General features: G+C 34.7%; 2 protein-coding genes across 4 annotated transcripts; both read right to left on the minus strand.

Annotated features, from left to right (window-relative positions):
• Positions 1-26,184: 26,184 nt before the first annotated feature.
• Positions 26,185-65,989, minus strand: LOC131159915 (probable LRR receptor-like serine/threonine-protein kinase At1g56140). 3 transcript variants are annotated; one of them, XM_058115144.1, is made up of 11 exons: positions 65,659-65,988; positions 49,797-49,841; positions 49,558-49,619; positions 30,649-31,031; positions 30,270-30,465; positions 29,984-30,154; positions 28,846-28,964; positions 28,335-28,545; positions 27,573-27,804; positions 27,005-27,155; positions 26,185-26,922 (listed from the first exon to the last, which is right to left on the minus strand). In XM_058115144.1, exons 4-11 carry the CDS (start codon positions 30,994-30,996, stop codon positions 26,503-26,505), a joined length of 1,848 nt encoding a protein of 615 aa, XP_057971127.1. In that variant the 5' UTR covers positions 30,997-31,031; positions 49,558-49,619; positions 49,797-49,841; positions 65,659-65,988; the 3' UTR covers positions 26,185-26,502. The 3 variants fall into 3 exon arrangements, with proteins under 3 accessions (XP_057971127.1, XP_057971125.1, XP_057971128.1); XM_058115142.1 differs by lacking the exon at positions 65,659-65,988 and adding an exon at positions 49,961-50,270; XM_058115145.1 differs by lacking the exon at positions 49,558-49,619 and having other exon boundaries at positions 65,659-65,989.
• A 9,086-nt stretch (positions 65,990-75,075) lies between these two features.
• LOC131160837 (probable LRR receptor-like serine/threonine-protein kinase At1g56130) lies at positions 75,076-117,003 on the minus strand. The gene is made up of 6 exons (XM_058116717.1): positions 116,640-117,003; positions 113,024-113,198; positions 106,351-106,422; positions 105,791-105,862; positions 99,298-99,369; positions 75,076-75,391 (listed from the first exon to the last, which is right to left on the minus strand). The coding sequence occupies exons 1-6, from the start codon at positions 116,779-116,781 to the stop codon at positions 75,076-75,078; spliced, it is 849 nt and encodes a 282-aa protein (XP_057972700.1). The 5' UTR covers positions 116,782-117,003.
• Positions 117,004-144,179: the final 27,176 nt, after the last annotated feature.

Consider the following 144,179-nt stretch of genomic DNA (forward strand, 5'->3'; position numbering starts at 1 on the left):
GTACCTCCGCACGATGCATCTACCATGGACCTATCTCTCTTAACTAACCCTTCGTAAAAAGTTTGGACTAATTGCCACTTGGGAACCTAATGATGTGGGCATTTACGGAGCAGGTCTCTAAAACGCACCAAGGTCTCAAAGAAAAGTTCCCTATCCGTTTGTGTGAAACTTGTGATTGCCCTCCACAGCTGGTTAGCCTTCCCTATTGGGAAGTACTTTTTAATAAATTCATGCTGTATGGTGGCCCAGTTGGTTACCGAGTTTGGTCTAAGGATGTCAACCAATATTTGGCCTTATATTTCAGAGAGAATGGAAAGAGCCTAAAGACGAAGGGTGTCATCACTAAAATTAGGTATGTGGAAGGTGGAGCAAATCTCCAAGAACTCATCTAGATGCTGATAAGGATTTTTGGTAGAATTCCCATGAAAGTTAGGCAGCATCGAGATAATTGAAGTCTTAATCTCAAATTATGTCGCCTGAACATCTGGGAACTGGATGTAGGACGACATTGTGTATGTGTTAGTTACAAAGTAGTCCCCATGAGGCCGAAAGGGGTTGCTCTCCTACCACAGGTAAGCAAGGAGCTTGGGGTTCCTGGATTTGTTCAGCGAGAATCGGTGGGTTATTTTTTGCCATGACTTTCAACTTATACGACTCTGCCTTCTCTGGATTAGAGATAGGTTCCTAAGGGACCTACGAGATTTTTCAATCTCAGGATCTGTGGGAAGTATCACAGGTTTCAAAGAACACAGACCAAAGATACACACTTTTAAGTACAAAGATTTAGTCTTTAGAAACAATAAACAAAAAACAAAGAAAAAAAAAGTGAAAATGAAAGGAGAGAAAATCAAAAGAACAAGGTAGCAAAACCCTAATTTAGAAGTTGGTTCATAACCGTAGCCAAGTCCCCGGCAACGGTGCCAAAATTTGGTAAGCTTGCCAAGGCTTGGTCCTTAACTACCAAAATTAAAATTTATACTACCTAACTATCCCAAGTTCCTCTAGAAAGTGGGTAAGTTGGGTGTCGATCCTAAGGTACTTGAAGCGTAGTTTATAAAACCTCTTCCAAATCAGTTATTAGAACCTTGTTATGAAAAGAAGTAAAACAATGATATTTTTGGTGTTGTTTTCTATCCAACTATTGAAAATCATTTAAATGAAAGCATTTAAACTAACACTACTAGAAAGCAAGTAAATTTCTATGTTACCCTACTCCTACAAAGCGATGGTGATGGCTGAATTAAGCACTGGACGCCATGCCTCTAACAATGCTCCTTCAAGCTTCGATAGAAGTACTAACCTGAGAATCTCAGGCCAAAGCGGAAGACGGACGTACAAGGGCACAGGGTAGCAAGGGTGCACTAACTATCCGAAGCATAGTCAAAAACTGAAGTATACCCTGTCTTAACGATCACATACACCGCTAGGAAATTTGTAGCCAACTATTTCCCCCTGATAGAAATGTAGTAGTGATTATCCTTATCTGCAACCTTTCATCACACAAATAGCTATAAATCGAAATCAAGTAAAGAAAATAGTAATTAGAAAGCAAATAAAAAGATCGTTCCTTTGCATTCATCACATCTATCACTAACGCCAGGAAGTACAAAAGAAGACCATGTAATATACATTGGAAAACACACAAACACCACCGATTGACACAGACCATTGGTCACTTCTTGCACAACCCAAAAAACTACACTACTCCTAATCTAACTTGGCTCTCAATGACATCCTAGGTTTGTCACTAGCCCAAGAGAGGCCAAAGAGGAACCCAGAGCTTTTGTTCGTAGTGAATACTTATAGGCTCTAGGGTTTACAAAGTTTGTTTTACAAGTTAGGAAAGTTTGCAACAAATCTCGGGCAGAAGGTTGTTGCTGTAGACCAAGTCGCTCCTTTGTCATTCTTGTGCGCTCCTTAGTTGAGACTCGTGGGAAACCAGGAATTTGAATCTTCAATTTCTTTGACTACGTCGCACCTCAGGGTTTTGCTAGTCGAGATGATGGTTGAGACTTGCAGGATCTTAATCTTCAGGAAATCTTAGGAACTCGACATGGTCACCCCTTAAGGTTTCTTAGTCAAACACTTCATCGAGACTCTCAGTATTTTTGCTCTCATTTCTGTCTTAGTAGCTCAACATGGTTGCCTTGGAGAGTGACTTAGACGAGCACTTGGTCGAGCCTTGCAGCATTCTGATCTCAATCTGAACCTTGGAGCCTGCTATAGAAGACTAAGTTACCCCTGTGTGTTGCTGGTCGTGCCACATAGTCGAGCATCGTCTTCTTGTCTCCCAATGATCTGAAGCTTCCAGAGCTTGGCTGAGCATCTGATTTTGAGCTTTAAGTCTTCCAAATCCTTATTGGCTTCTCTTAATGCATAACCCCATGGTTTTAACTTGTTTTTCCTAAAAAGACAAACAAACCTTGCATAGCACTAAACAATAATAACTTTGGGCAATTGCATAGTAAAATGAGGATAAACAAAGGTAAATGAGGGTCTAAAATCATGTATTTTAGGGATTCATCAATGACCTAGGGTTTAGGGTTTGTATTTACAATTATTCTTGGCATTAGATCATTTTTTGACCGTTAGATCATTTAATTAAGAAGAAATTCATTCGTTCGGCACTGGAGTGTCGTTCTGCTCGATAGACTCGTCAATGACTGGACACATTCATTGACGAGTGTCCTTCACTCATTCATCGACGCGACCAGGGAATTCATCAACGGGACACTGTCTATAATTTTTGAGGTCTCAGTATTTTCTCATCGACGAGAGCATAACATTCAGCGACGAGTGGCCTTCAGTCATTCATCGACGAGATGCCTGTTATTCAGCCCTATCCAACCTAGGACAAGTGTATATGAATATTTCATGAAAAAAAATGCATCCTATGGTCAGTCTATATGTCATTTTGAGCTTCTCATCATATCTTATGAGACATGCAAATACAACAAAAACTAATTGCACATTACAACAGAAAATTTGGATTGCCTTTATCCTTCTGCTCTTCTACTTTCATGGATTGAGCCAAGTTAGATATGTTTCAAGTTCCTCTTAACTTCCATAGTGTACTTACCATCCACACATGCTAAGCCATGAACCTATTCAAAATCTCAATGCATAGGTAAAATACCAAGTGATTTGTCATTATCAAAGTAGGATTGGATTCATAGAGTCAACAATCTCCCCCTTTTTTACGATGACACGAGTAAAAATGGGTTAAGCCAAAAAGAAGGCTCCTCCTAAGATTATGCATGATTTATAATATAGCAATGTAATCCAGACACACTGTAGAATATGCAATTTGAAACGGTTAAAAAAAATGCAGTTTGAAATAATTTACGCTTTAGTCTCCCCAAATTTTCTTACTTAAAATATGCCCAATTTTGCAATATGCCCTTAAAATATTTCTCTATTTCTCCCCCTTACTTAAAAAACTATTTTTTATTTATCAACCAAATATCTCTCCCCCTTTTGACATCAACAAAAAAGGCAAATATATATATATATATATATATATATATATTTAAATAGTTCGAACATACAACAGTATGTCAATCAACATTTATATAGGCAAGCAAACAATTTCAGTTCAGTATAGTTCAAAAGTCATGTGTTTATCATCATGTATCAAATATCCATTAAAGAGGTTAACATACAGTTCTCGATGAATAGCAATTACTAAATTTTAAGTTAAGTTGCTCCCCCTTAGTTATGTACTCCAATATATCTCTAGGCAACTTCGCTACTATGCATCAATCCTAATTCATGTCTAATTTGGACAAATATATCCTCCAAAATTTGTTTTGTGAATTTATCATCCCATTGCACATTTGCGCACACAAACTCAAGTACCACATCCCCTTTTTGCACATGGTCATGAAGAAAGTAATGTCTAACTTCTATGTGCTTAGTTCATGAGTGTGATATGGGGTTCTTTGAGATATTTATTGCACTGGTATTATCAAATTTTATAGAAACAGTTTCATAGTGCAATCCATAATCTATGAGTTGTTGCTTCATGTAAAGCTTTTGAGCACAACAACTTCCAGCCACTATGTATTCAGCCTCGACTGTGGACAATGCAACTAAGTTATATTTCTTGGAGAACCAAGAAACAAGAGATTGTCCTAAAAAGTGACAAGTGCTACTCATGCTTTTTCTATCCACTTTACTACCGGCAAAGTCAACATCAGAGTAATTGACAATTTCAAAAGATGTGTACTTAGGATACCATAATTCAAGTTCAATAGTCCCAATAAGGTATATAAGTATTCTCTTAAGTACTAATAGATGTGACTTTTTAGGTGTAGCCTAAAATCTTGTGCACAAACATACACTAAACGTGATATCAGGCCTACTGGCAGTCATGTATAATAGGTTACCAATCATGCCACAATAGAGCTTAACATCTACCGGTATACCTTACTCATTTTTATCTAATTTTGTGGAAGAACTCTTAAGTGTTCCTAAAATTTTTTTACTGTCGATATTGAACTTCTTGAGAAAGTCTCTAATATATTTTGATTGGTTTATAAAAATTCCATGTTTGGCCTGTTTTATCTAGAGTCCTAAAAGGAAGTTAAGTTCACCCATCAATTGAAATTAAGAATAGCTTCCCAAGAGGGGGGATGAATTGGATTCTAAAAAATTTCTTTTGATTCCTTTTAAAATACTTTAAACTTCCTTTATTTCTTTTAACCAATTCTTGACTTGTTTGTTTAATTCTTTAATCAATCGAGAACTTAGTTCTTTTATTCGATCAATAACACAATTAAGCAACCAATTAATTAAACAATATTTTCAAGCCAAACAATCAATTTATTTTTCAAGTACAAGTTAAACAACAAACAATCAAACTAAGATATAAAGTATTCAGTACTTTGGTAATATAACAACTCAAGATGGTTGTTTGTTTATATTTGCCAAATTTGAACCAAGCCCTGTAGTGAATGAAAATTTATGCTTGCTGATGTAAAGCCCTGTATAGATGAATCAAATCACTCTTTCCAAATATTTAGAACTCAAATAAACTCTTGGTAAATTTATCTTTGGCATGTTAACCAAGTAACATACTCCCGTAGGGTTTCCGCAAGATATGGTGTAACCAACGTACTCCCTTTCGGTTTCCGCAACCCAAATCAAAATTAAACCTTAAGTTTGTCTGATTTCCAAATATTACGTAGTATATATGATTATCAAATAAACCATCCATGCAATTTAAATATGTTGAAAATAAATATTAAGGGAAAGAGAGAATGAGATGAAGATTTTTACGAGGTTCGACTTATACCCAGCCTACATCCTCACTTCAATGTTTTAGACATAACTTTTTTTGTATAACTCAAATTTAGGTGTTACTGGTGTCAAATTAAATCTAAGAGAAAATCCTACAACTTTTATGTTGATCACTTTTCAAAATAATGAGGTTTTAATAGTGAAAAATGCACCTGAATACGGCTGTATAAAAACTGACAGCAAATGGAAATACCCTTTTTGGTGCTTTTTATTCCAAAAATGATTCTAGCCCTTTTAAAATAATTTTTGACCTTATAAAAATATTTTCCAGGTATCTTAAAAAGAATCTAGGTCTAAGTTAACCTAAGAGTTTCAAAATATTTCAAACAATATTTTAAACATTAAAAGTACTTACATGAAAACTTCTAAAACTTTTCTCATTCTTAAGTCTTCATGTTTTGTTTCTTCAAGCTTCCATCTTTTCTTCAAGCTTTCATATTCTTTGACCTTTATCACTTTGCCTTTCTTTGAAACTTTTAATATTCCTTGGCTTTCAACAACTCATTCATGTCTTCATATTCTTCAAGGTTTAATATATCATCTTTAAATACATGCTTGGACTCTTTTAAGCTTCATTTGATCCTCTTGAGCACTTTGACCTTTGCTTTCTCATATATGAGCCCTAAAATATCATTACTCACAAAAATACATTAAATTTCACTTGTTTATTAGCATCAAAACAAGATAACAAGGTTTTAAGCCTTGTAAGGCCAACAAAGCTCATTTCAAATTCATTTTGCATGCAACTGGCAAGCTCATTACACAACTCTTTATTTGTTGCTCCAAAAATGATGTCATCTACGTATATTTGTACTAGAAGCATGCTTTCATTTTTAGCCTTTATAAAGAGTGTTGTGTCTATCTTCCCTCTAGTAAACCCATTATCTAGCAAAAAACCACTTAGACTTTCATACCAAGCTCTAGGAGCTTTCTTCAATCCATACAAGGCTTTAGTTAATATATAAACATGATTTGAGAATTTTTGGTTTTCAAATCCAAGGAGTTGTTCAACATATACCTCCTCATTTATATAACCATTTAAAAATGTGCTTTTAACGTCCATTTGATATAGTTTGAAGTTCTTAAAAGTAGCATATGCAAGTAAAATCCAAATGGATTCCATCCTAGCTATAGGTGCAAAGGTTTCCTTAAAATCTATACCTGCCTCCTAGTTATAACCTTAGGCAACAAGTCTGGCTTTGTTTCTAATTACTATCCCATTTTCATCTTTCTTGTTCCTATAGACCCATTTTGTTCCAACAACAGTGTAATCATCAAGTCTAGGAACCAAGGTCCAAACTTTGTTCCTCTTAAATTGATTCAACACTTCCTATATAGACATCACCCAAGATTGATTCTCAATTGCCTCACTCAAATTCTTAGGCTCCTCCTATGATAGGAATGTAAAATGGCTAATCGTATTTCTAAGGGATGATCGGGTGGCTACTCCCCGTGATGGTTCACCTAATATTTGATCTATGGGGTGATTCCTTACAAATTTCCATTCCCTAGGTAGTTCATGTACCTCACTATATACTTGATAATCCTCAGTGGGTGTTTCTTTTATTTTAGTACTTTTCTCAGCCTTATTCTCAATAGACAGATATTCTAATCCTTTTTGTAATTTCAAAATCATCCTCATCAGTATTTTTAGAGAAGGGATTGGACTCATCAGACACTACATGGATGGATTCAATTACAGTCAACGTTCTTTTGTTATACACCTTGTAGGCTTTACTGAGAGATGTCTCACCCCAGCTATATAAACATTTTAGGAAATCTTGGTAGAGGAGCAGATAGAGCTCCACGACAATAGAGTCCGATTGAGCTACCCTGTCAAAAAGGTAAATTGATGAGTTAGGGTTAGATTTATTTTTGGAAAGTGACCCTAGGCTACTTTTGGGATTTTTGTGGATGATGGTATATATATATATATAACAATTTTAGTAGGACTCTGGTATTGTGGTTGGTTGTATGGTATGTTGTAATTTACGTTTCCTGCTGCTTGGGTATTTGAGTTGTATTTTGGGTATATCCCTAGTAGCCATGGGTCTAGGTTGATTATCTTATTCAATTATACAGGATTATTATATTGAATGTTATCATAAAAAAAAATTCAAGTTGGTAAATTAGGCAGGTCATTACAGTTTGGTATCAGAACCTAATTTGCTAGGTTCTGTAGACTTTAGAGTGCAGTGGAAATGATACCAGAGTATAAGAAAAGGATTTAAGATTTCGTTCTGCAGTCTAGAGGCAGAACTTCCATGGTGGTTTCTGTGTCTTTCTTGGAGTGATGATTTCAGGAAAGTCATAGTAAACTATTGCAGGGTTGTGTTTCTATAGTGTAGGACTGAATCTTGAAATAAGATAAGAATGTCAAGATAGGGGATGTTGATTAGATGCGTAAGTTATAGGGATAGGGACCCTAAGTCATGCTTATTTTTTTTTCAAGATGGACCCTGGAGGAGGTAGTGTCCATGCGAGCGGTAGTGACAGTGCAGGGCCCTCGAGTTCAAGTTGGGCTAATTCTGATGTGGTATTACACAATGTGGCTCTGCAAGTTATGGCTGAGATCGCTAGGAGCTCTAGAGAGCAGGGAGGCCCGTATGCAGGCCATGGGTGCATGATAGAGAAATTTACCAAGATGAATCCTCTAGCATTTTCAGGAAGAGTTGATCCTACAGCCGCCGAGAATTGTATGCAGGAGATTGAAAAGGTGTTGGTGGTATTATAGTGTATGAAGCAGTAGAGGATTCTCTTCGCCACCTATAAACTAACAAGAGAGGCCAAGAGGTGGTGGACTACTGTGAAACTTCTTGAGCAGTAGAGGATGACACCAATAGTTATGATATGGGACCGATTTAAAGAATTATTATTTGACAGATATTTCCTAACCACTGTCAGGGAAGCTAAAGTGGAAGAGTTGTGGAAAGAGACACTTAGGAGAGTGTCAAGTGGGGAGGCCTGTCTGCTATTGCTGCGGTAGGTAGGGACATCTGGTGCGAGATTTCCCTACGCCACCTAATACAACTCCTGCTCCCATACCATACAAAGGAGGCTATCAAGCGCCCCGTGGAGGCTAGCAGAGGAATGTAGCTCTAGAGAGGGTCTATGCTTTAACGCCTAGAGATGCTGAGATAGCCAACGATGCGGTGACAAGTATGATTAAAATGCTTTCATTTAAAGTTATTGTGTTGTTTGATTCAGGATCCACACACTCGTTCATATCCATGGGGTGTATTAGATTATGTAGGCAGAAACACAGTTGTTAGATACTAAATTGTTAGTAACTACACTGACACGGTCAGTAGTGAAGTGTAGTAGAGTGCTCCGAGGCTGTCCAGTTGATACTCAGGGAAAAGTTTTGCCATCTGATTTGATAGAATTGGACATGCATGGGTTCAATGTAATTTTTTGTATAGACTAGTTGGCAGCTAATTACGCCAGTATAGACTATAGTTTGAAAGAAGTAATATTTAGACCCCCGGGAAGACTAGAATTCAGGTTGCTAAGGTCACGTGTGCAATCCCCGCCTCAGTTAGTATCAGTCATACAGGCGAGAAGATTACTCCTGGATGGTTGTCAGGGGTTTATAGCCTATGTAAAAGAGGTGTCAGAAAATGAATTGAAGCTGGGAAATACACCAGTAGTTAATGAATTTCTAGACACTTTTCCAAAAGATCTACTTGGGTTACCTCCCGATCATGAGGTAGATTTTGCTATTGATTTACTTCCCGAGATAGCACCGATCTCTAAAGCTCCTTACAGAATGGCTCCAGCAAAGTTGGGAGAGCTAAAGAGTTAGTTGCAAGACTTGCTGGATAAGGGTTTCATTCGGCCTAGTGTATCATTGTGGGAAGCTCCAGTGTTATTTGTAAAGAAAAAGGATGGGTCTATGAGGATGTGTATAGATTACAGGGAAATTAATAAGGTGATAATCAAGAACATGTATCCTCTACCCCGTATAGATGATTTATTTGACCAGCTTCTGGGTATGCGGGTCTATTCCAAGATTGACCTCAGATTAGGCTACCATCAGGTGAAAGTAAAAGCAGAAGATATCTCAAAGATAGCTTTTAGGATTAGGTATGGACATTATGAATTCTAGTTATGTCATTTGGTCTGACAAATGCTCTTGCAGTGTTCATGGACTTGATGAATAGTGTCTTTCACTAGTATTTGAATCAGTTTGTTGTAGTTTTCATTGATGATGTACTGGTCTACTCGAGGAGTTTTGAGGAGCATGAGACGCATTTACGACTGGCACTACAGATGCTTAGGGAAAAGAAATTGTATGTCAAGTTTAGTAAATGTGAATTTTTGCTAGAGAAAGTGTCGTTTCTGGGACATACTATTTCAGGGGATGGTATTTCAATGAATCTTAGCAAGATTGAGACAGTGTTGAATTGGGAAAGGCCGAAGAACGTTCAAGAAATTAGGAGTTTCTTGGGATTGGCGGGTTATTACTATCAATTTGTAGAGGGGTTTTCAACTTTATTAAGACCTCTCACATGGCTGACCAGAAAGAATGTTAGGTTTGAATGGGATGAGGATTGTGAGCAGAGCTTCCAGAAACTGAAACAAAGGCTTGTCACAGCACCAGTGTTAATCGTTCCGTTAGGGGGTGATGGTTATGTCATTTACAGTGACACATCTTTAAAAGGGCTCAGCTATGTATCAATGCAGCATGGTAGGGTTGTAGCTTATGCCTCCCGATAGTTGCAAGAATATGAATAGAACTACCTTACCCACGATCTGGAATTGGCTATAGTGGTACACGTGTTAAAGATTTGGAGGCATTACTTGTATGGGGAGAGATGCGAGATATTCTCTGATGACAAAAGTTTGAAGTACTTTTTCACCCAAAAAAAAGCTGAATATGAGATAGAGGAGGTGGTTGGAATTTATTAAAGATTATGACTGCACTATCAGTTACCACCCAGGGAAGGCAAACATGGTAGTTGATGCTCTGAGCAGGAAATCGGTGGGACCAGCACTGGTAGCTATGGAGATCTAGCATCCGATCCAAATGGATTTGGAGAGACTCTGTGTAGAGTTGGTAGAGAGTGATCCTCAAGAATTTATTGCAAGCCTAGTAGAACAGCCTACTCCACAGGAAAGGATTAAAATAGCTCTGAGAGATGACGCAGAATTAGAAGAGCTGATAGCTAAGGTGCAGGACGGACAAGGAAATGAACTCAGTATTTCTGATGACGGGGCCTTAAGGTTCCTTTCCAGGTTATGCATGCCTGCAAATATGAACATCAGGTGGACAATTTTAGAAGAGGCTCACAGGTCCCTGTACACAGTTCATCCAAGTAGTACTAAAATGTATAAGGATTTGCGAGAGTCTTACTAGTAGAACGGCATGAAGAGGGAAATTGTAGAGTTCGTACAGCAATGTTTGACATGCCAACAGGTAAAGGCTGAGCACCAGAGGCAAGCGGGCCAGTTTCAGCCACTTTACATCCCATAGTGGAAGTGGGATCACGTATCTATGGATTTTGTGACAGGTTTACCATCGACACCGCATGGTCAGAATGCTATTTGGGTGGTTGTTGATAGATTGACGAAGACTGCGCACTTTATTCCTATTAAAGTCAACTACCCCATAGAAAAACTGGTAGAGATTTATGTTCGGGAGATAATTCGTTCTCATGGTGTGTCAGTGTCTATAGTATCAGACCGAGACTCACGTTTCACATCACAAATTTGTAGAAGCTTTCAGGAGGCTCTAGGGTCTTAGTTATCTTTTAGCACACCGTTTCATCCTCAGACGGACGGCCAAACTGAGAGGGTGATTCAGATATTAGAAGATATGCTACGGGCATGCGTTCTGAATTGTGGGGATAGTTGGACTCAATATATGCTGCTAGTAAAGTTTGCATACAATAACAATTATCACGCCAGCATTGGAATGGCACCTTATGAAGCGCTCTATGGTAGGAGATGTCGTTCTCCACTATACTGGGATAAGTTAGGAGAGCGACGAGTTGTGGGGCCAGAGCTAGTGCAGCAAGCATATGATAAAGTTCGGCTCATCAGAGACAGAATCATTGCAGCTCAAATCTAGTAGAATAGTTTCGCTGATACTCGCCACAGGAAACTAGAATTTGATATGGGAGATCACGTGTTTCTAAAGACAACGCCATTGAATGGAGTTATGAAGTTTAAGAGGAAGGGTAATGAAATTAGGATAGCTTCCCAAGAGGGGGGTGAATTGGATTTTTAAAATTATATTCTTTTTAATACTTTGTTTTATATCAACAATCACAACAAGTAAACACAAACTCAAGTCAACCACAACCAATCAACAAAAATAATCAATATCTTAATCTTTGTATCAATAGCCCTATATCAAAGTGTTAAGCACACTGAATTTATATAAACCTGTTGTTATTCCACACTCACACTTCTTCTTTGTGTTTAGTTTTCAAACAAACTTTCAGATTAATAAGTTTAGGATGATCAGCCAACGTAGTCCCTTTCGGTTTCCGCAATCAATGTTGATCAAGCCAAAATGAATTATCTTCCTGTCTATTTAACCATACACTTAGAATTTAACAATTTAAAGCATACATGCAGGTTGTAAGTTTTTCTAAAAAATAAAGAGTAAGAAAGAAGAGAGAGACACAATTTTTTTCGAGGTTCGTCTTATACCCTGCCTACGTCCTCACCTTTGGCAAACCACCAAAGGACTCACTAGTTCAGTTCTATTGACGGGTGGAACAATATCGATTACAACCACTCCTTCCTTTAGGCTAGAGTCCACCTCTCCAAACGAAATTCCCTTGTTCGATCCAACAATTCTACAACCCTGAATCGTCTATAAACAATAACCAAGATAGAGAAAAGTTTTGTGTACAAAAGACACTCTCACAGCAGTGTAGGTTAGTACAACATTCAGTACAAGAATACTTTAAAGTAAATCAAATATAAAAGGATTGAAACTCAATACTGAATTTAGATCACCAAATATCTTCCAAGTATTGAAAGATTCAGACTTTGAAGACTCTACTTCAGAATTTGTATCAGCAGTAACTCGGTAGTTGAAGTACGAAGAACACAAGAGAGTTTGAGAGCTTTTAGAGCACTTTGATTTCTGGAAATTTCTTGGTGTAAAAATCTTTCAAGTTTGGGGCTATTTATAGAAGTTTAAAAGTAATTCCTTGCCCCCCAAGTTTCCTCGGAGTAATCCCCAAATTTTTCAAAATACTAGTGCCCAAAAAATCCATTTAAAAAATCTTTCCGTTGGTGTATTTTTTTAAAAATGTTCAAGTGGCAGTCGCCTGCCATGACCTAGCAGTTGCCTGCCAAAACCCAGGCAATCGAAAGGCATGACCACCTAGGCACCTGGTTGTGCTCAGGCAGTCACCTAGCACCCTACTACTTTGAAAATTCCTCATTTAATTTGGGCAGTCGCCTGCCACATGGAGGTAGTTGCCTGGCCCTTATGTATTTAAAAAAAATTTTCTTCTTTAAACCCTTCTTTTCTTTAATTTGAAAAACATACTTTAGGGTTTTTCTAAAAATACATTTTTAAGTTTCTTTTGATTTATAAGAGCTTCAATTCAGCTTATATTTGTAGTTTATTTGAAGTACTTACATACAATCATCCTTAAAACTCTATTCCCTTGATCTTCAAGTAAGTCCTTGTTCTTCTATCATCTTTGAGCTTATGATCATCTTTCTTTCTTGATCTTTTTGAATAGTATTTTCTCCTTAAACTTTATCATCCTTTTGAGCTTTGAACTCTCTCTAAGCTTTGTCGCTATCTTTAAGCTTTTCCCTTCTTCCTGAAAAACATTCACTTGAAACAAACCATATTAAACACATCATGATTTGTTATCATCAAAATAAGAATTGTAAGCCTTGTTAGGCTGACAATCTCTCCTTTTTTTATGATGACAAATCTAAAGTAAAAAATAAGAAATAATACTCATGGCTCCCCCCCCTTTCAACAAGCATATACCAAATATATTTATACAAATCATTTATACAAATCATATCAATAAGAAATAATACTTTCATTCAACAAGCATTCCATTACGTATGCATCATTACATACTTACAAGCCCATAACATATTTCTTTTTGCATTGCTTTCTCTTAAACACTCTCTCCCTTTGGACATCAATCAAAATAGAAAAGAGAACGATACAAACAAAAACATAGTGAAGAGCTGTAATACAGAGGATTTGTAGATCTTACAAACACAAGGAAATACTATCTGATGAAGTACTCAAAATTACTAATACATAAGCAAAAGTGTTAAATATCATATAGATGAAATACATCAATCGGAGGCTTCCATAGACCCACTTTCATCTTCCTCTTCTTCTTGTTCACCAGATTTTTCAACAGATTCATCATCACTAGATGGAGCAGAGCTAATATCCATCTGAGTTTTGCCCTTGGAAGAGCAAGTCAAATGTTTTTCAATCTTGTCAACACACTGAACAAGGCTTGAACAATGAGTTTCCACAGTAGAAACCTTCTCCCTAAGTGTACCAAGTCCAGATTGCATTCCATCACTGAAGGTCATATAGTGATTATAAAATGGAACGAACCAAGAAGGAGTTTCTGGGTCAAGTTGTACTGAAGGGACTGGCCTGGAAGGCTAAGGAGGTGGTGTAGATGAGATGTGACGATGTCCCTTGTGAAACCACCATTGAGGAGTTTGCTTATATCCCATACACTTAAGAATAGTATCAGAAAAGATATCGTAATGGGTTTTGCTAGTGAAGTTAAATGATGGTATGAGAACATTGAAATGGGAAAATACCATATTTAACATCCGAGCATATGGTAGAATGACACAAGGCTCATCAACTTTCATAATGATCCATTGGAGAAGTAAACTTGGAAGATCCAGCTTTTTTCCTTTGAGAATACACCACATTACAAAACAATCTCAGGAAATATGATCATGAGAACTGGAACGTGGTAGGATATTATATGTAATAAGTTTGTGCAGGATTAAAGCTTAGAGATTGAGCTATTTGTAAAGAGGTGGATGCCCAAAGGAGATAGGTGTATCAGTTATGACTAGGGGTAAAAATTCCTCTGGAGTAAATCCTTGGGTCATTATCCATTGTTTCTCAATAATGTGAACCTCAAAATCTCCTGGCTTGACTTGAAGAATTTTTCCCAAAGATATGGGAGTAAGATGAATATCTTGCCGTAGAAGATTTGTTTTGATTCCATTTTTAAATTTCTCCATGTTAGCATAAAAAATCCGAACCACGTTTGGATAGTACCCTTTTGCTTAATACGTAATAAACCATTCCCACTCAATTTCCTTAAAAAGATCCATGATTTCAGGAAAACCAAAACTGAAGAATATAACATCAAGCATTTTACCTAGGATGGGTTCGGCTGAAGTGAGTTGATTCTTATAGAGATTCTTAGCGTGAGGAGTTACTAACCACTTCTCTACTTCATCATTGTTGATCCTTGTAGAGGAGGAGGAACCCTTGTGACCAACCAATTTGATCTGTGGCATGTTTTTTTTTAAGAGGAAGGCTGATAAACCCTAGGTTTTTATGCGATTTGATGTGGAGGGTAGGTTTGATTCATGTTTTCAAGCTGATTCGGAAGAGGAATTTGGTTTGAAAAGAGTATGAATAAGGATTTTCAGAGAGAGAGGAGAAGTGGCAGGTGCCTGATGGAAGTTAAAAAGACATAAAACAAGGTTCTAAACCCTACCCGCCGCAAGGCAGTGGCTTGCTAGGATAAGGCAGGCGCCTGTCAAACAAAAAATTGAAAGTCATTAGCCTGGCAGTCGCCTGGCACCTAGGTGGCAGTCGCCTGCCAAGCAGAGAACTTGTTTAGTTTGCTTCTCATATATGCATCATTCCTAATTCTCTTCTAATGACTATGAACTACTCTTCAAAGAGTGGTTTTGTGAATATATCTGCTAATTGGTCATTTGTATTTACAAATCTAGCATTATGTCTTCGTTTTGCACATGATCTCTCAACAAGTGATGTCTTATGTCAATATGTTTTGTTCTTAAGTGAGATACGGAATTTTTTAAAATATTTATGGCACTTGTGTTGTCACATTTTATTGGAATAGTTTGATATTTTTGAAATCTTTTAGTTGTTGTTTCATATACAATGTTTGGCCACAACAACTCCCTGCTGTTATGCATTTTGCTTCTGCTGTGGATAATGCCACAGAGTTTTGTTTCTTTGAAGACCAGGAGACTAAAGAGTGTCCAAGAAAATAACAAGTTCCACTAGTGCTTTTTCTATCTATCTTGCATCCAGCAAAGTCTACATTAGAATAACTTATCATTTCAAATTCAGTTCCCTTTGGATACCATAAACCTAGTTCAAGTGTGCCTAGTAGATATTTAAGGATTCTTTTAACTGTTGATTGGTGTGATTCTTTAGGAGCAGATTGGAACCTAGCACACATACATACGCTAAATATAATATCTGGTCTACTTGCTATTAAGTAAAGTAAGCTTCCTATCATGTCTCGGTAATGCTTGGTATCTACTTGTTTCCCTTTTTTATCCTTGTCAAGACTAGTTGAGGTGCTCATGGGAGTTCCTATAGGTTTACTTTCTTTCATATCAAACTTCTTTAACATGTTTTTAATATATTTATTTTGATTTATGAAAATTCTATTTTTTGCTTGTTTGATTTGTAACCCTAGGAAGTAATTTAACTCTCCCATCATGCTCATCTCAAACTCTTTTTGCATTGACTTAGCAAATTCATTACACAAATCCTTATAAGTTGCTCCAAAATAATATCATCAACATAAATTTGTACTATAAGCATGTCTTTTTTTTTTTAATTTTTATAAACAAAGTGTTATCTATCTTTCCTCTTGAAATTTTGTTTTGAATTAGAAACTTGCTTAGTCTTTCATACCAAGCTCTAGGTGCTTGTTTCAATCCATATAAAGCTTTTGTTAACTTAAATACATGATCTGGATTTTTTAAATTTTCAAAACCTGGAGGTTGTTTGACATATACTTCTTCATTTATATATCCATTTAAGAAAGCACTTTTTACATCCAATTGGTAGAATTTGAAATCCTTATAGGTTGCATAAGTTAAGAGCATCCTAATTGCTTCAATTCTTGCTACGGGAGCAAAGGTTTCATCGTAATCAAAATCTTCTTCTTGATTATAACCTTGTGCTACTAGCCTAACTTTATTTCTTATAACTATCCCATTTTCATCCTTTTTATTTCTAAACACCCATTTAGTTCCTATAATTGATTTGTCTTTGGGTTTAGGTATAAGTTCCCACACTTGACTTCTTTCAAATTGATTTAGTTCCTCTTGCATAGCTATAATCCAAGAATCATCTTTTAAGGCTTCTTCAATATTCTTGGGTTCATCTTGAGATAAAAAGGTATAATGGTTGCAAATATTTTTCAATGAGGCTCAAGTGGTTATTCCTTTTGAAGTTTCTCCAAGAATTTATTCTTTTGGATGACTTCTAGCATATCTCCATTCTTTAGGTAGTTCTAGATTTTCTACAATGTTTTCATTTGAAGTTTCATTATTATTTTCTTCTTTTATTTCAAGATCTTCTTTTTTTTGTGGAATATCTTCTTTTTCATCAATCTTAATTTTATTTTTATAATTATTTGATTCATCAAATGATATATGTATTGATTCAATGATAGTAAGAGTTATTCTATTATAAACCCTATAGGCTTTGCTATTTGTAGAGTAGCCTAGAAAGATACCTTCATTAGATTTTGCATCAAACTTTTCTAAATCATCTTTAGTATTAAGGATAAAACATTTACATCCAAATACATGAAAGTAGAAGATATTAGGTTTTCTATCTTTCCATAGTTCATACGGTATTTTGTCTATGCTTGATCTTATAGACACCTTATTTACAATATAACATGTCGAATTTACAACTTCAGCCCAAAAGTATTTAGGTAGATTATTTTCGTTTATCATTGTTCTTGCCATTTCTTGTAGGGTTCTATTTTTTCTTTCTACAACTCCATTTTGTTGTGGAGTTCTAGATGCTGAGAAATTATGATTTTTTCCATATTCATTACAGAATTTATCAACCTCCTTGTTTCTAAACTCCCTACCTTGATCACTTCTAAAACTTGTTACATTATAGCCCTTTTCATTTTGTAATTTCTTACATAAGCTGATTAGCATGTCACAGGCTTCATCTTTGTTTGTTAGGAATAATACCCAAGTGAATCTTGAATAATCATCCACTATTACAAAAGCATATTGTTTTTCTCTTAGGCTTAAGGTTCTAGTTGGACCAAATAAGTCTAGGTGTAATAGTTCTAGGGGTCTTTTAGTAGATATATATTTTTTTCTTTTTAAAGCTTGTTTTAGCTTGCTTTCCCTTTTAGTAGATATATGTCAAACCCTTTGTCACTCAATTGGCTAATTCTTAAAAGATTGTGTTTAATCCTTCTACTAATAACACATTATCAATAGTAATAGAAGGTTTTTTACCTATTCTCCCGATGCCAATGATCTTACCTTTGGCATTATAGCCGAAGGTGACATATCCTCCATCCTTTTGTCTTAGAGAGGTAAACTTGGTCATATCACCGATCATGTGTCTTGAACAACCATTGTCCAAGTACCACTTGTCCGTTGACGATGTTTTCCTAAAACATACCTACAATGGAGGATTCAATATGTTAGTCTTAGGAACCCAAATTCTTTTAACTTTCTTTGTTTTGTTGTTAGTTCTATTATTAACTTTCCATTCTCCTTGTACTTTAACATACTTCCTTTTTAGTGGGCAATCAAACATTAGGTGACCTTTAGTCTTGCACATATAGCAAGTAGTGTGTTTATGTTTGTTGTTAGAGGAAGTGCTAGCATAGTGCTTGGCTTCCTTGACAAAGTATCCCATGTATAATTTCTATTCTTTTTATTTGTTTTACCATTATAACCTATTCCTTCTTTATTCCTATGTAGCCTTTGCTGTCCAATCATCTTTTCAAAATTATCTTTACCTTTTGTAAAGTTATATATAATTTTTTCTTTATCCTCATCTAATTTCTTAAGTTCATTCACTTCTAAATCCTTTTTATTCAAGTTTTCTTTATGAGTTTTGCCTTATTCTTGAATTACTTTACTTACTTCCTCCTCTAACTTCTCAATTCAAGAATTTTTTTCTTTTTCAATGGTTTTGAATGATTCAAGTTGCTTTAATAGTTCTTTATTTTGATCCTTCAAGGTCATATTTCTTTTGAAAATTTTTATGAATTTTTTATTTAGGGAAAACAATTTAGCTTGTAATTCCTTGTGTGAGGGCATACTATTACATGACTCATCACAAGATTCATTGTAAGATTCTGTTGAAGAGTAGTAGGAATTTACCTCTTCATCATTCGCCATGAAGCATATGTTTGCCATCTCTTGTCCACTTGAGTCGTTTTCCGTTTCGCTGGAGCTTGAGTCATCCCAAGTAGCCTTCATAGCTTCCTTCTTTTTCTTCTTGTCTTTCTTGAGCAATGGGTAGTCCGGTTTGACATGCCCTGGTTTCTTACAGTTATAGCATATAGGAGGTTCATTTTTACTTTTATTTTCTTTTCTACTTGATTCTCTTTTTTCAGTTTTTCTTTTGTTAAACTTTCTAGGAAATATTTTATTCCTTCTATAAAACTTACCTAGTCTCTTAATGATGAATGCTAATTCATCTTGATCTAAGTCACTTGTTTCACTTTCTTCTTCACTTAAACTGTGGCTAGATGCTTTTAATGAAATAGATTTCTTATGTTTTGGTTCAGAATTTCTTTCTTTTAGAGTCATTTCATAGGTAAGGAGTGAACCTATGAGTTCATCTAAGGAGGTGGTCTTAAGGTTTCTTCCTTCGGTAATTGCTGTAGCCTTTGGTTCCCATATGGAGGGAAGGCCTCTCAAAATTTTCCTAATCATTTCGTAGGTGGTATAAGTTTTTCCTAAGGCACTTAAGGAATTGATTATGTGGGTGAATCTTGTGTACATATTTGAAATGATTTCATCTGGATTCATCTTGAATGCTTCATATTTGCTTGTTAACATGTCTATCCTATTGTCCCTAACATCAATAGTTCCTTCATATGTAACTTCTAATTTGTCTCATATTTCTTTAGCTTTTTTACAAGCCATGACCCTATTAAATTCGTTAGTGTCTAAAGCACAATATAGAGCATTTATAGCACTTGAATTTATTTGAAGCATTTTATAATCTGAATTGATCATATCCTTTTTCTATTTTGGAATTTTTTTTCCATCTACTATTTTAGTGGGAATAAGGTCTCCATCCATTACTACTTCCCATGATTTCCAATCCAAGTATTGGAGGTAGATTTGCATTCTTTTTTTCCAAAAGGTGTAGTTCTGTCCACAAAAGATTGGTGGACAAGTTAAGGATTGGCCCTCTCCAAAAGGAGCTACTCCTATGCTTGCCATTTAGATATTTTTATAACTTCTTGTTATGAATTTGCTATTACTAGGCTCTGATACCAATTGAAATTAGGATAGCTTCCTAAGAGAGGGGTGAATTGGATTTTTAAAATTATATTCATTTTTATAGTTTGTTTTATATCAACAATCGCAACAAGTAAACACAAACTCAAGTCAACCACAACCAATCAATAAAAATAATCAATATTTTAATCTTTGTATCAAAGTATAAAGGATGTTGAATTTATATAAGCCCTGTGTTATTCCACACTCACACTTTTTCTCTGTGTTAAGTTTTTAAACAAACTTTCAGATTAATAAGTTTAGGATGATCAACCAATGTAGTCCTTTTCGATTTTCGCAATCAACGCTGATCAAGTCAAAACGAATTATCTTCCAGTCGATTTAACAACCATACACTCAGAATTTAACAATTTAAAGCATACACACAGATTGTAAGTTTTGCTGAAAATTAAAGAGTAAGAAAGAAGAGAGAGACACAAGGTTTTACGAGGTTCGGCTTATACCCAGCCTACGTCCTTGCCTTTGGCAAACCACCAAAGGACTCACTAGTTCAGTTCTGTTGACGGGTGGAACAATACCGATTACAACCACTCCTTCCTTTCGGCTAGAGCCCGCCTCTCCAAACAATATTCTCTCGTTCGGTCCAACGATTCTACAACCTTGAATCGTCTATAAACAAGAAACAAGATAGAGAAAAGTTTTGTATACAAAAGACACTCTCATAGCAGAGTAGGTTAGTACAACATTCAGCACAAGAATACTTCAAAGTAAATAAAATATAAAAGGATTGAAGCTCAATACTAAATTTAGATCGCTAAATATCTTCCAAGTATTGAAAGATTCAGACTTTGAAGACTCTACTTCGGAATTTGTATCAGCAGTAACTCAATAGTTGAAGTAGGAAGAACACAAGAGAGTTTGAGAGCTTTTAGAGAACTATGATTTCTAGAAATTTCTTGGTGTAAAAATATTTGAAGTTTGGGGCTATTTATAGAAATTTAAAAGTAATTCCTTGCCCCCCAAGTTTCCTTGGAGTAATCCCCAAATTTTTCAAAATAATAGTGCCCAAGAAATCCATTTAAAAAATCTTCCCGTTAGTGTATTTTTTTTTAAAATGTTCGAGTGGCAGTCGCCTGCCATAGAAGAATTTTAAAACACAAAACACTGGCAGTCACCTAGCATGACCACCTAGGCCCCTGGCACCCTACTGCCTCTTTGAAAATTCCTCAATTAATTTGGGTAGTCGACTGGCCCTTCTGTATTTAAAAAAACTTTTCTTCTTTAAACCCTTCTTTTCTTTGATTTGAAAAACATACTTTAGAGTTTTTCTAAAAATACATTTCTAAGTTTCTTTTAATTTATAAGAGCTTCAATTCAGCTTATATTTGTAGTTTACTTGAAGTACTTACATAGAATCATCCTTAAAACTCTATTCCTTTGATCTTCAAGTAAGTCCTTGTTCTTCTATCATCTTTGAGCTTCTGATCATCTTTCTTTCTTGATCTTTTTGAATAGTATTTTCTCCATAAACTTTATCTTCCTTTTGAGCTTTGAACTCTCTCCAAGCTTTGTCACTATCTTTAAACTTTTGCCTTCTTCTTGAAAAACTTTCACTTGAAACAAACCATATTAAACACATTATGATTTGTTATCATCAAAAGAAGAATTGTAAGTCTTGTTAGGCCAACAGGTAAGTTGAGCCCTAGGTTCATTGGCCCTTTCGAGATACTAGAAATAGTGGGGTTAGTGGCTTTTTGGCTAACTTTACCCCCAGCATTGTTCGGAATGCATGACGTATTTCATATTTCCGTGTTGAGGAAATATGTCATAGACCCCTCTCATGTGATCAGTTATGGTGAGATAGAGCCCAAGGATACTCTGGCCTATGAGGAGGTACCAGTGCAAATTCTAGACAGGAAAGAATATGAATTGCGTAATAGGAAGATTCCTTTAGTAAAAGTCCTATGGAGTAATCATGCGATAGAGGAAGCTTCATAGGATCTCAAGGTGCAGATGCGACAAAAGTACTCGTATCTCTTTAGCGGGGATCAGTAGTAATCAGGAAAAGTTACTTGTGAATATGTAAATTTTCTTTTGTGCTGGTTAGTTAGATGTAATAATTTTCTGGTAGTAGATAGTATTTTGGTTGTGGGGGAATTTTATTTTATGTATATGTAATCTCCTAGAGCCTTAAATGTAACCACAGTATTGTTCTGCCACAGATAGTAAATTTCGATTAAAAAGTTTTATAAAGAGTGGAGAATGTAAAGACCCGAAGAACTATAGTATTTAAATAATAAAAGAGGGAAAAAAGGAAATTTTAAAGAAGGTCATAGCAGGATCTCGTCAACGATCGCGAAGCGTTCATTGACGAAGCAGCTTATTGGGATCGTCGACGGGGACACATGTCTCATCGACGAGAAATTACCAAGAGGCTGTCTTGCAGGGCCTGAAGTTCGTCAACGATGAATAAGTGTTCATCAAAGAACTCTCTTCTAGGCCTCGTCGACGAGATGACGTGTCTCGTCGACGAAGGCTAGTGTATAAATAAGCTCAAATCCGATTTTTTGCGAGGAAATTCATGCAAATCCTTTTCTCTCTCTCTCTCTCTCTCTCTCTCTCTCTCTCTCTCTCTCTCCCAACTTCAGCACCCTCACCTTCTCTCTTCGATTCCGGCCTTATTCTTTGTCAGATTGACGATCGGAACCTACAACGTCACTCCTGGGAAGATTCTCCACACATCTGCAAGAGTGATTTGTTGGTTAAGCTAACTTGGGAACCATCTCAAAATTTGTGTAAGTTGATTATTTTAATATTTATTAACGTATTTTGTATTTCTAGGTTGAGGAAGGTATTAGATGTGTTTATTCTAAATTTTTGTTGGGAAAAGGGTGCTGAACCGGGGAATACACAGGTGTGATTTTGGGTGTTTTAGTGGGCTTCCCAGAATGCCAAGTAAGGGAATAAAATAAGTCAGTATTTCCATGAAACTATTTATTAATATTTAGCTTTTATTTTCAAGGAAATTATGTCTTTTATGGAATTGAGTTTGAAAATACTGCTATTAATAGGAAAATATTTTTAATACAGTTCAGTAGGGACTATGTTTTCATGTGGACTTTTACGAATAGAACAATATTCATTTTTGTGTGACATGAGTATAAAATTATATGATTTTACGTAATATTAGAATAATATGTTTTCATAATCAGCATGTTATTATTGTTTTCAGGAAGGTATTAAAATGATACGGAAACTATGTTTAAAGTATGGTAATAAAACAGTACAGATATTTCAAACTATGTATGTTAAATATATGTCGGCACAAGGGCCGTGATTTTAAGTGTGCTAATTGATTATTGAAAAATGGATTAAGAGCCTAATTATGCAATGATTTTAGTAATTAAGCTTAATTGATAAGAGCTGATATTTTGCAATTAGAAATATCTAAATTAAAGTTGTTGAAATAAATATTTAAAAAAAAAAAATGCATGTGACTCTCACCCTTAGAACCATCATTTCACTTTTGCCCTCAAGTTTATGAGCACTTACTATTAATTGTTGCAGAGTAACTAAATGGGAGAGATTGACGGCCAGCACATAGAGATTCACGGCCAGCAGGCCAGCAGAGGGGAGACAGTAGAACAGCTGGTGAGCAGGTGCTGGGTAATAACCAGAGTGCTGGGACCCGAGTGAAAACCAGTGCTGTGCTGAAATGGAGTGCTATGCTGAAATGGAGTGCAGTGCTGAATTGCAGTGCTGTGCACGTGAGCAAAGGGGTAACACCAGGCTGTGCTGGGATCATCAGGGATCGGCCAGGCAGTGCTGAAACATCAGGGAGTGCTGCGATTAATTTGTTCTGAAATATTCTGATTTTAAGCATGATAGGCTAGATTTTAAGTATGAGATTCGAGTAACCACTGTTTTGGGTTGAATTTTCTCTTTTTCATGGAGCTGTAATGTTTAATTTGTTGGGTTGTATTTCATTTTATTTTTAGAAAAAAATTGATGTTCTGTTCTTGGTCTTGATTAATTGTAGACTTGTAGGTAAATTGATGCGAGAACTAATAGTAAGACTTTAATGGTTTTCTTTCATTGCTTAAAATTATTATACAATCTGTTGAGTATTTTGAATTATACTGAAAATTGTGGGTTGATTGTGTTATTATCCAATCATAATCTCTTGGAATGAGAAAATTGTTAAGAGAAGAGGAAATTAGAGGTATAACCATTACCAAACTAAAAATAGGAAAAACTTGCACCTCAAGTGTTTGATTTATTGTCTCTTACAAATTCAATTCAATTTCTACTTGAACCTTATTTCTCTCTTTTTGGTTCATTATTTCAATTCTTTGGCTTATTGTTTTTGGAATTTCTTGTCACCATAAATGATAATATGATTTCTTGTGTTATAACTGAGATTTTAATGCTTGCATAATTCTCATTATCCCTGTGAATTCGATCCTAAGATTTACCCTTATATTATTTTGACAGCTTCTGCGTTTGGAAGTCGAAACCATTAGCTTCTGTGTTTGGAATTCGAGCCTCCCACTTTACTTGCCTATGTTCATGGCACCTCACGCATGGAGTCTGTTTACAAATTTCTACTTGAAAGGAATGTGGTGATTAGGGATGTCACCGCCAACTTGAAGATTACACAAGAAAGAATGTGGAAATATTATGATGAGAAGCGCATGGAGAGGAATTCCAAGTTGGTGAATTTGTCTACCTAAAATTGCGCCCATATCGCCAACTTTCCTTGACTCAATGGAAATATCTCAAGCTTACTCCCAAATTTTTCAGTCCATTTAAAATCTTATCCAAGATTGGCACCATGGCATATAAATTGGAGTTACCCCCGGAATCTAAATTACATCTAATTTTCCATGTTTCTCTCCTAAAAGAGAGGATTGGAACTTAAGAGGAAATATCTCCCACTCTGCCCGAATTACCAGTTGAATCTGCGCCCACCCACTTCCTTAAACCATTTTGGAAACTCGCAAGAAAGGGGGAGAAATTGAGGTTATTGTTCATTGGCAAAATCTCTCTCCTACTAAGGCCACATGGGAGAATCTTGCATAATTAAAGACACGCTTTTTCCATGAGTACAAGGAAATTTTTAAGGAGGGAAGAGTTGTCGGGGACCAAGAATCATGGGATGGGAGTGATTGATACTTACCATCAATCAATTAAAATCAATGTTATTTCCTTATGTTATTTCCTTTAGTCAATGTTATTTACTTTCAATAAATTTGTGTTAGAATTTTGCAAGTGTTATTTTCCCTAAGAATAGGTTATTGCTTATTCCAACCAGAGCGATTCAGCTATTTAATAGTTTGAGGGCATGAATAAAATTATCACATGATTATTACTCTCAACTTAGAGTTGACTTGGAGTGTAGTTTTCCTCGAATTAAACCAATCTAAGGAGACCTAAGATCCCTTGAAGTATCCTACAAAATTACCATGATAGGTAGAAAACACAAGAACAATCATTGTCCTCTACCCGTTCATAAACCCACCACGAGATCACAAACTATGGCATGTAACAGAGCTCATTCCATTAACAAAAATAGTTAAACTGACGGAATATTATAATGCATATGGCCCAAGAACTGTTAATAAATTTCTTAAATAAAATCACCATTATATAAGACTAAGAAATATTATTATTAATAAATTTTACTAAATGAACGTGATAAAATGCTCATAAGAGGGGGAAAAGAACAATAAATATTTTGAGATTAGACAATAAAAGAAAAAAAAAAAACAAAAGAAACAACATATTAATAATATTGAAAATTTAATTGAATTATAAGAATAAAAAAGGAATAAAGATTTAATGAATTAAATAATTAATTCAATAAAATAAAAATACATTGTAAATGGGTAGTATGCTAATAAAATTGCATATACTATATATTGCAAATTTTACTTATTCACATAACAAATAGAGTATGAAAGTACCTTGTCCAAGCCAAAAAAAAAACTTAATTAAAGAAACAATTTAAATCTAATAAATAATTTTTTTTATTTGTTTATAAAATTTACTGCATTTTATATATGGTGAATATAAATGATATTTGAAACTTTATAGCAATTCTGTGAGTCTTGAGATTGTTGCTATGGAGAAGTTGTTGTCAAGTTAGATGAAATGAAATTATGAAATAAAAGGGTATAAAAGTATCTTTTAGTATTTTAGTTGAAGGATATTGACTCTGTTACTCATTTGATACTTTAAGTGGTAATCGTCGCTTTTAAAAGTTTAACAGAGTATTTATAATGGGTTGTATAGTTTAGGGGATGTAAGTTTATTTTCCTTTTAATTTTTTCATTTTCCGTTACTTTTTTCATATTTTTTTAATTTTTTCATATTTTTATTTTTATGTTTATTATTTATTCATATACAATTCTTCTGCAGATAAAAAAGAAATGAGACCTTCCGGGATCAAAGGATTCTGAACTATTAGGGAAATATTACCAACTAATAATGAAATATCATCTCAAAACATTCTTCCTAGCTGTGCAGAATTAGGTGCATCTCCTCTTAATGAGTTTTAAAATAGAAGGATCGCCATTGTTTCAGTAATTAGGGCATGCAAGAATCTCCCAAGCTACAAAGAATCTCCCTCTTATGTACAAAAATTACCACCACCAGACCTAACAAGAGCCAAGAAATGGATAAAAAGGCACGAGACAGTTTCTGTATAAAATATAGTTGGACCCAAGCCCCAATTGGCATTCCACTTATGGGCAGGTTTTCTCACCTTCCGTCTCTGATAATCTCATTGAACAAAGGTTCAGTGAAATTTGGCGGAGAGGGGATCGGATCGTGTTCTCCAGTTGTAGGGGTAGGGGTAGAAGTCTCTGACTCGTTGATCCTGTGCTGGCTGTTAGTATTACTCTTTGATGCAGTGGACATTGAAGCAACTTCATCTATACTGCCCGTTATATCTTTGAAATCCCAATCTGTCAAATAACTGGGCTTTGACGTAACGGGGCTCACTTCAGTGTCTCCGGTAAGCATTGCCACAACACGCGACATAGGTGGCCGCAGCATGGGCGACGCTTGAGTGCACAGTAGCGCCACTCCTATCACCCGTTTGGCTTCATTTTCATGAAATGACATTAATGTCGGATCCATCAGCTCCAAACTTCGGTTATTTTCATGTAGATTCCATGCCTGAAAACGTTTATCATTTTTTATAAAGAGGATATAGGTAAAAAAAAATGGAAGAAAAAATAAATAAATTTGTTTCTGGTACCCATTCAAGAAGATATATCCTTGCAGCGTCCAAGCTATTGTCGGAGTTTGGTCTCCCGCACAGAATCTCCAAAGCAACAACACCAAAACCAAACACATCAGCTTTTTCCGTAAGATGTCCACGCATTGCATATTCAGGTGCCAGATAGCCGCTGCAAATTTATACAAACGACGTAATAAAAGGTTTGTAAAATATGATTTCAGTCTTGGAAATCTAGAAAACCAAAAATGAGACCTTTCTTAGCTTTCTTAAACCGATATGACGTAAAAAATAAGAGACCTTAATTAAAGATTATGCTGCCATTTCTAGCTGATCCAGTCAATTATTATGCACCTCGTGTGCACAAAACAGAGAATTTGTGCATCAATAGTGCCATATATATATATATATAAACAAATCAACTTCTGTGTATGTCTCAAATTTTGATTTTTCTGCTGATAAATACAATTTTTCTGCAGACTCATAAAATTTACATGAGATGTACTAGAAAAACAAAATATCACCAGGTTATGCAAAAATTTTAATAGTTGGGGGAAAACATTTTAAGTACATTGCTAAAGGAACTTACATAGTCCCTGCAACTCGGGTGCTGATATGTGTTTTCTTGTCATCATACAGCTTTGCCAATCCAAAATCAGATATCTTGGGGCAGAGTTCTGAATCAAGCAAAATATTACTGGCCTTGACATCACGATGTACAATCCTTGGCCTTGATTCTTCATGGAGATAAGTAAGTCCTCTTGCTGTTCCCAAGCATATGCTGAAGCGGGTTGACCAATCAAGATGCAGACCGTTTTTTCCTGCAAAGAAGAAGTAACTCTTACGATCAAAGGAAAATAATTAAGCATTTTAACAAATTTTGAATGAGACCATTATATGCGTCTATCAGTGAAACATTCGAAAGTATGAGTAGGGAAACGCAATCCAAGTTCTCCTTATTTTTTCCCACAAGGGGTTCTGGAAAAAAATAAAGCATATGATATTTTGCACAAGAAATCACAGGATTAGACATACATAATATTAAAAAATAATTTTATTGAAAATACTAAAGATATTCATTGGTTGTTGAAAAATGCACAAGACAATCATTTCATGTCTTTCTGTTTGTTTGGTATCTAGTAAGACAGCAATGAGCAAAAGTAATAAAAATAAATAAATGTATCAATTTTCCAACCACCAGGCAATGGAATGCCAGGAAAATATCCATTTTCCTTCCTTTTTTTTCCCTTTTGCTTTCCCTTCTCAGAAACTAATGAAATAGAGGACAAAAATGACAGATAGCCTTAAAATCTTCCATGGTTCCAAGAATTTTATTTTAAAGTTCTCGTACCAAAGAGTGCTTGATCAAGGCTTTTGTTCTCAAGAAATTCATAAACTAGAAGCCGTTTCTGTCCTTCAATGCAGCATCCATACAATTTCACAAGGTTTCGATGTTGCACTGCAGATATGGTTGCAATCTCTGTTATAAATTGATTCTTTCCTTGGTTAGATGCCACCAAGAGCTGCTTGACAGCTACTGGCCTTCCGTCAGTAAGTGTGCCCTATGAAAACAGTTATGAATCAGTTAATTGGAACTTTCTCAATCCTTACTTTGAGAGGATGCCCCCAAAGTCACTTCTTGGGCTGCTCAATGGTTTGGTCCTGAGACATTCTTGACAGAGGTCCCAATTTCAAACCATAGGAAGAGGTGGAGAAGGGCAAATCAATCCCAATGTGTAGCTCAAGCCCAATGACCCTCTCAATAAACCCAAAGAAAGAGCGCCCTAAGAAAATCAATCTTTAACTGTAGTTCTAGTAGATTGAACTATGCATGAAACATTTTGATAAACCATGCAGCTTACCTTGTAAACAGGTCCAAATCCCCCTTCTCCTAACTTGTTTTCTGGACTGAAGTCCTGTGTTGCAGTTCTCAAGTCAGCATAGCTAAAAGTGTTTTGTTTGGGGTCTATTCCGAAAAGCTCTGCAAATTCATTAGAAACAAAGATTCATAGTTATTATCTAGAATGGGAATACCATGAAATTTTGCAATGCATATAAGATCACCTCGGATTGTGGAAACCTTGTATGATGCAAGCTAGGAAGCATCGAAACCAACATGAGACACAGAAACAACACAATACTAATTGAAAAAAAAAATGAGGATACAACACTGCAGGGATATATTAATTAATATAAAAATATATATTTAGGCATGTTTTCCCTTTTAGATGACAAATATTGTGGTAGTTTTCATTTAAAATGAAAAATAAGCACCATTTATGCAAAATTATCAATTAAACATTTTACAAACTACACTTATACAATCATCAACTACATTCATATTATAGAGTATTGGTCCAACAACCAAAAAACAACTCGAGGGCATGGCTGATGATGGGCAATGGGCATGGATCATCAAGAGAGAGAATAAGAAGGTTAAAAGAAAAAATATCAACAGAGAGTAGCAGACTGGAGATAGCTTAGAGAAAGGGGGGAATTCTGAGGGCTAGGAGGTTCAACGGTGCTCAACAAGCCTAAAGTCCCAGCACTCCAATGTCAAACCTCTTGACTCTTAATCTCTTGATTTCTCATTTTTATTTTTATTTCTTTTTGGATTCTGTTAACAGAATTAAAGAGAATAACAAAATAGTGTTTCGATAAAATAAGTTTCCTGGAGGTTTCCTTGGCCATGTTAACAAGTGCTGGTAAGTGTCTCAGCTGTGTCCAAAAATAAAAATTAATTAATTAATTTTCAATGCATGTTGGATATATGTTGCACTGGCATCAGCCCTGACCTGCCAAGCTTCCAGAAATATCGGTGTTTCCTAGGATGCAAGATGCCATATATTTTTTTTCTTTACAGGTAAATGCATAAAGGAACTAGGGTTTTTAATTGGAATTCCTAGGACATTTTTTTTCTTAGACAGGGAGCCTATGTTTTACAATTTATTAGAAAAAACAAATAAAAAAAAAAGGCAGCCCGGTCAAGGTCTTTCTCACCTTCTTCATTATCAGCGTCTAACACTTTTATTCTCATGTAAACCACCAACAGAATCAATATGATGCTCGTGATCCCCACAGCAACTGGAACACCAACAATCCACCCAGTCTTGCTTTTTTTTGATGGGGGAGTATTTATAGGTGGAAGCCCACTAACAGTTGGCTTGAAATCTGAGCAAATTAAACTCATAATGAATGGTAGGTAGTAGTAGAAAAGCAACCCCAAAAAAAAAAAATCAATCTGATATGAAAGTAAAAAATTTACTGGCCATTGTAAGATGTGTACCTGAGACAACACTTAGAGCTGAAATGGATGGTCCATAGTAACCTTGCACAGGTATGCAGCATGTTCCCTTGCCAGCCCAAAACAGGTGAATTTCCAGATAGTTCTCTGATACATTAAATTTAAAATTCTTCTGAATTGCCCTTTCAACCCCACCTGCCTCCTTGGATATATCAAAGTCTTTCTGTTGCAGATGACCCTGGAGAATCATTGAGATTGCAGAAAAAAATTACTATATTTACACACATACACACACACACACATCTCTCGAACATAATAACATAATGTTGAAATTCTTAAGAGGAAATTTTTCCACAAAAAGGAAGAGGTACAAGCATTTTTATATTTAATTTTCGAACTTAAAATACCACAGCATTCTGACCTGAATATAAATGTCAAAAACACGCCTTCCTAGACTTTCCCAAGTCCGCGATTCCCTATCATTGAAAGCAGTTTCTGCAAACAGCAAGCTCACAGTGTAAGCTCCGTTCTGAAGACCAAGGCCATAGTATCTGAGTGATCCAGGGGATATCCTCGAAGTCTGGAAAAGCTCAGGAGTGCTGGTCGCAACAGCTTGGGCCAAGGTGTTTTGCACATATGTAGGATTACTGTTGTCAGCAAACAATCCCACATTGCTAACTCCCCATTTTTCTGTACTTGTTATGTAGTATGATGCTGGGCCAAGAGTTGAGTTTTCAGCCTCATATACAATGCCATTAGCAGGTCTCATCTCATTACCACCACATTTGATGGAGAAATTAGCATCTGTGAATCAAAAATAAATAACAAGTCCGTGACTTGTAGCTAAATGTATGCAATTTCATGCTCTTTTTCAGCTTTATTAGGTACCCCCCCCCCCCCCCAAGGTTGTAGTTCATAACATAATAAAAACTTATCCCTAACATAACAAAAGTAATAGACATTTCACATCTCCAATAAAACCTCCTGAAGCATATAACATTCAACTCATCTACTCATAAATCTCTCTCTTCTTTCCCTCATCATGTGGTTTCCAAAAGTAAATTTAAAGAAAATTGAAAAGCATGAAAGGAAGTAAAATGGAGAAGTTCATGCAATTATAAAATACTTGAGCATGAAAAAGAAATTATCAAATAGAAATGGGTATCAAGGGCTTTCATTGAATTCTGAGGGGAAGCTTCTTTGTTTAACATCCTAGGTTGGGTAGTGGACAAGATAGAAAATTTCCTTTGGTTGGGAGTAGGTAAGAGGGGGGCTTATTCATTGTTTGCGTGGAAATAGTTCAGAGGATGTCTCTCACTTTTTTATTCATTGTTCTTTTGCTTGGAATTTGTGGAGCTTTCTTTCTGAGGTGTTTGGACAATTATGGGTCAGTCCAAATTCAGTGGAAGATATGTTGACAATTTCTTTCGCTGGATGTGGAAAAGGTAAGGATGCTAAAAGGCAGTAGGTTGTGGGGAATTTTGCTGAAAAGAAACAGTAGGGTTCAGTGGGATTTATTTGGGACAGGATTTGATTCTTGGCTTCTCTTTGGGCTTAAAATGCATGCTGATGCTTTCAAGATGCTGTCAGAGACTGGAATGATTTATTAAGATGATGCAGTTTTTTGTTCATTTTTTTTGTTTAAGGACAACTTGTTTCTCCTTCTTTGTATCTTCTTCAGCTTTCAGGTAAAGTTTCTTTCTCTATCAAAAAAAAAAGTGAGAAGAGGGATTATTTGGTCAGTTGGGAAGAGTGTAGATTGTTTGGGTTATGAAAAGTTGATCTAAGAATGCTGATTTGATAGGTAAATGGTTATGGTGATTTCCCTTAGAGGCGATGCCCATTGGCAAAATTTGGCCTGTAGGAGAATGGCTAGGAAGTGGGAAAGGACATTAAATATGAGATACCTTGGAGGTTTATTTTGAAAATTTGTTCTCTTTTGCTTTAGTTCGAGGTATAAATTAGGAGATGGCCTTCAAATTCATTTTATGGGAGGGTGTTTGAGCAGATCATGTTTCATTTTCTATTATTTTCCCTAGATTATTTTTTTTCTTTTCTTGGTCCACAATATCCATATTTCTTCTTTCATCTTAATTGCTGGTTATTGGGTATCTAAGGTTTTCCATTTTCAAAGGAATCTTAAGGCCTATTTGGTATCGTTGTTGTTTTCTGTTTTTGCACAGTGAAGAAACAGATTATTAAAATGTGTTTATTTATGTTGTCAATTTTCTGCTATATGCAAAAAAATTGAAAACCAAATTTTCAATTGCCAAATTTTATGATTTTCAATTGTTTTGGCACCCTGTAGCCAAAAATTTTAATATCTGGAAATAGTTCTTTTGAATTAAATCATTTATTTTAAACATTTTGAAATTAAATTTAAAATAAATGATAATATGTAATTAAATATAATTGAAATAAAAATATGCATAAATTTCAAATAATACTAATAAATCCAATTACAAAATATTTTTACTATTTTTTAGTTGCCATGTCCAATAAAATTTTTATAATAAAGTAAATTTTGAAAGTATAAAAATTAAGTAAAATAAGTAAGTAATTTTTATTTTTATTATAGAATTTTCTAATGAGTAGTATTTTGCAATTTTATTATTTTAAACACACATTTATGATATTATTTGATTTAAAGATGAAAATAAAATTTTTAAATTAAGTTTTTAATTTATTTTAGTTTTATAAAATATTAATCAAACAAATTGCTAGTTTCTGATTTTTAGTTTCTGCTTCTAGTTTTTTGTTTTAGTTTCTGTAATTTTTTATAGTGATATCAAATGGCCCTAAATGATTGGGCAATTGAAGAGCTTCCAACTTTGCTTTCTTTGTTGGATGTTTTTATTGTCCTTCTAATAGGAGGGGTGCTCTCATGTGGATTTTGGATACTTGAAGGATGTTTTCTTGCAATTCTTTTTTTAATCATTTGATTGGCTCTTCCAAGTTTTTTCCTTTTCATTGTAGTATTTGGAAGGCCTGAGTTCCCTCTAAGAATTTAAGGCATTTATTTGGCTAGCAATTCTTAATAGAGTTAACACCATCACTCTGTCATTAAAAGGTCCTATACAGCTCCCTTGATGTGTGTTTTATGTTGTGAAAGTTACGAGATTGCCTCTTATCCCATCCTTTATTGTTTAGGGATTGTGGATTAGATTATTTCAAGAGAGTTGGGTTTGTCCAAAATTAAGGGAAGAGTTTCCACTTATTTGTTTCAAAGTTTAGAAAAACTAAAAAATTTAACACGGGGATAGGTCATTTCTCTATTTATAATACATGTCATGGACATCACAATGACCATCATATGCTCTCTAACTCGTTCTCATTAACATATGGCAATAACCCTAAACAACATGTAATTACTCGTAAAAATAAACCATAGATATCATATACTCCTAGCTTGTTACAAAAATATTTAGCCCTAGCACCTCCAAAAACCTTAGTAAACAAATAAACTAGTTGGTACATTGGATCTCGTATGAGGTATTGCAATTTGTTTCTACACAAGTTTCTCCAAACAAAATGACAATCAACTTCAATGTGTTTTGTCCTCTTCTAACTTGGATTGGAGGCAAAATGAATAGTAGCTCGATTTTCATTCATCAACTCCTTAAGTTGGGATAATGTAGTTCAAGTTAAAAGAATAGGGGATAGGATCATTAAAATCAGGATAAGCCTGGAAATAGTGAACCTCATTAGTGCATATGCTCCCCAAACAGGTTTAGTAGAAAATCTTAAAAGACAATTTTGGGAAGATATGGATAGTATTTTATGAGGGATACCAACGTTTAAAAGACATTCATAAGAGCTTATTTGAATGGTCACATTGAAAAGGATAATATAGGATATGAGAGGATACATTGAGGCTATAGATATGGAGATAAAAATAAGGCGAGTGATACAATCTTAGATTTTGCCATCTCATACAATTTGGTTATATTGAATACTTGTTTTTAAAAAGAGAAGAACACTTAATAACTTTCAAGAGTGGGTATAATTAAAGCCAAATAGATTTCTTCTTAACTAGGAACGAGGATCGTCTATATTGTAAGGATTGTAAAGTTATCCCAAGTGAAAGTTTGGCTACACAACATAAAGTCTTAGTATTAAATATACATATTAAAAAATGGAAGAGGAGTAACATAAATCAACACAAGAGAACTAGATGGTGGAACATAAAAGGGAGATAATAAAGAAAAATTCAAAGATAAAATGATCATAGAGTGTAATTGGATAGTAAGGGAAGGTAGATGCAAATACTATTTGGAATAAAATGGTTAATTCTATCATAAGAACAGCAAAAACGGTTTTAGGTGAGTCCAAAAGAAGATACTCGGGTAGTAAAGAAAGTTGGTGGTGGGATCAAGAAGTCCAAAAAGTCATTAATACAAAAAAGAAATTGGTATAAAATATGAAAAAAAAAATGTAAAAATATAGAAAATCTTGAAAAATATAAAGTGAGAAAAGATGCAAAAAAATCTATTAGTAAAGCTAAATATAGAGCTTATGATACTTTATATACTAAACTAGATACAAAAGAAGAAGAAGAAGAAAGACATTTATAAACTTGCTAGAGCTAGAGAAAGAAAATGAAAAAAAATTTAGGTGATGTAAAATGTATAAAGGACAAGAATAAAAATGTCTTAATTAGAGAATAAGACAAAAGAAAGGTGGCATAGATACTTTGATAAGTTGTTTAATGAAAACCAAAATAAAATATTGAACTTGAAAGTGACAAATGAGGAGAAGACTAAAAATAAGAGATTTAATTCGCAAAATTAGAGTCCTCAAATTTAAGATGGCATTAAAAAGATGAAAAAGGAAAAATCAACAGGACCAGATAAAATACCAATTGAAGTTTAGAAATATTTAGGAGATAAAGGAAATACTTGGTTAACTAATCTATTTAACACTATTATAAAAACTAAGAAAATGTCAGAAGAATGAAGGAAAAATACTTTAGTACCTTTGAACAAAAACAAAGGCGATATTCAAAATTGTAATAACTATCGTGGAATTAAGATTATGAGTAATACAATGAAATTATGGGAAAGGATAATTAAACATAGAATAAAAACTAGAAACGAAAATTTCAGGAAATCAATTTGATTTCATGCTAGAGAGATCAACAACAAAAGTTATTTATCTGTTAAGAAGTTTAATGGAAAAGTTTAGGGAAAAGAAGAGGAGGACTTGTATATGGTTTTTATTGACCTAGAGCAAGCATATGATAGAATACCTAGGGAAGTTCTTTGGTGGGTGTAAGAAAAGAACGGGGTTTGTAGTAGATATACTAAGGTCATTAAGGATATGTATGATAGGGTAGCGACCAACATTATGACTATAGGAAGGGAATATAGAGATTTTTTAATCACAACAGGTATACATCAAGGTTCAATTTTGAGTCATTATCTTTTTATTTTAGTAATTGACGAACTTACTAGGAATATCCAAAATAAGATCCCTTGATACATGTTGATTGCAAATGATATCGTGTTGATTGATGATAGTAAGAGTCGAGTGGAATCTAAGCTAGAACTTTGGAGAGCCAAATTAGAGTCTGAAGGGTTTAGGATAAGCCTATAAGGCAAAATATATAAAACGTAATTTTAGTAATGTAAGGAGTAACAATGAAGAGAAGATTAAACTTGATAATCAAGAGGTTAATAGCACTAATAGATTTAGATATCTTGGATCATTATGCAAGCTGAAGGGGAAATTAAAGAAGAAGTAGTACATAGAATTAAAATGAGTTAAGTAAAATGGAGGAGCATGTCAGGTGTGTTGTATGATCGTAAAATACCCTTACAATTAAATGTAAAGTTTTATAAGATGGCTATAAGGCCAACTATGCTTTATGGTTCATAATGTTGGGCAACCAAGAAACAACATTTACAAAATATAAAAGTTGTTGAAATGCAAATATTAAGGTGGATGAGTGCTTCAATATTAAAAGATAAAGTAAAAAACAAGCATATACGCAATAATTTATGTATAGCACTAGTTGAAAACAAGATAAGGGAGGGACAACTTATATTATTTGGGCATTTGAAACGCATACCTAGTAGAATACCTGTGAGAAGGAATGAGTTAGTTATTGTTTGTGGCATGAAATGGGGTAGGGATAGGCCTAAAATAAGTTGGAATGAGGTAGTAAAGATTTAATAGCTCTTAATCTAATACAGGAAAACGCTATCAATTGGGTGAATTGGCAAAAAAAGATTCATATAGCTGATCCCACCTAGTGGGACATAGGCTTGCTATTGTTGTTGTTTTGTTGTGTTGACTTTGAGTCCGATCTCTGGTTTTGATGCTAACGAAACACAAGGATGTTATGTGTGTATCTAGTTTGTGAGCAGGTTTACAATACAGAACACACATGAGAGTGGATTTATGAAAGCCTGAGGAACTTAAAGATCATACTCCTGGCATATTCAATGGGAAAATGAAGAGCAAAAGAATAAGACTTGTTTGTGCTTCACTTGTAAATGCATTTATTATATTTGGGTCTGTAATAATTTATATCGGTCTATAATAATTAATGCATGGCATGCATGGTAGGAATATAAGCTCAACGTGACCGTAGACAAACCATAGGGAACCACAAGACCTTAGGGATCACCCTTCGGTCCACTAGATTTTTGGGACCAAGTAAAAAGACCTTAGAAAAGACCCTAGGTCCTTGCACTAGCACTTAGAAAAGTCCCCATTATCACATATGCTATCAGGGGAAGCTTTTGATTTAAATCTGGATGTGAATACACATTTTTAGTGTGTTCGGTCGACCGAACCCCAACTGATGCGGAACCCCAAGAATGAACGTCCGGAGACCCCAAATCAAATTTATCAAAACCCCAAACCCAAAATAAGATTCGACGTGATAGTGGATCCTTGACCTATTGCTTGACATGAAGCACAAACCAAGAATATCAAATTAATGGATAAACGCCACAAAGGTAACACCTTTGATAAATTCGGTAAAAGTTCAATGATGAACTTGAAGAAAAATAAACCTCACTTGGAATTGTATTCAGCCAAAAAAATATTCCTTTCTAATACAACAGAGAGTAGGCTACTTATAGAAAATAAAAGAAACTCATGACATCAATTCGGCCAATAAAAATAAGCTATGACATCAATCTAACCAATAAAATAGCCCCACATAACCTTAAGCATGTCATGTCATTTAATGAAACATGTGCAAGTCGCATGCCATGAGCCATGTCATTTAATGAAACATATGTAAGTCACATGTCATGCTTAATTGATACAATTGGCCCACTATTTAGCCAATAAAAGTTCCCCAAACAGCCCTTATTGGCTTAAGGTTCCAGCTTCACACGTTTTTAGACAATTTACCATCTTAGGCTCTTCAAGAAAGTCTTTTTCTTTAGTGTCCATGGCCCTCATTGACTCTTGTTCAAGCAACTTCTCAATTAGTCCTTGCATAGCCTCCCTGACCTTCTTGGCTCTAACTCTTGTGATGGGTCCGCTTGGCATGTGCAGATCATCCTGTGCAATCGGAGCTTATTGGTTCATATCATTCCCCCTCTCCTCAAAAGGATTCGTCCTTGAATCATCACCTACATCAAAAGGGGATAAATCAGAAATGTTGAAAGTTGCATTGACCTTATACTCACCCGGTAGATCCAACTTGTATGCATTGTCGTTGATCTTTTCTAGCACTTGAAAAGGTCCATCACCCCTCGGGCGTAGCTTTGTTTTCCTTTTACTAGGAAACCTCTCTTTTCTTATATGCACCCATACCCAATCTCCCGGTTCAAAAGTAACGAACTTGCGCCCCTTATTAGCTTGAGATGAATATTTTCGATTCTTTTTTTTTATGTGCTGTCATGTTTGTTCATGGATCCTCTTCACCAAGTCAGCCTTGTGTCGTCCGTCTAAGCTAGCTATCTCATTCGCAGGTAGCAACATCAAATCCAATCCAATGGAGTCAAAGGATTAAAACCATAAACAATTTCAAATGGAGAAAAATTAGTAGAAGCATGCACAGTTCTATTATAAGCAAACTCAACAAGTGGTATGCCTTCTTCCATTAATGATATGAACCAACAAGCTCCGATTGCACAGGATGATCTGCACATGCCAAGCGGACCCATCACAAGAGCTAGAGCCAAAAAGGTCAAGGAGGCTACGCAAGGACTAATTGAGAAGTTGCTTGAGCAAGAATCAATGAGGGCCATGGACACTAAAGAAAAGGACTTTCTTGAAGAGCCTAAGATGGTAAATTGTCTAAAGACGTATGAAGCTGGAACCTTAAGCCAATAAGGGCTGTTTGGGAAATTTTTTTGGACTAAATAGTGGGTCAATTGTGTCAATTAAGCATGGCATGTGACTTGCACATGTTTCATTAAATGACATAGCATGCTTAAGGTTATAAAGGGCTATTTTATTGGACAGATTGATGTCATAGCCTATTTTTATTGGCCGAACTGATGTCATGGGTTTCTTTTATTTTCTATAAGTAGCCAACTCTCTGTTGTATTAGACAGGAATATTTTTTTGGCTAAATTCAATTCCAAGTGAAGTTTATTTCTCTTCAAGTTCTTGATTGAACTTTCACCGAACTTATCAAAGGTGCTACCTTTGTGGCGTTTATCCATTAATTTGATATTCTTGGTTTGTACTTCACTTCAAGCAATAGGTCAAGGATCCACTACCATGTCCAATCTTATTTTGGGTTTGGGGTCTTGATAAATCTGATTTGGGGTCTCCGAACATTCATTCTTGGGGTTCCGCATCATCAATACACAAAGCACTTCGATTGACCGAACCTCCCCAGGGTCAATGATTTGACCATTTGATCGACCAACCTTAAAATATGCTTCAACGTCCTGGTCGACCAAACTGACACGTGCGAAATCCCAACGCCCTAGTCGACCGAACTCCCAGTTGTAAAATGGCCCGGTCAATCGAACGTTCAACTTCAGTCAACCGAACTTAGTCCGGTCGACCAAACCTCGGAGGTTCTGAAATCGCCTTAAGTCTGGTCGACCGAACCTACAGTTCAAAAATGTCTCGGTCGACCGAACTTGGCAATTGGGTTGACCAAACCTTAAGTACGGTCAACCGAACCTCTCAGGTTGCCCAATTTTTACCAAGGTTAAAACGGGGTTATTTTTTATTAACTATACTTAATCTTTTCTAAAATTCTATCTACGTCTCCCAACGGTTATATTTTTATGAATGTCCATAAATACCAGTTCATTTGGAAAGATTAAGCATGGATTAGCAAATATCATTAGCCAAAACTCTCTGAATTTCAAAACCCTTGTTTTATCATATACAATCCATAAATCCATCTCTTCCTCATCCTACTTGCTAAAATCCTTTCATAAGAGTATTATTGAGATTGTTTATATTGGCTCACACTCTCATTGTGTGTGTTTGATGTTGATTTTTTGAGAGTGAGCTTGAGAGTCCCCTTGTGGTTTAATTCATAAGTCTTCAGTGGGAATACTCTCTAGAGCTTGTGAATCTTGCATTATTGTTGCAAGTATTCAAAGGCTTGTTCTTGTGCTTTGTGAAATATTTTTCAAACAAGCTTGATTTCAAATATCTCTTGTGCTAGAATTTTGAGAAAATAATCTCAGAGATATTTTGATTATATTCTCTGAAAATCTTTGAAACCCTACTTGTGGTTGAAATATATTTACATATTGTTCCAAAGATAGATTTGGAATACACGCTTGCATTAAATTGCTTATTGACATTAGATTGAGTGTTATTGCACATATCTGCACTGAGCTTATAGTTCTATCATTTGACATGCATTGATTATTGGTTGTGAGTATTGGTACATAATATGCTTGTTTTAGAAGAACATATCTTTGTACACAAAATTTGTATTGAATATCTGTTGTATTCTAGGCATGGCCTGAGAGGGGGTTGATCTAACCCGTAAGGATCTGTAGGGCCTTCTCCGCCCCGCAAGGAGAGTGTGTAAAGGTTGAGGTTAGCCCTGTGAATTTGACCTAATTGTAATTGGTACCGCTCCACCCGTTAAGTGAGCCGTAGTAGAATCCTCGGGCTTGCGAGCTAGAGGCAGGGATGTAGGCAGTATTGGCCGAACCCCGATAACATATTTTGTGTCGGCTCTCTGTTCAATCTCCGCACTTTCAATTCCGCACATGTATGCTAGAACTTGAACTACTGTGAATGTTTTAATAGCTTTAAATATTTGCATACATACTTGCTTGAGGAATTGAGTACATTTTAGAAAGACACTAGGCTGGATTAGTTGAACCTAGGGGAGAAATTTTTTAAATCTCCAATTCACCCCCCCCCCCCCTTCCTGGGATTGCACCAAAGTCAACAATTGGTATCAGAGCTTTGTTACCTAGACTTAATCCTTAGTTTGTAAAAAGATCATTATGGCTTGTGTTGGTGCATCTCCTTCGTGTGAGGGAAGGTTATTTACGAACCCTCTAGTGTTTTGTAGTGAAAATTTCGCCAAATGGAGATTTAGAATGACTATATTTGTTAAAGCCTTGAATTGGAGGTTGTGGAAAGTCATTACCCAGGGAGATAGTATACCAATAAAAGTCATTGATTGTGTTGATGTTCCCAAGTCAGAAATTGAGATGAATGATAATGATAGGAACTTAATGCAAATAAATTTTGATGTAATGAACACCTAACTACATGCCTTAGATTCTAACATTCTCCGTGAAGTTATGACATGTAATAGTGCTAAAGAGATATGGGAGGTACTTGAAAAGAAATATGGAGCATCTAAGCAAGAAAAAGCAATCACTCCTTGTGACTCAAGCTCAAAGGATCTTGAAGGAGAAAAATGGTGCTTTATAGGTTTAACCGACGATGAGGTAAATTCGTCTCCTTCTACCCTATCAAATAATCTTGGTAATGGTTCATGCAATAATTCTAATGATGCATCTGATACTGAATCATGTGATAGTGTTTTGGTAGTGAAAGCATGCCTACTTATGAAGAATTACAAATTGAATATGTTAAAATTCATAAGTCACTTGTTAAAGCTAACAAAAGATATATTGCATTGAAAAACAAGTATGAGGCATCTTTGAAAGAATGTGAGTCAAAAGTTCTTGTTGAAAGGGAAAATGATTTCAAAATCAAATAGTTAGTAAACAAAAATGAAAAGTTGGAAAAAGAGTTGAATGTAGTAAGATCTCAAACTTCAAGTGATAATGATAAAGATTTTCTCATTTCAGAACTTAAATGTAAAGCAAACAATATGACTAAAGAATTTGTGAAATTACAGGATGTTTGCAAAGGTCTAAAGAATTTAAAAATTCAAGATCTTGAAAGAAAATTAGAAGACCGGGCTAAAATCATCTACACTTTTACTAAAGGCAAAAACAACTTCAATAAGTTGTTAGGTTCACAAAAGATGACCTTAGATAAAGAAAGTATAGGTTATAATGGAATTGAAAACAGGAAAAGAAAGAACCTATACATGGGGTACTTTGTAAGAGAATCTAAACATTATGCTAGTACCTCCTCCGGTCCAGATACTCACACCACATGTGTCTTGCGTAAAAAGAAGGGGCACATAAAATTTGATTGTCTGTTTAAAAGAAAAGGTGTGAAACCCAAACGAGTATGGAAAGTCAAAGAATCTCCGACTCCTAACCCATCGAGAATGAAAGAAAGAAAAATGGTATGGGTTGTTAAGAAAGAAAAACCCTTGAAATTCAAGAAAGAATTTACTGAAATAGGAATTACATGATCACACAATTCTTCCTTAACATTTAGGATTAGCTATAGGGGGTAGTGATGACTATAGGCTTGGGAAGTGGTTTGGGCTTCAAATGTCAAATCCTAGTATATGCACTCACTACTATTATTATACTAAGAACCATATAGAAGCAAGCCAATACGAAAATTTAAGTGTTTTGTCCAAGCTGAATTTAATTCATATATATCATAATGATGGGGTAAAACATAAAAATATATTGGCTATAGCTAGCTAAAGTATACTCCACTTCGAAATGGACAAAGCATATCTGCCAAGTAATCAATTCTAAATGCTTAACTCATGCTTAAAGATAAAACATCTTAAGTTAAGCAACTGTTGTCCATTGCACAGAGATTAGCTTTAGGGATCTATCCTATTTTATATATCTTTAACCCTAATCTCATTGATCAAAATCCGGTCATCACTCTAGGTATAAGCACTAATAATAATAAATGTCCATTCCACGAAGTGCTTACTAAGAAGACATCCTTCATAACCAAATTAGGGGTATCCACCAAGGGAATCAAGTCCTCATCTAGATATCATAAAATTTTCCCTTTGAGCTTAAATTAAAAATCCTCTAATTTCGTTTTATCTCATCCACAAGAAAATTTTACCAAACCACGATCAAATTAGGTAAAGATCCATCTTCTCATTGGTTCGTATCCTTTCTCCAAAACAAAAAATTGTTATCATATTCGAAGGATATATTCCAATCACCAAAGAGCATCGATTACTAGTTATTCATATTCTCCACAATGCTCTTTGCCAAAATAAGTTAGGACATATTTCTTAGATTGCTTATCTTGTACAATGTCCTACTCATTCTAAATCCTCGTCTAACCTTACTAGAAATTTAATCCTTAAAAGTATTTATTCAAATGCTTCCTAAGCTCTCAAACATCAATCAAATCTTTTAGAACTTCAAATGATGTTGAATGGCTAATATGATTGCCTAGGTCTCAATCCAGATGAATGCATAAAATTCAAGTAGGCCTATGCATGTGCATTTTTAAATCGAAAGTCATTCTAGCTTGGGCCTCTCACTCGTTAGGATTCTCAAAGAAAAGAGGCAATGTAGGCTTAGTTCATTTAAAGAAATTTTCATTGTGACTTTTTGGTCCTCTAATCCTAAATATGATAAGCCAAGATTAAATCACGAAAAATCTAAAACACTTGGCTAAGTAATTGGGTAATGAAAAAGGCATAAAATGATTAAGTACATAACTCAGGGGGAGCATCTTCCTTTGATTGTTATATTAACTAAATGCTCTCATAATCAAACTACATGCTTGAATGCCTTAATGAATAACAGCCTGTGCTGAACTCAACTCTATCCTCTGCTCTCTACTATTTATATTCATTGATGGATGGATTATATGTTGATTAAGTTGTTGATTACTACCTGATTGCATGCTTAGTTTAGAATGCCTCCTACATGGCGGATGCAATGAATGTGAACTGCATGCTGGTAGTTGATTTTAGGTTGTTGTATGCCATATATGATCTATCTTTTGAGAACAATCATTTATTAGGTACAAGTTTTATGGGAAAATGTCTTATATACAAACGGCATGCTGCCGAAATTTCACCAAGATTTTCCCATATAAAACCTTATACAAAGATTATTATGAAATTATAAAAGTTAAAATTTTTTTTTTGAAAGGATGAGTGAAAACTAAATGAATATTAAATTTCATTCTTACATAATCACCAGGTATCTAGAGAAGTTAAGTTCCTTCCCTATAGAAAGAACATAAAGGACCCATATGCATCATTTTCGTTTCTTTTGAAATATTGAGGCTTTTCAAAGAATCACGAACATCATATCCAGTTCTTAAAGCTATATATTTAGATATAGATTGTTCTTGGTTGTGAACACAAAATCATGCCTTAATATATCTTTTCTAATGCATGTGCAATCTATAGAGACAATTATACTGATAAGGATAAATATAGTTGGTGGATAATTAGTATGGTTGGTTTCAAAGATTCAAAATGATGACCTATACTACCAAGCATAATGAAAATAGTCTTTAACTGGTATAAGTAGTTTATTTTATCTAAACTAGAATTCAAATTAATAGGGAGAGCATCCAAAATTAAATTTCTATCTTATTATGCTCACCAACTTGTTTAGCTTAGATTTGTTTTGGATATACTTTTTGTGGCACGTGCTAAAATGTAGTGACGTTATTGAAAATTTTGAGTTGAAATCTGTTTTTTTTTTTTTTTTTTTTTTTGCCACTTTCATCTATTTGCCATGTGATCTTTGTTTTTAACTTTCTGAAATATTTAGGATTTATATGGTTGTTTTTTGTCTGGTTATATTAAGAATGTGCTTAAATGCTTAACCAGATGAATGTTGCTTACTCAAGCTTAAAAATTAAAATTTCTTTTTCAGCAAGCACACCCTAGTGCCTTTTTGCAAACATTTAGTGCCTTTTTGCAAACATTAAAGGGGGATATATATATATATATATATATACATATATTTATTTATTTTTATATATTTTTACTATTTGGCAAGAAATGATTTTACTTGTGACACATCTTACATTCTTGCTTATGTGCCTAAATGCTATATTTTTCAAATAGTTGTCAAATTGTTTATAGCCAAAATACTATATGATAAAAAGGGGGGTAACCAATGACCAAAATTCTTTTGATTAGCTTAACCCTTTTGCTGATGCCAAAAGGGGAAGACGGAGAGCAAAATGGTAAAACTTTTAGCTATATTGCATGCTACACTGTATGTGCTTAAACGAAAAAACTAAATGCATAATTTATTTGAAATGTCTTCTGTCTTGGATATGCTTGAGGCTTACTGCTTATCTTTATATTACGCATATTCTTAGGGGGAGTCTTTCTAGGCTAAACCCCATTTTTCTCATGCGTGTTTGTCATCATCAAAAAGGGGGAGATTGTTGACCTTTTGAGTCCGATCTCTGGTTTTGATGCTGACGAAACATAAGGATCTTATGTGTGTATCCAGTTTGTGAGCAGGTTTACTATACAGCACACACATGAGAGTGGATTTATAGAAGCCTGAGGAACTTAAAGATCATACTCCTAGCATATTCAATGGGAAAATGAAGAGTAAAAGAAGAAGACTTGTTTGTACTTCACTTGTAAATGCATTTATTATATTTGGGTCTGTAATAATTTATAAAAATCATACTCCTGGCATATTCAATGGGAAAATGAAGAGCAAAAGAAGAAGACTTGTTTGTGCTTCACTTGTAAATGCATTTATTATATTTGGGTCTATAATAATTTATATTGGTCTGTAATAATTAATGCATGACATGCATGATAGGAATATAAGCTCAACATGACCGTAGACAGACCATAGGGAACCACAGGACCTTAAGGTGATATCACCCTTCGGTCGACCGACGCCAGATTTTTGGGACTAAGTAAAAAGACCTTAGAAAAGACTCTAGGTCCTCGCACTAGCACTTAGAAAAGTCCCCATTATCACATATGATATCAGGGGAAACTTTTGATTTAAATATGGACGTGAATACACATTTTTAGTGTGTTCAGTTGACCGAACCCCAACACACAGAGCACTTCGGTCAACCGAACCTCCCTAGGGTCAATGATTTGACGGTTTGGTCGACCGACCTTAAAATATGCTTCAACGCCCTAGTCGACCGAATTGACATGTGGGAAATCCCAACGTCCTAGTCTACCGAACTCCCAGTTGTAAAATGGCTCGGTCGACCGAACATTCAACTTCGGTCAACCAAACTTAGTCCGATCGACCGAACCTCGAAAGTTTTGAAATCGCCTCAAGTCTAGTCGACTGAATCTACAGTTCAAAAATGCCTCGGTCAAACAAACTTGACAATTGGGTCGACCAAACCTTAAGTACAGTCGACCGAACCTCTCGGGTTGCCCAATTTTTACCAAGGTTAAAACGGGGTTATTTTTTATTAACCATACTTAATCTTTTCTAAAATTCCATCTATGTCTCCCAACGGTTATATTTTTATGAATGTTTATAAATACCAATTCATTTGGAAAGATTTAGCATGGATTAGCAAATATCATTAGCCAAAACTCTCTGAATTTCAAAACCCTTGTTTTATCATATACAAGCCATAAATCCATCTCTTACTCATTCTACTTGCTAAAATCCTTTGGTAAGAGTATTATTGAGATTGTTTATATTGGCTCACACTCTCATTGTGTGTGTTTGATGTTGATTTTTTGAGAGTGAGCTTGAGAGTCCCCTTGTGGTTTAATTCATAAGTTTTTAGTGGGAATACTCTCTAGAGCTTGTGAATCTTGCATTATTGTTGCAAGTATTCAAAGTCTTGTTCTTGTGCTTTGCGAAATATTTTTCAAACAAGCTTGATTTCAAGTATCTCTTGTGCTAGAATTTTGAGAAAATCATCTTAGAGATATTTTGATTATATTCTCTGAAAATCTTTGAAACTCTACTTGTGGTTGAAATATATTTACATATTGTTTCAAAGATAAATTTGTAATACACTTTTGCATTAGATTGCTTATTGACATTAGATTGAGTGTTATTGCACATATCTGCACTGAGCTTATAGCTCTATCATTTAACGTGTGTTGATTATTGGTTGTGCGTATTGGTACACAATATGCTTGTATTAGAAGCACATATCTTTGTACACAAAATTTGTATTGAATATCAGTAGTATTCCAAGCGTGGCCTGAGGGGGTGTTGATCTAACCTATAAGGATCAGTAGAGCCTTCTCCGCCCCGCAAGGAGAGTGTGTAAAGGTTGAGATCAGCCCTGTGAATTTGATGTGGTTGTAATCGGTGCCGCTCCACCCGTTAAGTGAGCCGTAGTGGAATCCTCGAGCATGCGAACTAGAGGCGGGGACGTAGGCAGTATTAGCTGAACCCCGAAACATATTTTTTGTCGGCTCTCTGTTTAATCTCCGCACTTTCAATTCCGCACATGTATGCTAGTACTTGAACTGCTGTGAATGTTTTAATTGCTTTAAATATTTGCATACATACTTGCTTGGGGAATTGAGTATATTTTAGAAAGACCCTAGGTTGTGTAATACTGTTCTGGATTAGTTGAATCTAGGGGAGAAATTTTTTAAATCTCCAATTCTTCCCCCCCCCCCCCCCCCCCCTTTTGAGATTGCACCAAAGTCAACATGTTGTAACTCCTTAAGCTAGGAAATATGGAAAACAAGTTCAACATGTTTTCAGCCATACCAGTTCACATGCAATATGGACAATGGCCCTATAATCAAATTTGACACTTGACCAAGCAACCATAGTTTGCTTCAATCTTTTGTCAAACACTAACTCAACCCAATCTATCTGTATATCCCTAAAAACGAGAGTCAGACACTCATATTGATACAAGCAAGTCTAACGCTCATATTGATACAAGCGAGCTCTCCCAAGCACATTTGAGGCAATGTAAGATATGAATGACATCTCATTAACTTGTTCAAGGAGAATCATGAAACTAGTTTACTACTTGTTGCAAAAGATATGTGATCAGGGACTTTGAGGCAATTTATGGTCTATTTAGTGTCATTTATATTTTTTGTTTCTTTTATTTTTGTTTTCATATAGTAAAAGAAAAATATTATGACTTTGTATTTGATTACATTGCTAGTATTCTATTTATGTCAGTTTTCAGCTGTTTTTGAAAAACTAAAAATCAAATTTATGGTTTTCTATTGTTTCGACATCTTGCTAGAATACTTTAATATCCATAATTAACTTCTTAGATTAAATCATTCATTTTATACATAATTTTTAAATAAAACTAAAATTAATGGCCATGGAAGTTTAAAATATAATTAAAATAAGATACCGATAAATTTTCTAAAATTGTAAAAAAAGATAATAAAGTCATTAAAAAATATTTTTTATTATTTTATTTGTAATATACAATAAGATTGTTCTTGTAGCACAAAAAATTTAGTCTTGAAACATAATAATTAAGAAAAATAATAATAATATTTTTTTATTATAATTTTGTTTAATTTGTATTCTTTTTTATTTTTATTATTTTCATCATATTTTTTAGTTGTTATTTGATTCAAGTACAAAAATGTGTATTTGTTCTACCAAGTTTCTTTAATTTGTTGTAATTTTAGAAATATTAACAAGCTTGCTAGTTTTCTTTTTTTAGTTTTTGTTTCTAATTTTCAATTTTCACTTCTAGTTTCATTTTCATATTTTTTTTATTGTGATACTAAACAGCCCCTTAGCTTTACAACAAGTCTTCAGTAAAAAAGTCACCTAAATCTAGCATTAATTTCCTACTAGGATCCATAAGTGTGTCACATTTGGATGATCTAGATACTCTTATGCCCAAGATGTAATTTTCTAGTCCCAAATCACTACTTTGAAACCTTGTTCATATAAAATGTTTCAAAGGTTGCATACCCAAAATATCATCGCCAGTAATATTATCCAGATACACAAGAAGCAAAATCCTCTCAGCAGTATAGCAGTAGAATAAAGAGTGCTCTACCACACATCTTCAAAGGCCAAACTCAAGCACTACTACAGTAAACCCACCAAACCATGCCCTACGAGACTCATTCAGGCCATATAAGGGTTTTTTGGGATAATAAAATTTCCAATATAGTTTGATTTTCCAGTCCTGTAGTCCTGTCGAGCAGAAAAATAAGTTTTAGAGAAGTTTAGGTGGTGATCTCTTGTTTGAAAGAAACCTGGGCCACTGCTTGGCTTCTAAGATTTGTATGAAGTCGATAAAGCTAGAGAATGAATCAGCTTTTGATGTTTTCTACCCCTCTTTCAAGTTCCTCTGGTTTTCGTTGGCCATTCTTCAAACTTCTATGACAGAAAACATAAATCACTTGCTCCCACTGCCGACAAGATGCCCTACTCAATGAATGTGGTTGGGATTGTGCATTTGAGGTTTTTCCACTTACTACATAATAATAAAAAGCAATAAGAAAGGTTCCACTTCATTTATAGAAGAAAAAAGGGGGTCAAATATGTTATTCAGCTCAAACTCAAGACCTTTGAAGAACAAGATCGGCCCAATACTATCAATGTGGTGGATACTTCCCCTTTGAGATACTGCTATGTAGAAGAATACGGGAAGTACTTTATAGGAGTGGAAAATAAGTAAAAATCAGGAGAATGCTAAAAAAAAAAGAAAAAAACAACAACAACAACAACAACAAAAACAAAGCAAAACAGAAAAAAGAAGCCAAAAAAAATATTGATGGTAGTCCATTACACAAACATTGGATTTTTATTGCATAGCTCATGACGGGAAAACCTTCTTGTTTTAGTTTTTTTTCTTAATTATATATTTTTATTTGAGGAGGACTTCCTGCCCTCTGATGTATTGCATTATCCTTTTCTAATATGATTTCCAAAAAATTATATAGTATAGCAAGCTCTGATATGCAGGATAACCATATTGGATTTTTAGCCCAATTCAGCGCAACTATCTTCGGAAATCATCAATCGTGGAAGACAAATTGAGAAAGCAGAGCTAAGAATGAATAAATACAAAGACTTATGGAGGTGGCAATACGTCTTTTGATGCATTGGATGACAGAAAAACAGGTATAGATTCTTACAGCGAGGTTTGTTCCTATTGCATGGAAAGTTTCTCTGAAGACAATTCAATTCTGCAAATGAACTGCAAAAATACAGAATAATTGAATAACTACTGTCTACTGCTTAGGCACACTAGAGAATACAAAACAAGAACGTATAAAAATCTCCGCATAAAAGAAAAAGAACAGCAGTATATATGCCATGATTTTTGCTTTCCAGACATCCGATCAACTTTCTGGAGCAAAGACAATCAACTGACCTTATGTTTGAGCTATCAAATGTGAAGTTGTTGGCAACTAAATTCCTGCACACATGATTGTATGATTAATCTCATGTTAACACATAACAGAACTGAATTAATTGCAAAAGGAAGCAGCTGAAATAAATTTGACAATACAAATTTCACAGAATAAGAATGGCTACTCTAGAACTATTAACATGGCCGCGGAAGCTTGAACAGCTACGTAATCCCATTTCGAACAGCCAGCAGAAAATTGGGGTTGTTAAATTCGAGCACATATGTGGAGACGGAAATTGTGTAGCCAGGGGCAAATAGAAATGTCTCCGTCTCTGGCACCGATCTAATCAGCTCGAACAGCATTAGGGTTTCTATTTCTCAGGCATCCAAGGAACTGTTCTGTGCTTGGGTTCTCTTTGCTCCGTTTTGGCGCTGGGCTGTTCACTGTTGCACTAATTACCAATGGGGCGAATGGAGCAAATAATCCTCCACAATTTTCAAAATAAACTATTTATATCATTTGAGATTGGTTGAGCCTAAACTTGAGATTGTGTTTGTTTGAAAAAATAGGTAAAATAGTTGACTTAGATTTTTTAATATTCAATTCACCCCTTCACCCTCCACCTCTCTTGGGATTTCACCAAAATTAATAATTGGTATCAAAACCTTACTACAAAAAGCTTAAACGTAAAGATCACATGGCTCAACTTAGTGTATCGTCAAAAAAGAGGGACAATCATCTTCACGTCCTCCAATCTTTTATGGTGTTAACTATATGTTTTGGAAATAAAGAATGAGAATTTTTCTTCAAAAAAGATGGATTGGAGAGTGTGGTGAGTTGTTGCTAAGGGAGACTATATACCTATAAAAACTATTAAAAATAAAAGTGTTCCTAAAACCGTATGTTGTGTTGTTAAACATTCACTAGAGATAACTTTGCAATCCTTTCATTATAAATAATCTACCCTCCTAGTTAAGAAAAAACTTATTTGACTTTTATTTTGTCCACTCTTAAAGGTTATTAAGTATTCTTCTCTCTTATTAGAACAAGTATTCATTATAATAAGATCATATGACATGACGAAGTCTAAGATCATATCCTTAGATTTGTTTTTATCCCCATATCAAGTCCTCCATGTATCCTCCCATGATCTTGATTATCTTTTCTAATGGATCCATTCAAATAAGTTCTTATGAATATTTTCTCAATCCTCAATACTCATGCACAATACTATCCATATATTTTCAAAATTGTCTCTTAATATTTTTTACTAAGCCTATTTGAGGAGCATAAGCACTAATGACATTTATTATCTCTTGGCCTTAGACCATCTCGATTTTTATGATTTTATCCGCTACTATTTTATCATCTACAACACGATCTTTTAAGTCTATGTCTACAATGCATTATCTAGAGTGCCAAAGTTTGAACCCTGATTTTTCAATTTCTCTAGTTTTGAATAGAAGTTGATAAATCTACTTTAGGAGTTCACAAAATTGTTTTGCTTGGAATTATAATAAGCTCCCCTAAGCTTTAGAGACATTCAAGTAGGTAGAATGTTGTTTGGTTTGAAAAATGTAGGAGCAACCTACCAATTAGCCATGAACTATTTTTTTATGATATGATCAACCAAAAGAAAAAAAAAAGCAGTTATTACAATTATTCCCCATCTAGGTTACTTTCTTGTGATGATGCATCTCTAATAGAACAAGGTGAATGAAGAAATTCTCTTCACTAATGAAGCTGAAGTAGGAAAGTGAATTAATTTGGCAAAAGAAGCATTAAAGCACATTTCATTGGATGAAGGAATATTTATCTAGGTATCCACTTATGTTAAAACCTCTAAATCTTTAAAGGTTTTTGCTACTCTACTTCCTAATATCTAGAGATTCAATTGGGGCTTCAATTGTGTGGATTATGTTTGGAGCTATGAAGCCTACAAGAAACATGACCTTATCTGGCAATATATGAGTGGTTGAATTCCATCTTATAGTTAAGCCTTGGTCATTCATGGGTTGGGCCATGGATGTGATTGGAAAGATTTATCCACCATCCTTAAAGTAGCATGCAATAATTGTTATAGCCAAAAATTACTTCAAAATGTAGATTAACATTGTCCTTATGAAGTTGTGATATGGTTTCTCAAGGACCATATCATTTATAAATTGAAAAATTATGATCAACTAAGCCTCTATTTTCAAAGGGATTTGCTAATAAGTATGGCTTTAGGCTAATACACTTGACCCTATGTCATGCTTAGGCTAATGGATAGCCTAAAGCCACCAATGAGACACCAAAGGATAATATGGAAGAGGATGTGCAATGTTCGAAGTACTATGGGCATACAAAACAATATGGAGGACAATAGTTGGTACAACTACCTTTCCATTTAACCTTCATCATAATGTGACACTCCCACTGGAAGTCATTGTATGGTCCTTAAGAAGGGCTAATAAGATCAACCTTGACTTTAACCTCTATAACCAAGCTAAAAGGCTCTAATAGGAACATATTAATAACACTCATCCGAACCACCACTAAAAAAATAGTGTCAAGTGCATATACAACAAGTACGTTAAGGCTAAAGACTTCGAGCAGGGTGACTTGGCCAAGTAATTGATTCTTCTCATAAGTTAGAAAAGTCCAATTGAAAGTAAATAGTGCCCCAAATGAGAGGGACTATATGTGATTACTATACAATTAAAAAGAGGTGTGATTTAAATAATGTGGATGGGAACTCTCAAACTTGAGATGCTTAACAATTTTACAATGTTCCTTTTGAGATTGGAACAATTGGAGATGATGCCATTTGCTTGCATTACCATCTCAAAAAACTGAGCGTAAATCGAAGTTGGCCCATTGATGATTTGCTTTGTCCCATCATAAAGACTAACTTTAGCCAGAAGAGCGCCAATTAAATGATTTTCCCTAGACAATAATAAAATGGGAAAAGATGGTTGAATGGATAACACATAAAATGGGTAAAAATGTGTCAATATTGGATGGCTAAGTGAGTAGCAGTACTCAATGAATGGGAATGTGAATTCCTTTCATCACCTTTATAATTAGTTTAATTGAGCTAAGTGTAGGATCAATTAAGTCATCACTAATACTATAAATGGAAGTGAATAAAGTGGCAACCTCATTAAAGAAATTGTCCATCTCATTCAAGCACTCCTATATGAAGAAACACTCGAAGCTTAAGAATCCAAGGTTGCACAAAGTACTTGGGCAACTATGGTAATAAGAGTTTGGGGTCTAGGGTTGCAATTTGGTTTGTAAGATGGTAGAAATGTGTAGTTGGGGATGACCTTGGGCTCACTCTCGACTTGACTTCATGATAAAGCTTCTAGTGAGTGTTAAATGGGGAACTGTCAAAATGACCTTCATATCATGGAAGTCACAGGGATTTAACCTGTGGGCCTAGCAAGGCTTAGAATCTTATTTTGATGATAAAAAATCAAAGGAACTTAACATATTTGGTTAAGTAAAGTTTCAGGTGACTCAAGTGTTTTTAGATCAAATCAAGTGACTCGAGTGATCAATATCAAGTGGTTGACAAGACTATTAAAAGCTCGAACTTAATGCTACGAGATCTTATGAAGTTTAAAGTCTATTGAACCTTGAAGTCAAGTCCAATATAAAGAATCAAAGCAAATACATGAAGACATTGAAGAGCAAAGTAAATACATGAAGACTTAGAGCTTAGAAAGTTATAGTCTTGAAAGAGTCTCATGTAAATACTTCAAACGATTTCAATATAGATGTATGAAGCTCTTAGGAATCATTATTGACTTAGAGACCAATTTTTGAAAACCCATGAAAAATATTTTCAAAAGTCTTGACTCAATATGAAAAGTATAAAAGCTAAAGAGTTTTTGGAAACAAAGTTTTTAAAACCATATGTTTTGCATGATCAAGCGACTGATGCTTCATGATCAGGCGACCGACATTTTATGCTGATAAAAATTAAATAGACACCATTGGATCAGTTGACTAACCTCATATGATCAGGTGACTGACCTCATTATGTGTTTCAAAATACGCTAAAATTTAAAGGCACAAGCGACTGACCTTCGTGATTTTAAATTTATAATAGCGAGGGAAAGTTTTCAAATTTGATTACTTAGCCCCCAAACTTTGAGAAAACTTAGGAAATACTCCAATAACTTGGGTAACACGAAAAATTACTTTTTAACTCTATAAATACATGCTATTCATATGAAATAAAAAACAACTAGCATGCACATACATAATACAAATTCAAGAGTCTAGTGCTGAAATTTTCTAAACTTATTGTTGTGCTATTGCTGACAAAGCCAAGGTTTTTCTGATCTATTTACATTGAGAATTTCAATTCTAAATTAGAAATATGGTAACAATCATCTGAGTTTCATCTTTCTATATTGATTTTGATTGAAGTATATTGTGATTTTCAATTGTACTAATCTGCTCTTATTGAGAGTGTTGCTTGTGCACAAATTGTTTCTCTTGTTGTTGTTGTTGGTTTTTTTTTTGTTTTTCTTTTTATGATCCAGGATTGTTGAATCGTTGGATTAGCATTCTTGTTAGAGAGAGATTTTTTTTGACAGTTTAAGGAATTGAATCGTTGCCTAGCGAGAGGGGTTTCTCGTTAGAGAGGCAACTCAACCTGAGAAGGAGAAAAGTTGTAACTTTGGCCTAATAAAGAAAGTTGGAATCCTTACAGTGGTTGCTTAGGGCAAGGATGTAGGCTTCAGGCCGAATCTTGGAAAAATACAGTCTATAGCTCTTCTCCCTACTCTCTTTAATTTATTGCAAATATATTAACTATGTGTATATTTATTAATTGCTGAGAGCTGATTGTTCATTGGGAATTACTAGAATACTTATCAAAAGAACTATATTGATTGGTTGATTGAGTTTTTGATAAAGCTTTGAAATATGAATTGTTGAATGCACAACTGAGATAAAATCTTGAGTGATTGAATTAGATATTCTACAAGAAACACTTCAGATTGAATCATTGAAATCATATATTAAAGCTATTATTGTTCATGGCTGAGGAGAATTATTAATTTTGGAATTTGGTTATAAATTGAAGCATTAGATTAAAAATCTAAAGTGTTGAATGTTAAAGCTGAGATTAATCTTAAGAAAAGTTTAACTTTGTTATGATCTGGAAAGAAAAGCTAATTTGAATTATTATAAGTTGAATATCACAAGTCAAAGTTATTGTGCTGAGATTCATTATTCTGTTAAAGGAAAGTTGTAAGCTTGATTTATTTGATCATCTGAAAATCTTCTTAATATTATCATTATTCATTGATTCTGAGAATTTAATTAAGCTGATTGTTAACATAAAAGATTGAACTTGGAAAGATTGTTGGTTAAAGTTCAAAGGATTATTGATCATTGTGTTTGTGTGACTACTGGAAAGAAAGTTGGCTGGGATTAACACTTAACTAAAGGAACTTATAAAACAAAGAATTTTCAAAGAAAATTTTAAAAACCCAATTCACCCCACCCCCCCCCCCCCAACTCTTAGGAGTACACCTTACTTTTCATAACCTTATATGACTATATTGTTGACCTTATAAGTCACGTCCTGGTTTTGATAATGACAAATACTCTTGCATTTAACAAATATCTAGTTCATGTACAGGTTTATATTAGCAGGTCATTAATGGCATGTAAAAGATCAAAAGCTTCAAGAAAAATTCATATTCTTAATTGTAATATTTTTAGTGAAATCTGTCTGTAATTGTAATTAAGGTATTTGGTTTGTAATAAGCACACACGTCACATGCATGGTTAATCTTGTAAGCTTAAAACAAATCATAATGCAAAATCACCTTAGCATACCCTTCGGTCGACCGACACCGGATTTTTTTGGTGTCTCTATTTTGGACCCAAGTGCCCTATGACACTCACACTTCAACATATGTTTGTTAGGCACTTGAATAGGGCTTGTTTGCTTTAATACGAGACCGAAATGCACACTTGGTGCACTTTCGGTCGACCGGCCAAATCAGTTCATTTCTAGCCTGGTCGACCGAACCATACCTGGGTAAACAGTTGACCAAGGTCCTGGTCGACTGAGACCCTGTAGTTCATTTGACTCCGGTTGACCGAAACTCCCTGGGGTCAAAGTTTGACCACTCGGTCGACCAGCAAGGTTAGTTCAAAAGGCCCTAATCGACCGAAACCCTCCTGGGTCAACAGTTGACCATCTGGTCAACCGAGAACTTTTGTACTACAACTACCTAGTCGACCGGAGGGTTCTCGGGAGAATTCCCAGCAGTCTGGTTGACCAAACCAGGCAGTTCAAAATGCCCTAGTCGACCGAAACAAGGAAAATTGGGAAATCGCCCTCTCCGATCGACCGAGCCTTTCAATTCAAAAATCCCCTGGTTGACTGAACCATTTGAGACTTGGTCGACCGAAATATTTCTGGTCGACCGGACCTTTCGGGTTGCTCCTATTTTTACCGCGGGTTAAATATTTTTAAACAAGGTTAAATTGATTTAAATGTCATTAATCTTTTCTGACAATTCCTAATAGGTCCCCAATGGTCAAAATTTTTAGTATGTCTATATATACTCTTTCATTTGGTGGATTAAGTATTAATTAGCAAAAAGGATTAAGAAAATCTCTCTCAAGTAAAAATACTTTCTTTTGATTCCCATTTGCTCATACCTTTCCTAAAAACACTCTAGCTTACCTCTTCAAGTTCAAAATCATTTGTAAGTGCTTTAAGTGTATATTCTAATAGGTTTTGCTCTCATTGTTTCAAGTGGTTAAATCGATTTTTCTCTCTAGAGTATAACCTAAGTTTTCTTAGGAGGCTTTGCTAATAAGCCTACCCTAAGAAGACTTGTAGTAAACTTCCGAGTGTTGCATTATCATTGCAATATCTTTGAAAGTTTATATTTGTTTTTGGTTTGCAAAAACATATTTCAAGCTTCCTCAAATATCTTGTGGAATTTATTGAACTATTTGTGAAAAGATATTTGTGCTTGTTACACTAATCTTTGTGGTAATATTTATACAAGTATATATATCATTTGCTGAAAACAAAGATTATCTATTTTGCAATCCAAGCATATACACATTTGTGTGATTGAGATATTCTCTGATTGATATTCTTGAGGCTTGCTTGGTGGTATGTGTAAACATGTTTGATTGAATACTTTGAGATACACAGATTATTATTGATACACTCACGTACTCATTACATTGATAGAAAACATCTTTGAGAGTTAAACTACTTAGACCACATTGAGCTTACATTATTAAATCATCTGTGGTGTTTGTGTTTGTGCGCATTTGTGGTACAAATCTGCTTTACGTGAAAGCACTCATATATTGTACCGTTTGATTGTATACCTGAGAGATTCCAGACGTGGCCTGAGGGGGCGGTAATCCAACTCGGTAAGGATTGGTGTAAAGGTTGAGGTCAGCCCTGTAGTAATTTGACCTAGTTTGTATAGGTGACGTTCCACCCGTTTAAGTGAGCAAGTTATTGTGATAATCCTTGTGCTGGTTAGCCAAGGCAGGGACGTAGGCAGTTGGCCGAACCTCGATAACATATCTGCGTGTCATCCTTTCTTTACTGCTTTTTGGTGCTTGTGTGATTGTTTAAACTATTTTATTTAATTTTTAGTATATTTACATTATTTGCACTAGATTGACCATAGGCTTGTGAACATACTGCTGTTAGGAGGAATACCTAGGAGATAAATTTTAAAAATACCAATTCACCCCCCCCCCCCCCCTCTTGGGATCATGGTAAAGCTAACATATATGCTTCTTGGGCTAATGTGAGATATAAAGTACAAGAGTTCAAAACAAGTCTTCCTCATTAGGCACACTAATGGAGGGAGTAGTGATTGAACCTACATTAACCATTCTAACAAAAGAACTATCTAGGTTGATTAAAGTCATGTGCTTATTGGATGGCTTCTTTTGTTGTCAAGTAGTCAAAGGATCCTCAAGAGTGGACAACATCTTGGCTTCAATTATAATGGTTTGAGTGGGACATCTAGCCTCGAGATTGGCTTAGGAACCTACTCAAGTGGTAGTATTAGCTATACCTTCGAATTTAACCATTGTTGGGGCATCTAGCCTCAAGAATGGCTTAGGAGCCTACTCAAGAAGTAGTATTAGCTACGCCTTCAAATTTAACCATAGTTGGGGCATGTTGAGGCAATTGAGGATTGAATATTTCTAATCCACATCCAAATGGGGGTGCTTAGTCATGACATGAATGTTTTTATCTTTTTTTTTTAAGCCAACCATCATCAACTGCAAACTAGATCTTCTTCTTAGCCACATAGAGTTTGGTGGCAAAGGCATTAGCCTAAACAAGGTTGAGGTAGACTTGTCACTTACTATTAATTTGGAAAGGCTCGTTAATGAAAAGGTTTTAACATGTAGTGGATGTATATATCCTGATGGTTAAGTGAGTCGACATAGTTATGAATGCAAGGAAGCAGTAAATTGAAAGGAACCCATTTTTAGTGGAAAATTGGTAGGCAAATGAACAAAGGGATACATGCCTTGATGTGTGGCATTGTGGGTGAGACCTTTTTGGTGGATGCAACATTGAGAAGTAAATCAGAAGGGAAGTTAAAAGCTTGACAATGGAGGTGTAATAAAACAATGGTTGACCTCACCTAATTAATGTGAATAATCTTATTACTTCTTAAGGAAGAGCATGTTGCTATAAGATATTAGAGGAAATTATTTAGGCTTGATGAATTGCCACATGTCAAGAAGGAAATAAGAAATACAAGGAGGGGACTACATCTCCAATATATAAAGGGGTTTTCTCTTTAATTAAAACCAAATAGATTGAAAAGCAAAGATCATATCCTATGTTGTGCTGGGCACCCCACTTGTGTCAAACACCAATACTACAACTAATGTTATTGAATATATAAAAACTAAAGTAATGCAAAAATTAATAATAAAAAATAGTAAAAAAAACAAGACAAAAATTTAGCGAGATTCAATATAGAATTACCTACGTCCTTGGGTTCCGACGATCAATCCACTACTTCTTGACAAAGTACAACTTTGAGGCGTGTTTTACAAATGGAGAGTTGGGTTCTTTATATAGCTTCAACCTCAAGTATAAAAAACACTTCTCACCAATGTGGGACACACAAAGAAAAAATTCAAAACAACTTTTCTACAATGTGGGACAAAAAATAACCAATCTCCACGTTGATGATGAGTTTAACAAATTTTTTAGTCACCAACATTCTCTAAAATTTCACATCATCGGCGCCTTCCAAAAAATATTCAAACTTATAGGATATTGATCAAGTCCAAACAATGTTTGAACTTGATTGTTGTCATAATCTTTGTCAACATATATGTGAAATTTTCAGTTGTAGCAATCTTTTGAAGAAGTATTTTGCTTCCATCAATAATATCCCGCATAAAATGAAATCGAACATCAATGTGCTTCGTTTGTGCATGGTAGACTTGGTTCTTTGCCAAATGAATAGCACTCTAGCCATCAAAGAACATAACAATGTGCTTCTGAACAACTCCCAAAATTTCAAGTAAACCTTGCAACCAAATAGCTTCCTTAACAGCCTTTGAAGCTGTCATGTACTCTGCTTCTGTTGTAGACAAGGCAATGGTAGACTGTAAGGTAGACCTCTAACTCACTGGACCATTAGCAAATGTAAAAACATATCAAGTAGTTGATCGACGTTTATCCATATCACATGCAAAATCAGAATCCACATATCCAACAACCCGTTGTTCAATAGTATTATTTTTCTAAAATACTATACAACCATCAACCGTATTCATAATATATCTCAAAATCCATTTCACAGCTTACCAATGTCCTTTACCCGGATCATGCATATACATGCTCACCATACTAACAACTTGTGAAATATAAGGTCTAGTACAAACCATTGCATACATTAGACTACCAATGACACTTGCATAAGGAACCTGTGACATATACTTACGTTCCTCATCTAATTTAGGAGATAAAGATGCACTAAGTTTGAAATGAGGGGCTCTCATTTTGTCTCTGCGAATCTCCATGTCAAGTATCTTCTTTACTTTACCAAGATCTTTAATTTCAAACTCTTGATTTAACTAACTTTTCAACTTATTGATTTCTTCCATGCTCTTTGAGGCTATCAACGTATCATCAACATACAAGAGTAAATATATAAAAGATCCATTTTGCAGTCTGCGAAAACAAACACAATGATCATGTTTATTTCTGATGTACTTGTGACCTATCATAAACTGATGAAATGGTTTGTACCACTATCTTGGAGACTGTTTTAACCATACAATGATTTCCCAAGTTTACATACCCAATTTTCTTTTCCAGCAACCTAAAATCCATCTAGCTGAGTCATATAGATTTCCTCTTCTAAATCACCGTGCATCGAGCTAAACTAGTTCAAGATCAAATTGTGCTACCAAAGCGAACAAAATTCGAATGGAAGAAAGTTTAACAACTGGAGAAAATACTTCATTATAATCACTGTCTTCCTCATGTGCATAGCCCTTAGCTACCAATCTAATTTTGAAGAGAACATTATTTGCATCTGGAAATCCTTCTTTCTTTACATAAACTCATTTGCAACCAATTGCCTTCTTACCCTTGGGTAGCTGAGCTAACTCCCAAATATGATTCTGATGAAGAGACTGCATTTCTTAATCCATCACTCTTTTCCACTTGTCTGATTCAGAGTTCCACATTGCTTCTTTGAAAGTGCAATGAACATTATCATCCACAACTAAAAGTGCATAGGCCACTATATTAGTATACTGAGCATCTAGCTTTGAAAGAAACATTATTTGCATCTAGAAAATCCTTTTTTCTTTACATAAACCCCTTTAGAACCAATTGCTTTTTTACCCTTGGGCAGCTAGGCTAGCTCCCAAGTCTGATTCTGATGAAGAGATTGCATTTCTTCATCCATCGATTTTTTCCACCCGTTTGATTCAGAGTTCCTCATTACTTCTTTAAAAGTGCAAGGAACATTATCATCCATAATTGGAAGTGCATATGCCACCATATTAGTATACCGAGCAGGCTTTCAAATTTCTCGTCTTAGCCTCTGAGAAACAATTGATTATTGTTGCTGTGAAGATCCTCGAGTTGAAAGCTCCTCTTCTTGTGCACTATTCCCCACCGTAACTGGAAAGTTACCTTGTGTAGTCTCATTTCTCACTGGGTTTCCCAAAATTGTCTTAACCTCCACCTATTGTTGAGTACCACTGGTCTTTTCTTCAATTGGTGACTCTTTGCGTATTGGTTTCTTCGTCATCGCTAGTTCATCAAAAGTCACATCCCTGCTTAAAATCATTTTTTTTGTATCTAGACACCAAAGACGATATCCTTTGACTTCTACACTTATCCCCAAGAATATTGCTTTCTTGGCTCTTGGATCCAACTTAGATTCTTTAACATGATAATAAGTCATAATACCAAATACATGTAAAAATTCATAATCACTAGCAAGATTTCCAGACCATATCTCATAGGGTGTTTTTCCTCCTATTGCAGATGATGGTAGATAGTTGAAGATATGACACACATATCTAATAGCCTCAGCCCAAAACCTTTTGCCCAACCTAGCATTAGACAACATACATCGAACTTTCTCCAGTAAAGTCCGATTCATGCGCTCTGCCACCCCTTTCTACTATGGTGTATCTCTAACTGTGAAGTGTCGAGCAATACCTTCATCTTGACATACCTTTATAAACAGGTCACTCCTGTATTCACCACCATTGTCTGATCTAAGCCGTTTAATCTTTTTTGCCAGTTTGAGTTTCAATTAATTTTTTCCACCTAAGGAAAATATCACACTTCATTTTATGCTTCATAGAATACACCCAAACTCTTCTAAAAAAATCATCAACAAAGTGAAAAAATAATGCATACCACCAATGAAGCCGTTTTTGTGGCCCCCCATACATCTATATGGATGTACTCTAAAATACCTTCAGTTTGGTGAATTGCAGTGTCAAATTTCACTCTGGTCTGTTTTCCCATAATACAATGCTCACAAAATTCAAGTTTGAACACCTTTGCACCCTTAAACAAACCTTGCTTAACTAATTGTTGCAAAAAATTTTCTCCTGCATGTGCCAATCGCATATGTCATAGCCTAGTTGTATCTGAGCCTGCATTTTTTTCTCAAAAACAACAACTGCTGAGCCAATAACTATACTACCTTGTAAATAATATAAGTTATTTTTTTTTATTCCTTTCATCACCACCAGTGCACCTATGTTAGGTGGTCTTGGGCCTTCTCAACCTCAAAAGCTAGCTTATGGGGTGAGGCTTTTCTTTACACTTAATAATTGACCACCAGCCCCTTCCACAACTGATGTGTGCCAAGATAACCCCAAAAATCTCCCCCTCACACATTGGGTTCCAAATTGGCGGTCCCACATACCCGACATCTCGAGGAGAATGTTGAATCATGGCTCTGATACCAATTGTTGTGTCGGGCACCCCACTTGTGTCAAACACCAATACTACAACTAATGTTATTGAATATATAAAAACTAAAGTAATGCAGAAACTAATAATAGAAAACAGTAAAAAGAATAAGACAAGAATTTAACGAGGTTCGGTATAGAATTACCTACATCCTCGGGCGTCGACGATCAATCCACTACTTCTTGACAAAGTACAACTTTGAGGTGTGTTTTACAAATGGAGAGTTGAGCTCTTTATATAGCTTGAACTTCAACTCCAAAAAATACTTCTCACCAATGTGGGACAAACAAAGAAAAAAAATTCAAAACAACTTTTCTAACAATGTGAAACTTTTCTACCAATGTGGGACAAAAAACAACATCCTAAACGATTGACCTGCCAACCATTCATTCCCTTGATTCTTGGTTGAATCAAAAGAAAAAAACATATCCATCAGTTATCTTAAGATGATGATTATATCATGAAGAGATTGGATTTGGAAGCAGATGAAATTTATAAGAAAAAAAAAAAGAAATGATCAAAAATTTGACAAAGCTAAAAGAATCTTGGAAGATTGGTAACAATTGTAAAGAAGGGAAGACGAAAAGGATTTTCACCAACATTCTACTAGAGAAAAATATATTTCTACAACTTATTTTAGGTCTATATTTTAATTCCTAGTCCTTTAATGTCCAACCCCCTTTAGCTTATTGTATTCATTTACTGTTCCTCACCGTCAACATTATCCTTCCACTATTTAGTTTAGATTTTCATTGTCACTATAGTTCAAGCTGTGTCAACACCGGATTCTGTCTAGACTTGCCAATGAATGGGAGTTACATCGCAATCCCCCCTAAACAAGAAAACAAAAGGAAAAAAGAAGACTCTATTTACAAGACAGGATGATTGCAAAAGTGAAGTTGCCACCTTTATTTTATTTTTTGAAAAGTAAAATTAAAGGAAAAAATCCTAAGAGATCTACCAAATAGAGAAGAGGGTTCTATAGTATGTTTGTACAGAGGGAAGGTGGTTGCACAATTGTTCCAAGGGAGATAAGTCAACCAGCACCCTTATTGGCACCCATTTTAATAACGATTACTGCTAAGAATTCATGTGTATGCCTTTTAAATAAAGAAAAAAAGAATGAATGAATTCCCATTTTTGATCATTCGATGAAAAATCTTCATCCAAGATTTCCAAAAACTGGGTTAGACAATTGGAGAAAATGGAATTGGATAGAAAAACCTTGATTGTAGTTGATATGTCAAATGATGATTGGATTTCAACAACCAAATTATTTGAAAATGGAAAATGGAAAATTTTGGTTTGCTATCAAATTCAAGATGAGATTGGATTTGGCTGAAAAAGATGACTGGATCTTAAAACTAATTAATTTTTTTTTTGAAAAAATAAGATGTGAAGGAATTTGATTGGTAACCAAATAAAAGACCTAATTTGATTCGAAATCAAGGATCCAAAGTGGTTGGAATTGAAATCCCTTGATTAAAAATATGGAATAAGCAATTGATGCAAAAAAAAAAAAAAAAATCTATGATTAGAAATGGGGATTAATGGTGAATGAAAGTTTAAAATCATGATTGGAAGAGGAGGTTAACAATGATGGATTTGAAAATCACCGAATGAAATCGGGAATCAATGGTGCTGTAGATTTAAAATTCATGATTGGAATCAGGGGTTAAATGATGATTGATATGAAAATCACTTATTGAAATCGAGGATTAATGGTGATGAAGATTTTAAATCCATGATTAGAGTCAAATATTAAATGGTGATTTGAGATGAAAATCCACTAATTGATATCGGGGATTATTGGTGATGAAGAGTTGAAATCCAAGATTGAAATCAGAGATTAAAGGTGATTAAGAGGAAAATCCTCTGATTGAAATTGGGGATTTAATGCTAATAGAGAGTTAAAATCCAAGATTGAAGTAAGAGATTAAATGCGACTGAGAGGAAAATCCTCTAACTTGAATAAGGGATTTAATGTTGATGGAGGGTTGAAATCCAAGATTTGAATTAGAGACTAAATGGTGATTTGAGATGAAAATCCAATGATTAATATTAGGGATTAATAGTGATGGAATGTTGAAATCCAATATTGAAATCAAAGATTAAATGGTGATTAAGAGGGAATCCATTAATTAAAATTCATCATTTACTGATAATCAGGAAGATTTGATTTGTAATCTATCAAGAAAATAGATTTTATAAAAGGCATATTTGATTAGATACGAGATCCAAAAATGGGGATGTTTTCATGGGGAATTTTGAAAATGCTAGTAGGGTTTCATCATTGGCCTTAAAGGGAAAAAATTAAAATCAAGTCAAAAAAAACCTTTTTTTAAAAGGCGAGATTTTAAAAAATGGAAGAGGAATTCCAAGTTTGTTCTTCGCATATCAAACTCATGGTGCAAATACCTACTCGCATTCACCCATATGGGCCTAAGGGAGAGTACTTCCCTCATGTCTAGGGAGGGAATAGAGAAAGGCATTATTCGGTGAAATTCTCTCTTCCGTATCATCATAAGATAGGACGAATATCACCTTCGTCATTACCTAGAGACACTTAATTCTAAGATAAACTCCAAAATGTGCATTTAAAGTCAACCAATTCTCAATTAATGAAGGTTAATTAGATAGAATCAAATTAAAGCATAAATTATGAAATTAAACATACAAATTAACAAGTAATTATGCAATTCAAACAGGTGCACTTTCTTTTATTCCCAAAATAGAGCCATCAATCAATTAAAGACTTTCCTTTCCCTCTCATTTTGTTGACAATTTTCAATTTTTATATTTTTTGTCCTTTTTCAGATATGAGTACTTTTTTTTTCTTTTAAAAAAAGGAATTATTTCATTATAATACTAAAAAAACTTTATTTTTTCAAAGAGAAACACGCATTATTTTTTTTAAAAAAAGTTTAAAATACAAAAAAGAAATGAAAAATAGGGAGAAGAAGAGGCAAATTAGTCAACTTGGTCAAGATAGAAAGAGGAGGCAATTGATCGATTTTTTGGGATTTCTAGAGAATACACATTGTTTCTTACTATTTTGCATGCATACTAGGGTCTTTTCGAACCCTAGCTGCTAGCTACGCCCTCTACAACGTCTCCCCCCCCCCCCCTACACTTTTATTCCTTTATCTCATTTTGCCTCTTTATCTTTCTCTTTTTTTTTTGCACCATTGTTCTTGCTCAAACCAAACAAAATTACATTCTAAAAATATGAATATGAATATAAAAAATCCAAAGAGTCGAGCACGCAACATTTGCAATTATCACAGAATAAATTAGACCAAATATCAAATATAAACTAGGATTTTTTAACAAGACCTAAACTCATGATCCAACCAAGATAGCTATGCGGAATCTAAAGCGAATGTTGATAATCATACCTTGAATATGCTCCTCCCAACAATTAAGAAAGCCTTACAAATTCCAATAGGTTTGAGGATTGATCTAAGTTTGCTCCTTGTGTGTACTACTCTAAGGAAATTAAACAAACTCCTTGAATCTAAGAAAATTCAATGGATGGAATGGGAGACCATTCTTCCTTCGTACATTCCTTCTTGTAAAGATGAACGTAAATATTCTTCTCTCTTTTTATGTGAAGCTCTCCTCCTATTTTTTTCCCCTTTTTTCTTCTCCCATAATGTATACTCTCTCAAAAAACTAGCTCTCTCTCTCTCTCTCCCCTCCCCCTTCCCTTGCCCGATATTTTAAAATGTTTCTCCCTTCCTCCCAACTTTTTTTTCATCTCTTCTCTTCACCCCCAATATTGTTTTATGTGTCTTCACTTTACCCCCTAACTTCCTATTTATAGGCAAAGGCTAGGGGTAAAAACAAGTTCCACAGAGTGCCCTTAGGAGTAAGGAGGAATTACTTCCTTGTCTACTAGGGTGTTTGGGCCCACAAAAAGGATTAAAATAAATCCAAAAAACCCATCCTTACAAGGACAATGCCTTGAAATATCCAATTGGAGCTTAAAGAGGCTCCCTAAGTGCAATTGAACTAGAATAAAAACCAAAAATGGCACCGAAACCCTTTCTAGCCTACTAAGGTTAAAGAAAATAGCAACCCTGATCAAAATGGCCATCAACAAGTTGTAATTATTCTTCAAGAAGTTTTAGTAATAAAACTTTGTCCCTTTCTTTTCCCTAATTATTTGTGTCTTTCTGATAAAGGTGCCTTACCTCGATTCTTGAATCCATATTTCATATCAAAAATCCCTAATTCCTATGTTGAGAACAAAATAATGGAAACAAACACTTAAACAAATGTCGAAAAAGAATGTTATGGTGCCACATTAACTGTAAGGAATGTTGAAAGATTTTATGAACAAAATGACTCCTAAATGAGATGAAGGTTGTGATTTCTTTTTTTTGAAATAGTTTAATATAAATTGATTGGGTATATAATCCTTGTCATTTTTTAGAGTTAATAATAACACCTCGCAATATATAAAATTTCACCTCCATGATCAACAACAAATAAAGCTTATAAATATTTTAGAAATAAAAGAACCACCACACTCCAACCTGTAGTCTCAAAAGTGAAGCATCATTATCTTAGAGACTTACAATTGTAAATTTCCAGTTACCCATGAAGGAAAGCTTCCCGATAGTTGATTGTATGACAAATCTCTACATAGATGAAAAGACATTTTAGCTATCAACACATAACGAATCATGAAATCGGAATGTTGCTTTAAAAAATGAAAAAAAAATATTAGACACTATAGCTAATCAAATTTATTTTTAGGCTTTCACAATTTTATGGTTTTAGAATTAACAACTTACACACTATGATAAGAGTTTCATTAACCTAGAGCTCTACCTTATTTTGAATGCATTTTTTAAATTCATATAATATTCTAAATTCAAATTTTGGAATTCATGCTTTCATATGGAGCACTAGAGCAACAAACATCCATGGTCAGTGGTTATATGATTAATGATGACTTATGCTCAGTTTTGTACCCTTTTCTATTTTCAAATTCTTTTTTTCCTTTACTTTCCCAATTTTTGATGTCATACCTTCATTAGTAGGACCCTACTTTCTTGACTTTTATTTACAAAAGTTGCAACTAGGTGGAAATGTGTTATATTTAATCATAAATTCATTGAACATAAAACAGAGAACAAGCATTCATTACAAAAAATTGTTGTTAAAATATATATATTTTTAATGTAAGGAAGAAAATAAAAGAAAAAAGTGTTTAACAGTCATATATGGTTGTGTACATTGAATATAAAAGCATAAGTCATAATTGCGCAATCTAGGATCACATGTACCATGTCGATTCTTTATTGCAATGGTGTGTGGCAACCGTAAAAAGGATAAGAGATAAGAGAATACAATTGCCAAAGTCTGTGTAGGGACGACTCCGTGGAAACTGCTTAATGCGAAGCATAAATAGCGGTTATTAACCAATTAAGCGACTAACATAGCTTTGAGCTTCACATAGGAAGATGGCCATTTCATGTTGCGACATTGTTGACTTTAGCTTTAACACAATTGTTTGATCCATTCTTTCAAGTAAGAATACTTAGGGGTTAGAAAATGCCCTGTGAAACAAATATGTCTAAAGTAAATTTCTTATAGTAATCTTGGAAGGTTCAGAGAACTACATGGTATCTAAGGTTCTGCACGTAGTATTTGAGGGGGAAGAGTAACCGGTCACGCTATTATTTCCGAGAAATCTGTCCATGCGGTGGAATCACAAAATGATGTGTGTGTAATGTGCTGTGGTTGTGTAGCAATTAAATGCCAAAAGAAAAATCTCTCAACAAGGAAAGTTAGAGGGAGTGACAAAAATCTTTACACAGTAATTGAGAGAACTTCCAAATGAATAGTGCTCTTGGATTTTGACCTATCTAAGTTGCTTAAAACTGAGATTCCCTGAAAAGGAGAACGATGGCCATGAAAAAAAACACCATAAAATAGGAAAACAATTACTAAAGATACTTACAATTTTTGTAGAATTTGATACATTCTCCGATATTAGATTGGAATAATTTCCAGAGATCAATGCATTTCGTAAGAACTCTATTACAATGGTGCATATACAAAGAAACAAAAAATAATGTGATAAATTAACATTAATACTAAACATAACATAGTAAGCAAAAAAGTATTCGATTGAATAAATAAGGAAATGAGCATGCGATCTATCTTACAAATCAGTTAATTCGTTAGACCCCTGATGAATTAAGTAGATAACTCACTTATATAGTCCACCCTTTCGCTTCCTGATCAAGTATTACATAAATGATCTAAAATGATTCTTTATATCACAGAGAAATAGAAATAAATGACAATCAATATTTCATTAGACGCTTACAAGACGTTACTGACGTCAATTTGAAAGCTAGATGGTATAGTGCCCTCAAAAGAGTTCCCTTCAACCTTCCTGTGGTAAATTAAATTTCATTATAAAAATGATATCTCAATGACATCATGTATTTGATCCTAAAATGATTTCTAATTTCATGTAAAAGTCAAAGGGAAATAGTCACACTCATATGTGAATAAAAATGTTCTTTTACTTACAAGATTTAGTTTTGTCCCCAATTCCCTTGAATCAGGAATCTTGCCTGTTAATATGGAATGTCGACGCCACCCTTAAAACTCAATTAAATTTATACGAGATAACATAAAACTTAATCAACAGAAGAAAGTTAAAAGTATTTATTGTAATGAATGTGTTAAGGCACTGTAGCTATCATTCTTACTGTTTGGATATTATAAGGTTTGCAAATGTTGTCGGCAAGGCACCCACCCACTCCAGCGCTATTTATATAGCTATTAATTTCAAAACAAAATATAATAATTGTTTAAAATTATCTTTAATGTATCATGCATGGACTAACTTGCATTAAAAAGAAAATAGGTTGTGGTACTTACAGCTGTTCGGAATTACTAATTTTCCAAGCTTCAGACGGGAATAGTTCCTGAGACAGTATATATTTATCCAAGAGGGATCTACAAGGAGAAAAGTTCATAAAACGTTATAATTGATTGTCGCCATTTACGTTTGATTCCAAATAACAAAAGTGCAAATGATGTTCTATATCTGAGAAGATGAAAGTGACCCTTATAATCAAACAATGACCATCTATTATGGTTGATACTGTATATTTTCTAAGACTAGTCGACATTTTTGTAGGCATTTTTCAATTATTCATCCAATTGCCATACCAAATAGATCCAAAATTATTGCCCATCCAAATCTTAATGTAGGGAAAATTGTTTTTTATCTTATCCTTTATTTTAAGATTACCATTATGTTTTTAAAAATTTTTGTTAGAGGGTGACATTAGCATGACGTCATATTGCCACGTGGCAGCCATCGAGTGGCTTTAGATAGATGACAGGGATTGCTGATGTGACATAATCTACACTGTCCAAAGAAACATAGATCAAACGACTGGGGCTTGTGACACGTGTCTTCGTACGGATGGTGACACTTGTCCTACTATGATTTATATATATATATATATATATATATATATTTTTTTTGCCAAAAGGTGACGTCACCTTGCCACATGGTAGCCACCGATTAGCTCTAGACAAAGTTTGAGGATTGGTGGCATGGTGTAATTTGGATCATCTAATGAAACATAGATAGGACAATCTAAATAAGGCCATGCCTTTCTTCTCTCTTTTTTCCAAATGCTCTCTCTCTCTCTCTCTCTCTCTTCTCCCTTCTTTCCCTCTTCCCTCTCTTGTTCTTCTTCTTTGTGTTTCTCTATTCTACTCTCAGTTCTGTGAGGCTCTCTCTCTCTCTCTCTCTCTCTCTCTCTCTCTCTCTCTTATTTTGCTCTCTCTTTCTCTCTCTCTTTTCTATATCTTCTTTTTATTTTTTCCCAATTTTTTGATTTGGAGTTTTCTGTTTTGTAGATTTGAAAATTGGTTAGGGAGGTTCTAAGGCCTCGATGAAAGATAAGTTCTCTCCGCCTCCCCTTTCATTCTTATTGGTTTTTGATTGGGGATTTTATTTTATAGTTTGAAGCAGTAACCAATATAATGTGCAAAAACTTTGGTGTATATGATGAACATAAAAAAGACTCTTTTTTAGTACAATTACTATGTTTTCTTTAAGTTTCTATCTAATTTTTCATTTATCATCATGTTATTGTACATGTATAATATGTTGATTATTGTAAATAATACAATTGAAGTTAATCACTTTAAATTTTTTTTAAGGAATCTGAATAAATAATTTTTGGTGCTATAAGAAGGAATATTGAAATTTGTTTGTGTAGTCCTTATAAATTTCCCCAGAAGGTACTAAGAGGCTCAACGATAAGCCACGTGTTGTTTGGAAGGGCTAGATTGGTTATTACATTAGTCACAATATGAAAATATGGGGGTTGCCTAGGCTTAGCAAATTGCTAGGTACTGTCCAAAGGGAATTGCATCACCTAAGAAATTAAAATGAACTCTGCAATCCTCCCTAGTAAACTGCACTTGATGTTTTGTTTACCTTTCCTCTTTGTTCCAATTTTATTTTCATTTTTTACTTTTTGTCCTTGGACAATTCAAGAAGTCACACTCGCAACATAGCTCATATTATAGACTTCATCTTATCGCACATTTAATATTTTTATATATACCCCAAAAATATCCTCACTAAAGAGGAAGACTGGTTTTGATTCCCCCATTAAAACGTCTTCAATAACCAACGGGAAGACTAAATCACCCACATTGATTATAGGGGCGGTTACAAAAGCATATTCAAAAACCCCCAAATCAATGTCCATAAAGTCTAAAGTAACTCTTGTAGCACAATAATGCGCTCATAAATGCTAGATCATTGAAGGGTCGGACTCCAACACTATAGAAGGGGGACGTGGGGAAGAGGTAAGATCATCTCATTGATACCCATTCTTTTACTGTTGCAATTAACCTCTCAACGAGTCCCTTAGGCATCAGAGTGATCCCCCAGAGTACACCTCGGGTCCTCCAAGTCATCCTTACCTTCTCTCTTTCAAGTGGTCATGATCAAAGAACGTTTTCAAAGATCATTCAATTTCATTCAACAATAGTTGGGGCCGTCTATGAGAACTTCTTGAGAGGTTTTGTTTTCCAATGCTTGAATCATAACCACATCAAATAACTCAAAGTCAGAGCCTGCCATGAGGGATCAATCACCCCAATCTATACACTCTGCACCACGTGACAATTCTGACATGACAAAAGGTGAGTTCCTTGCTTTCCAGAAAAGGATGGAGGACACGTTCAGCATGATCCTACAGTAAAAAAATGATCATAAGGAACTTTTTCCCCACCCTAACCAAGTAGATCTCGAGTCATGTGGGAAGGCTGCAGTCCCACCAGAGATCGATGATAAGTCTGATCCCACAAAGAAGGTGGAGGATGCAAAAATTGTACAAATTAACGAATGACGATCGAATGAATTGAAGGAAAGGTTTAAAAGAATTGACCAGTTGGAGAAATAATGAAGGAAGCTCACAGCAACCCATCCTTCAGGGAGTCCTTGTTGAAATCTTCAGATCTGCCTTTCACTAGAGAGGTAATGAATGTTCCCCTGCCTAGCAAGTTTAAAATACCAAGTTTGGAAGGGTACGAAGGCTTGTCCGATCTTGTCGATCATCTAGACACCTTTAAAGTCTTGATGCAACTACAAGGTGCACCAGATGCAATCATGTGTCGAGCATTTGCAGCTACTTTAAAAGGGAACACTAGGGAGCAGCAATTCACTAGACACTTTATCAGCAGTCGAAGGATAGCAAAAACGTCGGCTCATCTGATAAGCCTTGTTCAAGGAGAAAGGGAAATGTTAAAGAATTTCATGCATCATTTCATCAACGCAACACTAGAGATTCAAAAATTAGATCACACAGTGGCAGTAGTAGCCCTGACAACGACTCTCTAGCTAAGGAATTTTCTAAATTCACTAGGGAAGAAGCCCTCGGTTGACAGGGGAGAACTGATGACACACGCCCAGAAATAAATCAACCTAGAAGAGGTGATGACCACAAGAAAGAGCCAAATCGACCTGAGAAGGAAGCGCCCAACTAATGAGTATTGCTTATGAGGCCTGGAGATCTTCCCATTTGATGAGCACAACATATGAGGCAAAATGAATACTGAGCACTGCTCAACAGAATGACCCAAGTGATAATAACTGCTCATGAGGCCCGAAGACTAGCCCACTTGATAGCACAACTCATGAGGCAAAACAAAGTCTAAGCACTGCTCAACAGAATGACTCAACTGATGAGCACTACTAATAAGACTCGAAGACTAGCCCACTTGATGAGCACAGCTCATGAGGCAAAAAAAAGACTGAGCATTGCTTAGCAGAATGACCCAACTGATGAGCACTACTCATTAGACCCAAAGACCAGCCCACTTGATGAGCACAACTAGTGAGGCAAAACAAAGACTGAGCACTACTTAACATAATGAGCCAATTGATGAGCACTGTTCATAAAGCCCGAAGACTAGCCCACTTAATGAGCACAACTCATTAGGAAAAGTAAGGACCGAGCATTGCTTGGCCAATTGGCCTAACTAATGAACACCACTCATGAGACCCAAAGACCAGCCCACTTGATGAGCATAACTCATGAGGCAAAATAAAGACTGAGCACTGCTCAACAAAATGACCTAACTGATAAGCAATGCCAATGAGGCCCGCAGACTAGCCCACTTGATGAGCACAACTCATGAGACAAAATAAAAATTGAGAACTGCTTATAAGAATGGCCCAACTGATGAGCACTGCTCATAAGGCCCGAAGACTAGCTCACTTGATGAGTACAACTCATGAAGTAAAACAAAGACTGAGCACTGCTTAGTAGAATGACCCAACTGATGAAAACTACTTATGAGGCCCAAAGACTAGTGCACTTGATGAGCACAACTCATAAGGCAAAACAAAGACCGAGCACTACTCAGCAGAATGGCCCAACTGATGAGCACTGCTTATGAGGCCTGAAGACTAGCTTACTCGATGAGCATAAAATATGAGGCAAAGCAAGGACCAAGCGCTGCTCGGCTAATCGGCCACTCTGATAAGCACCGCTCATAAGACCTGAAGAAACTACCCAGCAGATGAACACAACTCATAAGGCATGAAGAAACAACCTAGGAGATGAGCACTGCTCATCAGGCCTAAAGAAGCTGCCTAGCAAATGAGCACAGCTCATGAGGCATAAAGAAATTACCCAGTGGATGAGCACCACTAATCAGGCTTGAAGAAACTGCCTAGCAGATGAGCACTGCTCATTAGGCATGAAGAAACTGCTCAGCAAATAAGCATTACTCATTAGGTCTAAAGAAACTGCCTAGTAGATAAGCACAACTAATTAGGTATGAAGAAATTGCTTAACGGATGAGCGCTGCTCATCAGGCCTAAAGAAACTACTTAATAGATAAGAACAACTCATGAGGCATGAAGAAACTACCCAGCAGATGAGCACTACTCATCAGGCCTAAAGAAACTGCCTAGTAGATGAGCACTACTCATCAGGTAAGAAGAAACTATTTAACAAATGAGCAATGCTCATCAGGTCTGAAGAAACTACCCATTAGATGAGCACTGCTTATCAGGTCTGAAGAAACTGTCTAACAGATGAGCACTGCTTATTAAGCCTGAAGAAATTGATGAGGAGATAAGCACTGCTTATCAGGCCTGAAGAAATTGCCTAACAGATGAGAACAACTCATCAGGCCTAAAGTAACTACCTAGCAGATGAGCGCAGCTCATGAGGCATGATGAAACGATCCAATAGATGAGCACTTCTTAATAAGCCTAAAGAAATTGACGAGGAGATAAGAACTGCTTATCAGGCCTGAAGAAATTGCCTAACAGAAGAGAACGACTCATCAGGCCTAAAGAAACTGCCTAGCAGATGAGTGCAGCTTATGAGGCATGATGAAACGATCCAACAGATGAGCACTGCTCATAAGGTCTCAAGAAACTGGTTAGCAGATGAACACGACTCATGAGGCATGAAGAAACAGCCTAGCTGATAAGCAAAGCTCATGAGGCATGAAGAAATGACCCAACAGATGAGCACAACTCATGAGGCTTGAAGAAACTGCCCAACATATTAGCAGAGCTCATAAGGCATGAAGAAATTGACCATAAGATAAGTATTACTCATCAGGCCTGAAGAAACTGCCCAGTAGATGAGCACAACCCTTGATGCATAAAGAAATTGCCCAGGGAATGAGCACAAATCATGAGGCATGAAGAAACTACCTAGCAGATGAGCACTACTCATCAGACCTAAAGAAATTGCCTAGCATATAAGCACTACTTATAAGGCAGGAAGAAACTTCCCATCAGATGAGCATTTCTCATTCGACATGAGGAAACGGCCTAGGAGATGAGCACAACTCATTAGGCATGAAAAAACTACCCAGCAGATGAGCACTACTCATTAGACTTGAAGAAACTGGCCAGCAGATGAGCACAACTCATGAGGCACAAAGAAATGGTCCAAAAATTGAGCACTGCTTATAAGGCCTAAAGAAACGGCCCAGCAGATGAGCATTGCTTATGAGGTTGGAAGAAACAGCCCACCCAATGTGAACAACTCATTAGGTCTGAGAGGTTAGCTCTACTCAGATTATAAAAATCCAATAAGAAAAGCTGCTCCAATTATTGAATAATCCAACTAAAGGAGCTGCTCAGATTAAAGACTGCTCGAATTAAGGGCTGCTTGGATTGAGGCTACTCAAATTAAGAGTTGCTTAAAGAGCTGCTCGGATTAAGAAATCCAAGCGAAGGCTGCTCGGATTAAAAAAACTAACCAAAGCAGCTTCTCAGATTTTTAAGTAAACAACGGCTCGGCAAGCCAATTAGGCGGCTCAGACGAGTCGAGAATGCTGTGGATGAGACAAACGCGGGTTGGATGATATGGAACAGCATGGATGAGCCGATAATTGAGAAACATCGGCTCGGCAAGCCAGTTAGGTGGCTTGGATGGGCCGAGAATGCTTCTGACAAGACAAACGCAGCTCGGACAATATGAGAATGGCTCTGATGAGTTGATAACAAAGGAACATCGGCTCAGCAAGCCGTTTAGGCAGCTCGAACGAGCCAATAGAGATGCAAACATGATCGACCGGCTCGGATGGGCCGTTAAGCTGTTCAACAGCTCGAATGAATGCATGGCAAAAAAAACAAGGAGACTACCTTTCAAACAACATGCAAAGTTTTTGAACTTTGGAAATGAGTTTCAAAAATTCGAAACTTGAAGGGGTGGCAACTGATATACCCCAAAAATATCCTCATTAAAGAGGAAGACCGGTTTTGATTCCTCCATTAAAATGCCTTCCATAACCAACGGGAAGAATAAATCACCCACATTGAAGAGAGGGGTGGTTACAAAAGCATATTCCAAAATCCCTAAATCGATGTCCATAAAGTCTTAAGTAACTCCAGCAAGCCCAATAATGTGCTTATAAATGTCAAATCACTGAAGGGTCAAACTCCACCACTATAAAAGGGGGACGTGGGGAAGAGGTAAGATCATCTCATCGATACTCATTCTTTTACTTTTGCAATTAACCTTTCAATGAGTCTCTTACTTAGGCATCAGAGTGATCCCCCAGAGTACACCCCGAGTCCTCAAAGTCATCATTACCTTCTCTCTTTCAGGTGGTCATGATCAAGGAACGTCTCCAAATATCGTTCAATTTCATTTAGCAATAATTTTATAAAAAATCAAATATATAGCTTTATAAAATATTTATCTACCATTATGTTAAGATAAATTGCAAAATTTATCTTCAAGAAAAAAATATTTCAATTACTTCAAATACACTCACAAAGATTAACCACCTACTAACATTAAAAAAATAAGACAAGTTAATCTTATATACTATGAAATTTAGGTGTCATTTGGCTTGCGGGATTTAACATGCTTCCTTTGAATGATATCCTTAAGAGTTTTATTATTAGGAATGTGACGCCTATACCATGCAATTATTTTATTTGGTTCACATTATTGTATCCTTATGAATTCGCACTTGGTACCCATGTTTGTATTTGTTTTAGGATAGAAATCTTATTAAGTATTTAAATAAGATTAATAAAATACTCTTGATCTATTTATGTAACAATACACAGACACACACACTTGAAGAATAGTCTTTTCTTCATAGTATATAAAATATATTTATTATATATTGCATTCTACTATAATATTATAATATTTTAAGGCATTACACTCAATAATGTTATATTGCAACAATATTATATTATGTTGAAAATATGAAGTAATATTATATTATGTTAACATAATATAATATTACTTCATATTTTTAATATTGTAATATTTGTGTCTTGGTAATATATTATAAGATAAAGCTCATTATTATATCATTTTAAGAATATAAAAGGAAAAATATATCTAATTAATAATATAACACAATATAAGTTAATCTTATATTACATTATTATAACATTATAATAAAATTATTTTCATTTCTATTGCCTTGTATTTTTAATATTATAATAAATTATTATAACAAATATAAATATTGTATGATATTATAGTATAAGGGCATTGATATCTAGTCTATTATTACAAATATAAAAAGTGCATGATATTTTAATATAAGGGCATTGATATCTAGTTGGCTAAAATAGTGGAGACAATTTAGCCCAAAAATTGAAAAATGTGCATGGGAGTGAGATCCTCATGTAAGTTTCTCTTGGTGGGCATAACAAGAACTTGATTATTATATTTGATAGGAATCCTTCCTTCACAAGAAATGTGACACTGCAGCCACATTACTTTTTGGCCTCAAAATAAATTTGGAATTAAGATGGACATCTCATTCCTAGCAATGTTGAAAAACCTTGTAAATCAAACAAATCCTTAACAAGCTTTTCCTTCAATAGATGCCATATTTTCATTTCAAATTTTAAAATTTTTTTAAAAAAGGAATTAATTTGAGCTATATATTATAAATTTTATATTACAAGTAATTTAATCACAATACATCTATTTGTCAAAAGAAGAAAAGGTAAATAGAGAATACCAGATAATTGTATGAACATTCCAATAAAATAAGGTAAGATTATTTTGATGATGTTTAGTGTTAGGTAAACACACATACAATGCTTTAAAAATTTGAGCATATTACTATGTATGGATTTCCTTAGCAAGTGATATCTTCCAAGACCTACAAAATGAATTCATGTTTGAAGGAGTTCCAAAAATGGCTTTTGATGTCTATCTTGGTAAAATTGCTTAGGCATATTGTGAGTAGAGGGACTTGATTAGATTGCATACCTTAGTGTAGCTTGGGTTTTGCACATTTTTGTGAGGTATTCGACTTATGATATAGAAATTCCTATTAAGATATAAGTATATAAGAATTAATTCTTCCTTTATAATGTAGGAATGATGTCTACAACCCATGTTCTCTATTACAAAGGGTGTAGGATTATTTCAACTACTAATTTATATTATATTATTGGCCCTTTAATGATATTTTACATAATATGGCTTTCATAGCTACTTGAGATTTGCATTGAATGCTAAATTTTCTAGGCTTAATTGAGCATCTCATCATCCTACCAAAGGCATCAATCAGGTTTATATTAAAAACACTTTAGGCATTGAGTAGTCAATACATCAATGAACCACCACAATTGCAACCAGGCTTCCTCCAAGTCAACTATGCATGTCTTTACAGCAAGGTTCTTGACTAACTTGTTGTTGGCATACACATTATACTCCAAACAGTCCAAATAGTTATATCTAAGCTTTTTCAACTTATTTACCTCATTATTAGTGGCTTTAATATTCTCAAACACATGCTTTCTTTTCCATTTTTGATAGGTTGGAAATTAGGTTTGGGGACAACCTATGCACTATCACTTCCTTGTCAATGCAAGTTTTGTACACAACCTATGCACTATCACTTCTATGCATGTCTTTGCAGCAAGGTTCTTGACTAACTTGTCGTTGGCATACACATTATACTCCAAACAGTCCAAATAGTTATATCTAAGCTTTTTCAACTTATTTACCTCATTATTAGTGGCTTTAATATTCTCAAACACATGCTTTCTTTTCCATTTTTGATAGGTTGGAAATTAGGTTTGGTGATAGCCTATGCACTATCACTTCCTTGTCAATGCAAGTTTTGTACACAACCTATGCACTATCACTTCTATGCATGTCTTTACAGCAAAGTTCTTGACTAACTTGTCGTTGGCATACACATTATACTCCAAACAGTCCAAATAGTTATATCTAAGCTTTTTCAACTTATTTACCTCATTATTAGTGGCTTTAATATTCTCAAACACATGCTTTCTTTTCCATTTTTGATAGGTTGGAAATTAGGTTTGGTGACAACCTATGCACTATCACTTCCATGTCAATGTCAAGCATGTTTGCTGCTAACCATCTAAATACATTATTAATGAATCTCAACTAGTTTGATCATATAAGTTTTTTTAATCTCTAATCTCATATAGGGCATCTGTTCTTTTTTCTTGAAGTATATCTCGACTCTATTTAGTTCTTAATTATAGAGGATGTTTGGATCTAGGATTGTGCAATTGGTTAGTATGGTGAATAAGGTGAATTCATTAAAAAAATTGATTAATTATACATCTTAATCAAATCAAACTGAATAAAAGAGTGCAACCAAACATTGGCCAACCAATTTTTTCTTTGGGTAATTTAGGTTAGCTAATGTTAGCCAAAAGAGAAAACCTTACCTTTATGCTTTAGATGATTGATGAATTGGTGATGGTGAGTGGCTAGTGGCAAGTGAGCAACATAGTGACGCAACGATGCAAAAATAGGTGAGAATGACAATGTAGCGAGGCTAAGACTCAAGAATCAAAGGAGAGGAATAAGGGTAGAGGCTGGAGGCCTAAAGTAGCTGAAGCCCGAAGGAGACTGGAAATGGAGACGAGAGAGAGGAGAGGTTAAGACTTAAAACGAGAAGATTAGGAATAGAGCGAATGGAGTTTGGAGTTAGGGTTTTCCTCTTCTAAGTAATGAGAATATGAGTTTTGATTAAGGAACCTAAGACTCGAGAGGGAATTAGTAGGTAGCCATGGTGATTCTAGTGACAGGTTTCTGACAATGTTGATGCAACATGTTGTTGAAGGAGAGGGATGTGCTAATTGAGTAGGCCGATAGGGTGGAGGGGGTAGAGGGGTTAGGGGGTTTTATTTTTTTAGCCTATTTTGAATTTTGGTAAATTACAAAATAGTACACACGCATTACAAATATATTGCATGTATATTATTATAATATATATAATTCAATCGGTTATTTCGGTTAACCAAACAAAATTTACTTTACACCAAAAGATAACTAAACACCAAATTTTTTCAAAAAGCAAACCAAACTGATTAAACTCCAAATATTCACCAAATTGTTTTAACCAAACTATATTTATTCAGTTGGTGAATTCAGTTCTCATCGAATTATGCTCAACCTTATCGGGATCTTATCTTGCCTTCCCCAAAATCTTGGTTTTGGGAAATTCAATTCTCATCAAATTCTGCTTAGCCTTACCTGGATCTTATCTTGCCTTCCCCAAAATCTTGGTTTTAATCGAACTATAGAATTCAATTCTCATCGAATTCTACTAAGCCTTGCCTAAATCTTATTTTGCCTTCCCCAAAATCTTAGTTTTCCATTATCACAACCCATACTTTCATTTAAGGAATCTAACATTATCGAGTTGTACTATAATCTACTCGAACTTCATCAATCCTACTTTTATAGGAAATCTTATAAACAAATGGTAGGTTCATCTAGCAGCTCTCCTATGGTTTAGGCTAGCCAACCATGCTCATATTACATATGGAGCTTACCGACCAAAATGTTAACCATAATAGTTGTTTTTTAGTCTTAAACACTTCTTGCTAATATTCATCTTAACGATGTGGTAAAAAAATCACATATTTTAAGCTTCCACTATCATCTAGTATCCTATTCTCAATTTGGTAAGTAATCATTGAAATGATTACCAATACCAAAGCGTCATTATGAAGATAACACATTCTTCGAGCTACTATTGAGGAAGTTGGTCTCCACGTATTGCTCATGTATCATTGATTATTTATGCTTAACTTCATATCCTTACCCTTCTATACTTTCTTCTGTTGATGGGACACTCAAGATGTCATGGACTATACCTCTAGTAAGTTGATTCTTTATCATAGCATTCCTATCTCTTCCTTGGTCCTTAGTTAACCTATCTCTTATCACAAATCTTTTGGGATGACCCCTTTTTATGAAGCGCTCTATCTCATCCTTGTGGATTTAGCATTCATTAGTTTTACACCCGTCGTAGCCTTTAAGATGAACTCATTTCATGAAGCACTCTATCTTATCTTTAAGGTTTTATAATTCTTGAGTCTATGCCCATGATCTTGGTAGAAATGATCATATTTGTTAGTGTTGTCTCTGTATGACCTAAAATTCGTCTTTGGTGGCCAACTCAACTTATTATGTTCCCACATTAGCATTCAAATCTTTGAAGGGGGTTTTATAGGGAGTGAGGTGTAATAATTGTAGGTTTTCCTTGACTTTTCTCACTCCTTTGATTATTTTTTGCAAGAACCATTGGAGTTGATGGTTTTGACTCCTCTCGTCTCTCTTTCATTTTCCTAATATATGAGTAGAAGACCTCCTTTTGAGTCTTTTATTGCTTTGTAGCTTGGACATACTTTTCCACCCATTACAACATTTTATTGAAGTCACCTAGTGAGGCCTTTGGGATTAAAAAAAAAAAAACACTTAGAGTTCCTAAACCCAACTATAAATGTTATAATCTTCATGTCTTACCAAGTGCCTAATATATTTGGTAGACCTCTATGTTCAGTTTTGTTTGTTTTTTTTTTTTTTTTAATATAATCCCTTAAAGACTCATTTGGCATTTGTAAGAAAATCATAAAGTTGATAATATTTTTTTGTACTTCCTACAACACAATAAATAAGCCTCAAACATCTTGGGCAACTAATTAGAATTATTGATTAAACTAGGGGAAGGACTTAAAGACCAATTTAGTGCAACTCCTTTTAGTGTTGCAATAGAGGATTTGCACTTGAGCATGTCCAATCCGTAGGAATCAATAGAAAAGGAAAATCCCTTATGATACACCAGATCTAGCTCCATTATTGATAGAGTGAATAGATCTGCCATTTCTTATAGTCATCATCCTAGAATTTTCTTCCAAATCTATTGTATCATAAGCTCCAAACGTAGTTCGATATGATAGGCTACTGACATTCTTTAGCAACAATTTGTCTTACATACTTCATATAAAGGTTAAAGAGTATATGCGTAGATGATGTTTGAAAAACAATTTAATGCTCTTTGTTTAATAAAGGAAATTATTAACATCCAAAATTCATGCTTTTCATTCTACAAGGCATAAAATTATATTCAATTGCAAATACCTACAATATTGAAGTGGGAAAGGCTAACTTAGCCTAACTAACATGTCATTAATTGATGAATCTATGCAGCTGAAGCGACACTTGTCAATGGACCTTGTTTATTTTTCATGTTGGCTATCATAGATCTTAACTAAGTGATACATTGTAGAGACCCAAACCTTTAAAAACTGGATTTGTCGACGAAGGATCACATTCGTCGATGAAGTCCTTCAAAGCCTCGTCGACGAAATTCAGAGCCTCGTCGACAAGAGAATGCCGAGGGGTTTTGGCAGGTTCTCAAGAAATCCTCGTTGACAAAATTCAAGGCCTCGTCAACGATTTGTGTGGTGGATTCGACGACGAAGATGCCGCCTCGTTGATGAATTGGACTAGGTCAAAGGCCCTATAAATATCCCATTTGAGTTGCTTAGGAGCTAAGCTTCTCCCAAAAGCTCTCTCTCTCTCTCTCTCTCTCTCTCTCTCTCTCTCTCTAACCTGCGAATCTCTCTCTCTTTCTAGGATTCTTCACCGTTCGTTGTCCGTTTCCAACAATGGAGGGTACTGCGTGGATCAGAAGAGAAAACTCTACAAGTTTAGCAGATCGAATCGTCGTTTCGAAGATTTTTGAGTTTTTCCCAAAAATCGAGGTAGGGATCTGATCTTAGTTTTGATTAGATATTTGAATAGTATTTGAAGTTGTAGTAAGATTTTGTTCTGTTGTTTTAGGTTTTCGAGATCCTGGGTTGTCGATTTGGACCGTGTTCGTATGAAGTTTTATTTTGAGTATAAGGTAAGGGGAATTTGATTACAATAGCATTTTTAGAAAACTAAACCGCTAAAAAGCTAGTTTATGTTATTATGTATGATTTAACTGTTTATTTGTTAAATTCTATCAAGTAGAAATAATAGTTTTACAATTTTACGGTTTTTGGTAAAAACGAGGATTTCGGCGTATGATCTCCAAACTTTACAAAAATCAGTTATTTTGCATTTATAGTATAGTAGGAGATGCTCGAATCCTTTACTTATTCATTTAAATGATGTTTACTTGATTTCTATCATTTAGCGGGTTTTTGGATTAAACTTGTGTGATATATGTTGAAATGGAAATATATGAATTTTCTATACTATTGATATAGTATATGGGAATGAAGTTCCAATTTGTTGTACTGAGAATGTGATAAATGGAGGCCGGTGATACACCGAACTGAATCAGTAAACAAAAAGGGGTAAATCGAGTGGGAAGGCGCCGGTTTGAACCCAATGTGATTATCAGAATTTGTGAAAAATACTAGAATTGCACAGGTTACTATTTTGCTATAAATTGTATATATGATACTAGAACCACAACTTGTGACCAAAAGAGGTTGAAAGAAACTTCAGTAAAAAGGGGTTGAAAAACACTCCAGTTCAGGGGTTGAAATAAACTCCTAGGGCTAGGTACCGATGCCGGCAGTGCAGTGCAGTGCAACCATACATGAGAAATCAGTATGGGTACGTTAGATGGTTGACCTGCGAGGAGTTAGTAAGCTGCTGGTAAAAATAAACCAGGGGGCGGTCGGATCATAAAAGATGCTTGGCTTTTGTCTGCACGAACAGGACACTGTCAGAGGCAATCAGTGCACAACCCGTGCCACGGGGAAAATGGGCAAACTGTCATACCAAGTTGGAGTTGTTCTAATAGTCATATGCATGATTTAAATACTTTATGTGCAAATAAATGTTATGTGCTATAGTATTATAAACAAATGTTTTGAATGCATGAGTTCTTATTAAAATGTGGATGTATGCCGTCACACACTATTGTAACTCCTTCTTCCTTACTGAGAGGTGTCTCACCCTATCATACAACCTATGTTTTCAGGTCCATCAGGGTGTAGGTCCTAATAGCTAAAGGGACTAAGGAGACTATTTTTGGTCAGCTTACGTAAGCATATGAATCTTGTAATAAACTTAGATGAAGTTCCTTTTGAAGGGTTGTAATAATGAGAATTATTCTAAGTCTGGAATTTATGCAAATTTATGGATATATTAGTAAACTCTGGTATAAGTCTAGTAGAAATCCCAATGGATGTTTATGTTTTTCCGCGACATTTACATCGTGATTATGTATGATTTATACCAGTATGTCCCTGTTTAGGGCGGGTTGTTTCCATATCTTGAACATGTATACGTATTTGGTATGAGTGAGTGACACCTGGGTCTATATAAAGGGTTGGGCCGTTACAGTTGGTATTAGAGCCCGTAGCCAGTCAGAAGTATGATTTGTTTCATGCTGCCTATTTAGGGATATGTGCTAAACTTAGAAGTTGTTAGTTGTGGTAGTCTAGAATATACCAGAGTATAGGACAAGGATAAGACCTTGGATTTTTCTTTGTATATCTAGAGATGTTTAAAAAACACAACAATCCATTGACGATTTTCTTTCCTAGTAGAAGGGTGAAATTTGAGTTAGAATGAGGATGTCAAATCTATGGAGTATGTCAATGTTAAGAATGTGAACTTGGAGAATTGACCTTATATTGTGATAGTAGTAGTTGATGGGTAGGTTATTACCTTTCTAATGGGTTCTTGTAAATGTTTTCAGGATGGAATCCAGAGATATCATTGCCAATGTGGGTGGCAGTAGTAGTGAGGGTGCCGGCCTGAGGCTAGTAACGACTCTATTAGTGTGTTACGTGACTTCGCACAGTAGCTTATGGCTGAGGTAATGCGTTCGAATAAGGGGCAGGATCGCCCTACGACTGAGTTGGGTTGCTCCATTGAGCAGTTCACCAGATTGAAGCCCTCTACTTTTGTGGGCAGTGTAGATCCAATTTGTGTAGAGAATTGGATCCAAGAGATCGAGAAGATCCTTGATGAGTCGAATTGCACTAAGAGGTAGAAGGTCACCTTCACCACATTCAAGTTGGTAGGGGAGGCTGAGAGATGGTGGGTGTCTGTAAAGCAGATGGAAGAGCACCGACCGATACCAATAGCATTGACATGGGCCCGATTCAAAGAGCTCTTCTTTGAACGTTATTTTTTTGCCACAATTAGAAACGCGAAGATTGAAGAATTTATGAACCTGACGTAGGGATCACTGACGGTGCAGCAGTACGCTGCCAAATTCTAGGAGCTATCTCGATTTGCTCCATTCGTGATTCCTGATGAAGCAAAGAAGGCTTGGAAGTTTTAGAGGGGTATGAGGAGAGAGATACGCAAGCAGACAACAATCTTATAGTTGCAGGACTTTACTACGTTGGTTGATAAAGCCATGGTAGTAGAGGAGTGTGTACTAGAGGATGCAGAGGTTCAAGTTAAGAAGAAGAGGCCAGCGCCTCTTAATTATTCATTTGGGGCAGGACAGGGCAAGTGGAAGAAGAACAATGGTGGTACGTCCCATAATGCCACACAAGTTCCACGTTGCTCTTTATGTGGTAAGAAACACCAGGGGCAGTGTTGATTGTCTACGGGAGCCTGTATGCGGTGTGGTAGACAAGGACATCAGATGGGAGACTGTCAGATATAGAAGAATAATGGAGTCTCGAAACAGCAATATAGAGGGAATGGTCCAACACAGCGTGGCAGTCAGCAGGGGGGTACTGCCTAGGCTAGGGTGTATTCTTTGACTCCTGGTGACACTAAGAACGCTGGTGATGTAGTCACAGGTATTATTTACATGCTTCCTCATAAAGTTGTAGTATTATTTGATTACGGGGCAACACATTATTTTATTTCCCGAGGCTTTGTTAAATTGTGTGGATTAGAAGTGCAATTGCTAGGTGATGAACTAGTGGTGGCTACACCGTCTGGATCTATGGTCGGGTGTAGCAAGGTAATTCGAGACTTTTTGATTGAAATACAAAGGAGGATACTACCAGTTAATTTTGTGGTGTACGACATGTATGGCTTTGATATCATCTTAGGGATGGACTGATTGTTTGCCAACTATGCCAGTATTGATTGCCGCAAAAAGGAGGTGTTGTTTAGACCGCTAGGAAAGCAGGAATTTCAGTTCCCTAGATCGTGTGTGTGTTCTACACCACGTATCCTTTCTGCTATGCAAGCTAGAAAGCTACTTCATAGGGGGTGCCAAGGATATCTGGCAATTGTGAAAGACACACCAGTAGGAGAACGGGAATTGGAAATGATTCCTGTGGTACGCGAATTCCCTAACGTGTTTCCAGAGGACTTACCAAGATTACCTCTAGACTGTGAGTAGGAATTTGCCATAGAATTAGCTCCAGATACAACGCCGATATCGAAAGCTCTGTATCGTATGGCTCTAGTTGAGCTAGGAGATTTAAAGGAACAATTTCAAAAGTTATTTGACAAGGGGTACATTCGACCTAGTGTTTCTCCTTGGGGAGCACCGGTGTTATTTGTGAAAAAAGAAGTATGGGTCGATGAGGATGTGCAACAACTATCGAGAACTAAATAAGGTGACAATATAGAACAAGTATCTACTACCCAGGATCGATGATTTGTTTGATCAACTTCAAGGCACGCAGGTCTTCTCTAAAATTGACCTACGGTATGGGTATCACCAGCTAAAGGTGAAAGCAGAGGACATCTCGAAAACTACATTTCGAACCCAATACGACCATTTTGAATTTATGGTTATGTCTTTTGGTTTGACTAATGCACCTGCAACATTTATGGATTTGATGAACAGGGTCTTCCACAAATATTTAAACCGGTTTGTTGTGGTATTTATTGATGATATCCTAGTGTATTCTAGTAGTGCTGCAGAACATGAAGTTCATTTGAGGATAGTATTGCAAATGCTTAGAGATAAGGGGTTATATGCTAAACTAAAGAAGTGCGAGTTCCAGCTGGAACAAATTGCATTTCTGGGGCACGTAGTGTCTATAGAAGGTGTATCAGTAGACTCGAGTAAAATAGAAGCAATAGTGGATTGGGTAAGACCAAAGAATGTACAAGAGGTTAGAAGTTTTCTAGGTCTTGCAGGTTACTACCGACGGTTTGTTGAAGGGTTCTCCAGTTTAGTAGGTCCTTTGACGAAACTCACGCGGAAGAACGAGAGATACGATTGGACAGATGAGTGCGAGCTGAGTTTCCAGGAGCTGAAACAGCGACTGGTCACTGCTCCAGTTCTGACTCTTCCATCCAGCGATGGTGGTTTTGTTATATACAGTGATGCTTCGAAAAAGGGTCTTGGCTGTGTTCTAATGCAGCAGGGCAAAGTAGTGGCTTACGCTTCTCGTCAACTCAAAGAATACGAGAAGAACTACCCGACACATGATTTAGAATTAGCATCGGTAGTGTTTGCACTAAAAATTTGGAGGCACTACTTATACGGTGAAAGGTGTGAGATTTTTACCAACCATAAAAGTCTTAAATACTTTTTCACCCAGAAAGAGCTCAATATGAGACAGCGTAGGTGGCTTGAATTGATTAAGGACTACTACTGTGTTATTAGCTATCACCCAGGAAAAGTTAATGTGGTAGTTGATGCTCTAAGTCAGAAATCAGTTGACGCGACAGTCTCAGTAGTTCAGGTTCAGCACCAGATCTGCATGGACCTTGAGAGATTGAGTTTGGAGGTAGTGGAAGGAAACCATCAAGTTGTCCTTGCTAGCTTGGTGGTATAGCCAACTTTACAGGAGAGGATCCGTGTGGTGTAGAAGGAGGATCCCACATTGGTTGAGATTACGAAAAAGAGTCCAGAAGGGGTTAAAGCCAGATTTCAGTATCTCTGGTGATGAGGTATTGAGATTTCGCGGTAGGGTTTGTGTATCGAATAATGTCATGATTAAACGGGTTATTCTAGAGGAGGCACATCGTTCACTTTACACTGTACATTCTGGTAGTACGAAAATGTATCGGGATTTGAGGGAATCTTTTTGGTGGTCTAATATGAAAGAGAGATCGCCCGTTTTGTTGAGCAGTGCCTGACATGTCAGCGGATTAAAGCGGAACATCAGAAGCCGGCAGGACCACTTCAACCACTTAACATCCCTAAGTGGAAGTGGGAACAAGTCTCGATGGATTTTGTGACGAGTTTACCTGCGATGGTGCATGGGCAGAATGTCATATGGGTTATAGTAGATCGGTTGACGAAGATTGCACATTTTATTCCAATCAGAGTCAACTACTCTTTGAATAGGCTGGAAAAACTGTATGTGCAAGAGGTGGTACGACTCCATGGTGTCCCTATTTCTATTGTTTCAGATCGGGATCCGCATTTTACATCTTGTTTCTGGAAGAGTTTACAGGATGCCTTGGGATCGCGATTGACGTTCAGTATGTATTTTCACCTGCATACGGATGGACAGTCGGAGAGGACTATTCAGACGTTAGAGGATATGTTGTGGGCTTGTATACTAGATTTTGGTAATAGTTGGATACGATATCTACTACTTGTTGAATTTGCATATAACAACAATTACCAGGCAAGCATAGAGATGGCACCTTATGAGGCTTTGTATGGTCGTTAGTGTTGATCTCCATTGTACTGGGATCAGGTAGGTGAGCGGCAAATACTAGGTCCAGAAATGGTTCAGCAGACCTCTGCAAAGGTCGCATTGATCAAGGAAAGAATTAAAGCAGCTCAGAGTCGACAGAAGAATTATGTTGATACTCGTCGGCGAGGGTTGGAATTTGAAGTAGGAGATATAGTATTCTTGAGAATCGCTTCGATGAAAGGGGTGATGAGATTTAGGAAGAAAGGGAAGCTAAGTCCTTGGTATGTTGGGCCTTTTGAAATCCTTGAAAGGATAGGTTCAATTGCTTATCGAGTGGCTTTACCTCCAGCATTATCCAGAGTCCATGATGTGTTTCACGTGTATGTACTGAGGAAGTACATACCAGATCCATCGCACGTACTAAGTTACGAACCTCTAGAGATCAGTGATACCTTATTGTATGAGGAAGTACCAGTGCAGATATTAGATCAAAACGTACAGCAGTTACTGACTAAGGAAATACCTCTCGTGAAGGTATTGTGGCGTAACCATACAATAGAAGAACCTTCATGGAAATTAGAATCTGAGATACACCAGAAACACCCACAGTTATTTGATAGTACATGAATATATAGTAGGTAGTATAGATTAAATGGTAAAGTCCTTGGGAGAATTTTGTTTATGTAAGTAATCTTCCGATGTATCTTTTGTATAATCACTGTATTCCTCTGCCATATGTGAGGGTATGGAAAAAGTCACTTTGTAGGTGATGATCGACTCTTTTGTAAGCAAAATTATAAGAAAAGATTAGTAAGCTGCTGGTAAAAATAAACCAGGGGGCGGTCGGATCATAAAAGATGCTTGGCTTTTGTCTGCACGAACAGGACACTGTCAGAGGCAATCAGTGCACAACCCATGCCATGGGGAAAATGGGCAAACTGTCATACCAAGCTGGAGTTGTTCTAATAGTCATATGCATGATTTAAATACTTTATGTGCAAATAAATGTTATGTGCTACAGTATTATAAACAAATGTTTTGAATGCATGAGTTCTTATTAAAATGTGCATGTATGCAGTCACACACTATTCTAACTCCTTCTTCCTTACTGAGAGGTGTCTCACCATATCATACAACCTTTTTTTCAGGTCCATTAGGGCGTCGGTCCTAATAGCTAAAGGGATTGGGGAGACTAATTTTGGTCAGCTTACATAAGCATATGAATCTTGTAATAAACTTAGATGAAATTCCTTTTTGAAGGGTTGTAATAATGATAATTATTCTAAGTTTGGAATTTATGCAAATTTATGGATGTATTAGTAAACTCTGGTATAAGTCTAGTAGAAATCGTAATGGATGTTTATGTTTTTCTGCGGCATTTACATCTTGATTTTGTATGATTTATACCAGTATGTCCCTATTTAGGGTGGGTTGTTTCCATATCTTGAACAGGTATAGGTATTTGGTATAAGTGAGTGATACCTGGGTCCATATAAAGGGTCGGGTCGTTACATACATACGCGCACGCACGCACACACACACACACACACACACACACACACACACACACACACCCACGTGCACACACGTAGACATGACCTCATTCTAAAATTTAAGTTTTTAATGGTAATAAACTTTGTTTTTACTTTTAGCTATATATGCATTTTAAAATTTGTTGACCTTAAAAGGTCATATCCCATTTTGATTATGACAAAAACTTTAGTATTTAATGCTTGATGAGTTTGTGTGCACGATCAATTGGAAGTATCATATAGTGCTCATGGACTTGAAAGAAAATGAAGACCCAAAATTTTTGTTGTAATTTATATTTCATTTTATTTTGGGTCTATAATATTAATTATGGTCTATAATAATTATTGCATTACATGTATGATAGAACAGATAAGTTCAAAGACCATAGACCGACTTTAGGTCTCAAATTATCACATGAAAAGTCCCCAATAACTTAGAAGTTATAATTATGTGAACAGGGGTGACTTTAAATGAAAATCTGGACTTGAATGCACAAATTTAGTGTGTTCGGTCGACCAAACCCAAACATACATAGTAACTTTGGTCGACCGAACCTCCCTAAGGTCAACTGTTGACCATTTGGTCGACCACTTTTGAAATGAGCTTAGACTGCCCGGTTGACCGAAATGGCACATGGGTAATTCCCAACACTCTAGTCAACTGAACGCCTAGTTGAAATTTGATCTGGTCGACCGAACGTCAAGAATTGGTCAACCGAACATAGCCTGATTAACTGAACCTCAGACGGTTCAAAATCACCTCAAATATGGTCGACCAAATCCTCAGTTCAAAAATGCCCTGGTCGATCAAACAATTTAGTCGACCAAACCTTAAAAATGGTTGACCAAAAACTCTTGGGTTGCCCAATTTTTACCGAGGTAAAACAGGGTTAATTTTTATTAACCTCATTTAGACTTTTTCAAAAATACCAGATAGGTCCCAAACGGTTATATTTTTTGGGGTGCCTTTATATACCCCCCCCCCTCTCCCATTTGGTTTGATTAGCACTTGATTAGAAAACATCATTAGCAATATTTTCTCTGAAATTCCAAATACCCATTTTTCACAGTCAAGCTCTCCACTTCCATTCTTACTCATCCTTCTTGCAAAAATCGTTTAGTAAGAGTGTTTTAGAGATTATATTATAAAACTTACACTCTCATTGATTGTGTTTGATTGAGATCGATTTTATTTGAGAATAAGCTTTGAGTTTTTCCTTGTGACTTTGTTAATAAGTCTTCCTTGGGAAAACTCTTTAGAGCTTGTGAGTTTTGCATTATCATTGCAATACTTAAGAGGTTGTATTGTGTTTATTTGTGAAACAATTTTTACAAAATGATTTCAAATATTTTTTATGGTTCATTTTGAGAATTTTTTTTTAAGATATTTGCATGTGTTCTTAAAATCTTTATTGTTGCGCTTTGTGATTGATATTATCATCTTGACACAAAGATCCTAACTCATGCACTCTCACATTTTGATTGCTATACTTACATTATTTTTTTAGAGTAGACATTTAAACTACATTGAGCTTATCATATCCTATCATACTGTAGTGTGTTGATTACACCGGTACAAATCTGCTTATTAGAGAAGCACATATTTTATACATGAAATTTGTATTGATTACTTGTTGCATTCCAGGCGTGGCCTGAGGGAGCATTAATTCAACCCGGAAGGATTGGTTGTAAAGGTTAAGGTCAGCCCCATGTTAATTTGACCTGGTTGTATTTCGGTGCCGCTCCACCCGTGAAGTGAGCTTTAGTGGAATCCTTGCGCTTGTAAGCCAAGGCGGGGATGTAGGCACATTTGCTAAACCTCGATAACATATCTGGTGTCCTACTTGCTTTATTGTGCATGTTTGAGCAATTTACTTATGCAATTTAATTTCAGCTACATTTATTGATTCATTTGATTATCTGCTTTAGATTGACCCTAGGGTTGTATAATACTACTGCTCGATATCTGACCTAGGAGAGAAAATTTTTAAAATACCAATTCACCCCTCTCTTAGATTACAGTAAAGTCAATAATTGGTATTAGAGTCTAGTAGCTTAGACTTAACCGTTTTTCTACAAAAGATCTAGATAACTCATAACACTGTAACCTCTTTCCCTGAGGAACCCTCTTCCACACATCCTCCTATTTTTAGTGGTGTCAATTACACCTTCTGGAAACAAATGATGCGTATTTTCCTGCAGAACATTGACTGGAAGGTGTGGAGAGTTGTCTCTAAGGGAAACTATGTTCCCATGAAAATTGAAGGTGAAAATAGAGTACCTAAAACTGAAGATGAATATACTGATGAGGATATGAAAGCTCTTAGTATAAATGCTACTACCATGAATAATCTCTATTGTGGACTTGATGTTAATGAATTTAACAAAGTTATGGCATGTACTTCTACTAAGGAGATATGAGATAAGTTAGAGGTTACCTATGAGGGTACTAGATAAGGGTGGTATGATAGACATGTTGACCAGTGAGTATGAAGCATTTAGAATGAATACTAATGAATCCATTTAGAGCATGTACACTCCCTTCACACACATTATTAATTCACTGTATGCATTAGGTAAGACCTATCTCACATATGAAATGATTAGGAAAACCCTTAAGGGTTTGCCTCTTGTTTGGGAAGCAAAAGCTACGGCCATATCTGAGGGTAGAGATTTTAAGGCTATGTCACTATATGAACTAATAGGTTCACTTATCACCTATGAGTTAGCTATTAATGAGAGACTGAATTAGCACAATAGAATGAGAAAAGTGACTGCATTAAAAACGTCTACTAATACATCTAATGAGTGCAGTGAACCTGAATCTAGAAATGATATGGCTATGCTTACTAGGAATATTTTTCAGAAATAATAGTAGGTCATATAGAAAATTTAGAGATTCAGTATCTGAGAAGGGAAAGCTTAGTAAGAGAAAAGAAAAATCAAATGCTCCTATGTGCTACAATTGTAATAAGGTCGGGCATATCAAACCTAACTGCCTGTTGCTGAAAAAGGAGTTTAGGAAAAAGAAGAGAGTTATAAAAGCAGGTACCTCGTGGGATAAGCAAAATAACATTGATTCAGATTCAGACTCTAGTGATTCGGAGGTTGCTAACTTGTGCCTGATGGGACACGGTGATGAGGTACTATCTTCCTGCTCTTTATCTTCCTATTATTCTGATGATGATGATTGTCATTCTGATAGCATGCCTACATATAAAGAATTGCAATATGAATATATTCGTGTATCTAAATTGTTAAACAAAATGACCAAGGAAAATGATGTTTTGAAAAAGAAATGTGAGAATTGATAAAAGCTTGTTGAAATGGGAAAAACTGTTCATTTGGCTTGACAAGAAGAAAAGAATTTGAAAATGACTGAACTTGAAATAAAATTGGAGGATAGCTTCAAGATTATCTACAAATTTACCAAGGGCCAAAATAATTTTGAAAAACTTCTCGGGGCCCATAGAAACTCGCTTAGTAAAGAAGGTCTAGGATTTAATGGAATTGGAAATGTTAGGTGAAATGATCTTTATATGGGATATTTCACTTGTAAATCAAAATCCTTCATTCCACCTAAATAATTTGTCAGGAAAACAACATGTTATAAATGCAAACAGATAGGTCATATTCAGTTTGACTGTCCTTTTAAAAATAAACATGTAAGAATTAGAAAGGTATGGAGAGTCAAAGGTGAATCAAGAACTAACCCCTTTGGACCCAACAGAATTTGGGGACCAGTGTCAGTTACTTAGATTTTCTTGCAGGTGTGTTTGAGATCGTCCTCATCCAAGAACAAGTGGTACTTGGATAGTGGCTGCTTACAACATATGATCGGCGACAAGGCCAAGTTCGCATCCATCACTCCCGAGGAAGGAGGATTCATAACATTCAGGGATAACACAAAAGGGAGAATCATTGGAGTAGGTAAGGTTGGCAAGGAACCTTCCCCCGTTATTGATAATGTACTACTTGTTGATGGCCTGAAATATAATTTGTTAAGTATTAGCTAATTGTTTGATAAAGGGTATAAAGTATCTTTCAAAAATGATAAATGTGTTGTTGAGTGTAAATTTGATAACAAAGTACTTTTTTACTGCTAAATGTCATGAAAATGTGTACACCACTAGACTTGATAATTTAGCTTCTCAACAAGTTACATGTTTTTTTGCTATAAGTGAAGCTAGCTGGTTGTGGCATAAACGTTTAGGACATGCTAGTATGGATCTTTTATCAAAACTTATGAAATAAGATTTAGTTAAAGGCTTACCAAACATTTTGTGAAAAATAAGATTTGTGATGCATGTCAAATGGGTAAGCAAACAAAATAAAGTTTTAAGAAAAAGAAATTCATATCTACCACTAGAACACTTGAAATGCTATTCTTAGATTTGTTCGGTCCTAATCAAGTTCAAAGTTTAGGTAGAAAATTGTATGCTTTTGTTATTGTGGATGATTATTCTAGGTTCACATTGGTGTTATTTCTCTCTCATAAAGATGAATCATGTGAACAATTCACTAAACTATGTAGAAGAATTCAGAATGAAAAAGGCTACAAAATCACCCACATAAGAAGTAATAGGGGAATTGAATTCAAAAATGACGGCATAGAAAACTATTGTGACCTAGAGGGCATTTCACATAATTATTTTGCACCTAGGACCCCACAACAAAACGGAGTTGTAGAAAGAAATAATAGGTCCTTGCAAGAAATGGGTAGGAAAATGTTACATGAACATAAATTACCCAAATATTTCTGGGCCAAAGCAGTGAACACTGCTTGTTATGTAATGAACAAAGTATTAATCCAGCCCTCACTTAATAAGACTCCATATGAATTGTGGAACAGCCATAGACCTAACATTTTCTATTTTCATGTCTTTGGTTGTGAATACTTTGTACTTAGAGATAATGAGAACCTAGGGAAGTTTGACTTTAAATCTAACGAAGGTACTTTCCTAGGTTATTCACTTTACAGTAAAACATACAGAGTATTTAATAAGAGAACATTAAATGTTATTGAATCAATTCATATTGTGTTTGATGAATCTAATCCTTTTTCCAAAAAAGATGATGAAGATGACATTAAAATTAGAAAAGGTTTAAAGCTATCTATTGAAAATAATGTGGACATCAATTCAAAAGAAAATGATAAATCAATTGAAAATGATAAAGTTGAAAGTGATGTTCAAGAGCTGCCTAGGGATTGTAAATTCATTAGGAACCATCCTTTAGATCAAATCATAGGTGAACCTTCATGTGGTGTAGCCACCCAGCCTTCCTTAAGAAACCTAGTGAGTCATTTTGCATTTTTATCCCAAGAAGAACCCAAAAAATATTAAGGAAGTCATAGAGGATGAATCTTGGGTAATGTCTATGCAAGAAGAGCTTAACCAATTTGAGAGAAGCAAAGTGTGGACCCTAGTTCCTAGGCCCGATGATTATACTATTATTGGAACTAAATGGGTTTATAGAAATAAAAAGGATGAAAATGGGGTAGTAACTAGAAACAAAACTAAACTAGTTGCCTAGGGATACAATTAGGAAGAAGGGATAGATTTTGAGGAAATCTATGCTCCTGTAGCTAGAATGGAGGCTATCCACATGTTGCTTGCTTATGCCGCTTTTAAGAACTTTAAATTGTACCAAATGGATGTTAAAAATGCCTTCTTAAATGGATATATAAATGAAGAAGTATATGTAGAACAACCGTCAGGGTTTGAAAATCATAAATATCCTAATCATGTCTATCGGTTGTCAAAAGCATTGTACGAATTGAAACAAGCTCCTAGAGCCTCGTATGAGAAGCTTAGTGGTTTTCTATTAGAAAATGGCTTTACGCGGGACAAAATTGATACTACACTTCGCATCAAATCTAAAAATGATCATATGCTCCTTGTGCAAATTTATGTAGATGATATTATATTTGGAGCTACTAACGATGAGTTGTGTAATGAGTTTGTCAAATGCATGCAAAGTGAATTCGAAATGAGCATAATGGGTGAATTGAGTTTCTTCTTAGGACTGCAAATTAAACAAGCTAAATATGAGACTTTCATATACCAATCTAAATATGTTAGGGACTTGCTCAAGAAATTTAATATGGAAGAAGGTAAAATTCTTGGTACTCCAATGAGTTCTTCTACCAAACTTGATAAAGATGAGTAAGGAATCCATGTTGATGTGAAACTTTATTGTGGCATGATTAGTAGTCTCCTATATCTTACAACTAGCCGACCTGATATTATGTTTAGTGTGTGCATGTGCGCTAGGTTTCAAACTGCTCCTAAGGAGTCTCATCTGTTAGTGGTCAAAATAATTCTTAGGTACCTAGTTGGGACTATAGAATTAGGCTTATGGTACCCTAAGCATACGACATTTAAGATTGTTAGTTATACCGATGCCGACTTTGCCGGTGGCAAGGTAGATAGAAAGAGTACTAGCAGCACTTGTCACTATTTAGGACAATCTCTGATTTCTTGGTTCTCCAAGAAACAGAACTCAGTTGCCTTATCCACAGCCGAAGCAGAATATATAGCAGCAGGAAGTTGTTGTGCTCAAATGCTTTACATGAAGCAACAATGTATGGATTTTGGATTGCACTACGATATGGTTCCAATTAAATGTGATAATACTAGTGTAATCAACATTTCAAAGAATCCTATCTCACATTCACGAACGAAACATATTGAGATTAGACATCATTTCATTCGTGATCATGTGTAGAAAGAGGATGTAGCACTTGAGTTTGTGTGCACTAATGAACAGTGGGTTGATATTTTCACCAAATCTCTTCAAGAGGATCGGTTTATACAGATTCGACGAGAGCTAGGTCTATGCATAGTAGAGAGGCCACATAGAAAATTGATAGAGTGCACAAACTTAGGGGGAGCTACTCAACATAAAAATATATGGCTCTGAAAAATTTAATAAATCTATCATTGCTTTATACCTTGTAAATTTGTTTGTGGTTTGCAATGCATGGTTATCATATCTCTTGCATGTTGATCTATACTTATGTTTTTCTGTTTTGATTCATATTGGACTGTTTGAGTTAGTTATTGTGGATAATTGTAAATTTGAACTCGATCAAGTCATTTCTATACAGATATTTTTAGGAAATACTTTATTTTCAAACGACATGCTGCCTAATTTTCTAAAAATCTTCCCAAACCATATCTTGTATTTAAATGATTCATACTCAATGTCTTGCCTATATGCTTAAAATTTATCATGACCTTTTTTGTTGTTGCCAAAAAGGGGAGAAGTTAGGCAAATTTGGGTACTTTGGGGAAAATGTTTAAACTTTTAAAATCTTTAAAATTCTTATTATGCATATTGTCAGGGGGAGCCCTTCTTGGTTGTACCCACTTTTGCATGGTGTATTTTTCATCATGAAAAATGGGGAGATTGTTGACCTTATAGGTCATATCCCGTTTTGATTATGACAAATACTTTGGTATTTAAGACTTGATGAGTTTGTGTGCAGGATCAAATGGAAGTATCATATGGTGCACATGGACTTGAAAGAAAATGAAGACCCAAAGTTTTTGTTGTAATTTATATTTCATTTTATTTTGGGTTTATAATATTAATTATGGTTTATAATAATTAATACATTACATGTATGATAAGGCAAATAAGCTCAAAGACCATAGACTGATTTAGGTCCCAAAATATCACATGAAAAGTCCCCTATAACTTAGAAGTTATAATTATGTGAACAAGGGTGACTTAAAATGAAAATCTGGATTTGAATGCACAAATTTAGTATGTTCGGTCGACCGAACCCAAACATACATAGTAACTTCGGTCGATCGAACCTCCCTAGAGTCAACTCTTGACCATTTGGTCGACCACTTTTGAAATGAGCTTGGACTACCCGATCGACCGAACTGGCACGAGGGTAATTCCCAACACTCTAGTCGACCAAATGCCTAGTTGAAATTTGATTTGGTCAACTGAATGTCCATAATTGGTCAACCAAACATAGTCTGGTCGACTGAACCTTAGAGGGTTCAAAATATCCTCAAATATGGTCGACCAAATCCTCAGTTCAAAAATGCCCTGGTCAACCAAACTTAGTAATCTGATCAACCGAACCTTAAAAATAGCCAATCAAAAACTCTCGGGTTACCCGATTTTTACCGAGGTAAAACAAGGTTAATTTTTTATTAAGCTCACTTAAACTTTTCTAAAAATACTAGATAGGTCTTGAACGGTTATATTTTTTGGGGTGTCTATATATACTCTTTAGAGCTTGTGAGTTTTGCATTATCATTGCAATACTCAAGAGCTTGTATTGTGTTTGTTTGTGAAACAATTTTTACAAAAAGATTTCAAATATCTCTTGTGGTTGATTTTTAGAAAAATATTTTTGAGATATTTGCATGTGTGCTTATGATCTTTGTTGCTGCACTTTGTGATTGATATTATCATCTTGACACAAAGATCCTAACTTATACACTCTTTCATTTTGATTGCTATACTTGCATTATTTTTTAGAGTAGACATTTAAACTACATTAAGCTTAACATATCCTATTATACTATAGTGCGTTGATTACACTGGTACAGATCTGCTTATTGGAGAAGCACATATTTTGTACACGAAATTTTTATTGATTACTTGTTGTATTTCAGGCATGGCCCGAGGGGGCATTAATCTAGGCCGGAAGGATTGGTTGTAAAGGTTGAGGTCAGTCCCGCGTTAATTTGACCTGGTTGTATTTCGGTGCCGCTCCACCCGTGAAGTGAGCCTTAGTGGAATCCTTGTGCTTGTGAGCCAAGGTGGGGATGTAGGCACATTTGCCGAACCTCGATAACATATTCGGTGTCCTACATGCTTTATTTTCTTTACTGTGCAAGTTTGAGCAATTTACTTATACAATTTAATTTTAGCTGCATTTATTGATTCATTTGATTATCTGTTTAGATTGACCTTAGGGTTGTGTAATACTGCTGTTGGATATCTGGCTTAGGAGAGAAAATTTTTAAAATACCAATTCATCACTCCTCTTGGGATTACAGTAAAGTCAAAAAAATTCTATTTCTAAAATTCATCTCTCACGATAGCATATTTCATTTATTTGAAATAATTGACTTTTGGGTTGCTCTATTATGCGAAGCTCTTACCTTTAATAGAAAAACGGGGAAAAAACATGGCTAGTTTGCCCTATATCAATAGAATTGGGTGTCTATTGTGTTTATAAGGCACAATTGGTGCTCCAAAAACCCAACAATTTGGGTCATCATGAGATAATTCTTTACTATCAAATAGAATAACTCTATGCATTTATTTCACTAAGATATAGTGCAGCAATCTTAAAAGAAATTAATGCCCATTTCATATTCATAACAACAACCAATTTTTTGCATCATCTCAATCTCTACTTGTTGGATATCTAGTTGACTCATATGCTAATTACCATTCATCAACAATTACTTTCACACTAAATGACCTAACTAAAAGAGCTCAATGCTATTTGAATTGTGAAGCGAATAAAAAGCATCAAGGCATTGCACTATTGCTACATCTAAGCATGTTACTTATTTATTCATGAATAATTTTTTTATCAAGAAAAAAAATAGATATTTCGACAAAAATAATCTTTTATGTAGATTTACTACATTATCTTAAGAGATACTAAGTCAATATATTAAGCTCAAGAGGAAACTTACAGTAGAGTTAATTGCTTAAGGTTGCCGAGTTCTTTGGGGATGGGCCCAGAGAATACATTGTGGGCAATTGACCTTTTCAATATAACAAATGTAATAAAAAAAAAAAAGAAAATTAGCTGAAGATAATAAGGAAAATTCATTTGGGATGCTTGCATGACTTTATATCTGCCTCCATAGGCAATTTTTTTAAATATATATATATATATATTTATTTATTTAAAAAATTGCCTATGGAGGACTCATTAATGAAAGAAGTTTGTATCAAACAAGAACATGTGCAATGATGACAAATGCCTTCTACCCAATAATTAGATTTCCAAATATATAAGTGGCATAATTGAAAGGGGTTTTTTTTTTAAAAAAAAAATGTTAATAAAAAAGTGAGTCATTTCCTTTTTTTTTTGGTTCATAAAGAGGATAATTTTCTCCATAGGAGTATCTAGTTTTTAAATAAGATTGTTGTTAAAACATCTATTAGAGGGACATTACATTTTATTTTATAATAGAATTTACAAGCATTTAATTACAACACATAGTATGATTTGACAAAAAAAAGAAGAAGGATAAAATGGCTATCAAATTACTATAAATAAAAATGTAGAGCAATTTTAATACGATATAAGAAATGCATAAGCGTCTAAAATTTTTTTATTTTATAGCACAGTTCTCAAGCCTATTATCAACTAACTTGCGTACACTTGAAAATATTGAAATCTATCTTTGATTTGTTTTCAATGTGTGTGTAAAATTAAGATGGCAACAGGGAAGTATAACTGTGATGTGTACATGATAAGTGTATCACTACTATAAATAACGAAAAATCATTAACTAGTTAGTTATTCAAGTTTAGTTTTTGAAAAAAGTGTTGAAAGACAAATACGTGACAAAAAATCAAACATAAAATCTATTATTTTGTTTGGATCAATTGAACTCAAAATCAAAGAAATGAAATACACTTACCCTATGTTTGGAGAAATTTTGGATTTGAATTTGTATTGGATTTGGATAAGATGTAATATAAAATTGTATTGAAATTTATCCAAATTCACTCAAATCCAAATTCAAGATATGAAATTCATGCTCGCAAACACAATGTTGTATAAAACTCAAACTTACATAGCGGAAATCAAACGCAGCATGAAAGAACAAATATAGAACATAACCATAGCAAACAAATGATAGCAAGAACAACACAAGGAATTATGTGGTTCGGCAATGCCTATATCTATGGGAGCAATCGACAAAGAAATATTACTATCTTGTGTGAAAGACACTTCCAATGTTATAGATACATCATAATAGACATATATAAACACCACGGAGGCTTTCCCTCCAAAACCCCAAGCAACTTAATGTTCACATTCAAAATTTAAAATCAGCACCGCTACCCTAAACAAAACCATTAACTGTTTCAGCAAACCATCGACAATCTGAGATATTGAGAGCAAACCGTCTCAGCAAAGTTCAGTCAGCTGTCGACGGTTCTTTCGACGGATAAATATCGAGAGCTAGCATTTTGGAATTCAGTCAAAGTCGATGATGATATGGAGAAATCGTTAATGGTTTCCCTCAACATGCTGATTTTACTATGTTTTTCTCCTTGTGTATGTCATCCACTCGAAGATATGAGCCACAAAACACAACAATCTCTACCTTGGTGAACATATGCCCCTTAGGAGAAACCAAAAACATAGCCCGTTGCTCCACCTTGACCTTGGAATGTTAGGTTGGGTCCATCTCACTTCTAGCACTTGGAGACATAAAGTAAGTCCAAGCAATGCTTCAACTTTTCAGTAATAACAGGCTTTGTCAAGATGTCCGCTATGTTCTTAGATGTGTGAACTTTCTCAAGTACAAGTTCACCTGAAGAGATCAATTCTTGGACCCTGTGGTTTTACATCAATACGCTTGGTTCTAGCATGATACACTTGATTCTTCAATAAATAGATGACACTCTGATTATACCATATAGATCTGCTCCTCCAAGTCACCATGGAGAAATTTCGTCTTGGCATCCATTTGTTCCAAATGTAGGTCATAATGAGCTACTAATCCTAATACCACCCTAATGAAAGTGTGCTAGACCACAGGTGAGAAGATCTCATCATAATTTACTCCCTTCTTCTGTAAGTACTCCTTTGCCACTAACTGTGACTTGAATTTCTCTCATTCCTTTTCTAAAATTGCTTCATTCTTCCTATATACCCATTTGCAGCCTATCACCCTCTTCTCATTTGGAAGATCCATCAATTCCCAAGTTTGATTCTTATGCAGTGACTCAATTTCCTCAATCATAACACCCATCCACCTACTTTTCTCCTAGTCGTGCACTACCTCTTGAAAAGTAGCTGGATCCTTGCAACTAGTAATGAAAAATAAGATACTAGATCATCAAATCCATACCTAGGCATAGTTTGATAGTGTGTCTGGATCTCCATATAGGAACACTATCGACTTTTTGGTTTCCCGAGCTAGAACTCCCTACAATCGAGGAACATGATCATTGCCCTGATTTTTCTAACTCCACCTGCATAGCATGCTCATCTTTGCTCCAGTTTTATGGCTCCTGTTTCTCTTCATCAAATTCTTAAGCATGCTTCACCATAGCTTTTTCATCAAAAACTGCATCCCTACTGATCACCACCTTGTTTGTCATTGGATCCCATAGCTTGAACCCCTTCATACCTTTCTGATACCCTAAAAAACTGTAGCTTCTAAAATTTATATCAAGTTTCGATCTTTCCTCACTAGATATGTATACATAGGTTGGACAACCGAATACCTTCAATCTGGAATAGTCTACTGCATTTCTCGTCCATACCTCCTCTTCCATTTTCCTCTCTAGTGATGCTCTTAGTGATTGGTTTACCAAAAAACAAGTCATACTAACTGTCTTGGCCCAGAAGTTTTTTGCTAGCCCTGCATTTAGCCTGAGACGTCGAGCCTTATCAATTAGAGTCTGGTTCATCCTTTCACCGACTTCATTTTGTTGAGGTGTTCGACGAACAATGAAATGTCTTTTAATGCCTTGTTGCTCACAAAACTCCATGAACCTAGAATCAGCGTACCCGGTCCCATTGTCTGCCCTGAGGTATTTAATTCTCCTCACGGTCTGGTTTTCCACTTCAGTTTTCCACAACTTCAACCTAGCAAACGTATCTGACTTGTGCCGCATAAAGTATACCCAAACCTTCTGTGAGTAGTCGTCAATAAAACTCACAAAGTAAACATGTCCTTCCTGTGATGCTACTCTAATCGGCCCCCAAACATTAGAATATATGTAATCAAGAATACCTTCCGTTGTGTGAATAGCTGTTTTGAATTGTACCCTGTTTTGCTTCCCAAGAACACAAAACTTGCAAAAAATTAGCTTACATGTTTTCATACCGTTCAAGAGTTTCCTTTTGTGAAGTTATTTCTGGTCATGTTCACCCATATGCCCTAGCCGCATATGCCACAAGATGGTGTCATCAAATTCAGAATCTACAGCTGCCACTCCACCTACAACTGTAGTGCCCAGCAATACATAAGTATTTCCATCTAACTTTTGCCCTTTCATTACCATTAGATTGCCTTTGCACACCTTCATAACTCCACTTTCGGACTTGTAGCTGAATCCATTACAGTCCAAAGTGCCTAATGAAATTAAACTCTTTTGTAGGTCTGGAATGTGTCTTACAAAAGTTTTTACAGCACCATCAAACATTTTAATTCTTACACTTCCTATGCCAATGCACATAAGAAAGGTTGTATTTATGAAACAAGTGCAGATATAGATATTTATATTTCCATTTCTCTACTTAGATCTTTTCGGGGCAGTGTAGATCGTGCTCTATTTTCTATTCAATAGAAAATAGAGGCACGATAATTTCTTGAGAATCTCTTATCTCTATATAGATACATAGATAAGATATCCGATTAGATATAGATATCTATGTAACAATTTCTGTTTTGGGTATCCATAGACTCAGAATTGGTGTTTTACAAGAAACATCATTACCCATAAGAATTGAACCTGAATTTACTGATCTGTAAGTGCTGAACCACTCCTTGTTCGAAGTCATGTGGTAAAAACACGCCAAATCTAGGATCTAAGAGTCCGCTAGGCAATCCCACCCCAATGATACTGAGAGTATGTTACCATCACTACAATCTGAATTTCCTTTTTAAACTACATTTGCTAATTTTGAAGTCCTTCTTGCATTTCAGCATTCCCTTTCTTCCATTCTGGACACTCTGATTATATGTGCCCCTTTTTACCACACATGTAACATCGGATATCCTTTTTCTTCTTGGATTGAGTTTGAGATTTATTTTGACTCGATCCAATTCTAAATTTTTCTCTCCCACATTCATGGTTACCCTTCACCACAAGCCCTTCACCATGTGAAATTTCATCGCTGACTGACTTTCTTTCTTTGGTGAAAGCCTAGCAATGCGCTTGTCACCTTTTCCAAATTTAGGGTCTCTTTCCCCCATGTAAAAGTTGTAACCAAGTTCTCATACATGTGAGACGCTAGTAGGGAATTTAGTAGCATCAACGTCTTATCATCTTCTTCGAATGTTACATCAACTCGCATTAAATCACTTATGATTTGATTGAATGCATTGATGTGTTGGTTCAAATCAGAACCCTCCACCATCTTAAGCCAATATAGCCTCTGTTTAATAAAGAGTTTATTCGCAAGAGATTTAGACATGTACCGGCTTTCAAACTTTTGCCAAATAGCCGTAGGAGAATCCTCCTCCATGATGTGATATAGCACTTCATCGGCCAAACACAATCATGTTGTAGCAATAACCTTTGCCTCTAATTCCTTCAAATTAGCCTCATCCATGCCTTCCAGTTGAACACCATACAATGCCTTCACCATCTCTTGTTGCACAAGCAAATCCTTTACTCTTCTCTACCACGGACTGAAATTACCAGTTCCATCAAATTTGACAACATCAAATTTTGCAGAAGAAGTACCCAAAGTCATTACAACAAAGCTCTGATACCAATTTGTTGTATAAAACTTGAATTTTTATAGCGGAAATCAAACACAACAATCAATGAAAGAACAAATACATAATACAATCACAACGAACAAATGATAGCAAGAACAACACAAGGAATTACATAGTTTCCCCTTAACTTATTGATTTTACTATATTTTTCTCCTTGTGTATGTCATACATACAAAGATATGAGCCACAAAATATGAAACCCAACATTAACTCGAAATCCTTTTTAGAATATATATATATATATATATATTACCTCTCATATCTTAACGTTTTAAGTTGTACTAGATTTTATTGAATAATGTATAAATTTTTTTTAAAAAAAATCTTGGGATGCTTTCTTATTAACAATTTTGGATTTCAAAAGAAAATAGTATGGTGTTTCTTAAAAAAAATTATTGCTTATATAAACTTTAAAGCTAATTATTTTTTTAAAATCTATGTATTTTTTTAAAATAATTATGATTAGTAAAAATAAATTAGTCAAAGTGATAATAGCATAATAAGATTCAACTGTTGATTGATTGGCTTTCGATCTCAAAACCATGTCATTATAGAAATCCTTTCCTTTTGTTATAATAGGAAAACCCAACAAATTATTAATCACTTTTGGACTAACGCCTATCGGATAATAGTCTAGACATGTTAAATGAGCATGTATTAGTCAAAATGGTTAGGATCAAAATGGATAGGATCATTTAACCCATTGTCCCATTTATGAGTCATTTATATAAAATATCTAACTCTTGTGTGACTCATATCCATTTAGATACGGGTCAACCCATTTACTCACTTAATTTTGAAGCATACGAAAATAGTTTTTGAATACTATCAATTGAAACTTATAACTATCTTTAAACATTACCATTGTTACAACTTACAATCTTTGAAGGTTACTTGATCTATTACTCGATTGAAAAATATGTACGTAATTATGTCAATTATGTACATGCATGCATTCATATTAATTAGTTTGCATAACCGGCTCGAATCAATTGAGTATGCACATAATTACGCAATTACATACATGCATGCATATTACTTGGTTTAGAAAATTAAAATAAATCAAATTACTTACGTATACATAATTGTATAATTACATACATATTGAAACTAAGTCATCCATAATTATAAAATTATACATGTAAATGTCCTAATTACAGTAGTAATTACATTATTATATAATTTAATTACAAATAATAAGTATAGACAATACTATAATCACATATCGACATAATCACAGGCATGTATCTGAACCAGTTATACAATTACGAACAAATTATATATGTAGTTATATAAATATTCAAACCCAACAATACATAATTACATTACGTAAATAGAAATTTAAATTATGATATTAGTTCTTTAAACTTGTAATATATTTCTAAAATTGATAAATTAAATAGATTAATTAAGATTGAAAATTGAATGATAGCCCAATAAAATGCAAATGCAGATAAATAGATTTATAAATTGAAGGACTTACAAAGATTGCAATGCAGATAAATTGGCAATAAATGCAGGTAAAGGGCCAGAGAAGTAATTTTGGTCAATCTTTCTGCAAAGAGAAAAGAATAAATTAAAAGAAGCTCATTTTCGCTTTGTACCTTTTCATTTTAGGAGTGAAATTCACTTTTCTTTTCTTTTCTTTTTTTGGATCTACATTTATTAGCGTCCGAGGGTATGAGGAGTACCGTCTTTTCACATTTTTATGAAGTAAGAAAATAAAATTAGAGAAAAGTATCTTTACATTAGGGAGAAACATTGAATTTAAATTTGTATAGATTTAGACAATATGTAATACAAAATTATGTTAAATTTTATCTAAATTTACACAAATCTATATTTTAAATAGAAATTTATACTTCCAAATATAGTGTAAAAGTTATTTTTTGATTTTCTTATGATTCTGCAACATAGAGAGGATTAAAATTATTTAATGGTAAAAAATAAAGAGGTTTGTCCATGCATCTACATTGTAGAAGGGAGTAATTTATCCCAAGAATGCAAAGCAAAAAAGAAAAAAATACGGGAAAAGCTTCTTACAAAAATGTGAGAGAAGTCAAAGCTGTGATGACTTCCGGAATTTCTCCTCTTTTGTTCAAAGCATACACCCTCCTGTTAACATATACAAATTGAGAGAGAGAGAGAGAGAGAGAGAGAGAGAACCAAACTAAACTAAGTTATATGGTTGATATACACATGTCAATAATGAACTTTAAGAAGTAACAATTGTAACATGGTGAGAATATTAGCACACTTAAAGTTGAGTTCTACAAATGCAAAGAGAAGCCAATAGTAATTATACTTTTGAGAAGCTAATAGTAATATTTTAAAAAATTAGTTTTTCAGTTTTACTACAGTTGCATAAAATAAATAAATAAAAAAAAATATTTTAACACTATTTACATATGAAAATAGTTTTATTTTTATTTTGAATTTTTTAAATAATTACAATATGTCACCTTATTTTTAATATTTTTAAATTTAAAGAGAAGCTATAAAATATCTTTTTTTTTTTTTTTTAATTTCTAACTTATTGCTATAACTAGGTGAGTATGAAATTCAGACCTTAAACTTTGATTTGTATGGATTATGCACTCAATTTCTTCAAAATTCATAGAAATCAAATCCAAAGTCCCAAGATTAGTATTTTCAAATAATATTTTATAAAAATATTATAAAAAATTAGTAAATCTATTATTTTTTGTAATTATTCTAAAGTCTAAAAATAAAACATGAAAAACTTGTTTACATGGCTAAATAAACAAACTCTTTATTATCTACTCTTTTAATATGAAACTTGAAAATTAACATATAAATTGAGACTTTTACAATTGTTGAAAAAACTAGAACAACTTAGAAAGTTGAACATATTCTTAGGATTTGCTTAGTTTGGGGAATAAATTTTATTTTTATTTTTACCTTCTAATTTTTTTTTTAAAAAATAGCTTATTTTTTTACAACATTTATATAAAATAAATAAACAATTATAAACAATTTTTGACAATATTTGTTTGTGAAAATAATTTTATTTTTACTTTTAAAATTTTTAAATAATTTAAAAAAATCGCCTTATTTTTTAATTTTTTTAATTTTTATAGAAAAGTTTGAAACATCTTTTCATAAATTTTTTAAAAAAATTTTGAACTCTTTGCATATGTAAGGGATGAAATTTGGATCTTACACTTTAATTTATGTATATATCTATATATATTATATAGATATATTTAAATTTCTTCTAAATCTACACAAATCTAAATTTAAATCCTAAATTCATGATTGCAAATCTATCTTATATAAAATAAAAAATAATATTTACATGTTTAGATAAGTTATTTATTTATTTCATATTTTTGAAACAAATATTAGAAATAAAAAATAAAATTTTTATAATTATTTAAAAAAATTAAATATTAAAAATAAAATTTTTTACAACTAAAGTGAGTCCTTAATGGACCCTACATCCATGAATGGCACTATTGCTCTATATTTTGGTCAATTTTAATCCAATAATTATATAATTGACGCAAATTTTATTGCGTTCATCCACTCCACATTATGGACCCTACAATCTACATCCAATGAATGGTTTGAAAAGTCTGACACAATTGTTCTGCATTTATAATACTTTTCAATAAGAAATGCATGTATTATTGGTGTCATGTCAGATCTGAAAAACAACATAAGTTTTTTCCCATTTTTAACTTTTTTTTTAAAACTATATTAAATAATACCTCATTTTAGAAAATATTCCTAGAATGATTCTGATGTAATCTCGTATTCCAAATAGCGAGATTTAAACAAATCTCGCTACTTCAAGTAGCGAGATTTGCCACGTGTTACTCCAAAATATTTTTTAAAAAAATTATTATTTAAGATTATTTTTAAAAAAAACTGAATAAGCTTGTCAATCGCCATGCATGTCTACCCCTAAGCTGGGTTGGCTCATTCCGTTGTACTTGCCTTCACCATTAATTATCTGTTACCAGCTAAAAACAAAAATCAAGCAGGTGACAGAGGCAGGTGGCGGTGCATAATGCTGCCAAAACAAGTTCCAGATCCCAAGAGGGTAGGGTTGCAAAGGGTAGCTTTGATGTATGACCGTATGAGTTTGCCCCCCGCCCCCCCCCCCCCCTCTTTATGATTTGATGTTTTTGGAGTTCCTATTGTTAGACATAAAGGAATGAATAAGAAAAATTGATGGGTTTGTACACACGTCCGGGGGACGGCAATGGCCTAAAAGTTGAGGAGTCACTTTTGTTTTTTGTTGCGCCCACCCCCGTCACAAGGCAGCAGGGAGGACGCGAAGGCGAGAAGGGGGGGGAAAAAAAAAAAGGGCCGAAAAAAGAAATAAAGGAGCGAGAAGGGGGAAAGAGGGGGGATAACGAACGAAAGAAGCGAAAGGAGGGGGACAGGTGAAACGAAAGCGGAGGGTGGGGAAAAAGGGGCGAGAGAGAGAAGGAGGAGACGATGATGAGAGATAGAGAGCCCTAATGGGGACGGGGGGGTGAAAAAAAAGAGATGACAACAATACATTTCCGGAAAAAAAGAAAGGGATAAGGAGAGGGCAGTGTAGGGAAAAGAGGGGAGAATGAGGGGGGCGAGGGGAAAAAAAGAGGGAAAAAAAAGAGACGAAGGGTGCTATGGTTTAGAAAAATTTTTTTTTTAAATAAACTTAACAGTTAGAGTAGACATGAGTGCATTTTACTTTGTGCTCAAACAAAAAGAAAAAAAAGGGACACCTCTTAATTTTTAGCCATATGAACGTGTAAAAAAGAATGGCCTTGTCAAAAAAATATTTTTTTTATTCTATTATTGTTTTTTTATAAACAATAGGAAATCCAAAAACATCAAATCTAATGAGGGGAAAAATAGTTAATTTCAGACCATCAAAGTGCCCATTCTAACCTACCTCTTGGGATCTGGACTTTTTGTGGCAGCATTAGAAACCGCCACCTGCCTCTGCCACTGGTAGTTAAGGAATAGCTGTAGCGGATAATTAATGGGATGATTGAAGCAAGGAAGCAACGGGAATGTAAGACAGACCAGCTGGTATACGGATAGGAGTAACCGTCTTTTCACTTTTTATAAGTAAGAAAATAAAATTACATAAAAAGTAAATCTTTACATTAGGTATAACATTGAATGTACATCATTTTGCGTCATAGTCGGTGTAGACAATATGTCCTACAAAATGCCTTGTTAATTATATCTAATATTACACAAATTCTAGACTGTTTACATAGAAAATTTATACTTCCAACAAGTATTTTAAAGATTTATTTTGGATTTTCTTATGGGATTCTGCCACATAAGAGGATGAAATTATTTAATGGTAAAAATAAGAGTTTTGTCCATGCATCTACTTGCGGTGGAAGGGAGTAATTATGCCCCAGAATGCAAAGCCAACAAAGAAAACACGCCAATACGGGAAAAGCTTCTTACCAAAATGTGAGAGAAGTCAAAGCTTGGATGACTTCTCCGGATTTCTCCTCTGGTTTGTTCAAAGCAACACCCTCCTGTTTAACATATAGCAATTGAAGAGAGAGAGAGAGAGAGAGAGAGAGAACCAAACTAAACTAAGTTATATGGTTGATATACACATGTCAATAATGAACTTTAAGAAGTAACAATTGTAACATGGTGAGAATATTAGCACACTTAAAGTTGAGTTCTACAAATGCAAAGAGAAGCCAATAGTAATTATACTTTTGAGAAGCTAATAGTAATATTTTAAAAAATTAGTTTTTCAGTTTTACTACAGTTGCATAAAATAAATAAATAAAAAAAAATATTTTAACACTATTTACATATGAAAATAGTTTTATTTTTATTTTGAATTTTTTAAATAATTACAATATGTCACCTTATTTTTAATATTTTTAAATTTAAAGAGAAGCTATAAAATATCTTTTTTTTTTTTTTTTTAATTTCTAACTTATTGCTATAACTAGGTGAGTATGAAATTCAGACCTTAAACTTTGATTTGTATGGATTATGCACTCAATTTCTTCAAAATTCATAGAAATCAAATCCAAAGTCCCAAGATTAGTATTTTCAAATAATATTTTATAAAAATATTATAAAAAATTAGTAAATCTATTATTTTTTGTAATTATTCTAAAGTCTAAAAATAAAACATGAAAAACTTGTTTACATGGCTAAATAAACAAACTCTTTATTATCTACTCTTTTAATATGAAACTTGAAAAATTAACATATAAATTGAGACTTTTACAATTGTTGAAAAAACTAGAACAACTTAGAAAGTTGAACATATTCTTAGGATTTGCTTAGTTTTGGGAAATAAATTTTATTTTTATTTTTACCTTCTAATTTTTTTTTTAAAAAAATTAGCTTATTTTTTTTACAACATTTATATAAAATAAATAAACAATTATAAACAATTTTGACAATATTTGTTTTTGAAAATAATTTTATTTTTACTTTTAAAATTTTTAAATAATTAAAAAAATATCGCCTTATTTTTTAATTTTTTTAATTTTTATAGAAAAGTTTGAAACATCTTTTCATAAATTTTTTTAAAAAAATTTTGAACTCTTTGCATATGTAAGGATGAAATTTGGATCTTACACTTTAATTTATGTATATATATATATATATATATATATATATTTAAATTTCTTCTAAATCTACACAAATCTAAATTTAAATCCTAAAATTCATGATTGCAAATACTATCTTATATAAAAATAAAAAAATAAATTATTTTACATGTTTAGATAAGTTATTTATTTATTTCATATTTTTGAAACAAATATTAGAAATAAAAAATAAAATTTTTATAATTATTTAAAAAATTAAATATTAAAAATAAAATTTTTTTACAACTAAATGAGTCCTTAATGGACCCTACATCCATGAATGGCACTATTGCTCTATATTTTGGTCAATTTTAATCCAATAATTATATAATTGACGCAAATTTTATTGCGTCATCCACTCACATTTATGGACCCTACAATCTACATCCAATGAATGGTTTGAAAAGTCTGACACAATTGTTCTGCATTTATAATACTTTTCAATAAGAAATGCATGTATTATTGGTGTCATGTCAGATCTGAAACAACATAAGTTTTTTCCCATTTTAACTTTTTTTTTAAAAACTATATTAAATAATACCTCATTTTAGAAAATATTCCTAGAATGATTCTGATGTAATCTCGTTATTCCAAATAGCGAGATTTAAACAAATCTCGCTACTTCAAGTAGCGAGATTTGCCACGTGTTACTCCAAAAATTATTTTTTAAAAAAATTATTATTTAAGATATTTAAAAAAAAATGATAAGCTTGTCAATCGCCATGCATGTCTACCCTAGCTGGGTTGGCTCATTCCCGTTGCTTACTTGCTTCACCATTAATTATCTGTTACCAGCTAATCCTAGCCAGTGACAGAGGCAGGTGGCGGTTGCTAATGCTGCCACAAAAAGTCCAGATCCCAAGAGGTAGGGTTGAAAGGGTAGCTTTGATGGTATGAAATTATTAGGTTGCCCTCATTATGATTTGATGTTTTTTGGAGTTCCTATTGTTAGACAAATAATAATAATAAAAATTTATTTTTTTGTACACCACTTCCTTTTTACGTTCATATGGCTAAAAAGTTTAAGGAGTCACTTTTTTTTTTTGTTGAGCAAAAAAGTAAAAATGCAGCATGTCTACTCTAATGTTAATTTTTTTTAAAAAAAAATTTCTAAAAAATAAAAAATTAGCTAATTTTTAAATATTTTTTAAACTAAATAAATAATTAAATTATTTTTACATTTAAACTAAATCTTTATTTTTTTAAAGTTTTCATATATATATATATATATATATATATATATATATATATTCCCAATTTGTCCTTTTTTTTAAAAAAAATATATTAAACAATACATTTCTCGGAAAAATAATTGATAATCTATTTAGTTATGGAAAATATTTATAATATTTCTTTCTAGTTTAAAAAAAATATTTAAAAAATAACTAATTTTTCATTGTTTAGAAATTTTTTTTTTAAATAAATTAACAGTTAGAGTAGACATGCAGTGCATTTTTACTTTTTTGCTCAACAAAAAGAAAAAAGTGACTCCTTAAACTTTTTAGCCATATGAACGTAAAAAAGAATTGGTGTACAAAAAAATATTTTTTTATTATTATTATTTGTCTAACAATAGGAACTCCAAAAAACATCAAATCATAATGAGGGCAACCTAGTAATTTCATACCATCAAAGCTGCCCTTCCAACCCTACCTCTTGGGATCTGGACTTTTTGTGGCAGCATTAGCAACCGCCACCTGCCTCTGCCACTGGCTAGGACTAGCTGGTAGCGGATAATTAATGGTGAAGCAAGTAAGCAACGGGAATGAGCCGACCAGCTAGGGTAGACATACACGACATTTAAAAAAAAAAAAAAAAATCTAAAATAATAATTTTTTAGGAAAATAATTTTTGGAGTGACACATGGCAAATCTTGCTACTTGGAGTAGCGAGATTACGTCAGAGTCATTCTGAGAAATACTTCCCAGAATGAGATATTATTTAATATATTTTTTTTAAAAAAAGTTAAAATAGGAAAAAACTCACCCCATCCCCATCATGTATATACCCAAGGAAAAACTCCAGTTTGGTCCATCCTCGCGCATGCGCATGGTTGGAAAATTTTCGAAAGAAGAAAACTGAAGAGAGAGAGAGAGAGAGAGGTTACATACAGCTTGGTGATATGGCAGGTGGCGCCACTGCAGTCGCAGACAATGGCAGGATTATTAGAAGGGTCCTCGAACATGCTTGTGTTGACAGCAGATCCGGTGCAAGGGTTCCCGCTTATGTTCCACAGCGGCACTGCCTCTGCATCCCACTGCTGGAGTAGGGAGTTCAGCGCTCTCGCTGTCGCCACCACACCACAAACACACACATAAGCTTCCTCTGTCACTTCCAATTCAATTATGATCTCTTATATAATTCAGTCTATAGATTTAAGTTGAGGTAACACGATGTGAATTTATACTAGTTAATACTAATTAAGGCTGAAGGCGCATGCATGACAATATACGCCAGTTTAAATGCAAGCCTAGCCAAATTGCGAGGACACTGAACCTCAACATGATTTTCGAATGCGTCTGCCGCACTAAATGTATGCCTAGTTGAATTTATTGACAAGTAGAAGGGGACAAGCTATATTTAGAGAAGAGGGATAGAGCCCACATCCTACCACATTCAATGTGGAAGGAAGCTTCAGCAATGGACTTTAGCCCTTTAAAGGAGCCGCCTCAGCTCAGCTTATTAAATGAAGATATAATTGTTTTGTACAACCAGTGATTTACTTGAAAATTATTAGTTAAAGATGAAAATATATATTTTAATATTTGTTAAATAGAACTTTTAAACATTTTAATATTAGCTAAATTTTTACATTGAAAAAAAATGACAAATGATGATAATATCACATCATCTAAAAATTTCAAACAAAAATATTTCACATAATAAACGCCTCACTCTTGTAAATAAGATTTCTAATATATATATGAATATAAGGGACTTAGTTTTCAAAAAGTTACAAAAAAGTCACCTAACTTAACTCCCATTTGCAAATATATAGAAAAAATTTAGATTCTTTTTTTTAAAAACAAAAAATTCTTATAAAAAATATTTAAAATTTTGAAAATAATTATAATGGGACGTTTTTATTAGCATATAGAAAACTTAAAATTCAAAGGAGAAGTATTTCTACAACTAAACTTTTACAAGTCAAACTGAAATTTTATTAAATTTCACACAAATCAATGTTAAAGACTCCCAACTCGCAACAATTTCGCCGGTGCTTCAATGCTGTTGAAAAAAATTGGCACAAAAAGAAATACTGCTTACTAGGGAAGCGAGCTAAACAATAAATGACGAAACAAATGATGCATCCTCTCCTCATGCTCCCTGGCTGGCCGCCCATAGACGACAGCGACATCCCTTATATATATATATATATATATAAAAGAGAAAGGGCAGAGCCCGTTGATCATATGCATTTCAAATGTTAACGTCATTGTCATTCTTTCAAAGCTCCGACTCTTCTGAGTTCTGACCTACCACCCTTTGGTTTTTTTTATTTTTATCCTAAAGCCTGTTCTCACTCATGCCTTGTTTGCTGCCCAAAATTCTGAATGCATGCATGGTCTCGGCCTGTCATCTTAAAGTCATGTGTGGGGTTTTTTTGCACTCTTACAAGTGAATATATATGGATTATACTTTTCAAACTAAGATGCAAAAAATAATGGGGAAAAAAAAAAAAAGAAGGGAAGAAATTTACTTACTTTATATTCACATGTTAAAATAAGAGCGACTTGAGATGAAAATCTCAGGAGATAATTAATATATCAAAATTTGTCTCTTAAAGGCTAATGTTAAAACTTGAGACTTGTATGCGTCTTAGAGGTCCTAGGTTGGATGGAAATTTTAAATTGGAGATATCATATTCGAACCTTAGAAGAGGATAAAAAATAGATATATATATATATATATATATATATATATATATATATATATAATTAGATATAGAACTTGAGACATTCAGATTAGAAATTTTGAAAATAGAAAGGTAGTGAAAACGAGTGTAAAATGAGAGATAGAGTAGCTTTTATGGTGTAACTTATACTCACATTTTTATTTGAAAATGTGAATTTCTCAGTTTGCATTTGTGTATTTTGACAACTTTAATTAAACTGTAAAATTAAGGCTCAATTAAACAGTAAAATTAAGGCTCAAAAACACCATCTTGCGGTGGATGAAAGGATATTTTCACATGTCAAATGCATAAACTAAAGGGCTATAGCCTATAATAGGTTTTGACATCTATCTACCTATGCAAGGGATACAGCTATATATACGTGGCCTAAACATATTTTAAAAGTGGGAATGGTGCGAGTTGCGTCTCACATACATTAAAATTTTGGGACTCCTTTATTTTAATTTTCTCTTGGTCTTAGTTTACTTTGCATGCTTTTTTTTTTTTTAGTTGTATAGTTATATATAAATAAAAGCAAATAGATGCTCATTAATAAATTAGGAATTGAGGTCATATTTTAAGAATTAGGTTAATAAATTAAAACAACTTTAATCATATATTTTTGTTTTTTTTTTCTAAAAAATATAAAACATTAAAATATATATGAGGGGATAAAAAAAAAGAACAAAGGATTTACTAGATGAGGCATGCACCATGTGCGCTCTGATTGAGGACACAAATTTTGGCTGCTAGTAATTAAAAGGAAGCTCTGTATTCCAAAACAGCGTACTCCCAAAAAAGACAAAACGATTTTATAAATTATATTGAATTTGGGAAAAGTTAACGTATGTACAGAGTGACCCTTCACAATATGGGACCTAATTATAAATTTTTAATATTTTATTTAATTTTTATTTTTATTTAAAATTAATTTTTTAGATATATCAAATAATTTTAACCACCTTATCCACCAAATACATAAATTTCATAAATAATTTTAATATTATTATATTAAAAAAATTTAAGAAGTCCTAAAATTTTTGGAGCGTGGGCAAGGGATTAATGAAGAGCCGGCCATACATATTTCCACTGATAGCTTGTCAGAGGATTATCTGTTCCGAGCAACGTCACCCCTCTGCCTCTTTATCATTTTTCTAATCTTTTTTTGTTTGTTTACGAAATTAATTCATTATCTATGTTTTTCTATTGCATAATTTAATAAAAAATTTAGAATTTTATGTCGCCTGCCAACCTCATCAACACTTTGGAATTTCATGCAGCCATAATTATTGTATGGTGGGCCAACCTCATCAACTATGAATTCGCTTTTTATTGATATTTTTTAGAATGTCCAAAAGTAAACAGATTTATGGTAATTATGGATTAATTACAAGGCAATTATGCGATGTTTGCACGTTAATTATACAGATAATGACAGATAAAATTTCTATTTGCCACTTGAATTAGGTGTGTATGTTAATAAGTAGTATTTTTATATTTAAAATACTTATTTTTCAAAGTAATTCAAAGCTTTTTTCTAGCACCGATCTGATTAATTTACGGGGAAAAAAAAAAAAAAAAACAATCACGGAACTAGTTTTTCCTCAACTAATACCATTAAATATTTTTTTGACTTGTTTAATCAGAACGCTTTGAAATATAAGCAATTACATGTTTAAGAAAAGCAACTCACTCCGGTCACAATTACTCATAGAAGATGATAAGGTTTTTTGAAATTTTGTTTTAATTTTACATGTTTAAAAAATTTATGGAATGAAGACTCCACAAAAAAGAAAGTATATATAAAATATACACGAGAGAGAGAGAGGTACCTTCTGATGGGTCTGTGGTGGGAGTTTGAGCATTAGAACGTTGGGGAAACAGAGAGAAGAGGAAGCAGATGCAGCAGAAGATGGCAGCAGCAGCAGCAGCAGCAGCTGATGAAGGGCGATGTAATTTCAACACCAAATTCATCCTTTACTTAACTGATTACTACGCCGTACGATGAGATGAGAAGCGACTTCAAGCACAGGCACAGGCACAGGAGAGAGAGAGAGAGAGAGAGAGAGGATAGAACTTGACCTTTTGAAATGGCCACCTGCTTGCTTGTAGGAAAAAATTTAAGGGCAAAAATAAGAGAAGAAGAGAGTGGAGGGGTTGTTGGGAGAAGTAGAGATTATGTTTTCTCAAACGACCTTTCTTCATGTGTTTTTTATTTTATTTTATAAAATATTAATGCTAGTTGTTCGGCCCTCTGCACGTGGGCTGGTGTCCCCTCGAATTTCATACCAAAAACTTTTTTCTTTAAAAGGTAATTTCCATCATAGTAAAAATAAAAAAGATGGAAGTATCTTAAATGCTTTTTAACCTCAAATCTTCATTTAATTGATGACGAAATGTCATGTTAATACTTAAATTTATATATATAATTATATTTTGATGCGAGTTTTAATTAATAATGTGCGTCTTAGATTTGCTACTTTATCTGGAATAAGGAATTTGTTTTGAAAAATAAATAAATAAATAAGTTCATTTTTTATTTCTATTTTATTTTTTCTATCTAAAATATTATTACAATTTAAAAAATTTTCTAATTTAAATACAAAATTTTAAAAATTATATTTTAATAATGTGTGAAATCAAAATTTTTCTTTTATTTCTTAGAAGAATGAATTAGTTCAAATGAGAGAAACTCAAAGTAGAAAGAAAGAGAAAAAGAATAGTCATGTTGAACAAGAAAATAATACAAAAGAAAAATACAATATTACAAATGAAAAGAATAGGGAGAAACAACATGAGTTATGTCTTTTTGGAGTTTCTATATGTACAAACAGAGAAAATTAGTAGGAAAGACTAGAAGCAAGTGTGTAAGGACCCGAACCCGAGTGAGTTCTTACATAAATTTTTTTTTCAATGGACATAAATAAATTTAAATTATTTTTATTATCAGAACACTAATTAGTTTTATTACAAATATATGTATCAACTATTAAAATGCAAATTTCTAAAATTCTAAAATATACAAACATATTCTAAATTGTATTATACTAAATTTTTATTCTACTCTACTCTTTCTATTTCCGTCCATGCACTTTTATACCCCATTTGTTCTTTAAATTCTCATTTTTCTCCTACTCTTCTTTTATTTGAAAATCATTTTGGGAGAAAATATTCTTGGGGGTTTTATGTGAAGAGGTTTGAGCATATATCATATACGTATATATTGCTTGATGGTCTTCTTCTTTCATTTGTGATATATTTTCAAAGATTAAAATATCTCCTAGTCTCTTCTTTTGAGAACCATTTTTGGGGAAAATATTTTTGGGGTTATATTTGAAGAGGCTTGAGTATATAACATTCTCTATATGTATATTGCTTGAAGGCCTTTCTATTTTTCATGTTTTCAAAGATTAAATTTCTCTCATATTCTTTTATTTGGAAAAATATTTTTTGGAGAAATTTATTGTGAATAATGTCTTGAAAGCTTGGGCTAATATTCTTGCTCATATATTTTGCTTGAATGCCTTCTTGGGATTAATTTTACTAAGGACAATCATTTTGAAGAAAACCCTAATATTCTCCTACTCTTATTTTGACATACATTTGTTGGAGAATTTCTTTGGGTTATACAAGAGGGAGCCTTGAGCATATATCAATTTAATATATACTTGCTTGAGAGGCTTCTCCTTCTATATTATAAAGGTCAATCATTTTCCAAACTCTCAAGTTTTACTTGAAAAATATTTTGAGAGAAAACTCATACTCTACATGAGCTTCATTTCAAAATCATATGAGAATGCATATTAGATTTTAATGTTGTACATCTCTGCTTGTATTTCATAAGCATATTTTATGTACAAAATGATTTTATTGTAACGGTTCGGTTCAGCCCGTTAATTGAATTGGGGAGTCTCAGCCCCACATGTGAGACCGGTTCGGTTCAGCCCGAAATTGAACTGGGGAGTCTCAGCCCCGCAAGTGAGACTAGTTTGGCTCAGTCTAGTAATTGAACTGGGATTTTCCTCGCGCCATAAGGAGAGGATGTAAAAGGCTTTTGCTCCGCCCGGTTAAGTGAGCAGGTATGGTGGAATCCTTGGGGGTAAGCCCAAGGCGGGGATGTAGGCTGGTTTGGCCGAACCTCGATAACAAATCTGGTGTCGTTCTCTCCTTATCTTATTTAAATTCTTACACTTTAATTTTAGCATGTGTATGAATGTTTATTTAATGTCGAAATTATTTTTATGCACACATTTGATTTAAATAAGATACTGCACATGTGTATGTTTGCTTTTATTGTTAAACTCGCTTTACATACATGTGTATATGTTGAATGGGATATGCTACTGTGGTGAATCAGTGAATTGTTTAAATTAGTCAAAAAAATTTTAAAACCCAATTCACTCCCCCTCTTGGGATCACACTAATTCCAACAGTAAAATTTTATAAAACTGTTACTCTCTTCTATAATAGTAAAATTTTATAATCATATATTATAACTGTTAAATTGAACTTTTTAACTTTTAAAACTATAACTATAATACTCAATCATGTATATATTTCCTTATTAAATTATTATCTAGTCACAAAAATACCTTCATTCACATAAACATATACTTTTCCTTAAATTCATCAACAGTTCTATATACGTAATTAAATATATATATATATATATATATATATATATATATATATACACACACATGTACTGTAAAAATCACTCTTATGCCTATTAATCGTAAGTCATGTTTACCCCCATAATTGGATTGTGCGATTCGAAGACTGGACTTAACTGTCTTACCAGCCAAACTAAATCAACGTACATCATCATTAAGTGAGATTTTCCCTATTAAACTCTAGTCCGATCCAGATGTGCACTCAAGAGAAATCCACTATCATATAAAATCACTCTATAAACAGTGTGAGTGCACTCTGATCCGTTTAAACTTTAAGCTGTGGTATTGAACGTTCGTGATTTTTGGTATCGTCTATGTCATAAGGAGTTTTGAAAACATCTTACTATAGAATTTATGAAATTATTATAATATCATGAAAATCTCATTTTACTCATATTTTTCGTGAAATATGCAACGTAAAAATCAACTCATGTCATTTTTAGTCATATTTTCGTGAAATATATAATGTAAAAATAAACTCATGCCACACAATTTTCATGTTAAAAATATTTTCTTGAATAAAAATTAATGTTGTAAAATACCCGAGGGGTTTAGAATATTTCTTGACGCAAGTATATTAAAGATAAAATTAGTATAATTAAACATGCGTAAAAATAAATTTGGGAGAATTTTATGAAAATGACTAGCATAATCAAAATTTACTTACAAAAAATTTGGGTATAAATAAAAATCTAACATAGACAACTTTACTTACCAATAAACTCGAGTATAAATTTTAATAAAAATTTAACATAATCAAATTTACTTACAAATATATTTAGGTAAAAATTTTAAATAAAAATATAATATAATCAAATTTACTTACCTCTTACTTAACCTTGTACTACGATCACAACGAATATCTTTAAAAAATGAGATCGAAAAGAGTGAGTGAGTGAGAATTTTAATTATAATAAAAATTCTCCCTCCACCACTAATTCATTCACTCACTAATTCTTCTCTTCCTTTGAAATTTTTTTTGTGAAAAAATGAATGTTGAGAGCTTCCTATTTATAGGAAAATTTTGAGGAAAAAATTTGAATTTGTAAAAGTGTGGGGAGGGGTGAAATTATAATTTTTTTAAAATTACGGAATGAACATTGATGGGTTAGGTATAGGTTAGGTATGGGATGAGGATGAGAATTATGTGGGAAATGGGAGTACTTGCCGACACTCCCATTTGATTAATTTTTAATAAATTTACTTAATTAATTAATTAATTAATTATTTTTTTGAAATCATTATTATAATCATTGCTATTATTTTTAAGTTATGTTTTAGTAATTTTTTTTTTATGAAAAAGAATTAAGTTCGAATTTCAAAAACTCATGTGGGCCCCACACAACTTTGAGACCTAAGTGGGTCTTACGTAACTCCAATAGTTTTCACACAATTTTATGAATCCCACATGGCCTCAGGATTCATGTGAACCCCACACGGCCTCGGGATTCATGTGGGCCCCACACGGTCTTGTGGCCCCACATAGAATACCTATATTATTATTATTATTATTATTATTATTATTATTATTATTATTATTATTATTATTATATATTTTTATAAATTATGTCAGTCAAAACATTATTTTATGTATATGTTCTTATTTACGTGTACAAATAGTGTCTATCATATTTATCCTATGAAATTTCGCTTTGACCAATTGTCGACCTCCAGGGAGCGACTGAGTCGCAATGATTTCTGAGCATTCGCTAAGATAAGGTCTTTCTTAGGCATTAAACATGGAATCAAGGATATTACAGAAAGGCACTTTTGTATTGATATTAACTTAATGACCATTTTTATTATTTTATTATTATTATGCTTTAATCGTGTTGACCTAATTGGTCACACCGAGTTTTGATTATGACAAATACTCTTGTTATTAATGGTTGTATTGAGAATTGCTTGCAGGTTCACCTTGTGCGCGCTTCAGGACTAAAAGACTTATCATGATGACGTGCGGTGTTTGTGCTGATGAATGAAGAATCTTGTGCTGCATTTGTATTTATTATTCAGTTTCTTCATTCTGGGATGTAATTTTATTATGGACTGTACACCTATATGGCTTATAATAATTTTTAACATGCATGATAGGTAGGTATGCTCAAATCGACCTTAGTTGGACTTTAGGTACCTACACAGACTATAGAAAGACCTTAGGGAACATCCTTCAGTCGACTGAAGGTTGACCAACATCGAATTTTTTCGGTGTCTTCAAAAGGACCTAAAAATGACCATGGGACACTCACTATTGCACATGCATGTGTTAGAATTTTGAATAGGGTGTTTGTTGCATGAAATAGGACCAAAATGCACAAAATGTGCACACCTGGTCAACCGACCTATCAAGTATATTTTCAGCCCGGTTGACCGAACCAGTGTCTGGTCAACAGTTTGACCATGGCTCGGTTGATCGAACTTCTTAGTTCATTACCTATCAGTCGATCGAACCCGGACCAGGTCAACAGTTTGACCACAATCCGGTCGACCGAACTAATATAGTTCATTTATGCCCGGTCGACCGAACTCCCTTTGTATCAACTTGTTGACCTCCTGGTCAACCGAGCCCAAAATGAACGCCAAAGCTCTGGTCGACCAAGGGTCCTCGAGAGATGCCCTAACTACCTGGTTGACCGAACTTCTCAGTTCAAAATGTCCCGGTCGACCAAACCGCGCAAAATTGAAAAATCACCTCGAACACAATTGTTCGATCGACCGACCCTAAAGATCATTTTTGGCTCGGTCAACCGAACCATATGAACTTCGGTCGACCGAACCCATTCTGGTCGATCGGTGCTCTCGGGTTGCCTTGTAATTTTTATCGTGGTCAACTAATTTTAACAGGGTTAAAATAATTAAAATGTCATTAATCTTTTCTAATTATACCCATTGTGTCCCCAAAGGTCAAAAAATCCTCCTTGCCTATAAATACTTGTTCATTTGTCATAATTAGTGAGGATTAGCAAATTTGATTAGGGAAAAACTCTCTCAACTCTCAAAACCCTATATTAACCAAATACTTGTAAACACTTACATACTCTTCTATCTTGATTTCTCTAAGCATTGTGAGTATTTCTATATGGCTATAGTGCGTAATCTTTCTAGCTAATACTCTCTCTTGGTATAAAGTTTGATTGATTTTATTTGAGAGTATAGCCTAAAGTTCTTCCACGGATTTCATTTGATAAATCTTGTGTGGGAAGACTTTGAGGGTTGTGGTTCTTGCATTATAGTTGCAAGTTACCTAAACCTAAATTTTGTGTGCAAAAATCCTTTTGTAAAAAGCTAGTCTTTCAAACAACTCCATTGTGCTTTAGACATTGAAATATCCTATTAAGTTTGTTTGATTTATCTTGCTTAGCATATTTGAAACCCTGATATGAATTTGTGATATTCGAATATTGTGTTTCAAATCTTGCTTAGATACACACTCTAGATCTTGATTGATTATTATACTTGATTGAGTGTTTAGCACACATTAGAGCACTGCGCATATCTACATATCATTCGTGCTTGCTTTATTGATTAAGCTGTATTGGTGCACACATTTGCTTTTCTAGAAGCATATTTTCGTGTACAAATTTTATACATATTTGTTGTATTTTTAGGCACGGGCCTGAAGAGGGAGACTAGCCCTTTGAAATAGTCCCGGAATGGCTTAGACCTGGTTAGGAAACCTAGGTACGTCATCCTAGTAAGGCGTGTTGGTTGAGGTCAACCTCTTAATTGACCTAGTTGTAAAGGTTGAGGTCAGCCCCGAGCTAATTGACCTAGTTGTTTAGGTGCCGCTCCACCCGTTAAGTGAGCCTATAGTGGTAATCCTTGTGCTTGTTGGCCAAGGCGGAGACGTAGGCAATTTGGCCGAACCTCGATAACATTTCTGGGTGTCGTCTCCTTTATTTCATTATTGTTCATGCTTGGTTAAATGTTTATTATAGTTTAAATTCCACTGTATATTTACGTTGATTTATTTTACATGCACTAGATTGACCTTAGGCTTGTGTAATACTATTGTTACTGGTTTAACATTGGCGATAAATTTTAAATACCCAATTCACCCCCCCTCTTGAGATTGCACCAAAGCTAACAATTGGTATCAGAGCGTCACAACTTAGACTTTGACGTTATTTAGTAAAAGATCATGATGGCTCATGTTAGTGCATCCCCTTCATGTGAGGGAAGTTTGGTCACACACCCACTTGTATTCTATGGTAATGATTATGCTATATGGAAATTTAGAATGACTGTGTATGTGAAGGCTTTAAATTGGAAATTTTGGACAGTCATTAATTAGGGTGATTGTATGCCTACGAAATCCATTGGGTGTACCGATGTTCCTAAATCTGAGTGTGAAACGAATGACCATGATGGGAACTTAGTACAGGTAAATTTTGATGTAATGAATACCTTACTGCATGCTTTAGATTCTAATGTTTTATGTGGGGTTATGGCTTGTAGTAGTGCTAAGCAAATATGAGAAGAACTTGAGAGGAGATATGGAGCACCCATGCAAAACAATGTGATCTTGCCGTGTGACTCAAGCTCTACCAATCCTAAAGGAGCTAACCAGTGCTTTGTTGCCTTAACAGATAATGAGGTTATCTCTGTTCCTTCTGCTTTAGTAGATAAATTTAGTAATGATTCATGTGATGAATTAAATGATGCATCTGATACAAGTCTGGAGAGTTAAAGTACCACCTAGTCCTAACCCATCGAGAATAAAAGGTAGAAAAATGATATGGGTTGTTAAGAAAGAAAACCCCTTGAAATTCAAGGAAGAATTTACTCAAACAGGAATTACATGATCACATAATTCTTCCTTAGCGTTTAGGATTAGCCATAGGGGGTAGTGTTGACAAAAGGCATAGGAAGTGGTTCGGGCTGAAAATGTAAAATCTTAGTATATGTCTACTATTTAAAATCTTACGTACTAAGTATTTGGAAAATCAAGCCAATACGGAAATTCAAGCAAAATAACCAATTTGAAGTTAATGCATATATTCATTGGTTAAAATATGAAATCATTGGCTGCTTGAATAAAAATCCACTTCCAAATGAACATGACATGTTTGTCTTGTATTTAAATTCCAAATTGCTTAACTCACACTTAAATATGAACATCTAACGTTAAGCATATTATGTCCATTGCACACATTTGAGTTTTAGGGAATCCATCCTGATATATATCAGTTAAACCTAAACTCATTTTTGAATATAAAAGCCCTAACCTTAGTCTAGTCATCACTCTAGGCTTAAAACACTATTGATCATAAATTCCAAATATTTATGGTGCTTATTAAAAGAATTTAAAAAAAAAAAAAAAAAACTAGAGGCATCTACTGGGGGATTCAAGTTTCACTATTAAATCAAAAAATTCCCTTTGAGTTTAAATTATAAATCCTCTAATTTTGGTTTATGTCCTCCTTAGGAAATCTTTACCTTACCACGATCATATCAGGTAAAGATCCATCCTCTCATTGGTTTGTATCCTTACTCCAAATTTGTGATCATACCTAAAGGATACTTTCCAATCACCAAAGAGTAATATTCCAAATTTCATACTCCTCTTGTTGCTTTTTATCTAAATTGTTTTGGACATTTCCACTTTCATCCAAATATCTTGAATCATGTCCATTCATAATGAATACTCTTTGAGCATAACTTAAATTTTAATTTTTCAAGAGTATTAATCCAAAATTTCTTTTATGAGCTCTCAAACTTTATATAAAATCATTTAAAGCTTCATCCTCATGAATTAAGTTGAATGGCTAAAATGACTATTATATGTTTCAATCTAGATGATAGAACAAAATTCAAGGAGACCTATGCATGAACCTTGACATTCAAAGCCATTTAAACTTAGGCCTCTCACACGCATTGAAATTCATATCAATAGAGGCAATATAGGCTTAAACTCTCAAAGAAATAATCATTGTGACTCCTTAGTCCTCTAGGCCTATTCATCCAAAGCCAAGATATATAACATTGAAAATCTTAAAACACTTGGGTAAAGTACCTGAAAAAAAAAAAAAAAAAGACATAAAATGAATTAGCACATAACTCAGGGGGAGCATATATTCTTTCATGGCTATATAAATTAAAATGCTCTCATTATTTTTATTTCATTCCTAAATGTCCATATAAGTACTGCACTGAATTCCTAACTATCCATGGTTATTTATTGTTCATGATATCTAGTTGGATAGTTTACATTTTATATGGATAGTTGATTATACTACCTGATTGCATGCTTAGTTTAGAATGCCTCCTGCATAGCGGATGCAGTTGATGTGAATTGCATGCTGATAGTGGATTATAGGTTCTTGCATGCTCAAATTGAACTTTATATTGCTTACTTGAATCTATTAGGTACAGATTTTATGGGAAAATGTCCTATATACAAATGGCATGCTGCCGAATTTTCGCCAGGATTTTCCCATTAAAACCTTGTATTAAAGATGATTATGATAAAATTAACGCTAAAATATTTTTGAAAGGATGAGTGAAAACTAATTGAAAATTATGTTTCATCCTAACATAATCATTAGGCACTTAGAGAGTTGAGCACCTACCCTATAAAAAGAACTTATAGGACTCACATGCATCAATTCACATTTTTGAATATTGAGGCTCTTCAGAATACCCTAAACATTATATCCTACAGGTAAAGTTCCATGAATTGATATGAAATGCTCTTGGGTCATGAATTGCATAGAATGCCTTAATATCTATTTTTGATGCACTTGTTGTCTATAGAGATGACTATATTGATTAAAGATATATATTGTTAATAGATATTAGGTATAGTTGTTGAAAAATGGTTTGTGTGCTCACTTACACTTTGGCATGTTCAATGAAATCAGTCCCTCTCAAAGTATAAGTAATTTATAATTTCTAAGCAATAATTCAAATTGATAGGGGGAGCATCTAAAATTAGAATGCCTATCATATTATGCTCACAAACCATTTAGCTTAGATATGGTGTCAAATCAAATGTGGCATGTGCTTAATTGAAATGTTGTTGGTAAAAGTCTTACATTGATTTATAGTTCTTTGCCACATGTTGTTTGTGTTTGCCATATGATCTCGCATGTGAATTATTAAATCTTTAGGATCATCATGGTTGTGATTTTCTCGTTATACTTTTGTATGTACTTAATTGACAAACCAGAAAATTTATGCTTGCTTATTTTAAATTAAAGCTTCCTTTCTGCAAGCTACCCCTAGCACCATCTTGCAAACATCATAAGGGGGATATATATTTATGTACATATATATATATATGTATATATATATATATATATATATATATATTATTATAATACTTTATGGCAAGAACTATCTTCAAAACTCAAAACAATTTTTTGTTTTTGTCTTGCCTTATTATCATTATTATATACATATATGGTTTTAAAGTTGCATAACTGGTTCTAGTTATACTTTTGTATGTACTTAATTGACAAACCAGAAAATTTATGCTTGCTTGTTTTAAATTAAAGCTTCCTTTCTGCAAGCAACCCCCAGCACCATCTTGCAAACATCATAAGGGGGATATATATTTATGTATATACATTATATATATATATATATATATATATATATTATAATACTTTATGGCAAGAACTATTTTCAAAACTCAAAACAATTTTTTGTTTTTGTCTTGCCTTATTATCATTATTATATACATATATGGTTTTAAAGTTGCATAACTAGTTCTATACCTACACATAAAAATGCATGCGAACTAGTTAGATTGTGTTTATGCTCAAACTTCCTATTTGGTATCATATGCCGTGTGTTTTTAATTCAAATATTTCACGGGTCTTATGATATGTGTCAATTGAAATGGTCGGTGCATATCTAAAGTCTAATTTTGTTTTTCATGACATTTAAAACATTTAAATGACCAGTTGTATTGTTTGTGTGCTTAATTGTTGAGGTTATCTTTCTTATTCTATTTGCATTATATGGCTATTATATTTCTTGAATGACTGAAAGTTATACCTCTATTTTGTGTGTTGAAAATACTGTACTGGTTAAGTTGCTTAATGAATATGTGCAATATGCTATTGTTTGAAACTCAACACAGGTCACTTAGGTACAAAGTTATGATTCGGAATGATCTATTTTCAAATGACATGCTGCCGAATTTTCAAAAATTCCTCCCAATATCCCTTTTGTATCTAAATGACATCCTTTGCCTTTGAGTTTTATTACTTATCCCTTTTTGCTGTTGCCAAAAGGGGGAGAAAAGGCAAAAGTGGGTAAAACAATGCTTAATCATGCTTAATCTTTAATTACCCATTACTTTAATTATCTTTATGCATAAAGTCAAGGGGAGCCTTTCTTGGCTGTACCTACATTTGCATAAAGTATTTGTCATCATAAAAAATGGGGAGAATGTTGACTTGATTGGTCACACCCAGTTTTGATTATGACAAATGCTCTTGGTACTAATGGTTGTATTGATAATTGCATGCAGGTTCACCTTGTGCGCGCTTCAGGACTAAAAGACTTATCATGACAGCGTGCGTTGTTTGTACAGATGAATGAAGAATCTTGTGCTGCATTTGTATTTATTATTCAGTTTCTTCATTCTGGGATGTAATTTTATTATGGACTGTACACCCATATGGCTTGTAATAATTTGCATCATGCATGATAGGTAGGTATGCTCAAATCGACCTTAGTTGGACTTTAGGTACCTACACAGACTATAAAAAGACCTTAGGGAACACCCTTCGGTTGACTGAAGGTCGACTGACACCGAATTTTTTCGATGTCTTCAAAAGGACCCAAAAATGACCCTAGGACCCTCACTATTGCACATGCATGTGTTAGAATTTTGAATAGGGTGTTTGTTGCATGAAATAGGACCAAAATGCACAAAATGTACACACTTGGTCGACCGGCCCATCAAGTATATTTTCATCCCGGTCGACTGAACCAGTGTCTGGTCAACAATTTGACCATGGCCCGATCTACCGAACTTCTTTGTTCATTACCTGTCGGTCGACCGAACCCCGACCAGGTCAACAGTTTGACCACTGTCCGTTCGACCGAACTGATATAGTTCATTTATGCCTGGTCGACCGAACTCCCTTTGTGTCAACTCGTTGGCCTCCTGGTCCATCGAGCACAAAATGAACGCCAATACTCTGGTCGATCGAGGGTCCTCGGGAGATGCCCTAACTACTTAGTCGACTGAACTTCTCAGTTCAAAATGTCACGGTCGACCGAACCGTGCAAAATTGAAAAATCGCCTCGAACACAGTTGTCCAGTCGACCGACCCTAAAGGTGATTTTTGGCCCGGTAGACCGAACCATATGAACTTCAGTCGACCAAACCCATTCTGGTCGACCAGTGCTCTCGGGTTGCCCTGTAATTTTTATCGTGGTCAACTAATTTTAACAGGGTTAAAATAATTAAAATGTCATTAATCTTTTCTAAATATACCCATTGTGTCCCCAACGGTCAAAAAATCCTCCTTGCCTATAAATACTTGTTCATTTGTCATAATTAGCAAGGATTAGAAAACTTGATTAGGGAAAAACTCTCTCAACTCTCAAAACCCTATATTAGCCAAATACTTCTTGTAAACACTCACATACTCTTCAATCTTGATTTCTTTAAGCATTGTGAGTATTTCTATAAGGCTATAGTGCGTAATCTTTCTAGCTAATACTCTCTCTTGGTATAAAGTTTGATTTATTTTATTTGAGAGTATAGCCTAAAGTTCTTCCATGGATTTCATTTGATAAATCTTGTGTAGGAAGACTTTGATGGTTGTGGTTCTTGCATTATAGTTGCAAGTTACCTAAACCTAAATTTTGTGTGCAAAAATCCTTTTGCAAAAAGCTAGTCTTTCAAACAATTCCATTGTGCTTTAGACATTGAAATATCCTATTGAGTTTGTTTGATTTATCTTGCTTAACATATTTGAAACCCTGATCTAAATTTGTGATATTCGAATATTGTGTTTCAAATCTTGCTTAGATACACACTCTAGATCTTCATTGATTATCATACTTGATTGAGTGTTTAGTACCCATTAGAGCACTGAGCATATCTACATATCATTCGTGCTTGCATTATTGATTGAGCTGTATTGGTGCACACATCTGCTTTTCTAGAAGCATATTTTCGTGTACAAATTTTATACACATCTGTTGTATTTCTAGGCACGGGGCTAAAGAGGGAGACTAGTCCTTTAAAATAGTCCCGGACTGGCTTAGACCCGGTTAGGAAACCTAGGTACGTTATCCTCATAAGGCGTGTTGGTTGAGGTCAGCCTCTTAATTGAACTGGTTGTAAAGGTTGAGGTCAGCCCTGTGCTAATTGATCTGGTTGTTTAGGTGCCGCTGTTAAGTGAGCCTATAGTGGTAATCCTTGTGCTTGTTGGCCAAGGTGGAGACGTAGGCGATTTGGCCGAACCTCGATAACATTTCTGGGTGTCGTCTCCTTTATTTCATTATTGTGCATGCTTGGTTAAATGTTTATTGTAGTTTAAATTCCACTGTATATTTACGTTGATTTATTTTACATGCACTAGGTTGACCTTAGGCTTGTGTAATACTATTGTTACTGGTTTAACTTAGGCGATAAATTTTAAATACCCAATTCACCCCCTTTATTGGGATTGCACCAAAGCTAATAAATCGTATATATATTTTTGGGTCATCACATTCTCCCCTCCTTATAAAAATTTTATCTTCAAAATTTGCTAATTTAAAATGAGTGCTTTATAATTGGTTGCGCTATTTGAAATAGTAAATTGATGAACGATTTGGAGTCTTATAATATATTGAGGGTCAATTTGGCGAAATATTTTATTTTGGGAACTGAAGTGTGAATTGTCAATCTAGTAGAGGTTGAAATGGAAAAGAAATTCAGAAGATGTGGAAAAGGATAATATATATATATATATATATATATATTATACATATCCTATAAATTAAAAATATATATAAACAAAATGAAATGAAATTTGGCCTTTAGAGCCTTAACTCAATGTCAACATCTATCGAAGTGCTAGCAGTGTCACTGCTAACTACTTGGATTCTTTCTTGCCAGAGTTGACCTTTTGTAATGTCGTCGGCTTGGGTCGAAAAAAGGAAGAGAACGTCTATTTGTTCGGCACGGGAGGACGAGCTGCCATCTTCCCCTTGTGGCCTTTGGTGGGGATGCTCATAACGAGTCATCGATGGCCCGTACATGAGTTTCAATGCTTTTTGGATCTCTTAGAAATGGTAGAGTAGGCCAACATTATCACAAATCCTTAGTGTGGTGACTGCGATGCTGCCATTGTAAGGGGTATGGCTCATTGGTGTGATGTTAATTGTAAGTTTCATAGACGGAATATTGTTGATAGAGATGAGGGTACAAGTGGTTGATAAAATGGCAAGGGCATTGCTCGGGGCGGTAGTGGAGGAGGAGGTAAGATGGATAATTGATAGGGCAGTAGTTGAAATTGTGGCTTCTTCAACTAATCCCTGCTTACGCCTATGGTTCTCAAACCTAAAGCATACATTTTTCAGTTCGATTGGACCATACTGTCGGAGTCGTGCTACAAGCAAGCTAGCCCGCTCCACGAAAAGGAGTTCCCTTTGACCGCTGCAGAAGGCCTCCTCTAAAATCTCCAGTTATGCCTTGATGGGTTTCCATCTTTAGATTGATGATCTAGTGCTGCTCTCAGCAACTTTGAGAGTTGGGTGATTTAGCAACATTTTCAGTTAAATGAAAGGAGTAATGAGACAACAAATAGAAAAGTTGGGAAGAGCTAATCTCTGCAAATCAAAATGTGGTTGTTCAAGATGGTAGAAAGCTATGATGCTTAGAGTTCGAGGAGGGCAGACCCTTTTTATAGGGGAATGGTCGCGTGTTGTGGAAATCGAGAGAGAGCGACGTGTGCCATGATAATCGAGAGAGAGCAATGTGTACTGCAAATATTGAGTGCGTGATGCATTTTTCCAAAATCGAGGGAGAGCGACATGTGTCACGAGATTCGAGGGAAGGCGATGCGTGCCGCGAGCGATGCGTTTTGCAAAAATCGAGGGAGAACGATATATGTCGCGAAAATCGACAAAGAGCGACGAGTACCTTAAGTGATGCATTTTGTAAAAATCGAGGTAGAGCGATATGTGTTGCGAAAATCGAGAGAAAGTGATGCGTGCTGCGAAAATCGAGCGAGCGACGCGTATTGCAAAATTTGGGAACTCAAGGTTCTGCTTATGTTTCTACATCTTTATTAATAATTTAATTATAATTAATCTCATCCTTAAGTCACCACTTGGGTGGGTGGCCTAGTGGTAGGGAGCTGACTGTGCATCCATGTGATCTCGGGTTTGAATCCCCACTATGTCCAAGTAGTCTCATGCCCTAACCTTGCTTCGGGGGTAAGTGAGCTATAGCCGATATTTTTTTTGTTTGACCGATCGATGATTTGACATTGGGTAGTTATTTGAAGAAGATTAGTTAATTTTTATTTTACTTTCATTAATATAATTTTTTTTACTATATAAAGTTTTTTTATATATAATATAGTAAAATTTAAGTTGTATTAACTTTTATAAATTTATATAAAATAAAAATTAAAGATTCCATCAAAATTTGTACTTCTAAATCAAACTTGGATACTTGATGGAAATTGAATATGCAATGAAAATATACAAACACACACACACACACACACACACACACACACACACACACACACACATATATATATATATATATATATATTCATATTTAACTTGCACATGCTAAGGGATTTTTTTTTGAATTTAAATATAATATAGTAACATTTAAATTGTTTTTAACTCCTTATAAACTAATACAACATTAAAATTAAAGATTTCGTCAAAATATATATTCCTAAATTAAACTTGAATGTTTTGATGAGAATTGAATATGCAATGCAAAAATACATTTTCATATCCAACATGCCAGATTTCAGAATAGACCGTTTGTTCATATCTATTTGTCTATGTAACACCTCCAAACCTAATAGGGTTTAATGTGCTACTTCTTATATTTTTAGTGAAAATAATAACAGCAAAGATAAATAAATCTTGGATATAATTATATTATTATATTTATATATATGAAAATTTTAAATTATTAATGCATCTGATCTAACAATTAATTATGAGTCATCAATATGGGTACGTGTTTCTACAAACATAAATAACATATTTAAATTAATTAACGTGTCTTCAATAATACTATTTTTTTTAGAGAATATAGGATTGTTACCTACCTTGGGAGTCTTCACGTTAGTCTCATTTCCTCTAATGTTACTATCTTTAGGATCAATTTTTAAAACAATGATCAAATGTTATTTTAAAATCATAAATCTATTATTAACGTATAATAATATAACAAACTAAAAGAAATATTCTAAACTACCAAATCCTACCCAAATCATTTTTTTATGCCTAAGTTATGGTAAAATCTATATTTTAGAGTATGCAGAACCTATATTCTATTATCTAATATCAATTGTAAGGACCCGAACCCGAGTGAGTTCCTACATATAATTTTTTTTAGCAGATGCAAATAAATCTAAATTATTTTTATTATGAGAGCACTAATTAGTTTTATTACAAATATATGTATAAACTATTAAAATGCAAATTTCTAAAATTCTAAAATACACAAACATATTCTATATTGTATTATACTAAATTTTTATTCTACTTTACTCTTTATATTTTCGCCCATGCACTTGTTACATTAGATTTCTGGTACACTCTTCAAAATGATCTGAAATGTAAAATAATGATCGGGATGAGATGACGCTCAGTAAGTAAATAAAATTTATTAGTATGTGGCCAAAATGAACTTTCATAATATTTTAATTTCGTAAAATAATATTTAATACTATTACTTCAAAACGTTTTTTAAATTAATGTAAATTTGAAAATTTCTGTATAAAACTTTTACCATCATCTATAGTAATAAAATTTTATAATCATACTATAACTGTTAAACTGAACTTTTTAACTTTTAAAATTATAGTTATAATACTCAATCATGTATATATATATATATACACATTTCCTTATTAAATCCCCGTTCACATAAACATATATTTTTTCTTAAATTCATCAATAGTTCTGTATACGTAATTAAATATGTATATACACGTACTGTAAAAACAACCCTCAGGTCTGTTAATCGTAAGTCATGTTTACCCTCATGACTGAGTTGTGTGGTCTGAAGACTGGACTTAGCTGACTGGTCGGTTAAACTAAATCAACGTATATCATCATTAAATAAGATTTTTCCTATTAAACTTTGGTCCGACCCAGGTGTATACTTAGGAGAAATTCACTATCATATAAAACCACTATGTAAAAAGTGTGGGTGCACTTTGATCCGTTTAAACTTTAAGCTGCGATACCGAACATTCGTAATTTTCTGTATCGTCTGTGCCATAATGTGACGCCCCGATTTTTGTACAATTTTTTTTTCTAATAATAAATAAATAATCACGTCATAAATCCACAACATCCACAAATCAGTTACGTCAACAATCCTACTACCATTCTTACAACCCGACCTGCATTGGGTACCGAGTAAAAAGTATTTTATTATATTTAACCTGACAGCGGAAGACAATATACACATATCAGTCAGAATACAATACCCAGAGTATCAACATACATACAAATATTCTCACTACCTTCCCATACTAAAAATATCTACTCAACTCTAGGGGAATTACATCTCCCCTAGTCCAAAAACTCACCCTGTGTATTAGGGTCTCAGCTCCCTAATATCACAGAGCTTTATCACCTAGACGGTCTCTATTCCCTGAAAAATTTAGATAAATTGGGTGAGACACATCTCAGTAAGAAGGAATAAATTATTTACAGTGTGTGGCCATATGAGTACAATTATAATACACTTTACTTTTCAAATCACCATTTCATCTGAGAAAAACACTGATATACATAGTCTCATAATCGTATAGATATACAACACAAGTTTCTATAAGCTTTAAAATCATTTATCAAATTCAATAGTTTCCAACACATATTTATCTACGAAGTTCCTGAGAATAAGGAAGATTACCCCCCCATACAGGTAGTTTCCCTCTGCCCTAACATGTTATGCAACCACGTATGGCCACATCTGATATCTACCAGGGCACTCACCTTACTTAGTAAGCCCTCAGGCGGAGAGTTTCACTTCGCCTCAATAATTTATATTATTAACTCACATGGTTCCATTTCTCAATTTTATCATTCTTTATTTCTCACTTTTCATTCTTTCTTTTATTTCTCATTTTTGCCAATTTTATCATTCTTTCACTTTTCATTTCCATTTTACTTTCCGGCTCATGAGTATCCTCGGTATCAAATACCAACATCGTGTCTGTAACTCATGGCCACCCTGAGGATCTTTTTATAAACACCATGCTTCCCCCCATGGTCAAGGTTGTGCGGCCCGAAGGCTGGATCTAACCGCGGTTGGCCGACCCGGTTAGATCAAATATCATATCACATATCGCGTCTGTAGTACGACTGGTCGGCCTATACCCTGATCCGGACTCAGGGGGCCTAACAACCCTACACAATGGCACAGTCGACTGTCGCGCCACACGCTCCAAGAGTCCGTGTGGTTGCACTAACACCACTCGCAATGGTACCGTGTTGAATATCATAACCATCCAATAGGGTTTACCACCACATACCTGCAATCATTATGCGGTATTGGCATTTCATCAATTATATTCCAGTATATTATAATTCAATTCAATATAAATATTCTTATCATTTTCTATGCACATTTCATCATCTCGTAATATCATATATCATATTTCATGCATTTTCACATTTTCCCAAAATACTCATATCAACAATTTGTATAAACTCATTTCTCATGCAAATAATTTCCACTCACAAATAAATACCACTTTTCATTATTTTCCAATATCAGTATTTCACAAAATCTCATTTTCCAGGCACAACATTTCTACTCATATAATAATACCATATTACATTATTTTTCACTAATCAGATTAGTAATTCTCATTTCAATATTTTCTCAGAAATTACACATTATTATATTTTACACTCCAAAATATCACAATTTACAATTACTCAAATGCCACACAATTTATCTGATATTTATATCATAATAATTTTTAGACAAAATATCATATGCTTAATTTCACATATTCATTCAAATAATAATTCTAAAAATACTGTTATAATTTATTCCCCTTACCTGACTTACTGAGAGTCTCCCTAGAATCCCAAATTCTACGCCCTTGACACTTGAAATTCAACTCTTGCAATTTGCATTTTTCCCCAAATTAATTAATATATTTCTCCAAAATAATACCCATCTAACCTTCCTTAGACTCCATATACCTCAAATTAATATTTAAACTATTATTTAAAATGCCCACTTAATTTTCTAAATTTGGCTTGCGGGTCTCAAAATTACACCCGCAGTGCTCACCCGGCCTTAAATTCCAGAAATCATACTTCAACCCAAAATGCTCAATATTTTAGCATTTCTAAATTAATACTAATTAATTAAAAATAAGCCCCTTAATAACCCCTGCACCCCAAATTTGGGGTTTTGGTTCGACACCCCCACGAGAATTCCGTCCCAATCATCCCTAGATTCTCATGGTGGTGTCCGTTCGTCAATTGAACTTATAATTTGTAAGAAATTAAAGAAAAAGGGGAAAATGGCTTTCCCCAGGGACTACACCTACGCCGCTCCTACCACCGATCCGCTCTAGTAGAAATGACGGCAGCGGCGAATGGAGTCTAGTGGTATCTTCGGATTTTCGATCAGGCGACAATCCGTCATGAAATCGAGGAGAGGGGGAGAGAGAACGTGAGGAGAGAGAGAGAGAGTTCAGAGATGCGTGTAAAGAAAAGAAAAGAAAAGAAATAAAGAAGAAGAAGAAGAAGAAGAAGAATCCTGAAGCTTTCAGCTTCAGGATAACTAATAATAATAATAATAATAATAATAATATATTTAATTAATATTAATAATAATATATTTTTATTAAAAAAATAAAAATAAATTTTAAATATTTTATTCATTTATTTATTTTAAATCCAATTAATTAATTAATTAATTTTTTTTGGAAATCATTATACTAATCTTCTATATCCCTTTTTGGGGTTATTACATTCTCCCATTCTTATAAAAATTTCATCCTCGAAATTTGTCATTCCCTTATTTCCCTTTCTTAGCAAAACACTTTTAATTTTTATTAACTACCCTCACTTATGGCGGAGGAATACCGTGATTACAACGAGGATTCTAGGAGATTACAACTATTCAAAATTCTCCCAAAACCATTCATGTTTCAAAACTAAAAACTCTATCTATCCTACGTTACACTATACAAATAAAACTACAATACTATTCCATTCACTTGACTGGCTCAACTCTAAACTCCACTGAATAAATGCAGATATCTCTGGTGCATCTGATCCTCTAGTTCCCAGGAAGCCTCCTCAATGTCATGGTTCCGCCACAGAACTTTTACCAGTGGAATCTTCTTCGTGTGTAGCTCCTGTTCCTTCCAATCAAGAATCTACACTGGCACTTTCTCATAAGCTAAAGTGTCTCTCAACTCCAGTGCCTCATATCTGATCACATGGGAGGGGTCTGGGACGTATTTCTTCAGAACAGAAATGTGGACTTTATCTTGAGTCTGTTGTAACAACTCTAGCCCCAATACCTGTCTCTCTCCAACCTCATCCCAATACAACCGGGATCGGAACCTCCTGCCATACAGTGCCTCATACGGTGCCATCCCAATGCTGGCCTGGTAGTTGTTGTTATACGCAAACTCAACCAGTGGAAAATATTGCATACAACGACCTCCAAAGCCCAGCACACATGCTCGTAGCATATCCTCCAGAATCTGTATCGTTCTCTCTGTCTGTCTATCTGTCTGAGGATGAAAAGCTGTGCTAAAGACAACTGAGAACCCATGGCCCCTTGCAGACTCTTCCAAAAATGAGATGTGAACCATGGGTCTCTATCTGAAACTATGGACACTGGGACACCGTGGAGTCTAACTATCTCCTGGATGTATAACTCAGCCAATCTATCCATGGAGTAGCTAACTTTGATCAGCAAAAAGTGGGCAGTCTTCATCAATCGATCCACCACTACCTAAATAGCGTCCTGTCTATGCAATGCTGGCGGTAATCCTGAGACGAAATCCATCGCTATATGCTCCCACTTCCACTCAGGAATGTGGAGTGGTTGTAATGATCCCGCTGGTCTCTGGTGCTTAGCCTTCACTTGCTGGTACGTCAAACATTGATTTACATACTGAGCTATCTCCCTCTTCATGTTGCTCCACCAGAAGGACTCTCGAAGATCCCTGTACATTTTAGTGCTACCTGGATGTACAGTATATAGGGACTGATGCGCTTCCTCTAGAATGACCCTCTTGATCTCATGATCGGCAGGAACGCATAACCTGGTGCAGAACCTCAAGGCTCCATCATCTGAAATGCTGAACTCTGGTTCCTGACCATCCTGTACCTTTCCCATAAGCTCTACTAGTTCTACATCATTCCTTTGGGCTGCTTTAATCCTCTCCTGTAGAGTCGGCTGCAAAACCAAGTCAGCAATGAACGCCTGGTGATCGCCCTCTACCAGCTCCACATCGAGCCTCTCCAGATCCATTTGAATTGGATGCTGAATCTCCACTGCAGAAATAGATGAATCCACTGATTTTCAACTCAAAGCATCATCGACCACATTAGCCTTTCCTGGGTGGTAGCTGATAGTGCAGTCGTAATCCTTTATTAGCTCCAGCTATCTCCTCTGCCTCATATTCAATTCCTTCTGCGTGAAGAAATACTTTAAATTCTTATGGTTAGTAAATATCTCACACCTACCCCCATATAGATAGTGCCTCCAAATCTTCAGCGCATAAACAATCGCCGCCAACTCCAGATCATGGGTAGGGTACTTCTTCTCATATTTTTTCAACTGTCGTGAGGCATAGGCTGTAACTCTCCCTCGCTGCATCAACACGCATCCGAGCCCTTTATGGGACGCATTACTATAAATTACAAACCCCTCTTCTCCTGAAGGAATCGTCAACACAGGCGCAGTGATGAGTCACTGCTTCAATTCCTGGAAGCTCTGTTCACATTCATCAGACCACTCAAACTTTACTCCTTTCCTGGTCAATTAGGTAAGTGGGTTTGACAATCTAGAAAAGCCCTCAACAAACCTGCGGTAGTACCCAGCCAATCCTAGGAAACTCCTGATCTCGTGCACGTTCTTTGGTCGTACCCAATCTACTACCACCTCAATCTTACTCGGATCAACAGAAATACCACCCTTGGATATGACGTGTCCAAGGAAGGCAACCTGTTCCAACCAGAACTCACACTTCTTGAGCTTCGCATAAAGCTTCTTTTCTCGCAATACCTGAAGCACTATACTCAGATGCTCCTCATGCTCCTCTGGGCTCTTCGAATACACCAGTATATCATCAATAAATACTACAACAAACTGATCCAAGTACTGGTGAAAGACCTTGTTCATAAGATCCATAAACACTGCAGGAGCATTCATCAACCCAAACAGCATAACTAGAAATTCATAGTGACCATACCGTGTTCTGAATGCCGTCTTCGGAACATCTTCCACCCTGACTTTCACCTGATGGTACCCGGAGAGTAAATCTATCTTCGAAAAGATTCGTGTCCACTGTAACTAGTCAAATAAATCATCAATACGTGGGAGCGGGTATTTATTCTTGATAGTTACTTTATTTATTTCTCGATAGTCGATGCACAACCTCATCGAGCCATCATTCTTCCTCACAAATAAAACCAGAACAAACCCCTTATCTAACAGTTCCTGCAATTGCTCTTTTAATTCTTTTAGCTCTGTCGGTGCCATTCTATACAGCGCCTTCGAAATTGGCGATGTCCTCGGAACCAGATCAATAACGAACTCTACCTCACGATCAAGAGGTAGTCTCGGCAAATCCTCAGGGAATATATCAGGAAAATCTCTCACCACTGGGATATCCTCCACCCTCAGCTCCCCTCCTGATACTGCCTTCACATAGGCTAAATATCCCTGACAACCTTCTGATAACAATCCACGTTCCTGAATAGCAGATAGTAACTAAGGTGGGGTGCGCACACGTGATCCCATGAATCTGTACTCCTGTCCCTCTAGAGGTCTGAATACTACCACTCTCTGATGGCAATCAATGCTAGCATAGTGGACAGCTAGCCAATCCATACCCAAGATTACCTTAAACCCATGCATGTCTAAAACCACCAGATTAGCCAACAAAGACCTCCCCTGAATATCCACTGGACAGTCCCTGAGTACCTTTCTACATACCCCTATGGCCCCAGTTGGTGTAGCAATAGAAAAACTAATTTCTAACTGCCGAGGCTCAAACCCACACAATTTAACATATTCTCGGGAAATAAACGAATGTGTCGCTCTAGAATCAAACAAGATAGTAGCTTTAAATGATAGTATTGAAATAGTACCTGTCACCACATCTCCTGCCGCCTTAGCATCTCCCGGGGTCAGTGCATAAACTTGCGCCGGCGCAGTATTCCTCTGCTGTCCACCTCGAGGTGCCTAGTAGCCTCCTCTGTATGGTCGAGGAGCAGCCGTTACCGCTGGTGGTGCTTGGTAGTTTCTCGCGATATGCCTAGGCTGGTGGCACTGATAGTAGACCATCTCTCTCACTCGGCACTCTCCTGGGTGCCTCCTCAAACATCTGGGACATGGAGGGAGCATCTGTCTGCCCTGTATTGCTCGCTCTCCTCCTCCCTATAGTCATCCTCCTCCGATATAAAATCTCCTCTATGGCCCACGACTGGGCCTTGCCTGAAAATTAGAAGGCGCGGGCCTCTTCCTTTGGCTCTGGGTTGCTGCGCCTCTCTGTATGCTGCTCTTAATCACCGCAGCCATATCCACTATCTCTACTACCAGTGGGTCCGCTTCTGCAGAAAAAACGGGGGTCGCATATGCGTGAACTGCTCAATCATGCAGCTCCGCTCCCCCGAGCTCCTAGCCATCTCAGCCATCTCCTGCTGAGTGACACTACGCAACATCGCGTTAGGGTCTCCACCTCCCATACTTGAAGGTCCTACTCCATCACCTCCTGTACTCGTGTTACTATTCCCCGAATCCATCCCACAAAGGATACAACTAATCTCACCATACAATTACTATCACACAACCCATACACTACAATAACTCATAAATTATTCTTCTATCCATACCTTAATCCCTATTTAAAATTCAGTCCTACCACTCAGAAACAAGACCCAGTGGTAGTATCCATGATTTTCCTGAAATCGTCACCCCAGGAAAAACACAGAAACAACCTCGGTACCCCTGCCTCTATGCCGCAAGATAGAATCCTAAATTCTCACCTCATCCTCAAACAACCACTAACTCACATGTCAGTCTACTCATCACCTATTTTCGTCAAAATCCACTCCTATACTCTAGTATTGTTTTTTTGCTGTCTACTAAAGTCTGCAGAACCTAGCAACCTAGGCTCTGATACCAAACTGTGGCACCCCGATTTTCATACAGAAAGAAAAAAATAGAAATCAAACATGTAGGAGTTTACATAAGAAACATGTGGGTGAATTATGGTTTAATGCAAATACAAATTGATCAATTCAATTTAATTTTGATTGATTAATTAAATTTTGGTTGATCAAATCAGAATTGATTGAAATGATCCCCCAAGCCTATAAATAGTGGGCTTAAAAAGGGTAAGGACAGAAGTGGACACAGACACAAACATAGACAGATAGAGAAGGAAAAGAGGAATTGCTTACTAGAAATTTGAGAGAGGATCAGGAGGGGGAGTCTGAAGGTTTGAAATCGAGAAGGTGAAGAAAGATTAAGAAGCAAAAGGCTAAGGGTAGAAATAGTAAAGGCATTAGCAATGGAGATTCAAAGTAGCAGACTTAAGGATTGGAGGGGATAGAAGACAGAGGTCAGTTTATTTTTTTAAAATTTTGTGTTAGTTAGTTTAATTTTTTTTTAAATTTTAGGCATGTATAAAAATTGAATTATGTAATTTGATCATAAATTTGAAGAAGTCCTCAAATAGAAGTCAATTTTAAACCAAATATATTTAAGAATTCTTTCAGAGTCATAAAAGAGAAGCTAGGGTATTTGGCTCAAACTTGAGAGCTTAGATTTTAGATTTGGATCCAAAACCTTAGACTCGAATATTCCTAGATCTGACTCAAAAAAAATAAAAAAAAATAAAAAAATAAAAATTTGAGTCAACTTGACCTAGGTCCAAGTCAACTAACCTGAATACTCAACCTAGGTCCAATGACCCGGGTCTAACCGGAAAACTTGGACTTAAGACAATGACTTGGTTCAGCTAAGCCTTGAATCCATCTACAATTTGAGCCCAAAATACATAAGGCCCAATTGATCCTGACTCAATTTAAGTCAACCGATTCATAGACTAGCCCAACTAGTTAACCCAAAGCCCATATCCAAAAGAAACTTAAAGTAAGCTCAAAGCCCGGTCCAATCCTAATGCTCAAGCCTAGTTGGTCTTGGCCTAACCCGATTAACCCAGCCTAACTGAACCCCTAAGACCCAATTAATCCACAACCCAATTGGGCATGTCTTCAACCCAAACTTAGGTCAATCTACATTAACCTAAGCCCAATTACCTTGGTACAACTCAACCTAGGTTAAGTTAATCTAACTTAAGACCCAAAATCCATTTGGTTCCTAAGAAAATCTAGTAAGATCAGACAAGAAATTGAAACCATTTTTTTTTTTTTAAAAACAAAGAAACATAATTACGTTTTAGTTGTTTAAACTTGCATCTTAGAGAGCTTGATGTTCTCTGTTCCCTAGATAAAAACCTGCAAGAATGAGGAAAAAAGTGAATGAGAGAAAATAGAGAAGAGAGAAGAGATTGAAGATAGAGAAAACAAAGATGAGGGTTTACCTCTTTAAGAAATCCAAGCCTGGATCTAAGTGTAGTTGTAACAACCCGATTTTTCCTACCACTTTTTTTTATAACCATAATAATAATAAACATAATACTGATTGATAAATATATCTTGTTCTCTGATACCCAAAAACATAATTTCCAGGTAGCGGAAAACATAAAGTGTGCAATTAGGAACACAATACCAGAATTTTCACCATTTATGTACATCACTCTAGTTTAAAAGTCCAGATCCCCTAGGATCTATACAAAAATACATCTCACCCAAAACTACTTACCCTATAAATAGGGTAGAACTAATATCTCTTCTATCTACGAGCTACTGGGATGAGACAACGCTCAGTAAGACAAAATATTCTATTTCCAGTGTGTGGCACATGAGTTTCTTAAAACCATATGCATATACTGTAATTAACTGATTCTAAATTAACATGTAATAGTAATATATACCATGTAACTCACACCTGCGGTTCTCAAAATATATCTGTTACAGAACTTTCTATTTGAATATACTTTTAATAACTACAAGTAGTTCTGTTGTTTCTTGTACATATATAATAGCTTTGAAAACTTCCCTGGATGGATAATTGAATGTCATGATTCAAATCCCCTCATGACAGGGTTGTGTGGCCCAAAGGCGGGACTTAATCCTGGGTGGCCCTCTAGGATTAGTCAACTATAGCTCCACTAAGGTATGATTGGCCCCTAAACCTGGGTCTGTCCAGGGAGCACTGTAATCACTCCCCTCCACCTAGATCAGATTACCAAGGAGTCTGCAATCTCTCTAATGGCACAATTGACTATAAAATGCCACACTCTAATTGAGATGTGTGGTTGCACTCTCTCCACTATATAGTTACGGTACCTGCTCTGCTATCTGATCTGTAATGGTCCATCAGGATTTGATACAGAGTATATATATATATACTCTGGTATATACATGTATTTTACTGTTTACCATGATTCTGTTTTTGCTGTAATAGCCATAACACTGTAATAATTATTCTGTATAAACTGTACAATCTGTTTTGAACATAAATTGTAATAATTGATCTGTAAAATTATATAACTGACTGTTATGGTCCTGAGATCTGTATATAACATGCTCACTGTAAAATTGTACATTATGCTTTCTATTAAACCATGTTAAACTGTGTAAATACATAATTTTATAAAATATTGGATAATCGTGTCTCTGAAATAAACACCGTATAATCTGCTCTGTAAATGAATGTATATCATAATTCTATAAAAATTGTATAAACTCAATACTGTACTCTTATTACTCATGCCACACAAGAATTGATAGCTCATCATATATAATTTGTAAAACTATATAATATTTGTACTGAAAAACACCCATAAACTTATACTATATTTACTGATAAAATTCTAATTTATCTGGCATACCATATTTCCCTTACCTTGTAATTAAGCTCGCTTACTAACATTCTAAATTACACCTCTAGAATTTATAATTCCATAACCTTGAAAATATTCTTGTCAATCAACTAAATACCCAGAATATTCTTCATTTTTCCATTTTTGGAATTATAAACTATTTATTATTTACTTGGGTTTTTGAAAAGATATCCATTGGGTTCCTCAACCCATTCCTGCAGGGTCCCAAAACACCCTATTCCTGAAAATAAAATACCCTAATTTTACTTTACAAACTCTAGTGTATTCTTATATAATACAAAATTTAGGC

The sequence above is a fragment of the Malania oleifera genome, chromosome 7, assembly GCF_029873635.1.
Source record: "Malania oleifera isolate guangnan ecotype guangnan chromosome 7, ASM2987363v1, whole genome shotgun sequence".
Lineage (NCBI taxonomy): Eukaryota > Viridiplantae > Streptophyta > Magnoliopsida > Santalales > Ximeniaceae > Malania > Malania oleifera.

Coding starts and splice junctions, on each gene's coding strand:
- LOC131159915 (XM_058115142.1), bottom strand. Junction 31,032..49,557: donor CAATAGGAACAAACCTCGCT/GTAAGAATCTAT, acceptor TTTGATTCACAG/ATGCTAATTTCTCCATCAAA. Junction 28,546..28,845: donor GATTTGGACCTGTTTACAAG/GTAAGCTGCATG, acceptor CTGTTTTCATAG/GGCACACTTACTGACGGAAG.
- LOC131160837 (XM_058116717.1), bottom strand. CDS start 116,781: ATGAATTTGGTGTTGAAATTACATCGCCCTTCATCAGCTGCTGCTGCT. Junction 99,370..105,790: donor TTATCTGCATTGCAATCTTT/GTAAGTCCTTCA, acceptor TATATTGAAAAG/GTCAATTGCCCACAATGTAT. Junction 75,392..99,297: donor CTTAAGCAATTAACTCTACT/GTAAGTTTCCTC, acceptor GCTGTTGAACAG/CTTAACGGCCCATCCGAGCC.